The 131857-nt window shown below is 38.8% G+C and overlaps 14 protein-coding genes and 2 long non-coding RNA genes across 23 annotated transcripts; 13 read left to right on the top strand and 3 right to left on the bottom strand.

The window, feature by feature from the left end:
- Positions 1-11675: 11675 nt before the first annotated feature.
- On the top strand, positions 11676-13004 carry LOC133723471 (uncharacterized). The gene is made up of 4 exons (XR_009853061.1): positions 11676-11765; positions 11893-12022; positions 12123-12188; positions 12486-13004. It is a non-coding gene; the product is annotated as an uncharacterized LOC133723471 (long non-coding RNA).
- A 1993-nt stretch (positions 13005-14997) lies between these two features.
- Positions 14998-17774, top strand: LOC133722808 (wall-associated receptor kinase-like 20). Its single transcript, XM_062149674.1, has 4 exons — positions 14998-15517; positions 15708-16052; positions 16542-16604; positions 16699-17774. Exons 1-4 carry the CDS (start codon positions 14998-15000, stop codon positions 17772-17774), a joined length of 2004 nt encoding a protein of 667 aa, XP_062005658.1.
- A 1452-nt stretch (positions 17775-19226) lies between these two features.
- On the bottom strand, positions 19227-22337 carry LOC133723967 (CASP-like protein 5B2). Its single transcript, XM_062150833.1, has 3 exons — positions 21848-22337; positions 20788-20920; positions 19227-19743 (listed from the first exon to the last, which is right to left on the bottom strand). The coding sequence occupies exons 1-3, from the start codon at positions 21976-21978 to the stop codon at positions 19540-19542; spliced, it is 468 nt and encodes a 155-aa protein (XP_062006817.1). The 5' UTR covers positions 21979-22337; the 3' UTR covers positions 19227-19539.
- A 4281-nt stretch (positions 22338-26618) lies between these two features.
- Positions 26619-28777, top strand: LOC133721519 (aldo-keto reductase family 4 member C10-like). Its single transcript, XM_062148155.1, has 7 exons — positions 26619-26775; positions 26850-26900; positions 26991-27067; positions 27202-27289; positions 27615-27890; positions 28005-28253; positions 28486-28777. Exons 1-7 carry the CDS (start codon positions 26656-26658, stop codon positions 28570-28572), a joined length of 948 nt encoding a protein of 315 aa, XP_062004139.1. The 5' UTR covers positions 26619-26655; the 3' UTR covers positions 28573-28777.
- A 535-nt stretch (positions 28778-29312) lies between these two features.
- LOC133720673 (NADPH-dependent aldo-keto reductase, chloroplastic-like) lies at positions 29313-31757 on the top strand. Its single transcript, XM_062147094.1, has 7 exons — positions 29313-29482; positions 29578-29628; positions 29715-29791; positions 29919-30006; positions 30243-30518; positions 30731-30958; positions 31269-31757. Exons 1-7 carry the CDS (start codon positions 29363-29365, stop codon positions 31350-31352), a joined length of 924 nt encoding a protein of 307 aa, XP_062003078.1. The 5' UTR covers positions 29313-29362; the 3' UTR covers positions 31353-31757.
- Positions 31758-31784: 27 nt separating this feature from the next.
- Positions 31785-34049, top strand: LOC133720674 (NADPH-dependent aldo-keto reductase, chloroplastic-like). The gene is made up of 7 exons (XM_062147095.1): positions 31785-31968; positions 32079-32129; positions 32255-32331; positions 32496-32583; positions 32794-33048; positions 33259-33486; positions 33810-34049. The coding sequence occupies exons 1-7, from the start codon at positions 31849-31851 to the stop codon at positions 33894-33896; spliced, it is 906 nt and encodes a 301-aa protein (XP_062003079.1). The 5' UTR covers positions 31785-31848; the 3' UTR covers positions 33897-34049.
- Positions 34050-43034: 8985 nt separating this feature from the next.
- On the bottom strand, positions 43035-45513 carry LOC133721122 (uncharacterized). Of its 6 annotated transcripts, XR_009852074.1 has the most exons (4): positions 44959-45469; positions 44114-44583; positions 43680-43805; positions 43035-43290 (listed from the first exon to the last, which is right to left on the bottom strand). It is a non-coding gene; the product is annotated as an uncharacterized LOC133721122 (long non-coding RNA). The 6 variants fall into 6 exon arrangements; XR_009852071.1 differs by having other exon boundaries at positions 43680-44583; positions 44959-45470; XR_009852073.1 differs by having other exon boundaries at positions 43035-43805; positions 44959-45467.
- Positions 45514-47368: 1855 nt separating this feature from the next.
- Positions 47369-49801, top strand: LOC133720675 (NADPH-dependent aldo-keto reductase, chloroplastic-like). The gene is made up of 7 exons (XM_062147097.1): positions 47369-47645; positions 47759-47809; positions 47934-48010; positions 48204-48291; positions 48501-48755; positions 48963-49190; positions 49515-49801. The coding sequence occupies exons 1-7, from the start codon at positions 47526-47528 to the stop codon at positions 49599-49601; spliced, it is 906 nt and encodes a 301-aa protein (XP_062003081.1). The 5' UTR covers positions 47369-47525; the 3' UTR covers positions 49602-49801.
- A 10697-nt stretch (positions 49802-60498) lies between these two features.
- Positions 60499-62830, top strand: LOC133722517 (NADPH-dependent aldo-keto reductase, chloroplastic-like). The gene is made up of 7 exons (XM_062149400.1): positions 60499-60691; positions 60822-60872; positions 61047-61123; positions 61212-61299; positions 61582-61857; positions 61978-62226; positions 62413-62830. Exons 1-7 carry the CDS (start codon positions 60572-60574, stop codon positions 62497-62499), a joined length of 948 nt encoding a protein of 315 aa, XP_062005384.1. The 5' UTR covers positions 60499-60571; the 3' UTR covers positions 62500-62830.
- A 1776-nt stretch (positions 62831-64606) lies between these two features.
- Positions 64607-66919, top strand: LOC133721493 (NADPH-dependent aldo-keto reductase, chloroplastic-like). The gene is made up of 7 exons (XM_062148119.1): positions 64607-64811; positions 64938-64988; positions 65212-65288; positions 65377-65464; positions 65781-66056; positions 66174-66422; positions 66628-66919. Exons 1-7 carry the CDS (start codon positions 64692-64694, stop codon positions 66712-66714), a joined length of 948 nt encoding a protein of 315 aa, XP_062004103.1. The 5' UTR covers positions 64607-64691; the 3' UTR covers positions 66715-66919.
- A 374-nt stretch (positions 66920-67293) lies between these two features.
- Positions 67294-69766, top strand: LOC133721494 (NADPH-dependent aldo-keto reductase, chloroplastic-like). The gene is made up of 7 exons (XM_062148120.1): positions 67294-67450; positions 67547-67597; positions 67832-67908; positions 68085-68172; positions 68526-68801; positions 68942-69190; positions 69457-69766. Exons 1-7 carry the CDS (start codon positions 67331-67333, stop codon positions 69541-69543), a joined length of 948 nt encoding a protein of 315 aa, XP_062004104.1. The 5' UTR covers positions 67294-67330; the 3' UTR covers positions 69544-69766.
- Positions 69767-70247: 481 nt separating this feature from the next.
- Positions 70248-72208, top strand: LOC133723428 (uncharacterized protein At2g39795, mitochondrial-like). The gene is made up of 3 exons (XM_062150254.1): positions 70248-70892; positions 71174-71520; positions 71623-72208. The coding sequence occupies exons 1-3, from the start codon at positions 70626-70628 to the stop codon at positions 71780-71782; spliced, it is 774 nt and encodes a 257-aa protein (XP_062006238.1). The 5' UTR covers positions 70248-70625; the 3' UTR covers positions 71783-72208.
- A 259-nt stretch (positions 72209-72467) lies between these two features.
- Positions 72468-74535, top strand: LOC133723427 (NADPH-dependent aldo-keto reductase, chloroplastic-like). Its single transcript, XM_062150253.1, has 8 exons — positions 72468-72682; positions 72819-72960; positions 73062-73112; positions 73225-73301; positions 73479-73566; positions 73652-73927; positions 74009-74254; positions 74359-74535. Exons 2-8 carry the CDS (start codon positions 72829-72831, stop codon positions 74443-74445), a joined length of 957 nt encoding a protein of 318 aa, XP_062006237.1. The 5' UTR covers positions 72468-72682; positions 72819-72828; the 3' UTR covers positions 74446-74535.
- A 3451-nt stretch (positions 74536-77986) lies between these two features.
- Positions 77987-88208, top strand: LOC133722807 (TMV resistance protein N-like). Its single transcript, XM_062149673.1, has 7 exons — positions 77987-78629; positions 82991-84086; positions 84909-85229; positions 85312-86406; positions 86490-87203; positions 87313-87399; positions 87480-88208. The coding sequence occupies exons 1-7, from the start codon at positions 78064-78066 to the stop codon at positions 88002-88004; spliced, it is 4404 nt and encodes a 1467-aa protein (XP_062005657.1). The 5' UTR covers positions 77987-78063; the 3' UTR covers positions 88005-88208.
- Positions 88209-88633: 425 nt separating this feature from the next.
- LOC133722331 (delta-1-pyrroline-5-carboxylate synthase-like) lies at positions 88634-96984 on the bottom strand. Of its 3 annotated transcripts, XM_062149214.1 has the most exons (21): positions 96720-96984; positions 96422-96509; positions 95579-95650; positions 95298-95401; positions 95071-95173; positions 94773-94934; positions 93660-93937; positions 93199-93349; positions 92840-93004; positions 92666-92743; positions 92263-92352; positions 91732-91818; positions 91523-91609; positions 91328-91424; positions 91130-91233; positions 90912-90987; positions 89883-90033; positions 89691-89759; positions 89489-89555; positions 89334-89404; positions 88634-89001 (listed from the first exon to the last, which is right to left on the bottom strand). In XM_062149214.1, the coding sequence occupies exons 2-21, from the start codon at positions 96479-96481 to the stop codon at positions 88920-88922; spliced, it is 2154 nt and encodes a 717-aa protein (XP_062005198.1). In that variant the 5' UTR covers positions 96482-96509; positions 96720-96984; the 3' UTR covers positions 88634-88919. The 3 variants fall into 3 exon arrangements, with proteins under 3 accessions (XP_062005198.1, XP_062005199.1, XP_062005200.1); XM_062149215.1 differs by lacking the exons at positions 96422-96509; positions 96720-96984 and adding an exon at positions 95907-95925; XM_062149216.1 differs by lacking the exons at positions 96422-96509; positions 96720-96984 and adding an exon at positions 95767-95787.
- Positions 96985-102928: 5944 nt separating this feature from the next.
- Positions 102929-105913, top strand: LOC133720946 (uracil phosphoribosyltransferase). Its single transcript, XM_062147438.1, has 12 exons — positions 102929-103096; positions 103198-103290; positions 103572-103650; positions 103873-103931; positions 104029-104106; positions 104299-104380; positions 104482-104530; positions 104750-104811; positions 104980-105047; positions 105130-105185; positions 105262-105309; positions 105418-105913. The coding sequence occupies exons 1-12, from the start codon at positions 102974-102976 to the stop codon at positions 105467-105469; spliced, it is 849 nt and encodes a 282-aa protein (XP_062003422.1). The 5' UTR covers positions 102929-102973; the 3' UTR covers positions 105470-105913.
- The last annotated feature ends 25944 nt before the right edge of the window (positions 105914-131857 follow it).

Here is a 131857-nt window from a genome sequence, read left to right as displayed (position 1 = left end):
ACCACATGATACTAAACAGTATTTAGCCCTTATAGATAATATCCACTCTACAAGTGTCCCTACCCCTACTGAATTTATTGGTGGACACTAGACACCAATATCGAATTTAAAAGTCTCAAAAACTGTTCAGAAGGAAGATGTGAGGATATGTCATTTGTTCTCATATACAGTTTTATTCGAATCAGTCTAGGGGTCATCATTTGGCCCTAAACCTGCCCTAAGCCCGGCCGGCCCATAGGGCCGAATCCCTACCCGGCCCTTGCATTAGGGCGGGCCGGCCCGATCCTTTCTCAAATAGGGTAGGGTATGGGCCATGCAAATGAAGCCCGGCCCGTTTGAGCCCATTAGGGCCAAGCCCGACCCAGCCCTTTAAGCCCACCCAATTAAGCCCTAATAATTTCCTATTTTTTCCTATTTTTTAAAATATGTTTCTTTTTTTTTCTATAACATACAACTTATATCTTCTTTGTAATTGATGTCCTAAGCTTTATTTTCTTTAATTTTTGTTTCCATTGTTAAATAACAATTAATTTTGGGAGATTTAGACACATAGTTAATTGAATATAACCACCTTAACTAATATTTATAATGTTATAAGTTAATTTCAATATATATATATGTATGTGTGTGTATATTAAATAGGGAAAATTTCATGAATGGTACCCGAAGTAAGGCCCACTATGCATTTCAGTACGTACACCAAGTTTCAAAACATAAACTTTGGTACCTGAGGTTTCAAAAAAGACCTAATATACAAACACGACGTCAATGACACCGTTAGTTTTGTGCCAGCTGTCGTATTTCAAGGGGTAAAAAGGTCTCTTCAATTGTTTTACTCTGAGCACCCAGGTCTCTCTCTTCTCTTATTCTGGGCACCGAGCTCTCTCTCTCTCTCTCTCTCAACCCGCCCTGCAGGCTTCGTACTCACTGTGAAGAGGCGAAGAAAAATTGGGATGAAACCCCGACCAAGCTCCTCTAAACGCACTTGCCCCATCCCTTGCAATCATTCGAACTCCACCACTATGGTTGGTTTTCATTCCGAAAGGCGCCATCTCTATCTATATTTACCTCTGACCTCTTTCTCTTAACCCATAAAGAGATTGAGGTGAGATTGCATTAGCTTGTTTGAGATCAGAGGTGAGATGTTCTTACAATCATACAATATTGAGGTGAGATGTTCGGGATTATCAAGGAAGAGCAGATCTGAGATCGCCGCCGGGGCAATAAGAGATGGCCCAGCCCAAATACTCGTCGCAATTGAAGGACCCGAGGAGGGACGATAAAAACGGGTGCGGATTTCGGGTCGTAGATCAGAAACAAGGTCGCCATGGCTCCCTTGGTTGTCGAGGTCGAGCTTTGGTGAAACGACGGGGAGGAACCAATTGTTCCAGATCAAGCGAACGAGAACCAAAGGAGGACGAGGAGGAAATGGAGGCGGAGCAACGACGGGGAGATTTCGGCGACGGAAATTCTGGGAATTCTTCGATTTGGGGTTAGGGTTCTTCGTTTGGGGCTTTTCCATTCTGGAAATTTCGGGGACTGATAGAGAGTGAGAGTCATGGGCCTTCTGAAGATGGCGGAGAGATATGGCGCCGACCTTCTGCAGGTGGCCTATCTCCGGCCTGGTAAGCTTCCGGTCGCGGCCATGGAGGAAGAGAAAGGGGATGGGTTTGGAAGGTGGATGAGATATGGTGGTCGTGGACATGGAGGAGAGAAAGAGGATGGGTCTGTGTACATAGAGAGAGAGGAGAGAGGAGAGTGAGTGAGTCAGAGAGCGTGTGAGAGTGAGAGTGAGAGATTGAGGAAACTGAAAGTACTAAAGTACCCTTAGACAAATGAATAATGACATAAGGGTTAACACTGTTATTGACGTCGTGTACATATATTGGGTCGGGTTTGCAATTTGATGTACTAAAGTTTATATTTTGGAACTTCATGTACATAAATTAATAGTGGGCCAAACTTCAAGTACTATTTCTGAAATTTTCCCTATTAAATATGATCAACAAAAATAATGAGTCTTGTATTACCTATATAATTATTGAGCCACATTTTAAGATAAAAAAAAAATAATGTATTTCTTTTTGTTAAACAAAATAAGGCCCTTTTTGGCTCATTTCGGCCCTATTCAGTCCTAGCGGCTCGGGCCTTTCGGGCGGGTAAGGGTTAGCATATTTAAACCCCGGCCCTAAATTTTGTTAACTTTGACTAGACCCTGTCCGGCTCTACCCTAAGCCCTAAAATTTAGGGTAGGGCCGGCCCTAACCCGGTCCATGATGACCCCTAACTCGGTCTTACCCATGTTTTTAAAGGAGGCGGTAACATATAAAACTATAGGCAGCCATGCCAGGAGATGGTTTCATTGAACCTTTTCTTAGACGAAGAAATATAGATATAATCATGCTGTATAAATAATATTATTTATCGTAGACAACCAACTATCATCTGGCTTTGTATCACATTCTTAATTAGACGTGGCGCCTGCTAAAATCATTGTTAAGTACACTTTATCAAATACCTTGCTTTGAAAATCAAATGGGATCAAACAATTAAAATATAGTTGATCAAGACAGCTTGACAAACATTGGTGGGCAATGGCGCCATTAGTTTGATGAGACCCAATTAATCTTCTTCAGAAAGCTCATAGAAAACCACTGAAACCAAACCAAACCAAACCTTCCCTACATAAAATAATTAACAAATTCTGGTAAAATAGAGGATAATAGAGAGATTTGGTAAGATGTAAAATGAAAGAATGTGGTGTGGTTTGGATAGAGCTTTCAAAGTCGTCGTGCGGGTTTGCGTTCAAGTCTTGCGTGGCTTGGCTTCAAGAGCTGGACTCCAACCTCATTCACTCCACGTCACCGATTCATGGCCATCTCTAACCCTTTTAAAACCCATTTGCCATTTCTCAACCCTCCATTATTCCAGAACAAACTAATTAAAACCCTAAAGCTGAGTCCCTCAACTCGATCACAAGCACTTCTTTTTCTCCTCTTTTGTTGATCTCGGAAACCAAAGTTGCAACGATGGAGGGTTTGATTCCATTTGTGTACAGAGCAATAGTGGAATACAAGAACAACAATAGACAAGATGCAGGTGGTGTTTTAAGCTCATCATGGTTCAGCGAGTCGCCTTCTGCTGCCTATATCCGGCTTCCCGGGGATTCGGGCCGGTTCCAGAATTCGGATATTCAGCGTTTTATGTCAGATTATAGTGGGATTAATTCTGCGCCTTCTTCTTCTGCTACTGTTCAAGTTAAGATGTCTTCTGGTGTTCAATCTCCAGTTCGTCGTCGAGTTGCTATATGATGACGATCATGAACTCATGGTTGGTGACTCGCATGCCTGAAGAAAGCTGAAGGTGTGCAACCTGGTAAAATATGGTGCTGAGTTAAGTGATAATGGTATTTACTGTTTAGATTTTTATCCTGGGGTCGTAAGTTTGAAGCATTAAGGGTATGGAAAACCCAAAGGGGGCCATATGCTTAACTTTAACTTGGTTTGTTGTAATTTGTTAGTGTGAATGTGAATGAAGGTATGGGAAAGTCAAATGTAAATGTTGATTGTAAATTTGTAATGCTTGGGTAAAGTTGTGTGTGAATTTGTGACGGCCGAAGGCGCCATATTAGTAGCTGTTAATTCAAGTTGGCAGTTGTTTGTAACTAACCATCTTCATTTCTTTCCCTTCTTCTACACGCTTCTATGACATTGCTTGCAGCCGTTTTATTCTTAATAATTTTTCTATTTTTTATGATAAAAGAAAATAAAAGAGTAGCCTCTTAGCACGTGACATGCGCATGACCATTTTCGTTTAAAAAAATTATGTAGTAAATCATAATTTTTCTTTTATGATGAAAAATCAAATAAGAAAAAAACTGAAAATATGCAGTTATTTTCAGCAAAAAGTTGTTGTTGTACCATTATGCCCTTAGAAAATAAATAATCTTGTTTTCATATAACTTTTTATTAGATCTCTACTACTATAAATGGAGTCTATCTTTTTTTTTTTTTTGAATAAGGGGTTTGGAACCCCACGCCCGGTTAAATGGAGTCTATCTTTGGTGTCAAAGAGATTCACCAAATTTTAAAGTGCCCATTATACTCTTATGTATCATAATTATCGAATAAAACCAATAAAATATAATTAGAAAAAAGTGTAAAATTGAAAAAAAAAATAACAAAATCTCCACTATTCTATGTCCCTAAAAAAATTCACTATCAGTCGACCCATTTTTCATTAACCTCACAATATCATCCACGAGAAACGCAGGCATGTGCCTAAGAAACGCAGGCACATGCCTAGTAAAAGATAAGTTTGGGTTTTTTTTTTTTTAATTTAACCATATTAAGCCTTGTTAGCTTAATATTAATATAAGTGGCTAGGGCTGGATTCGATACTAAACCGAGACATTTTCACTCAAACCGTTTACCGAACCAACTTCTGTCGGTATACAAATTTTCGAACCGTTTCCGATCCGACATAGTCGGTATACCGACTATCGGTTACCGAGATTTCGGTTGGTATAGATCGGTTTTGGGAGATTTGTGGCCAGAAATCAGTGATGAAATTGGGCTTCTGGTCGGCGGTTTCGTTGCCGGAGCTCGACTACTCGGAGGTCATGGGTCAAGAGATATTTGATGCAATTGGGTGAAAGTGAGAAATTAGGGCTTTAATCGGGTTTGACGAGATAGAGAGAACTTAGAGAAGCTTGTGCCTACCAGTCGTTGGCTCTGTCCTCCATCGAAGATTCAAATTTGAATCATCTCATGTTGGAGTTCCCTTGGAGATGAGGACGATTTCATGATTTCATGATGCTAATTTGATGATGCTGATGATGGAGAAAAGTAGGAGAGGAAGGAAAAAGAAGAAGAGGAAGATGAAAGAACTGGAAGAATGAACTGGGAGAAGAAATTGATGGAAGATGAAAGATGAGGAGGAAGCATCTGAATATGATGGATTGATCATTGATGGAACATGATGAGAGCTTTTTTTTTTCTTTCTAATTCTGTAACTTAAGAAGTAATAAATATAAACTATGTAGTATATATAATGAGAGCAGCTCGTGCTCTAGTGGGTGAGAGCTGAGCTGTTGCGTTAGAGGATAGGGGTTTGAATCCCTCCTCTAACTAAGTTTTATGTATTTTGTGTATTATGTGGTATGTATACGTGTATACGGTCGGTACGGTATGTCAACGGTATGCACATCTTCATACCGTAGCCGAGTCGAAAGCCTAATTTGGTACAACTGGGCTGAGCCGAAAGTCGGTAGGCCGAATATTCGGCCCATTTCAGTATGGTGCGGTTCGAAACTCGGCTGGTTCGGCCTGATTGGCCCAAATTTCCAGCCTAACAAGTGGCAACCCATGGTTGGTGGGTTGGGCGTAGCTAGAGATAGAGGAATAGCCGATTACTAGGGAATAGGGATAGAGTTTTATTTGAATAGGTTGCCTTTTTTTCTTTTTGGAAGGAAGTGAAATACCTTTATTACTGAATCATACGATTACGATCGTAATGTAAGGCATTTAAACAAACTCTGAAGTGTTTGAGAACCATTATTCATGAGCCTATGAGCAAGTATTGGAGGTGCGAGAAGCATGTTGAATACCAACTGAAGGCAGTTCATAGACGGGAGAAGAGCTTTGATATCATCCACTAAGTTGCCTAGAGTTGTTAAATTTTCTACCATCCTCACATATAGCCTTTACTGTCAATAGACAATCACTTTGAACTATTGCATTCCAAACTTCCCTGGTTTGCACCTGTTTCAGACCGTGTTTAATTGCAAGAAGTTCCACAGGTGTAGCAGAATCGAAGTTTCTTTATGGTAAGCAAAGCCGGCAATAAACTCCCCTTTGAATAGGTTGCCTTGAGCCCTTGACTTTTGCCCCTAGTATAGTAGTATAGAAATAGAACTTCACAAACCACGTCCAAGCAAGTGGAAAGCTTTTAGTGAAGACCGAAGTGACAACCCTTTACACTGAGTAGTTTAAAGAACCCACTTGATAGGTAAGTTATCAATTTGAATAATACATCTCAACTACATACTATTGTAGTTTGTTTAAAAAGGGTTCACATTTCCTTGTCAAATAAAAAACAAAAAAAAAGTGTACTAAGCAAATCCGGGTAACCCATCACACTTGAATCCGACATCTTTTTAACCGACACAATAAAAAATTTGGTGAGAAATCTTTTTTTTTTTTTTTTTGAAATAGATTGGAAATCTTTTGGAAGACGCAAAACTATTCTTCATCGAAATTTTCTGATGACTAAATAAAATCGAATTGCTTTGGATCTGAAAATCTCCAACTAAATTATAGCATTTCTTGTGCTTCTGAGTCATCAGTCATCCAACGGGATTAAGAGCATTTCCACCGGTCTTGTTTTGACCGGCCTCCAGCAAGGATTAATGAGGTTGTGACCGGCCACAAGGAAAAACTTGCATCCACCGGCCCAATCTTACCCAGCCAAGCTTTGGCTTTTCATGATCGAGTCCAAAAAAAAGAGGCAAGCCCCTGACTAAAATCTTGACCCAAACTGACTAGATGCCAGCTCGGCCCAGAAGAAATCGTGGCTGACGTCAGCCACTGACGCGCAGAGAGAGACGCTGAAGAGAGGAGGCGTGGTCGTCGGGTCTGATTTGCTCCGCTTGGGGTTGCTTCAATCTCGGCCTGGGGGCAGCGGCTGGGCGAGGTGACCTCGGGGGAGCCAGGACCGTGGCTGGAGGACGCCGAAGGAGGGAGAAAAAGCCGGGTCGGGTCGGATGAGACCCCCCGGATCTGGGGGAGCGCGCGAGAGAGAGAGAGAGAGAGAGAACCGGAGGGGGGGGGGGAAATGAAAAAAAGAAAAATTTTCGTCCTTTGAAACAAAACAGAATTTTTTTTTGCTATTTAGAGAAAATTCCCAGATTTCAAAAATTCATAATAAATTCATACGAACTCTGAATATTACGTTCCATATATGCACGAGATCGTATCGACGAGTTCTACAACTTTCATGAAGGAAGTTTTCCCAAATTCGGAACGTATAAAAAGTCAATTTTCACGACCCCCTAAATAACGTTCGTTTCGAAAATAAAAATCGATTCGAAACAGAATTTCTCATTCAAAACATGTAAGAAAAAATCAATGAACAGTAAAACTAACTGGTCAAGAAACGGAACGGGTGGAAACCCATGTCCAGTGGCAGTGAACAGTTTCTTGACTTTTCGACCTTGACATTTCTTGACAACGGGTGGACTTGCTCTAAGAGGTTAAAACTCCTCTGTAGTTATGTCTTCTAGTACAGATGTCAGATCATCATCATTCTCCTTACAAATGGTGTTCATCTAACGCACAAAAATAATGGTTGCGTCCTATATATTGGGGGACAAATTGTCCAACTTCCGAAGTTAAAGCACTACTCCACATTCCATTTGAGCTGGCCATATGATGTCCCTCAAATTTTATAACAAAAAGAAAAAGGGTATCTGAAATCAAGTAAAATGGAATGTTAATAATAGATACGAGAAGAGCCTTGTAACTTGTAAGTTCAAGTATATCATCTAGTGAGGATCTATAGTTGGGATGTCCCTGAGCAGAGCAATTCTGTAGCTAGGAGCAACATGTCTGCATTAATTTATGGTTACAGTTTCATGCAGTGGCGGGTGTTTGAGCCCGAAAATATCTTTAGCTGGAGACATAGGAGTGTTCAGTCACTATGCCAAAAAGGCCTTCAGACGACACACTTCAGACGACATAAGTAATGTTTTATGTCGTCTGAGTTTTTCAGACGACATAATTTTTTTTTCTGTCGTCTGAATATAGACTAAAACCATACTGGTTTAATTTGGAAAAATGGTGAGGATTCAGACAACACATTTATGTAGTTGTAGAAGGTGGTGATTTCCTATCTCAAATTTGGAGGGATATCTAAATGTTGATTGAGCAGTCTTTTCCCTCTCAAATAGCCAAGCCCTAGTTGACTGAAAATGTTGCAACATTCAGACAACATTTAAATATTGTCTAAGTGTGAAGCTTGTTTTAAAAAATTTCTAAGTTATTTTGACTTGTGCTTTTTGATATAGAGATAGACCTCGACACCCAATTAAAGTCATTTTCTCTCATCCTTCAACTCTCTCAGCTTGACCTAGTTAGAACCCGCGAAAACGAAAAACTCAAACACCAGCCTCTCTCCTTCTCTCTCAACTCTCTCAGATCTCGATTCTCACTCTCTGGATTCTTCTTCTTTGTCTCTCCGGCCTTCTTCTTCTTAGTCTCTACTTCATCTTTTGCATCTAGATTAATGGAGCTCTCCAGCAACAAATAGAGCTATTTTTGATTCGGATATTGGTAAGCAATTTAGGGTTTCAATTGTTTTTTAGTTTAGTTTTTTGATTGGGTTCAATCTTCGGATAGATTTTCGTTTTGCTCTCTCTCTCCCCCGTCAAATCTCTTCTGTCTCTCCTCCCAAATTTGTCCTTTGCTTGGCCTCCTTCATCATCGATATCGCCATGACCTTGGACTCCACCATCGGCCTATTCGATGTCCGCCAAATATCCCGAAAACACTGTGTTCAACCTCATCGCTACGCACTATCGTCGGGACGACCTCCACCACTTCGATTGTAACCTCGCGAAGGGCAAGATCTCATACTCGATTCAGCAGGCGTTGATTGGCCTCTCAGCTATATACGAATCCAGCTGCCTAATCTAAGGTATCCATCTGATTTAGGGTTGTTATAGAATTTGTTTTTTAATTCACGATTGTATGATAATTTCAGGTGTTTAGATTGCAAATTTGAGATATGGGTTTCGTCATTCTTGTTTCTTATTCTTAAATTGGGGTCTGATTCATTCAATTTTGACTTGAGATGGCTTGTTTTCAAGATTCTGTCAGTGTTTTGCTTCAAAAGGCAAGTTTGTGTCTTTATTGGTCTCTTGCTCAATTATGCTATATGGGTTTTTATTTCTAAGCTTGGTTTTGGCTGATTCTTCTCAGTCTAGAACTGGGTTTCTTTTATTCAAATTGCAAGTGTATGATATGGTTGCATAGCTCTATTGATTGATGAATGGGGCCTTGCGTCTTGTGGGGTTTACATGGAGACTGGCTTTTGGGTTATCTCTCCATTAATCTCTGAGCAAAAAATTATGATATTGATTCTTTTTCTTTTCTTTTGGGTAGCAGATTGGGAAATGAAAAGTGAAATCAGAAAGAATGAGAGTAAGAAAATAGGGAAGCTTGTTACCATGTAGACCTATGTCGGGCCACTTTCATCCAATTCCACCTATGGTCTCCATGGAACTGGTAATTCCTTCTTTTCAATTTGTTCTGTTATCATGGTGATACTTTTGTAATTTGTACACTTATACATTGATCATGAAATTCTTGTACCATATGAACGAAGGAGAATGGGAGTTTGATTTTGCTGCTCTTGAAACTGAACTGTGGGAAGGCAAAGGGAGGAAGATTTCAGAAGTGAAGGGTTTCCATTCAGGCTATTCAGTATCTATAGTTGTTTTCCAATTGTGAGTGACTCTTCTGATTTCTAACTAGACAAGTGATTAATGAAAGTTGTGTTTTAATTGAGAATATATCATGTCATTTGGCTGTAGGGCTTTCAAGATTAAACTTCACTAGTAGACTTTATGTTGTGAAATCTGTCAATGTTTTACTGCACATTTGATTATCGTTTCATTATTACTACTATACCATGATCTTTATTAGTTACTACGTAAGTTTACCTCGTCAAGTTATTTTAGTTTGTTCATCATATATGCAAGGTAAAGAGAAAGCATCTGTAAACTGTAATGGTACACAGAAAAGTCACACAGATATTATGATTTCATTCACCAAAGAGTAAGACTGATAAACATCATACTCGCAGAACTCTAAGATTAAGAGGACCCCTTGGATTCCTAACAGGATTTTCTGGTCTCTGTGTCCACGAAAAACTCCAGAAATATTCCAAACCATCAATTGAATCCTAGCAATCTTAACTCCGGCTGTTTTGATATGACAACTGAGGTTGGTTTGGCCAAACATGTATCAGTTCATAGCTTTCCCACTTTCTTGATTCAAACTGCGTCATGTATTTCCCACTTGAATTCGATGGATTTGCCCTGTAGTTTTAATTGGATGGACATGGACTGTTGAAGCCTAAGAGATGTTTAAGTAGGTCTACATGGTTTGCTCATTGGTTTTGGTTGCAATTTTGTTTTCACTCTATGTCTACCTTTTATACTCCACTCGGTACATTTTTTAACTATATAGATTAAACGATTCCTCAATCAAATATCTTGGAGGTTTCCAAATATCTTCTATAGCATGCTTGGAACTTTTACTGGTTTCATTTCAAATCAGGGCATCAGCATTTATGTGTTACACCTTATTAGTTCTCATATTCAAGTTGAATACTGAATGATGTAAACTAACTCACTGTTTCTTCACAGAAAGCATGACCAAGATCATTAAGGAGATGTTGCCTCCAGATGTACGCGTCGCAAGAGATGCTCAACATCTTCTCATTGAGTGTTGTGTAGGTAAGAATAAATGAATATGTAGTTTAGTTTATGTTCAGCTAGTGACGTATTCATTCACAGACACTCTTTGCCAGATATACTCACGGGTACATTGTTGGTTTATGAGTAGTTCAAAGCCTTATCTGTATAACTTTAAGACAAAACCTTTTCTGCGTGTGAAACCTATTTGTTTCAATGAACAGGGCCAGTTGAATTATTGGCGATGCATTTGCTGAGTTCTTTACAAATGGAATTCAATGGAATAATAATTTCTTAGTAGTTTCAATTGAATAGGTTTGAAGCAAAAATAAAGCAAAGTTATGTTTCTGATTTTGAGGGATTTTGTTTCTAATACAAGTGTGCAATTTGTACCATTTGGGTTTATTTTGTTTATAATATATGTATGCCGTTTGTAACATTTGGGTTGATTATTAATTACCCTTTAGGTACTGATTAAACCTTTTTTGGGATTCATTGATGCCATTTACACATGTATTGCTATCCCTCATGTAGTTTGAAGTTCAATGTATTTCATTTGTTTTAATGCGTTCCTGAATCCCATACATTGCTTTTGTACTGTCTGGATGATAACCTGTGACAGATAATATTTGTCTGAACTGATTTAGTACTTATATCTTGCCTTTGCAGAGTTTATACAGCTTGCATTAACCGTCTTAATATATTTTGTTATATTCTTAACAGAAAAATAATTTGAGCAAACTGGGTACTTGGGTAGTATTTCAACTTAAGAAGTGACATCAAGTATGAACCATGATGCATCCATATGTTTCTGTTTTTTTTTTTTCTACTAGCAGGACTAGTGCAGCAGTTCAAAATAACTTTTATGATTTTTTTTCTTTTATGGTTTTTGTTGCAATTGCAATTGGACTTTAACCTTGTTATATGCATTAGCTGATCAAGTTTCTATTGAATGTGCAGAATAGGCAAACAACTTTATTTTCTGCAACCCAGACTAAGAAGGTTTGTGCATTATATCTCAAACTCATAGCAGTTAGTCAATCTCTTGCTTTCCACATTATTTTTCATTGTTTTAGCATAACTTATTAACTTAATATGCTGCCATAGTTCAGTAGTTTCTAAACTGTTTTTGTCTCTTCTTTACATGACTGGATTGCCCATATGTTACATGAGTTACTTCTTATATATATTAATACATTTCCCATTAAACCTGTAGGTTGAAGATCTTGCTGACTTTTCCTTCCAGACAACGCCTATGTATATAGATGTGGATGATGGGAGAACTAAGGTAGGAATCCAACTGGTCTTTTGGATTCCACACTAAATATTAAGTCTACTTCATACTCATATAGACCTATTTATTCTTGTATTTTAGCCGTAATCTTTATAACCTGCCAAGATTGTGTGCACTACAGGCCACGAATATAGGACTGCAACAGGACTATTGTCTTGTGCCAAGTGCCAAGAGATTTTATTCTCCTATATTCTTTCCTGACGAGGAATCTATCAAAGAAAGTGATGGTCTTCTTCTCTTCTTGCAACTCAGTAAAATTCCACTCTGTTAAGCTCTTACTTGTTTTATTTTCCTCCTAAATGTACTCTTTCAAGTACTAATTGAGGCATGTATTTCTGTCTTCATGATTAGGTTTCTTGGAAACAATAAGTTGAATGGCGCTCTCTCTGAATCGAAAAGCTCATCTCTTCTCAATGTGTAAGTACTTCAGCATGTTTTCCTTAAACATCATCATAATTCATTACACTTGGAGTTTTCTGATTTTTCTGATAAGTATGTTCTGTATTTGATGAACTCATCTGAGTCATCTCTTTGTTGATAAATATAATGTACTTACTTCGGCTTTATCTGAACTGTACAATACCAGCTTCAAATTAATATGATGCAAAATCATATATCAGAGTATTGATAGGTTTGACCAATGCCTGAATTTTGATAATGGTCATGGTATTATTATATTTAATTATATTTACGTAGCTTGTATCTTTTCTGCAGATGAGTTAAATGCCTCACTAAGCTGCACATGAGTTAAATGCAGACGAGTAGACCACCTACCAGATTTGCAGCAAAGGTTTTTGTTCTTTTTTCTGCAATATCTTGTTCCTCATTGAGAATGAAGACTAGTTGCTCTTGTAATATGCAGCATAAGTCTATATGGGGGTCAAGAAAGATTTGTGTCTCTGCAATGGGTCAGCAGGTTTGTGTCTCTGCAAGCTCACTGGCCATTCCGTTTTCTATGACCACTTCTATGATTTGGGTGATTCCGTTCATGATCAGATTGTGAAACTAGTACAGCAGTACAGCAGTATAGCTAGCTAGTTCCTTTATTAACTTGTGTCTAGTAGAAATTTTTCATTCATTAAGCATTTAGACTTGTCTTCAGATCCAGATTAGTATATATGAGTTATTTTGAACTGAAGTTCATGATTAAGTTTGTGTACATGAGATACTAGTGGATTAATGGAAATTGCAATGAATGATTTTGAATGTGGATTTTATGGTTTCATACTTTCATTAATGGGCAATTTTAATTTCCAGAATGCATGCATACCAATTGTACAGGGGACTACTAAAATGTGTCATCACAAACTGCATGCTACAACAAAAGCACACCAAAATGTGTGGTTGCAGCTGCACAGTGTATAACAACAACAAATAAGTGTGATTGGACGTGATTACAGACAATATAAAACACGTACTATTAGTGGTCCTTGTTATATTTAGACCACAAAAATTTGTCGTCTAAATAATCTCAAACGACAGTAAATTGTCGTCGTAATGAGATTGACACAACAGAAATCTATTGTCTAAACCATTTCCCAACATCACATATGTATAATTGAAAAATCTTTCACACAACACTTAAATGTCATACAAATCAACCATAGAACGACACTTAATTGTCCTCTGATACACTTTACGACCACATATAATTGTCGTGTAAAGTAAATTAGCACAACCTTTAAGTGTTGTTGTATGAGAGAAGACACTACATATGAGTCTTCATATTTCTTATTTAAGGGCATTCAGACCACACAAATAAGTCTTGCAATATGCTTCACAGAATAGTATTTCAAAAAATACTGTCATTGTTTTGTTTATCAGACAATACAAAACCGTTGTTTGAATGCTTTTAAAGAAACAGATCACAATGTTCCCAAAATCCAAAACTCATCAGACGACACATTTTTTATGTCGTCTGAAAATTCAGACGACAGAACTCTTCTGTCGTTCGATACGCCCAAGAGACGACATCGTACTAGACGACACATTTTTGTTCGTTCAGACGACATAACTGTTCTGTCGTCTGAAGGCCTTTTTGACATAGTGAGTCTACTGGGCAGATACCTACGGTCCAAAATAAGCTTTCTATTATTATTGGGTTAAAGCTTCGCCAAGCCTAAGTTGATAAGGAAAACAAGCCCTTATGCGACTACGAATAAGAAACCAACTTGGAATCTATTCAATAATCCTTCAGACGCAAGGAACAGCCAAGCTGTAAAAATAAGAAGGCTCTAGGGCAAAAAACAAGACACAACAATTTATCTACTTAGAAATCAAAGCCTCTTAGGAGCAACCTCAACTATGGTTGAACTAGAGAAGTTAAGGACCGCCTTAACACCTAGAGAAGCTAAAGACTGCCTTAGCAAACCCCTATGCTTTCTCGACTTCCCGGTGATTGCTCTGCTTAACCTACAAAGTTAAGTATCGATGATCGTGACGCCAGAGATCAAGCCAAAAGTCCTTATTCTGTTAAGGCAAGTAGAAGAACCTTGTGATGAGATTGGTGCTCTCCTCATCCACAAGCTTGGTATAGAAGTTAGGTCCGAGACAAACCAGACAACTTGCATCCCACAGTATTGGCATGCCGCGCATCTGCAAAAGAGACTGTTCGCATCGTCTTCTTAGGAGAGCCAAACAGCGGGGCAAGTGGCATGCATGGGATCACATGATCCCATCAATTGTGTTTGTATAAGCTTGAACCCATATCATATCTCTTTGATCTTGCTCACGACGTGTTTGACAGAGCAAACTTATTTTGACATCAGGGAATTGGAATCTGGGATAGTTTAGTTTCCTATCGATTGTCCCTTGATGATAAATTCCTGAATCTATATATCACTAGTTAATTTCAAGTAGATTTCCTGGCGCTCATTAAGGATAAAGTATTTAGTTTAGTACGTGTGTAGTTCAACCAAAATAGTACTAAAAAAGAGTGTTATGCATATTTCCTCCTTAAATGAACAGTACTAATCAGAGTGATATATATTATATTGCAAATTTAGGATGTGATACTATTCATTTCTGAACACAAGGATCTTCGAATTCGCCGTAAACATTTCCGCCTTCCATGGAAACCTTAATTTTAAGGACGCATTGTCGCATTGGTCCCATAAACACTCGCACCTTTCAATATATACGAGATTAAAATGACACCAGGATTTTCAGTATAACGAGAAACAAAGTACCAAATACAATCTTACATTATACAAAATACAATAAACAAATGCATGACACCAGAATTAAGAATAGAACTGCAGTAATTAACAAGCCTAGCTTTGCACCATTTTCCTCCAGATCTTCACTTCCAACTCCAATGAGGAATTTTAGTGTGGTTTCTTTTCTGCTCCTCAAATTGGCAATGTTATGGTGCATAACCGCCAGCCGTTGTCCGGATTGTGGCCGCACCACCGTGCCGTATCCACTGAGCACGGAGCCAAACTGCGGCGACCAGGCATACAAGGTTCAGTGCAATGCAGGAACACTGTGGTTCCACACCCTCAACAACTCCTATCCAGTCACATCCGTTAATCCGCTAACGCAGCGGATTGTGATCCAACCACCAGGAGTGGCAAACAAGAACACATGTGTCGCTGCTGATTTCCAATCTCAGGGAATTTTGCTGGACAACAACCTTCCCTTCAACATTAGTGGCAGCAACACTGTGATAGGCATGAACTGTTCAACTGAAATGCTTACCACCTCCTTAAACTGCTCCTCCAATAGCATATGCCACGACTACGTAGGTGTGTTGTGATATTTTAATACTTCACTATAAATTAGCAGTTGCTTCAGTATTAATATCAACTCTTCTATAAGAAAAGAAAAACATTTCTACATTACAAGCACTCCTAAACAAATCCGTAACCTATTAGAGCGAGATTTTCACACTGATCCCTTATTTTTATTTTGGAAATTGTAATTCTCCAAAACTAGGCACGTACAATCCAATGGCAGCGTCAGCTTGTGGGAACTTGTCATTATGTTGTTCATACAAAACTGGTGGATCTTCAAATGCCTACAAAATCAGGGTTAGAAAGGAACGTTGTGTTGCCTATGTGAGTTTTGTGAACTTGGACTCTACGTTGGATGTGAGCAAGTGGCCTCAGCCTGCGGTTGAGATGCAATGGGTGTTGCCGGAAGAGCCAGGATGCAAGTTACAAGTAGATTGTGGGGGTTTGGCAAACTCGGTGTGCTTGCCGGATCCGTCTAGTGCCAAAGAGAGGAAGTGCTTGTGCAAGACTGGGTTCAAATGGGACCCCATCAATGGAATATGTCAAAGTATGTAAGCCTCTATCTGCATATTATTATCATGCATTGATCCTTATCATATCTAGTCATATATGCTATCGCTCATTCTCTAACAGCTTAATTTTAGAGTGGTTGTCTAACAGAGTATAAGAGTTATTCTTTTCTGTTATGTGGTTGAAACTTTGAAATGGTTAATATTCTGCCATTTTGTTTCTTGTTTGTTCTCCGAATGAACTAGAAGGACAATATGCAAAAATCAAGATTGATATACATTGTTGGCTCATGCATTCTCGTTAATTAATTTAGAACCGATTTCAAATTAATGTTTGGTTTTGCTTTTGCTTTCCATTTTTTTTTTTAATGAATGAAATTTTCCATTCTTATATGGCCATCATGAGAGTTTAGATATGCAAGTATATATCTACTAAAGTTTTATTCATTAGGCAAGGTTGAATCAAAACTTTAGTTAATTCACTAAAACGTATAGCCTGATCAGCCATTGAACTTATCTTTTTGTAGACATCAAGTGTAAAAAGTTGAGAGGACGCAAACGGAAAAAGTCTGTAGCCCCAGTCATTGGAGGTATGCATTAATCCTACAAGAACTTCATAGATCCTTTTCTTTAATTTTGAATGATTAAATACTGGTTATGATTATACTAATATCTTCTTATTAGGCTCCGCCTTTGCTGTTGTTGCAATGCTAATTGGAGGATCCTCTGCCTTTATAATTAAGCGACGTGGTCGAAACGTTGCAAGATCAGCACAGTCTAGCTTGACAAAGTTCAGAGAAGACATACTAAATGCTAACAGTAGTACTGGCAAATCAGCCAAGAATTTCATAGGCAAAGAAATCACAAAAGCAACCAACAACTTCTCCAAAGACAACCTTCTTGGCTCCGGTGGGTTTGGCGATGTCTTCAAGGCCACACTTGATGATGGAACTGTCACAGCAGTGAAGAAAGCCAAGGCTGGAAACATAAAGGGCATCGATCAAATTCTCAACGAAGTTCGAATTCTTTGCCAAGTAAACCACAGAAGCCTAGTCAGATTAATGGGTTGTTGTCTTGAGCTTGAACAACCGATTTTAATCTACGAGTATGTCCCAAACGGTACCCTTTTTGATCATCTACATGGAAGTTACCACAGTGCCACCAAAATGGTATCACTAACTTGGGCCACGAGGCTCACCATTGCTCACCAAACTGCTGAAGGACTTGCCTATCTGCACGATTCAGTCGAGCCAAGGATTTACCACCGTGACATAAAGTCGAGCAACATTTTACTCGATGAAAAGCTCAATGCTAAGGTTGCTGATTTTGGTCTGTCGAGGTTGGCCGTGACCGAATCAAGTCACATTACAACATGTGCTCAGGGAACCTTGGGGTACCTAGACCCCGACTATTACTTGAACTTTCAATTGACAGACAAGAGTGATGTCTATAGCTTCGGAGTTGTGTTGTTAGAGCTGTTGACTGGTAAGAATGCTATTGATTTTAACAGACAAGAAGACGAGGTGAACTTGGTGGTTTATGTCAAGAACATTTTAAGGGAAGACAGACTAAATGATGCCATTGACCCTAAGCTTAAAGAGGAGGCTGGCACAATGGCTCTGGAGACTATGAAGGCATTAGGGTCTCTGGCAGCTGCATGCTTGGATGAGAGGAGGCAAAATCGACCCTCCATGAAAGAAGTTGCTGATGAAATTGAGTACATTATTAGTATCGTTACAAATGAGGTTTCAGCAACTTAGGTCTTCAAATAACAATTTCAGCACATCGGTACTTCGTATCATATATTCATATATTTATATCCTGTTCTTATATTATGTTTTTGTCCAAAATCATTTTGGTATATACTTCACTATCTTTTCATCATAAAATTTAAATGCTAAATCAAAACTCACAAATGTAAATGGTTCAACCTTATTTGGTAAACGGAAACCCTTGGTCTAAACCTTAGACAGTTGGTTTGGACATAATTAAACAAAAAAAAATAGCTTAATTAGAAAATCAATCTACTCCTGGTTAAGGGTCAATATTCTGCTAATACAATCCTATTCTCAAGTTAAATAATACAAAATATGATTGAAATTACAACTTTGTTTATATCACCTTAAGAACTGTAATAATCTTGTATCCTGTCATGGGTTATGAGATCAGCTAATGTATAAGATCAACTCAGTTTCCAATATGATGGAAGCTTGCTCGTCAATGACCATTATGGAAATGACAAGTGTAAAATGAAACCAAGAAAAATCTCTGGAACTGGAAATTGAGGAATTACATTTTTATGGTTGCTAAACATCTCGGATCTTGAAATTTTAAGTGGACAGGGGAACATACTCGTGCAAAAGACAGAAATACTTTCCAGCATGTCAGATTCTTGTTACTTCATGGCAATCAAGTAAGGATTCATGAACGAGAAGAGTGCATTGCACCTGTGTAAAGGTTTCAACCTTCAAGGGAATGTCGAAGCCAATGTTTCAAGTAATTTGACAACAAAAATTTCAAGCCTCCAAGAAACTAACTAAGCCTTTATTTATAAGGTTTTGTGTCACATAAGCAACCTATTTTGTAACTACTATGTAGATGCTAGGTTTAAGCATGGCGAAGGTTGGAAAAATTGAGGGAGACTGTGCACCAACATATTCCGTGTTCTGTACTAGTTCATTTAGTTTTGACGGAGCCGGAATAACAACGGTTTATAAGTAATAGAGCCCAAGATAGATCACAGACCTCTGGGGACGAAGTTTATAGCTTCAATTTACTCAAACTTTCGCTGTTATTCAACATTTCCACAGTAGCCATTTACATTCTCTGCACCCAATTGATCACCCTTGTATATCAGTATCTAAATTATATCACTTCTAACATGGAACAGAATTAAGAACAACCTACAAGATGACTCTGGAATTTGAGGAAAGATTTGTTTTTAAAGTTCAACACTGACCCAGAGTCTCTTAAATTAAAACTATTAAATATGCTCAATTCATGTACAAATCTCATAGACAAGTCCAACACTTCTATGCACAAATCAATTTTACCAATTGGTGTCAAAAAATGAAGCCTCAATGTATCCTCAAGTTTCTGTTGGCATTTATTGGGAATCAAATTCATGTAGCTTTTGCCATGTAGGCTAGGACTGGAACCCCAAGCACATCAACTCAATGTGGGGGGGTTAAACTTCCCAGTGGTGCAACAAATTTATTAAAAAGAACAGAATAATCAGCATGCTGTTTATGTAATTCCATGTAGATCCTGGAGGTTTGGCAAACTAGAAATGACATAAAGTTGATCAAGATATGATGCAGGTCGAAGCAACACGACTAGACAAAAGAAAAAGACTCGAATACCTACAGTCATTCTGTAAATTGCCCCAGAAAAGATGAGGCATGTTACAGAAATTTTTTCATTTACATTGAAAACAAATGAATGCTGTAACTTACATGTATGTCAAGTTATCAACAGCAGGCCACAAAAAGAAAAAGAAAAAGAAAAAGAAGAAGACAAGAATCTCTAAACTGAAGCTAATAGGATCCAAAACATCACGTGAGAAGATACGGCAATGAAGGCCCAGGTAAGGAAAGCAAAAGCCACTGAAATCTGGAACTTCCGGCATGGTATATCCCATTGTGACGTGCAGAAATTTGTGTCTTTTGCATAAAGAATTACTATTCCTGCTGAAGCGCTTGCAGCAGCCAGTGATAGAGTAGCTGTTACCTGTACAATTTGAAATGTTTATGATATCATTCAATAGGAAGAAGCCAGAATCCAGTTGGCTCTGTATCCTATGTTCACGTAACATAAATAAAACAAATATTCAACCTAAAACCTAAACAAATATTCAACCTAAAACCTTCCATCAGGAGAGATCAAAATTAACTGTACAAACTGGCATGAAAGTAGCAGTCCAGAATAACATAATAAAACAAATATCCCCAAAATTCTTTCCATCAGGAGGGATAAAAACTTAGCCATCAAATTATAAAGAAAAATCTCATGCAAATAGCAATAATTGGTTATTTCACTCAAAGGAGGAGAAAGTAATGTCCCGTTCCCCAAAGAATAACAATGAATAGGCTAAAGCATCTTCTAATATTGGGAATCATCAATGTACATATACATTCAGTTTGAGGGAATGATATCAACTATATACATAAGCTATCCTCACCCACAATCAGAAGTCATATGCCAATTTTATTGATGATTTATCACTTTACCAATCATAAATTAGGACAACAGTCACCTAATTTCTACCATGTAATGTTTTTTTCAAATGGTGTAACTGCGTAGTGCCTAATAGCGGCATTTCTGGCTCTCCAGAGCTAAAACCAATTTACCTAGAAAATCACTTGGACATGCAAACCTATTTACTTCAATAAATGTGTGGGTGGTAGTGGTTTAGGACTTTAGGTGGTACCTAAAGTGCTTTTTAGAGTTGTGCGAATTAAATAAAAAGTATTTTGGTATCAAAGAAACATTTTTAAGTGCATCTTGGAGAAGCACTTACTAGGTTCCTCTATGAGCAACTGGGTAAACTAATAGGAAGCACTTGGATTTTGAATTTGGTTAAAGAACTGCAGATGAAAGAGTTTCATAATGAGGAACTCGCAGACATGCCAAAATATAATATCTCCCACAATTAGCAGACACACTTGCATACATCTAATTCATATTCTAGCAGGAGACAGAATGTATATAGATCATTACAAGATGCTCAGAGAGTTAAATGAATATAGTTAAAAAGACGAGAGAAATAGGTACCCAATCACCGACAACAAATAGGCTAACTAGGATTGGATTTTGGAGGTCTCTCTTTCTCCTCAAAGCATAAATATCAAGACAAGCAAGGCCAAAGCTCCATAGCACTTGAAGCCCCATTGACGCAATCAAATAGCTGAACCAGAGGACAGAGATTAACATAGCGTTTGTACAGAGTAGTTAAACATAAGCAAGAAAAATAAGTTGATTCGTGATCATCTCAAAACCATGAGCAAGAATCCACTAACATTGCGAATCAAACATGTAGCACAGACAAAAAATGTCAAATTACTATCGCAGTATCGCTTTCAGATTCTGACATTGGTAATAAGTGGAAACTCTTTAAACAAAAGGTGTTACTGACAAGGGTAAAACTAGGATTAGTTTGGCAGCAAGTGCAGGGGATGGAAGAAGATCGAGGTCATGCAGTGAAAAACATGCGAGGAAAAAAGGTATCACATTTCAAAATACTAAGGCAATGTATCTGTGCATTACTTATGGATAGACAATTTCCGCATTTACATAACAACAAGGCAGTGGATTTATGCATTAATCTCATTCTAGGTGAAGCAAAGAAATCAGATGACACCTCTCTGCCCGACGTATATAGTTTTGCAACTTATCTGTCTACTATTAGTTGCATCCATCATATATCTCCGGCGGAAATATGCAAAAAGAATGCCAACAACACTACTCGGTTCATCTCCTTGCTGTTTGAACTTCTATTTCGACACATATAGTTAAGCAATCAGTCCAAGTAAACTATGAACCCCGAAAACCAGGAGCTTAAGCAAATCAACTACAGTTTGAGCACATAATCTTTACAATTAAATGCGGTCAGGCACTATTTCACTACAATTCCAAACCGAATGAGGCAAACCAAGACTTATCAAATTGCAATTAACATCCTGCAAAATCATCACTCACAAAATCAAATAGCTAAATTAATGATCTTAGATTCTAAAAAGAACGAAAGTTTCAATCTTTTCATACCAACATCACTTCTGACTAATTCAGACAAAACTAATAAAAAAAAAAAAAAAGGAAAAAAAGTAAAAAGTACCAGAAGGCGGTGAATGTGGCGAAGCGATCGGCGGAGACCATGACTCCGATGGCGGCAGCAGCAAACCCAAATTGGCCGATTCTAAGGAGTAACCCACTAACCGACCCTGGTCTACCTATCAGCTCCTTCATGTCTCACTCACTCACTCACTCACTCACAGGGCCCTTTCTCCTATCAAAGGGCCCCCGATGCAAAACCCTAGACTTCACACTCCTCCTCTCACTCCAGCTACCTCTCCCCCAATCTCATCCATTTCCGCAACTCTCTCCGATGTCAACCAAGCCGAATATTATTCAAGTCTACATAGATGACGATCTGGATTCCGGTCAGTATGGGAAGTCTCAATCAGTCTGTGTGTTGTGGGATTTGAGGTTTGGTGGAAGGAAATCCCTAGTGATGGATTGTGTCTCTTCAATTTGGGCAAAAACATATAATGACTGGAAAACAAAGATATATGCATTAATGTCCCGGTGGAGTGGAGCTGTCTATTTAGTCATTACTTCTTTACCTTGTGACGGTGAGCCTGGCGAACTGACACTTACCTACGTGGACTTCCTTTTGCTTTTTGCTTTCTGTAATTTGGGTGAAGGACTAGAATTTCGGGAGCCCATCTAATGAGAATCAGTTGAAGAATTTTTTAATCAATGGTTTGAGCGACTCATTTATATTACAACAAATCAATCTTTAGATGTTTATGTGTGTATGAGTAGATCACTTTTGATTTTTGATTTTTTTTTTTTTCCAAATTGCTAGTCGTCAAGGTACTGAACTAGATCAAATCAATAGACGAACTAAATCTGTCAAACATGAATCGGTCATGTTTATAACTGATAAATCACGATTATGAATGCCTTAACGATTTTTAGTTTGGTTGAAAAGTTGCATAAATGATATACGTATGAATATCTAAACATCTAATGGTTTATTTGCGAAAATGTGATGGGTCTTGCAAAAAAGTCTTCAACTACTAATGAGGATCTCTTCCCTAAAATTTCTTTTATTTTTCATATCATATGATGTTTCGAGTTTATAATTCGTTGTTATGATGATTTTTTCGGCGAATTTAGTAGTTACATTTAGAGCAACAAATATTTTGAAGTATAGTAGAATTTTTGGTGATTTTCATCTACTCGATAGATTGTGATAAACTGCTAAGCAAAAACAGCAGTAGTCATCAAGCTCTAGTGTGAGTTAGTGATAACCAAAATGAATACAAAATATGAAGTTAAGGGTACCAAATAATAGTTTTAAAATAAAATTCGCACTCCGCATTTTACAATTTATATTCTAAATCTCATTATTTAGTAACTTAAATTTTGTCTTTTATAACTTAAATTTTTTGTTTTTTATAAGAATTTCAACTAAAAAAGAAAAAGATGAATGCAGATTACAAATTAAGAAGTGTGAATTTCATTTTAATTTTAAATTTGCAATAAGTAAACATCAATCAACTTAAAGTTCAATTATTGTTTGTTCGTTTTGTTCCTAAAAGTTAATTATGTATCACTCATAGTCTATTCATTCCATTTTCTCACTCAAATATGATACTAGCATGTTGGTGGTACTTAGTACTTTCTCAAATTTTTATACAGATGATTAGTCATATTGAGAACTTCGGATCACTTCGTTTCAGACTCATATTAAAGCAACTTTAGTTTCATGAGTTAACACATGTCAATTATCACCTTATTATATGATTTTAGTCTGTGTCATATTTACAATTTTTCTGTTTTAGAGCTTACACGTATTTTATAAAGTAACCGACACAAATTATAACTCAATAATAGAGAAGAGTTTAGCTTCAAATCAACCCATTTTCATTGTTTATTTTGTGCGTACGTATGTTTCTAAAATTCATCCAACCACCAACCAATTGTCTTTCGATCAGCATTAGGTGCTACTTTTGTTAAATCCCGAAGTTAACCCACTTGCTAATAAGAGACAAGTGTTGCGTACTTGCATCCGTAAATGAAATAAAAACCATTGAGACAATATGGTATTATAAGCAAGCCGTTTAAAGACAATGATGTTTCAACTAAAACAAAGAGAGAAGCAAACCCATTTCGATCAACATCATTGCGGATGGACAATGACAACAAATCAAAAAGAAGGGGAGAGAGATGGAGAGTCAAGGCATGCCTTGGATATTTGTGTTTGTCAGCCTCACTTCCTCAAAAGAGTAAAGCAAAACCGACCGGTGTTGGGTGCATGATGATTCGATACTCCACTAACTACAAACACAAAAGAACCCAATTTTTTTGGATTTACAATTTTATTTGAAGGAACCAAGGAGCAAAAGATATACAGAGTGAGACACAAAGGCCAAACTAAGAAAAGGAAAGAGGCACATGTGTCCTAAACAGTTGAAAACTTAACAATGACTAACTACTACCTGGAAGTCTCTACCCTCAGTTTTTATTTCATACTTGAAAATTATATAGTTTTTCTCCCTCCATATTGAGTAAAATTAAAGCACTCGGTAAACAAAGCTTCTTGATAACCCTTGAGATTTATTTCTCAAACTATTTTGCACTTACCCAAACAATAAAATTGGGTTCCTTTTCAAAAAAAAAAAGGGTTTTTGTCTATTTACCCTATTTCTAGAGATTTTTTTCCCACTTACCCCATTAAGTTTTTTTAATTCCCTCTTACCCAAAACACTCTAAGGAGGTCTTCCCTAATACCCCATTAAGATTTTTTTTTTGTTTTTAATTTTTTTTTAATACCATTTTACCCTCACCTTTGTTACTTAGAGAGAGAGAGAGAAAATGGAAGAGAGAAACCATAGGGGACTTCGCCGGAGCCCGGTCACCGGCCGCCGGAATCCGGTCACCGGTCGCCGGATTCCGATCACCGCCCGCCGCCCACCATATTTTTCTGAAAACCTCTATTGCCCCCAATAGACATCTATTTCCCCCCAATAGAGGTCTATTGCCCCCCAATAGAGGGGCAATAGAGGTCTATTGCCCTAATAGGCGTATATTGCCCCCAATAGACGTATATTGCCTCTCAATAGAACTTTCGGTCTATTGCCCCCAATAGACGTCTATTGTCCAATAGTCTATTGCCCCCTAATAGACGTTTATTGCCCCCCAATAGACATCTATCAGTCATGTATTGCCCCCCAATAGACGTCTATTGCCCTCCAATAGAACTTTCAATCGCCGAAATTAAAACTAATCTCCCTAAATTTAGACAAATAAAACTTTAATTAAAGAAAAAAAAAAAAGATTACATCAATTCAAACGTCTATTGCTCCCCAATAGTCGTCTATTGCCCCTAATAGAATATATTTTTTATCTTTCTTTCCTTTCGCCCTCATTTGACCAAAAAAAAAAAAACTGACTTGAACACCCATGTCAAGAGCTGGATATTAAATGTCCAGTGGGTAATAATGAGACTAACAATCGACCTTGGAAGGTAGAAACAACCAGGTAATGCAAACTAATTTATATTAGAACACTAGAGAAGTGGCTTTGGCCCCAAACTCACTTAAATAGAACGAAGAAAAAAAACTTTGATTTAAACCTCACAGGATTGCATCTGGGTTGGATGATTATGGGGTTTTTAAACACCTTTAAGAAACTACAATGCTGTTCCATACCACTCCTCCCATAAAAAAAAAAAAAAAAAACAACAAATCATTCATGTCTGCAAACTCAAGTCCAGAAATTTGAATTTCTAATAAAACCCAACATAGATGCTAACAGTATACTCCCTACAAAACTAATAAACCCCCAACAAGGAGAACCCAGTAAAATATGAACAAGCTTAGCGATAAAGCTAACAACAAGACTTAACTGATAAATCAAATTGATGAAATCCCAGGTCTTGAGGGTCAGCTCCTCCTCGTCAGATGGCTTTGCCTTCCAGAGCATACATACGCCATCGCCGTCGCAGGGCCGTTGGCTAACGTGCACCATGGTCTGGGATACGAGCTTGTACTTTGCCCTACCACCATCAGAATCACCGGAACGAGAAGTGGAGAACGCTGGGTCGGAGAGACTGATCCCGTTCCGTTGACTAAGAACCTTAACTCATTTATGAAGAGCTTCGAGGAATAGATTTCCGGCGGCGGGGACGAACTCCAACCTATAATCCTTGAGGACGATGACGACGGCTACTAAGCCAGCACGTCGCCAATCGAAGATTGATATAGACCCAGTTTATGAAGAGAGAGAGAGAGAGAGAGAGAGAGAGAGAGAGAGAGAGAGAGAGAGAGAGAGAGAGAGAGGAGGTGGAGATCGGGGAGAGAGAGATGAGAGAGTGGCATGTAATTTATTAATTAAATTGAGGGCAGAATAGTATTTTTATTTTAAATTGTGTTAGTGGGAATAAAAATCTGTTGCTGGGGTAAGTGAGATAACTTTGGCTCATTTTGGGGCTTTTGGTCAATGACCCAAAAAAAAACAATAAAATTGGGTTAAGGTTGTTGGAGCCAACTGTCTCCACACTTCGCCATAAAATTAGGCCAAATACCATTACAGAAAGAACAATTAAAGAAAAGTCACCAGATTCATTGCAAAAATTCAAAGAATGTACCTAGAATTAACATTAAAAGTAATATTAATTCCATAGGTAATATTTGATCCTAAATTATTGCCAAACTCTTCGTTAAATGGCCGTCCACATATCAACGTCTCACCTTTTCAGCAAACTCCAGGACCCCAGTTCGTGCCTTATTTACAATTTTGTCACCCTATGACATCACCAGTCAAAGTCAACAGTCATATGTGACGTGTATATAATACATGAGTTTCTATTCCACAGTAATCGCGCATTCTCATTTTTTTTGTTACTCGGAAAAAATGGCGAAAGCGATTCGATTCTTTGAGCTGAATACCGGAGCCAAGATTCCGGCCGTCGGTTTGGGGACGTGGCAGGCCGAACCCGGCGCCGTTGGCGATGCCGTCACCGCCGCCATCAAGGTATTACAATAATGGTGCAGTGTTTTTTTTGCATGTGTCTGTGTCTGAAATGACTCAAATGGTGGTTAATGCAGGTTGGGTATAGGCATATTGATTGTGCTCAAATTTATGGAAACGAAAAAGAGGTATTCAAAGTTTTAATACTTGATTGAATTCGATTTTGTTTCTTTCATTATGTGATTTAGATGTTCAATATTCAATACTGGATTGTGTAGATAGGTTGTGCTCTGAAGAAGCTATATGATGATGGTGTAGTGAAGCGTGAGGACTTGTGGATCACTTCAAAACTCTGGTCAGCTTATGAACTTTACACTCTTTTGGTCTTTTACTATGTGATTGTAAATGTCTTTTCTTTGGTGATGATTATGTAGTTGAAAATTTTGAAGCTTGAAAATTTGAAATTATATATTTGTGTGCACTGTGCAGGTGTAGTAATCATGCACCAGAAGATGTGCCAAAGGCACTAGATAGCACTCTGCAGGACTTGCAAAGCGACTATCTCGATCTGTACCTAGTACGTAAACCACGTTAAATCCTCGGTTATATTGTCTTGTCAAACAATCTGACATGTTATGTTTTGCGGAGGGTGAATCTAGATCGTGCATTTAAACAAGTCAAATCGACCAATGTCTGGACTTGATATGCGTCTAACAGAGTAACAGCATAGCATTTTCTTATTAGGCAGATTTCAATATGTAACTATGGAGTTTGTTTATATCAGGAAAGAAGGATATAGTACAGGCCATTAAGCACAGACAGCAACCTTGCAAGTCTCACTATTTCCATAGACTGATATAATCCTCGTCTATTTGCCACTAATTGTCGAAAACTGTTTGTAGATTCACTGGCCAGTCAGCATGAAAAAGGGCTCAGCAGGCTTTAAACCTGAAAACTTATCCCAACCAGACCTACCAAGTACTTGGAAAGCAATGGAAGCACTGTATGATTCTGGCAAGGCCAAGGCTATAGGAGTTAGCAATTTTTCCACAAAAAAACTTGGAGATCTGTTATCGGTGGCACGCATACCTCCTGCTGTTAACCAAGTGGAATTGCACCCCCAATGGCAGCAGCCAAAGCTAAAAGCATTCTGCCAATCTAAGGGAGTCCACTTAACTGTGAGTATTCTGATAGCCTGATGCATAACAAAGTTTTCTTCTTTTGGTTTCCAAATGCACCTGCTGAGGATTAGTGATTGCTTGTATCATATTGTAACGAATTTCTCATTTCAGGGGTATTCGCCATTGGGATCCCCAGGTACAAGTAGTATTAAGGGTGATGTCCTTAAGAATCCGGTTCTTGCATTGGTAGCAGAGAAGATGGGCAAGACTCCTGCACAAGTGGCTCTCCATTGGGGGCTACAATCGGGTCACAGTGTGCTGCCTAAGAGCACAAAGGAGGCGAGGATCAAGGAGAATTTTGATGTTTTTGATTGGTCCATACCTGAGGACTTGGTTTCGAAGTTTTCTGATATAAAGCAGGCAGGCATCTTGTCTTTATTACTTCTCTGTTCAGTCTTTTTGTTCTTGAATTCCATTCATCTTTCGGTGATATTTGGTGCTTATCATCATTAGACTAGGAATGAGACCTGACTAGCTTCAAATCTTTGTTGTTTATGTTCAATGGATTGATGAATCAATTGGCATTGCAACTTCATGGTCATTTATATGTACTTGGTGTTTTCTCATTGTAATATTCTCTACTTTTTCACAGGAGAGGCTAGTTAAAGGCACTGGATTCGTCAATGAGACTCACGGTTTCTACAAGAACATTGAGGAACTTTGGGATGGAGAGTTGTGAGCAGATGCTAGATGTTACAGAAACATTTGCCTTTTCTTCATGCCTTTAGCTCGTTCTTTCTTTTGGTTGTAGTTTCACTAGTTTGAGTTTCAATGTCTCAATGCCGATGGGTGAGTCCAGTAGTTCTGGCACCTCTGTACTTCATCCACAATTTCAGGGAATTGCTAATAAATTTCATTGAAATATCAAATGCAGTATTTATCCAGACTGATTTTGCACAGTTGTGTCTGGACTAAAATCCAGTAATCCACACAATCTCTATGCATCCTAGAATTTAATCTCACCAGAAGCGAAAACCCTGTACATGATACATACACAAAAACCAGTAGTTTTGAGTTCACTCCACTATTTGGCTTCATAGCCTGAACATGTCAGATAAACCAAAATCCAATCAAAGAAATAAATGCAAATGGAGTCAAATGTAGAAGATGTACGTTATGTTCACATATCGGTATATCAAATATAGATCACACTCCCTATAAATAATCTAACTCCTTATATTCATACACTAGATTTAGATCCATTTAAAAAAAAAACAAAAAAAAAAACTAGATTTAGATCAAGCTAACTAGTCTACAAAATGCATAGAACCGATCTACTTCAATATCGTATATGAAGTATTCATACATTAATATATCATAAACGAACTGTTATAACTTAGTCATCTACTATTAAAAAATAAAAAAAAATAAAAGAGCCTTATAAACTGCCAAGTGTCGCTCTACGGAAGGGAACGGGATTGTAATATCTGAACCGGCGATGAGTTTGGAGCCAAAGAGGCAGAGAGAAAATGGCGAACGCAATTCGGTTTTTTGAGTTGAACACCGGCGCCAAGATGCCTTCTTTAGGCTTAGGCACTTATCGCTCCGATACTCATCTCGTCGGCGACGTCCTCACCTCTGCAATTAAGGTGTCACTCACTCTTTTCTCACCTCTAAACCTTCAATGCCAATTTCTTTGAGGAAATGCTGAGCTTAATTTGGGTTCGTTCCTTTTCATGGGCAGATTGGATATCGCCATATTGATTGTGCCCAAATGTATGGCAATGAGAAAGAGGTAGACACCAGAATTTCAAAGATTCATTCTTTGAAAATTTACACCTTTGATTTAAACTTTTGAGAGCTGTTTCTGGTTTGTGGTAGATTGGTGATGCTTTGAAGAAGCTATGTAATGATGGGATAGTGAAGCGTGAGGAATTATGGGTCACTTCCAAACTCTGGTTTGTTTACACTTGGAGATTGGTTTAAAACTCTGCTTAGATTTTCTAGCATTCAAAATCTTGTTGAATTTTTTTTACTTTATGGAAACCGGAAGATTATCTGAGTAAGAATTGAGATTATGTGCAGGTGTACTGATCATGAACTAGAAGATGTACCAAAGGCATTTGATAAAACTTTACAAGATTTGCAACTTGACTATCTGGATCTTTATCTTGTATGTGGACTACTTTTAAGCTTTATTGTATTTATACCAAGGAATGTGACCAAGTCAGTGGGTTTGATGCTCTTAATATGATTTTGGAGGTCAGATGGAAATGAGTAATCACATTCTGCACAGTAATTCGAGACATGTGCTTGAGTCTCACTAGGAAATTTATTTTGTTCTCTGGTGTTCTTAGAGTAATGATTTGTAGTTGTTTATTTGCTATGACTGTCATATAAATTTGGTAGATGCATTGGCCAGTCAGCATGAAAAAGGGGTCAGTTGGCTCTGATCCTGAAAAATTTACCACACCTAACATACCCAGTACATGGAAAGCAATGGAGGCACTGTATGATTCGGGCAAGGCCAGGGCAATTGGAGTCAGCAATTTCTCATCAAAGAAGCTTGGAGAACTGTTAGAGGTGGCACGAATACATCCAGCAGTTAATCAAGTTGAGTTGCACCCTCAATGGCAGCAAGCTAAGCTGCATTCTTTCTGTAAATCTAAGGGAATCCACTTAACTGTGAGTATGCTGATATAAGTTCATATATTGTTTGTATGGATAGTAATATCTCAATCTTGAGCAATGATCTAGTTTTGTTCTGATGACATGGACTTCTGTGAATGCTTTGGGAATGGAATGGCCTAGTTTTTCAGTTCTGCCGTTCCCAAACTCAGCATGGACTAATAATTAATAAATGCTGGTTGCAACTTGTGATGATAATCTTATTGCAGGGATATGCACCATTGGGAAGGCAAAAGGTGCTTGAACATTCTATTGTGAATATGGTGGCAGAAAAATTGGGCAAGACTCCTGCACAAGTAGTTCTTCGGTGGGGGATACAAATGGGTCACAGTGTAGTGCCTAAAAGCACAAATCAGATGAGGATTCAGGAAAATTTTAATATTTTCAATTGGTCTATACCTGATAACTTGTTTGCCAAGTTTTCTGAAATTGAGCAGGCAAGTGCCTATTCCTTTATCCCCTTCTTTTCTTTTCTTCACACTGTTAATTTGATCTAGTGTTTGTGTTTGCTTATCATTCTATGTGAAGTAATTCTAAAAGGAAGCTCTGTTTGGTAGCACCTTTGTGTTTGTTCTTTGGCGCTTAAATAATGATTTATGAATTATGAATGAAATTTCTGACCGGGAAGCTTCAAATTGGTGACGTTGTGCATGTTCAGTATCAAAAATCAGTAACCACTTGCAACTCTCCTGATCATTTCTATGTTTTTGGTGTTTGACGTTGTAAATATTACCACTTTCCTTGCAGGAGAGGCTGCTTAAAGGTACTGCATTCGTCCACAAGACTCACGGTTTTTACAAGACCATTGAGGAACTCTGGGATGGAGAGTAGTGAGCATACCGTGGATGTTAGAAAACATTTGGCTCTTCTTTATGCCTTCTTCGGCTAGTTTATTTGGTTGTAGATTGATTTTCAATGCAGAAGGGTTAATTGGCACTTCTGCTGAACGATGTTTTTGGCTCATATGATAGTTTCAGATACAATCTATTACCTGCGCCATGAGAGTTTATGAATGATGTTGCAGTTACTACATCAGATGTTTGGTCTTATAATCCTACTGAATTAAACAGAAAATGTAACTCAGAGCACATCAGGTTCATTAGTTTGGCATGCGGACCGTGTTTAAAATTCTCCCACTCATAAGAATCTGGTCTATAGAAATTTGTCAAATGTTGACAAAGTACTGTAGAACTTGCAAGGAAAAAAATGAAAAATAACCCTAAACAAAAACAATAGACTTTCGACAGCCTCCTAAAATATATGCAGTGTTTGACCCGTGGTTGGAATATGTTGGAAATTACGGCACGGACTCGCAGAGTGAGAGAGAATGGCGAACCCAATTCGTTTTTTTGTGCTGAACACAGGCGCCAAGATGCCTTCGGTCGGCTTAGGAACATTCCGCACCGAACCTCATCTCACCGTCGACCTCTTCACCACTGCCATTAAGGTGCTCTCATCCTTCAATACCCATCACTAAATTGAGTCTCCTTTTTTTTTTTTTGACAATCTTACTAAAATTGAGTTGAGTTGCTCATATAGCATCTGAATTGTGTGCAGGTTGGGTATCGTCATATTGATTGTGCTCAAATGTATGGCAACGAGAAGGAGGTGACACCACACCTTCAAGCTTCTTTTTTTCCTTTCTGATGAATGCTCATTTCTTGAAAATTTCATATGCCAATTTCTGCTATTGTTTATTTATTTAGCTTCATAATTGTTTGTGGTGTATGTAGATTGGTGATGCTCTGAAGAAGCTGTGTGATGATGGGATGGTGAAGCGTGAGGATTTATGGATCACTTCCAAACTCTGGTTTGTTTCCACTTGCATTAGTTGAAACTCTGCTTAGCTTGTTTAGTCTCCAATTATCTGAAGTTTTCTCTCTCCAATTAAGGAAATGAAGTTTTCAACTTTAGTTGGCTGTTGACGGTTTTACTACCCGATTTCTGAGTTAGGATGATTATCATTATGTGCAGGTGTACTGATCATGAACCAGAAGATGTGCCAAAAGCATTTAATAAAACTTTGCAAGACTTGCAACTTGACTATCTGGATCTTTATCTTGTATGTGAACCAAATCTAAAGCTTTACCCTTTTCTAAATGTTCCAAGAAGATGTCACCCAGAAGTTGATTCTTTATACTCAACACAAATTTGAAGAGACATCAATTTGGAGAATCTCACACTCGTACTAGCGTGTTTATCTAGTTTTCGTATGTTCATAAATATAGTTTGGTTGTCTATCTGCTGTTGAATGTGATTAAACTTTTGGTAGATCCATTGGCCAGTCAGCATAAAAAATGGAAAGCTCACTCAACCTAATATACCTGCTACTTGGAAAGCAATGGAAGCACTCTATGATTCAGGCAAGGCCAGAGCTATTGGAGTCAGCAATTTCTCTTTAAAGAAGCTCGGGGATCTGTTAGAGGTGGCACGGATACCTCCTGCTGTTAATCAAGTGGAGTTGCACCCTCAATGGCAGCAACCTAAGCTACATGCTTTCTGTCAATCTAAGGGAGTTCACTTAACTGTGAGTATGCTGATGTAAAGTCATTATTTGAACTTATGGTAGTAATATCTCGATGTTGAGCAAAAATCTGGTTTTGTTGTAATCATGCTATGATGACAATGAATGATTTCAGAACAGAATGGACTAGTTACGAGTTTCCATTTTTGGGGTCCAAATCTCGGCGGTGCTGATTACTGATGTATTGTTGTTGTGATGCGTATGTTATTCCAGGCATATTCACCAATGGGAAAGAAAAAGGTCCTTGAGCATTCTATTGTGAAAATGGTGGCAGAAGAATTGGGAAAGACTCCTGCTCAAGTAGTTCTTCGGTGGGGCTTGCAAATGGGTCACAGTCTAGTGCCTAAAAGCTCAAATCAGACCAGGATTGAGGAAAATTTTGATCTTTTTGATTGGTCTATACCCGAACACTTGCTTGCCAAGTTTTCTGAAATTAAGCAGGCAAATGCCTTGTCCTCTTCCCCTTCTTTGCCTTCTTATTTTCTCAGATATTGAATTTGTTTAGTTTTTGTACGTGCTTGCCATTTGGTATATGAGTAAAATGTGGAAGGTTGGTTTGATGACACCTTCTATAAGTAGTCTTTATTGGTGCATCTTTTCGAGTGGATATATCAGTAGGCACTTGTAATTACAATTCGACTTTATGGTGAATGTGATCTGAAATGTGATTTGAATGTAAATATTAGCTAAAACAAAATTAGTTTTCCATTATCTAGTTTCTTTTGGGATGATTGAATAAACTTTCTTTTTGGATGATCATGCAGGAGAAGTTTATTCAAGGTACTGGTTTTGTGCATGAGACTCTTGGTGCATATAAGACCCTTGAAGAACTCTGGGATGAAAAGTTGTGAGCAGCTTGTTCGAGTACGTTATACCCGTGCTACTGGTGTTAATGGTTTAGACCTGATTTGTAAACCCACTTATCTGTAACGATTGTAAACCCATTTATCTGGAAAATATGTTTGCAACAGAAATCAGCATTAGTAGTATGTCTTGAATATTAACCCATTGGTATTGTGATGGTGGAAGTATTGTGACCTTACTTTTGTTTTAGGGCAAATGCCCGGTAAGGTCACCAGACAGGTGGGTAATTTCTAAGTCTTTCATTTTCTATATCACAATAAAAGCTTCCAGCTTTTCCAAAACATCTTCCTGTATTCGTGTCATCAGCCAAAACCAACCAAGAGTCCAAGACTACTATTTCCCATGTCTCTGCACATTTTAACTCCACATGCATGGTAAAGTGTCTTCTAGTTGCTCCACAAGCATCGTTTACATATTTCCTAGGTCTTGTATTTTACTACTCGCATAACCCTTTTACTGATCACTAGAAGTTTGCTGACGAAAAAAGTAGAGTCTGCAAAAATGAATTCGGGTTGTGATTAGAATGCTCTACCATCCTCGTGATAAGGCGCCCTTACAGAATATTCGCCTCATCAAGAAACACAAGTCTGACACACCCTTTGAAATGTGCATTTAAAGTATGTGGTTTGACACTAGAGAGTGATCTTCTTCTTCCTTTTTCCTTCTTTTCTTTTCGGTGAAAAAGAACTGGTTCACACACTACTCTCTCCACAGGCGTCACTCTGTTGGCCACTCATAACTGCCACTATATCTTCATTAGGACCATACTAGACTGTTCCATATTCTTTCCGTCTCTTCCCATACAAACAAGCCAAGCGGCTTTATACAGCATTCATCACTCTTTCTACTTCATTTCTGTGAAAATTTGAAAATGGCGGACGATATTCGTTTCTTTGAGTTGAACACCGGAGCCAAGATGCCTTCTTTGGGCTTAGGGACCTGGCAGTCCAGCCCCGGCTTGGTCGGTGAAGCCGTCGCCACCGCCATCAAGGTCTTCCTCTTTCCCTCTGAAATCAAAATCACTTGTTTATATGCTTTTTCTTAAAAACAAAGATCAAGCCTTTCGTGATGATATTGATTATCTGCTGTTTGATTTTGTAAAAACTTAGTGTAGGGGGCACTTTGATCGGAGTTGTACGGCAGTGGATATTCATGGATAAGGACCCAAAACTTTGCCCCTTTATCTGAGTTAGCGAAGACTAGGCCCAGCAAACTTCGAAGGATTAAAAATCCTAGGAAGGTTGCTGTTGTGTTCTTCCCGGCAGTTCCTATATATATGCATGGCAGTGAATTGATCATTTCAAAAGAGGCTTGGCAAGATGCGTGTGGCGTGGGAGCTAGAAAAGCATGAGTTTGAGAAGAAGAGGTTCCAGTAGTGTTGTATACTGGTTGAGGTTTGTGAGATAAGGGGGTTTGGATAGAAGGTGAGTTTGAAAGGATGGAAAACTATGGATGGATGTGGGAGAGAGGAAGCATGAGAGAAGAAGAGTGCTAGGGAGCTTGCTAGCACACTCTGTCCTGCCCCTGCTTGGTTAGTAACATAGCTATTTATATACAATTCCAGCAGCCAAAGGAATCTCGGTGGAAGGTCTTTACTGCTGGGTAAAGAGATGGCTTGGGTTAAATGCATGTACTGGATTTTGCAATGTGTTTTGGTTTGTCAAGTTGTGTCTAGGGCTATGAGATTTTGGGCAGATTTTCTGCCATAATTTAGGCAGGATTTGCTGCTAGGATTGCAATCCCAAGATTTCTGCTGTGTTGCTGGGATTATGTGCTGCTGGGATTATGGGATTATGTTATGCAGCTAGGATCAAGAATCCTATGTTTAGCATTTACTATTTTGTTTGTTTCTAAAGGATTTGGGCTCTCTCTCTTCTTCACTTACCCATATTAAGAGTTAGGCCGTTGGGCATGAATTTTGGTCCCAAGTCCAAAATTATCAACGAGCCTAAAACTAATAACGGGCCTCATGCAATTCCGTTACCTTCCACACCACACCCATTCTTGTAAGCCCCAAGTGCGTGAATGTGGCTTGGGTCCACGTGCGTAGCGTGATGTTTGCGGGTGTAATTTGCCTCGAAATATGAATTGGGCTTAAAGCATGAATTGGGCTTGTTAGCTGGATTTTTGGGTGTCAACATTAGCCCCCTTGATTATGTAGGTCGTGCAAGCATGTTGCGGGCTACATAATCAAATCCGAAGACTCATTGCATGATATATTGGCTTGAAAGATATGTTGGCTTGCAAATCCTCCAAATATGAGCTACGACTTATTCAGCTTGAAAAACAAATGCTAGTCGTCATCGAACTCCTAGAAGGAAAGAGTTCAGCCTCCATACACCTTTCTTTTAGGAAAGTGGTCTTGGCCCGTGAAATCCATTAGGCTTTTCTCATCTTTTTGTTTCACAAGACGTCTTTCTCCTCAAAAGTCAGTTTTTTTAATTTTGAGGGAAAGGAGCTTGTCTTCCTTCACAGTCTTTTGATATGAGAAATCATGTTCACGACCTCCTTAGCCTCTTACAGAATAGATTGATTGCGTCAAGCATGTGGTAGAGTATCTTTAGGCTTCTTGATCAGATTTTGCGCCTGGAAGAAATGAATGGAATGAAGATTGCTCTATAGGCTTGCTGGGTCGAACTTCCTTCTGCTGGGTATAGGCTTCTTATTCCTCTGCTATCTCTATCTTTTTCTTCCATATTTTGATTTGCACAAGACGCCTTTCTTCTCAAGAGTCAGACCCTCGATCTAAGAAAAGAAGGCTTATCTCCTTTCAAATTTCTTTGGCTTGAGAGGCTCCATTCCCATTCCCTTACTCTTTTACAGAACAGATCGAGTGTGTCGGGCCCATGCAGAGCCGATTTGCGATTTCTTCTGTGCTTGGTAAGCTTGGCTAACTGCATCCTCTTTTGCTCGGTGCGATAATCTCCATCCTCTATTATCTGTGTCCTTTTCTTCTCTCTTTCTTTTTCTTGATTCGGTATCTGCTCATATTTTTGCCTTATATTGGTTCACGCAATATCAATTTGCCAACGCGACATTGCCGATTTGCTGCCGTGATTAATCCTTTGCATGTCGCGTGCTTTGTTTTGGCGTTATCAATTCTGCTGCTGTAATTGCTTGTCGCCTTAGCCATACTGGTTCGTTGCTGTGATTGACCTGCTACTGCTGTGATCAATTTTGCTATCAGCATTGATTTGCTACCACGTGTTTTGGAAGGTACCCAACCTGTAAGTATAACGCATTCCGAATTTTTTGTTTTGTTTTTACTGCCATGACAGCAATGGGATTGATACGGCAAGGTATTATTGGCCGTGTCTTCTCAGCTTGGGCTCAATGGCCTTAGTTTTTTTTGCTTAGTTCTTTGCTTAATGTGTGATAATAGATTGATTCGGCATGAGTGGCTTGGACTATTTCTTCTCTGTGTTATGCGTGGAGTTTTCTTTTTATTGCTGTAATTGCAATTAAACATGATGGAGCTTGCTGTTAGTCTGTTTGGTTCATCATGTGAGTTGCTTCTATTAGCTTGGCTAGGCTATGTGGATTCAATAGTTTCAATTTTAGCTTAGTCCCTTGCTTGGCGTGTGATTATGGATTGGTTGAGTGTGGAGTAGCTTGGATTCTTTTTTTTTGGGCATTATGCGTGGAGTTTTTACTGCTGTGATTGCAATGGAACATGATGCAGCATAATATTAATTGGCTTGCTTTACCCTGTAAATCGCGTCTCTTAGCTTAGCTTGACCATAGTAATTCAATGGTTTTAGTTTTGCTTGGTTTCTTGCTTGGAGTGTGAACGGCATGTAGTAGCTTTGCTTAGGTGTGTGCTTTGGTAGCTTGAGCTTGTGGCCATCTTAAGTATTTTTAGAGGGAGTCAGTATTAAAAAGAATGAGCTTGGTTGCTTGGCATGGCCCTCATATGTTCTATGGTAGATGCACGACCTTAAGAGAGGAGCTTGGCATGGCTTGTGTATGCATGTCGGATGCTTGTATGCTTAAATTACTTTTGCTTGGCGTAAGCTTGTTTAAGTATTGGTGTGTTTCTCTTGGTCGTGGATCTGCTTGGCTTGAGCATGAGCTTAGCATGAGCGAGTGCTTGGCATTAGCATGGACTTGGCATGATATATTTGTTCATAGAGTTAGGCTAAGTGCCATTTATTAAGCATGAAATTTCTCGTGATTGCTAACTTATATAGGGTTTAGACATATTTGGGCTCAGATTTCATTGATTTCTTGTTTGCCTCTACACCTTATAGATCCATCTCAGTAATGATTTTTCTTCTAGAAAATCAGGTATGATTTTCTTTGTGATGTTTCAAGAGAGAAATTAATAGCTTGGGTTCAAGATTTTGGGCTTCTAATTAGAACTTGATATATACGGGACATTTAAATGGTAATGCTTAAAGTGAAGAATGGGCACTAAATTTGGTGAGAGATTGGATATGTAGATGCTTGATGCTAAAGTGTGGCTGTAGATGCTTGTGTAGAGTACTGAAGGCTTAGAGTATGACTTTGGTTGCTGAAGTTTGTATGGGTAGCAATATTTGGATCTGTATTTGTATTGGTGTTGGAGCAAAAATCTATGGCAGGTTGGAACTTGAGTTAAGAGTATGCCTGATGTTGAAATCATAGCATGTGAAAGTTTGTATAATGCTTGTTGGATCGTAAATGCTTGCGCTTATGACTTCTCCACACATTTTTTTTTTTTGGTTCAGATGAGATACTCTATGCTTGAACTTTGACTTGATAAAATTGATTACGGCAGCTTTTGTTTCAGCAGTGGAGTAGTAGAGGCCAATGACAGGATATGAGAGTATCAATTCCAATGATAAACTAGATGTCAGTAAATGGTGGAAGCTTTGAATACAGCTTGATCACGGTAACTGAAATTTTATTTGCTTGAATTGCTTAGCTTGCTTTTCCTTCATTGTCACATGTTTGCATGATCATGTGCTTGATTAGAATATCTGAGTCATATACATTTTTTTTTTTTGCTGTATATTGCTTGGTATTATCTTCCATATCAATAAATGCTTTCATGTAGGATTTTCATTTGTATAGGATTTCTTTGTGGCTTGGCTTTGGCATGCTTACTTATTTTAGCACGCTCTCTATGACTTATGGTAGTTGTGGTAACGCATTGACCACACACAACCTTGACTTTATTGCAGTGGTGCTAGCTTTGTCGTCGCTTTGATTGGCTGCTGGGAATTAGCTTACTGGGCTAAATCGCTGCATTGTGGTCGTCACGATATCCAGGTGAGCATCCATACAAGAGTCTTCTCGTGAAATATGCTTGCATTTGATTATTCAAAGTTGTATTCTTGAATGCAATTGAAACATTGGTCGATCTTTTCTCTAGTGGTGAACTCTTTATGCTTGCTGCTGGGATTTGAATTTGCTCAATAATCACAACGATTGATTGATAGTATATGAATATGGATATTGCTTGTCAAGAATTGAAGTTAATAGCATGAATTTGCATGGCATGTTTTGTTGTGGCTTGTTTTAATTGTTGCAGTTATAATGGATGTCATAACGTTCCGCTACCTTATCAGTTTGGTAGTTTCCGAAAAACTGAATATGCAGCTTATGAATGTGGTCATAACTTATCTCTATAGGGATCATAATACAGAGATATATATGAAAGTTCCTGAAGGACTTAAGGTACCCGATGCAAATAGTTCTAGACCACGGAACATGTTCTCCATTAGTTTTGAGGTGTTCACTTTATGGTTTAAAACAATCTAGACTGAAATGGTATAACCGTCTAAGTGAATATTTGATCGGGATGGGATATGTGAATAATAAACTATGCCCATGCGTGTTTATTAAGGAAACAAGTTTTGATTTTGCAATTATGGCGGTCTTTGTCAATGACATGAATTTTATAGATACTCCTGAAGAGATCAATGAAACCACAAAGCACTTGAAGTCAGAATTTGAGATGAAAGACCTTGGGAGAATAAATTATTGTCTCGACCTGGAGCTCGAGCAAAGTGCAGATGATATTTTAGTCCATCAACCAAATTACATCTAGAAGATGTTAATATGCTTTAATGGGGATAAAAGCAAGCACACCCATGGTCGTACGAAGTCTAGAGAGAACCGTATCGTCCTGCAGATGATAACGAAGAGATATTGGTGCCAGAAGTTCCTTATCTAAGTGCAATAGGCGCATTATTGTACTTGGCTCAATGCCCTAGATAGGCCAATTCATTTGATGTGAACTTGTTAGTTAGATATAGCTCTGCGCCAACATGACGCCACTGGAATGGCATAAAAGACATTTTTCGCTACCTTAGAGGTACGACGGACATGGGCTTATTCTATCTGTACGCATCAAGGAATGGATCAAACCCCCTTGATCCTCGGAATGATGCTCGCCTTGTTGGATATGCTGATATAGACTATCTATCAGACCCGCACAAGGCGCGTTCCCAAACTGGTTATGTCTTTACTATTGGGAATATTGCAATTTCTTGGAGGTCTAGGAAACAGACTCTTGTTGCTACCTCTTTGAATCATGCTGAGATTCTAACCCTTCACGAAGCAGTATGTGAATATATATGGTTAAGAGCCATCACAAAAGCATGTTCAAAGCACAAATGGGCTGCATTCCACCACTGATGAACCAACCACTATCCACAAGGATAATGCTGCTTGCATCGAGCAAATGAAGACAGGTTTCATCAAAGGAGACGACAACAAACATATTGCACCAAAATTCTTCTTCAATCAGCAACAACAGGAGCATCAGAAGATTGAGGTCAAGCAGATTCGACCTGAAGACAATCATGCAGACCTCTTCACTAAGTCACTATCAAAATCTACATTCCAGAAGCATGTACAAGGTATTGGTCTACGTAAATTATTTGAATTACCTAACATGTAATTTTCAGGGGGAGTTGAAATCAGGGGGAGTATCCCGAAGCATACCCACTTGACCATCGTGTACTCTTTTTGTCCTTCATCCAGGGTTATTTTGTCCCACTGAGTTTTGTTACCTGGCAAGGTTTTAACGAGGCACATCTTTAGCATGGTTGCCCCACTTGTACTACATCCTGAAGATGCTTTGATTCGACATATATGCATTTGCCCATCTTTTCCCTTCGACCAGGGTTTTTCCCATTAGTTTTACCGGGTAAGGTTTTGGTGTAGCAACTCTAATGCATCACTCTCGTAGACATAACTACCTACTTATGATGCTGATAAGAAGACTCCACTTATCTCCGAAGCTGTGATATTACTACTCCACACTCACGCGCGTTGTGCTCTTTTTCTCCTCCGACCAAGGTTGTTTTTTTCCATAGGGTTTTTATTACTTGGCAAGGTTTTTGACGAGGCAACTTAGAAGTGCACAGCCTAGGCAACACTATTGAGATGAAATATTCAAGGGGGAGTGTTGTAAGTTATTATGGCTATATCACACTACACCAAATATAGGCTTTAGAGATGAAGGCCAGAGACGAATTAATAAAATTGTCTCTACTGTTTTTATTAGAGACAAATTTTTATTGTGTGTCTCTAATATTAATAGAGACAAATAGAAATTTGTTTCTAATACTAATAGAGACCGAATGGATCCTCTCTAATTGATTTGGTGCCAAATTAAAAATTTTGGAGCTAAATTTTTGTAGCCTAGAATATATTTAGCGTTAGTTTATCAAATTTTTACTAATAGAGACGGATAAGTCTCTCACTATATATTTTTAATAAATAAAAGAGAATAAAATAAATAATACACCTATTTTTTCTCACTTCACCTCCTCAATCACTTCTTTTCTGCTTCACGTCCTATTTCATAAACTCCAAAAACTGCTAAACTCTTCACCTCTGGCATCATTCGTGCGATTGGAGCTGAAGGAGGCAATTTAGACGAACTCAACCACTATGAACGAATATAGAGTATGTCTGTTCATCTTAGACTTGTTATTACTATGAGTGAATCTATGCTTTTTTATTGCTTTGTCGAATGAATTTTGATTGGGTTGGGTTATCGTGTTTTTGCTTTTGCATTGAGTCGTAAATTTTACAATGACCTAGACTTTTATGCTTGAATTTTGATTCTTAGGCTTGAATTATGTTTGGAATATTGTTGAACCAACTTAGAGCTTCATCGAATCAAAGCTCTCGTGGATCTGAGCAATAGACTTTTATTATTTCCCTTATTGATCATTAGATGCTAATTGATAGACATTTGACTAGATGAATTTGTGATTTTTTTAATAACAAGTATTTTGTAAAATTGTAGACTTGTATTTTAAGTTGTATCAGTAAAGATTTGTTGAACATGAAATAAATTTATATTATATTTTGTTATCCAGAAAAAATTTATATATATAATTTATATATGTCGTTAGTTATAGATGGATTCACTATTTCTTTCCAATGCCAATCGAACTGGTGGTTAATAATAGATGGTTTCTATTATTAATAATATCAAATATTCTAATAAAAAATATATTAAATAAAATATTTCTTCTATCTCTAAAAGTAATAGAGACGAAACTTTTTATCTAAGTGTCTCTAATAGGTTTTAGAGACACAACATATAGGGACAAAAGTCTAATTTGTCACTCATTCTATTAGAGACAAAATTAAGTATACTTTAGTCACTAGAGACGTTTTGTGGCTATCTCTAAAATATATATTTGGTGTAGTGTCATGTAAATAGATATAGAGTGGATATGTGTTTCTCCAAAGAGATCTGCTCTATATCAGCATATCTCCACAATTGACAAAGCTGTTGTCCATACATTGCTAAAGCTGTCGGCATATCTCCACCATTGACAAAGCCACTACACCAATAACGGGCTATAGAGACGCCCAAATTTTGCCACGAGAGAAGCACTAGGGACAAATTTACGTTAAAATCCGTCCCTACAAGTATGAGTGACGAAGTAATAATTCGTCCTTAATTCTTGCGTCTCTAAAAACTATTAGAGCTGCAGACAGCTGACCCCAACTATCCGTCTCTATTAATTAAAGGCTGCCACATGGCAGAATGCGTCAGAAAACTTAGAGACACTGTATTCCGTCTCTAATAGTATTAAATATAATATAAAAAAAAGTCTGATTTTTATGTATTATAATTATACATAAAAAGCAGAAAAAGTCTGAACAAACGATTTATAATTTTAACAACAAAACTAAAATTTGTATTTAAAAGATACATACAGTAAGTTCAAGTATTACACTCTAGAACTGAAAGATTAAAAAAAAACACACAAAAAAAAAAAAAAAAAACTAAATATTCTTCTTCAGAAGTTAGTGTAGCTGCAACCTTCAACAAAAAAGACAAGTGAACATACGAACTCTTTCAATATTCTTTCAAGTAGCAGTGATTTTCCCAAGCTTAAGTTGCAGCATCATCCTTTCCCTAAGCTGTGGAAAACCATAATAGATCAGCATAAAAACCAAATGGTGGCATATCATAGTTAATTTACATTTCTGGTTTGAACAAATACTCTTAAGTACAATATGATACCAATTTGGTCTAGTAGTAAGTAACAAAAGTTAAACCAAATAATCCACAACTATTGCAGAACATCTTTGATCTCCTATTTGAAATCCACAACAGGAAAAGATAAAAAAAGGAACAAGAAAATGAATTAGGTGAGATAGATCTATCATCTATGTAACATGGAAACTAAGTCAAATATGGTAGTCAGCTACAACCATAAATTTAAAACTTCAAAAAGTAAAAAGCCTTCTATTGTTTAAGCAATCAACAGAACAACCATGCAGAAGAACACCGAAAACTGATAAATTACATGACCCTTCCTCAATATGACACAACGAGAATCACCAGCATTGGCAACAACAAGTTGGTTGTTTCTAATAATTGCAACACAAGCTGTGCTCCCAGAAGTTGGACCACTAAAATCGAAGTGAGACCACTGAAAAACATAACAGAGTTTATATTATGGAATGCTTTGACACCATCATATGAAACCTATAGGTATGAGACTATGAGGAATTGAAAATAGGAGTTCAAGTGATTCCGTTTTCTTAAATGTAAATATAATGATACTATTTTCTCTGTGTTCATTATAAGCTAGTTCTCAGATTAATTTCAATGTAATTCAATACCTCTATCAATTGCTACTAAATGAAGGCAATTTTCACAATCAATCAGAGTATCTGGGTCTTATTCATGCATCAAAATATAAAACATCTGAGGGATAGAGGAGCAGGACATTCATACTCTGATTGAAGAGGGACTTGGAGAGGAGTGGGCCTATTGTCCACATAATTGTTTAGAAATTTCTCCTCGCCATTGTTTCCGCAAAAGTTAAACTAAATAATCTACAACTATTGCAGAACATCTTTGATCTCCTATTTGAAATCCACAACAGGAAAAGATAAAAAAAGGAACAAGAAAATGAATTAGGTGAGATAGATCTATCATCTATGTAACATGGAAACTAAGTCAAATATGGTAGTCAGGTACAACCATATATTTAAAACTTTAAAAGTAAAAAGCCTTCTATTGTTTAAGCAATCAACAGAACAACCATGCAGAAGAACACCGCAAAACTGATAAATTACCTGACCCTTCCTCAATATGACACAACGAGAATCACCAGCATTGGCAACAACAAGTTGGTTGTTTCTAATAATTGCAACACAAGCTGTGCTCCCAGAAGTTGGACCACTAAAGTCGAAGTGAGACCACTGAAAAACATAACAGAGTTTATATTATGGAATGCATTGACACCATCATACGAAACCTATAGGTATGAGACTATGAGGAATTGAAAATAGGAGTTCAAGTGATTCCGTTTTCTTAAATGTAAATATAATGATACTATTTTCTCTGTGTTCATTATAAGCTAGTTATCAGATTAATTTCAATGTAATTCAATAATCAAAGAAAGAATCTTGCACTTATTTAAGCCAATTCTACTGATAAAACTACTGCCAATTCTACTTTCCTCTATCAATTGCTACTAAATGAAGGCAATTTTCACAATCAATCAGAGTATCTGGGTCTTATTCATGCATCCAAATATAAAACATCTGAGGGATAGAGGAGCAGGACATTCATACTCTGATTGAAGTGGGGCTTGGAGAGGAGTGGGCCTATGGTCCGCATAATTGTTTAGAAATTTCTCCTCGCCATTGTTTCCGCAACTGATTGGTATCAACTCCTCTTCAACAATCTCAGCCAATCGATCCTTTAGGATTGGCCGCAAACAAACACAAGTTTGCAACCTGCAATTTAAACCAAAGGCAACATACAACCAATCAATAGAAAACCCATCAAACCAAAACCTAATTTCTAATCTGAACCATATAATTTTAACCTAAACAGCAAAATTGAACAAACCAATTGGGAATACTCAAAGCAAACCAAAAATTAAGAAGCTTTCTTTTATAAAATACAGGACGAAGGCGAAGGAAAGGGTTTGGGGTGGTTTCGTTGAGATATGGGAGGGTGTTGGGGGGTTTTACGGAGGTAGTGGAGGCGTGGCGACCTAGAAGACTCTCTACAATCTCTGAGAGAGAGAGAGTCGGGATAAAACCATGGTGATTTTTTTTTTCCTTTTTTTTTTATTGATAGGATGAGGGTTTTATTTTATTTTCTATTTTTACAGAATTTAAAAAGTGACACTCTTGGAGTCTTGGTATTAGAGACGGAATAACATCGCCTCTAACATTAATTTGTAGTGTGGTGGAGATTTCAATCACAATGATTATGCATTAGAGGCAGTTTCAATCGCAATCAAGGTTTTAAGTTTCTCCGAAACTGTCGAAATTTCCGTAAATTTGAAGTATCGAAACGAAATTCATATGCTATATCATTTCCCGATTTCCGTCAGGAGTTTCCCGAAATTTTCCATACATTTCCGCGAAATTCTTAATTTCCGAAATATCTACACACAAAAAATATATTAAAAAATTCACACCGAAATTTTGTCCGAAATTTCTCTGAAATTTTTGTGAAATTTGTTTGTCACTGACAAAATATGAAATTTTGAATTTTTTTTCTTTTTCCAATCAAGTTGAAATTGGATACAACAAAACCCTCTTTGCTTTATCTGCTACCAAAGTACTCATGCTCCAAGTCTCCAACCACATCATGATTCTATTTGCAATCGTGAGGCAAATTATGGAAATGACAGGTGGAGTGGCAAATCATGGCACTACAACCAATATAGTAGTGATGATCATACTACTTATCCTGGTGCAAATCGTGAATACAATTCAAGAGCTAGGGATGCACAAGGAAGACGCAATAGCCATTTGTCTCTAAATGAGTTTGAATCACTTTCTTCAAGTCTTGACTCAATGGACATAGGAACTCAATATAGTGATAACCCTAACCCATTCCATTCTCATTATCCTCATCATGAAATGTGTTCTACCTCAGAAAGTACTTACGGAATTGGATCAAGCTCACAAGGTGGAAGCACAAATGACTTTTTTTTATCATTCTTCGTCCCAAATGACGTATGCTTCATACAATGAAACACCTTATTGGATAATTCCACAATATCCGATATATGGATTGCATGTGGGAAGAGATCAACACACATACATTACCCATGTGATGAAGTACCAAAATCATTTCCAAAATTCATGTACTTGGGAGCAGTATGCCAGTATTGTATGATACTAAATGGGAGCAGTTCAACCACATGGATCGAACCACATCATAGTAGCTCTTATTACTAATACTTTATATTGCTTTTGTTGTACTTGTTCATTTTCATTCACGGGGTTTTGGTATTACGTCCCCCGGTTGTATTTTTCTAATTATTAGTGAAAAAGGCGTGATGGTCAAGCTTCCCACTGGGTTCCAGCCATAAAAAAAAAAAAGTAAATCACATTCACATTGTCAATATACAGAACATTTATAATTACATATAGATAAAAACACTAGTTTAGCAATTTACTACAATTTTAGTTAATTACGTACTCGTGTATATTAAATATCACAATTCTATTATTTATGTATAATTTTAAAGAGGTTATATTGTAAATAGGTTTATTATAGGTTAGTTTAGTCTATATAAAAGTTTCATTCAAAAATATCATTTTATAAATGCAATTAATGTGATTTCTTTATTTTTAACCGAAATTTCCACCGAAATCGAAACTTTCTCCGAAATTTCCTTAAATTTGAAGTACCGAAACCGAAATTTGAAACCTTGATCACAATGATTATGCATTAGAGACAGTTTTATTATTTCGTCACTGTTCACAAAAAGTCACTTTCTGGGTCAATTTCTTGACCTGCCAATTGACATTTTGTGACTTTTTGTGAACAATATCTGACTGGTCAAGAAAAATGGTGGAAATAAAAGGCAAAAAACAATGAATAGTCTTGACTAGCCAACTTCAACGGGTGGACTTACGCTAATGATGTATCAGAAAACTTACGTAGGATAGTTATGGCAGCAGCTCTATAAGAGCAGAGTTGTAAACATGTAAGAATGAGCTTGAAATACTACACCCCATTCTCTGCATCTAATCTCTCTCTCTCTCTCTCTCTCTCTCTCTCAAGTTCTTCTATGTTCGTTTTACAACATCTACAAGAGTTTTAGCCCAACCCATTTTTGACCCGTGGTTGGTATTAGTTAGAAATTACGGCAGAGAGTACGTGAGAGACAATGGCGAACCCAATTCACTTTTTTGTGCTGAACACAGGCGCCAAGATACCTACGGTCGGCTTAGGAACATTCCGGATTGAACCTCATCTGACTGTCGACCTCTTCACCACTGCCATTAAGGTGCTCTCATCCTTCAATACCAATCACTAAATTGAGTTTTTGTTGTTGTTGTTGTTGTCATTTTTCACTACATTGAGTTGAGTTGCTCATATAGCATCTGAATTGTGGTGCAGGTTGGGTATCGTCATATTGATTGTGCTCAAGTGTATGGCAACGAGAAGGAGGTGGCACCACACTTTCAAGAATTCTTTTTTCTTTCTGATGAATACTCATTTCTTGAAAATTTCATATGCCAATTTCTGCTATTGTTTATTTATTCAGTTTCATAGTTGTTTGTGGTGTATGTAGATTGGTGATGCTCTGAAGAAGCTGTGTGATGAGGGGATGGTGAAGCGCGAGGATTTATGGATCACTTCCAAACTCTGGTTTGTTTCCACTTGCATTAGTTGAACTTGAAACTCTGCTTAGCTTGTTTAGTCTCCAATTATCTTAAGTTTTCTCCTTTTTTTTTTTTTTTTTTTTTTTTTTTTTTTAAGGAAATGAAGTTTTCAACATTAGTTGGCTGTTGACGGTTTTACTATCCGATTTCTGAGTTAGGATGATCATCATTATGTGCAGGTGTGCTGATCACGAACCAGAAGATGTGCCAAAAGCATTTAATAAAACTTTGCAAGACTTGCAACTTGACTATCTGGATCTTTACCTTGTATGTGAACCAAATCTAAAGCTTTACCCTTTTGTAAATGTTCCAAGAAGATGTTAGCCAGAAATTGATTCTTCATACTCAACACAAATGTGTACAGACATCAATTTGGGGAGTCTCATACACTTACTAGCTCGTGTATTTAGTTTTCGTATGTCCATACATATAGTTTGGTTGTCTATCTGTTGCTGATGTGATTAAACTTTTGGTAGATCCATTGGCCAGTCAGCATGAAAAATGGAAAGCTTACTCAACCTAATATACCTGCTACTTGGAAAGCAATGGAGGCACTCTATGATTCAGGCAAGGCAAGGGCTATTGGAGTCAGCAATTTCTCTTCAAAGAAGCTCGGGGATCTCTTAGAGGTGGCACGGATACCTCCTGCTGTTAATCAAGTGGAGTCGAACCCTCAGTGGCAGCAACCTAAGCTACATGCTTTCTGTCAATCTAAGGGAGTTCACTTAACTGTGAGTATGCTGATGTAAAGTCATTATTTGAACTTATGGGTAGTAATATCGATGTTGAGCAAAAATCTAGTTTTTTTAAACATGCTATGATGACATTGAATGATTTCAGAACAGAATGGACTAGTTACTAGTTTCCATTTTTGGGGTCCAAATCTCAGCAATGCTGATTACTGATCTATTGTTGTTGTGATGTGTATGTTATTCCAGGCATATTCGCCATTGGTAAAGAAAAAGATCATTGAGCATTCTATTGTGAAAATGGTGGCAGAAGAATTGGGAAAGACTCCTGCTCAAGTTGTTCTTCGGTGGGGCTTGCAAATGGGTCACAGTCTAGTGCCTAAAAGCTCAAATCAGACCAGGATTCAGGAAAATTTTGATCTTTTTGATTGGTCTATACCTGAACACTTGCTTGCCAAGTTTTCTGAAATTAAGCAGGCAAGTGCCTTGTCCTCTTCCCCTTCTTTGCCTTCGTATTTTCTCAGATAGTGAATTTGTTTAGTTTTTGTATGTGCTTGACATTTGGTATATGAGTGAAATGTGGAAGCTTGGTTTGATGGCACCTTCTATAAGTAGAGTCTCTATTGGTGCATCGTTCGAGTGGATATATCAGTAGGCACTTGTAATTAAAATTCGCCTTTATGGTGAATGTGATCTGAAATGTGATTTGACTGTAAATATTAGCTAAAACAAAATTAGTTTTCCATTATCTAGTTTCTTTTGGGATGATTGAATAAACTTTCTTTTTGGATGATCATGCAGGAGAAGCTTATTCAAGCTACTCATTTTGTGCATGAGACTCTTGGTGCATATAAGACCCTTGAAGAACTCTGGGATGAAAAGTTGTGAGCAGCTTGTTCGAGTACGTTATACACGTGCTACTGGTGTTAATGGTTTAGACCTGATTTGTAAACCCACTTATCTGTAACGATTGTAAAAATGGTATTGTGATGGTGGAAGTATTGTGTGTTAGCGTGAGTCATGGTGTAACATTAGGGATGGAATATATTGTAATTAGAGCGTAGTTAGTATTTACCTATTCTATGTATAGTAGAGAATGGAGACGTAAATCAATTGTATTCATGTAATCCTGTTTATATACCTCCACTGTGAGACGAATAAAATTCATTCTCAATCTTGTTCTATTTGACTTGGTATCAGAGCAAAGATCCGAAAATGACTTTGTCTCTTTGTTCTTTTTTCATTTTTCTCTTAATTAGAGGAAAATAGTTCTAAAACTCCATTTGATTGGTTATGATATATGGATTATTGATTCTGGTGCCTCCGATCATATGACTTATGACAAATCGTATTTTACTGAATTGTCTTCCCCACCTTTTCTGTGTTAGGGTCAGGGTCAGTGCGTATTACTCCTACTTTAGAACTTCACAATGTGTTATATGTGCCTGATTTATCTCATCATTTGATATATGTTCCACAGTTGAACACTGAGTCGAAATGCTCTGTAACCTTTTATCCTATGTATGTGATTTTTCAGGATCTTCTCACCAGGGAGATAATCGGTCGGGAGTATCTCCGGGGCAGATTGTTCCATCTGGATCAGACATACGCAGGGGAGAAGCCAGGAGCACAGTCTCGCACCGCTTTGACTTCGAATTCTGATAAGCTAAGTGAAATTTGGTTGTGGCATCGCCGTTTAGGGCATCCATCTTTTAGTCTTATGAGAAAAACCATGCCTACTCTGTTTATTGGTGTGGCTGAGTCTGCTTTACATTGTGAAACATGTGTTTTGGCCAAGAGTCATCGTGCTACTTATTCTCCTAGTGTTTCTAATAAAAATGTTATTCCTTTTGAGTTGATTTATTCTGAGGTTTGGAGACCTTCTAGAGAGCCCACTGTATCGGGTATGAGATATTTTGTGTTGTTTATTGATGATTGTACGAGATTGTCATGGGTTGCTCTTCTTAAAACCAAAGATGAAGTCTTTCCAGCTTTCCAAACTTTTCGTACTCTTGTTCAAACACAATACCATAGCACCATTAAAGTCCTTCATTCTGATAATGGGGGAGAATATGTTAATCATGTTTTCCAAGAGTTTTTTAAAACTCATGGGATTGTTCACCAAACCACATGTCCACAAACACCAAAGCAAAATGGAGTGTCTGAAAGGAAAAACCGTCATTTACTTGATATGGCTCGTGCACTTCTCTTTAGTGCTCATATGCCTAAGTATCTTTAGTCTTCCATCTAGTGTCTTACAAGGCAAAATTCCATTTGAGGTTCTTGCATCTCATGTCTCCTTACCTTCATTTCATAATCTTCCAGCTCGTGTCTTTGGTTGTGTTGTTTTTGTCCATATTCCTAAAAACCAGAGGTCTAAGTTGGATGCCCTGGCGCTTAAGTGTGTGTTTGTAGGCTACAGAGGTTTTCAGAAAGGGTATAAGTGATATCGTCCACCTTCCAGAAAGTACTATGTCACTATTTTGAAGAGCTGTATCATGGAGAGGGAGAGGAATCAAAAGAAGGGGAAGAAGAAGTCACACAAGCAGAAGGTATTTTGACTGATCCGATTGAGACCATCAACCCGTCACCTCTAGACGCAGAAGCTCCAGACATCCAAGCACCAGTTTCAATCACTTCAAGTGAAGTTGAAGACACAACTGCCCCTCCTGCCATCTCTTCTATCCCTGACCCACAGCTCCCTGGTACTGAAGATCAGTCATTTGAGGTATGTCCACCCACTAGTACTAGTAATAGTGAGTCTAATGTTGGGCAATATGTGTTACCAAATAGGACAACTCGAGGTCAATTAGCCAAAAGATATGAACCTACTCTTACTGCCAAATCAAAATACCCAGTAGCCAATTATATGTCCACTAGGAGGTTGTCTAAGTCATATGAATCATTTGTGAATCAAATATCTACTGTGTCAATACCTAACAAAGTGCAGGATGCGTTGGGGGATCCAAAGTGGAGGAAGGCAATGGAGGAAGAGATGGAGGCGTTGCAGAAGAACAATAGTCTCCTACTAGAACAATGAAACCTTTTACATATTATAGTGTTCATAAGCCATGGGTACCAGTATCATGCTCAAAAAGATTTGAAACATAATCCTTTTTGTGGACAATGTGACAGACTTGAGACATTTCTAGAACAACACGAGAACTATTGTCTTTGAGTTTGTGGAATGTGTGTAGGTGTGGAATGGAGGATCACAAAGCTAGCACTATTATATATAGGCAGGATGCCCGGAGCGGATAATTAATTTGGGAAATATATGCATGTGTACCAGCAGATCTAGTAGATCTCGTCCGTTAATATTCATAGATAATCTTTTTTTTTTTTAATAACAAAAAAATATATAAGCCAAGCTTTAAATCAGGGTCAAATGTAAAAAGAAATTAATTACTTTTTCGATCTTAAACAATCACCCAATGAGTTATTATAGGATGAATAATTAATTAGTGTTGTAGAGAAACTGAAATTGAGAGAAATTTGCTGTGTATTCTCATTGATAATAGGGGCCTCTTTATATAGAGGATTACAATGCATAGAATCTCAATCATACAAGGAAAGTAATCGTACATTGAATAAGAATCTAAATCCTTCTAATTTAACCCTATTACCACTAGGTCAAGTAACCTAGAGTTTGGGCCAAACACAAATTAGGGTTTACTTGAACACTCCCCCTTGTGTTGCCTCGTTAAAAACCTTGCCGAGTAACAAAAACCCAGTGGGACAAAAATAACCTCGGTCGAATGGGAAAAAGAGCACAACACACCATTCAAGTTTCGAGGTGAACATGTAGACATCTCCCCCTGATGTCTGCGTCTCCCCCTGATGACTACGATCATGGGAGTTCAGATAATTTCCGCAAGCCAATTCTTGCCACATGTTTCTCGAACGTGGATTTGGGCAATGACTTAGTGAATAAGTCTGTCACATTGTCCTCAAATCGAACCTGGTTCACTTTGATCTTGAGGAGCTTCTGTTGTTGCTGATTGTAGAAGAATTTAGGCGATATGTGCTTGGTGTTGTCGCCTTTGATGTAGCCTTGCTTCATTTGTTCAATGCAAGCAGCATTATCCTCATAAATGCTTGTTGGCTCGTCTATGGTAGACTTCAAACCACAATTGCTTCGAACATGCGTAACTATGGATCGAAGCCATATACATTCACGAACTGCTTCGTGAAGAGCAATAATCTCTGCATGATTCGAAGAGGTAGCGACTAAGGTCTGCTTTGTAGACCTCCAAGATATCGCGGTCTTTCCCATGGTGAAAACATAACCAGTTTGGGAGCGACCTTTGTGTGGGTCAGAGAGGTACCCATCATCAGCAAAACCTTCCAAAACACTTATATCATTTTGGGATGGGGAGAGGGAACGCAGTCCACCATATGTGGCGTCCCTGGCACTTGATGGGTCCGAATCCATCTTCTCTCTATAGGGATATAACAAGCCCATATCGATCGTACCACTTAGGTATCGAAAGATATCTTTAACACCAGTCCAATGGCGTCGTGTTGGCGCAGAGCTATATCTAACTAGCAAGTTCACAGCGAATGAGATATCCGGTCTTGTGCATTGTGCTAAGTACAATAATGCGCCTATTGTACTTAGGTAGGGCACTTCTGCCTCTAGCACTTCTTCATCGTCATCTTTTGGATGAAATTGATCATTCTTTGGGTCAAGACTACGGACGACCATTGGGGTGCTTGAAGGCTTAATCTTGTCATTGTTGAAACGCCTAAGCATCTTTTGGGTATACGCTGATTGGTGAATCAGGATACCATCTCTACGGTGCTCAAGTTCTAAATCGAGGCAAAACCGTGTTTTCCCAATATCTTTCATCTCAAACTCGGATTTCAAGTGTTCAGCGGTTTCCCTTAACTCTTTAAGGGTGCCAATTATGTTCATGTCATCGACATAAACCGTTGCTATTGCAAATCCGGAACTTGTCCTTTTTATGAACACACATGGGCATAGTTCATTGTTGACATATCCATTTCCAATCAAGTAGTCACTTAGACGGTTGTACCACATCCGTCCGGATTGTTTCAATCCATATAGTGAGCGTTTCAACCTTATAGCAAACGCGCTCCGTGGTTTAGAGCCACTTGATTTGGGTAACTGAAGTCCATCTGGGACCTTCATGTATATTTCTGTATCTAGATCCCCATATAGATACGCAGTAACCACATCCATAAGCTGCATGTTCAGTTTTTCGGAAACTACCAAACTGAGAAGATAGCAGAACGTTATTACGTCCATTACGGGAGAATAGGTCTCCTCATAGTCGATTCCAGGGCGTTGTGAGAAGCCTTGCGCCACAAGGCGAGCTTTGTACCTTACAATCTCGTTTTTCTCATTACGCTTTCTAACGAATACCCATTTGTGACCAACTGGTTTGGTGTTGGGCGGTATTGGCACAACTGGTCCGAATACCTTTCTTTTCGCTAGAGAATCAAGTTCTGCCTGGATCGCATCTTTCCACTTTGGCCAATCAGCTCTACGTTGGCATTCATCAACGGAGAGTGGTTTGATGTCATCGGTCTCAATAATCTCACGCGCCACTGAATACGCAAATACATCATCAATGATGATGGAGTTTCTTTCCCACGTCCCATGTACACTAGTGTAATTTACAGAGATCTCTACGTTCTCAGGGATAGGTTCTGACATTGAGGCGTCCTCCAATGATGTCTCTTGGACATAACCATAATCCGGAACATTCTCATGGGACGGATTTTGAGTATCGATGATCAAAGGATTTGTTTGTGCCTCATTCGCTCTCTTTCTAGCTAGGGCGAGTATCCTTCGAACCAATTGGTCTATCGCGCTTCCTTGCGGGACCTGCGGCCATAGATGCCACATCATTGCCATGTTGGGCAATGGCGCCATCTCCTGGTGTCACAAGAGTGGCGTGATGTCCAGTATTTGGGACATCGATCCTTGCAGGCACGTTTGCAGCAGGTATGTGTGATCTCGTCACTTTGGCAACATCAGAAAACTCATCAGGCAGAGTGTCTGCTACGTTCTGGAGCTCGATTATTCTTCGCACTTCAAGTTTGGACTGTGCGGTACGGAGATCGAGATGAGACATAGTGGGGACAGACCACGACAATTCCTGTCGTTCCTGTTGAACATCGGCGTTCTTATCTCCCCATAACGATGGGAAGACTGTCTCATCAAAGTGACAATCCGCAAATCTAGCGATAAAGAGATCTCCTGTCAAGGGTTCAAGGTAGTGGACGATCGTTGGAGATTCATATCCAACATAAATGCCCATTCGTCGTTGTGGACCCATCTTAGTACGCTATGGCGGCGTAATAGGCACATAAATGGCACACCCAAAAATGCGTAAGTGCGAGATATCAGGCTCGTACCCAGTCACTAGCTGTAACGCAGAGTAAGATTGGGTGGCAGTGGGTCGTAGACGAATTAGCGTCGTTGCATGCAATATTGCATATCCCCAAGCAGAAACAGGGAGATTGGTGCGCATAACCAATGTCCGTGCTATCATCTGTAGTCGTTTGTAGCGGCTTCTGCGAGACCATTTTGGGTATGAATATGGGGAACTGGATGCTCTACATCAATCCCCAGTGACATGCAATAGTCATCGAACGTTTTCGATGTAAACTCCCCAGCAATATCAAGTCGAATTGACTTAATAGGATGGTCAGGGTAGTGAGCCCGTAGACGGATAATCTGGGCGAGGAGTTGAGCATAAGCAGCATTTTGAGTGGACAACAGCGCGACATGTGACCAGCGTGTCGACGCATCAACCAATACCATAAAGTATTTAAAAGGTCCGCATGATGGTTGAATTGGTCCACAGATATCCCCTTGGATTCTCTGTAAGAACGGAATGAGTATTTTGGGATCCTTTGCGTAGGACGGTCTCGGTCCTAATTTCCCGAATGAACAGGCTTTGCAGAAAGAGCGAGGGGCCTTAGAAGCAACCAATGAGGATTTTAGTTGGGCCTGAGCGTCTGTAGCGCTATTAGAAGCAAAATGTGTGACTACATCTCCCATCATGGTGTTGGAGCCATAGGAATTTCTGTTTATGGCGTCATGGCCATTGGGAGGAACAACCATGGCATCATGCTCATGGTTGGCGTCATTGATGGCGTCATCACATGGGACTTGGGCGGCCCTATGGTGCCCCAAGACGACTGCAGCGCCAGATGCTGCAATTGTTGCGGTCTTGCTAAGTCCAGGAATCAATTTTCGATTCTTGTTTCTTCTCACTCTGAAGAATGGATGTCCGTGTGAAGTCTTTAGTATACGGAGCATCATATCACGACCAGGATGTCCTAGTCGGTCATGCCAAAGCCAATATGTGTCTAAATCCAAGAGATCTTCTCTTATGACATTATTGGATTCAATAGGTCGAATTGTAGTGACATAAAGTCCACTAGATTGACACATAAGCTTATCTAAGATGCGCTTTCTTCCGCAATCATTAGAGGTAATGCAAAGGAATTCTATTCCGTTCTCACTATGCATTTCCGCATGGAATCCATTGGCTCTAATATCTTTAAAGCTCAATAAGGTTCGATTTGTCTTAGGAGCATAGAGAGCTTCAGTGACTTTAATCAAGGTGCCATTGGGCAAAAGGAATTGGGTCATTCCATGTCCTTGAACTAAACCTGATGGCCCAGCCATCGTAGTCACAGATGAATATGTAGGCAACATCTCCAAGAATAATTGCCTATGTCGTAGAATGGTGTGCGTAGTCGCACTATCCGCAAGACATTGAAGTTCATCCATTCCTAAAAGAAAAGCTCGTAATTAAAAAGGAGTCATAAAGAAAAGAACTCAACTTTTATTAATAAGCCAAACGGAATTACATCATCGTTTCTTTAACTAAAGAAAATCTAATCCAATAAACTAGCTAATGCAAAACAATGATAGTCGTCTAACTCCTTTCAGTAATTCCAATGCAAATGTGACCAAGTGAGTAGAGAGATGTCGGTGGAGCAAGGCTCGCTTAAGTACCACTTATCTCAAAACTTTCCTAGACATCACACTTACATTGAGTACGCCTACTTTGAAGAAAGACTAATATCATTGGCATCTACTACAAAAATAATATGGCAATGGCCTACATCTCTTGGAAAATAAAAAGACTTAGGGCACGTTTACTTACTTGGAATGGAATGGAATGGAATGTAATGGAATGATTACGGAGTAAAAATACTCCTGTGTTTACTAACACATAAAGGAATCGGAATGATTCCAGGTAAAAGAATTCCTGTGTTTACTAACACATGAAGGAATGGGAATTGGTGTAGGTCCCATCTATTTATCAGGAATCGATTCCTGAATACTCAGGAATTCGATTACGAAGGGGGGAGATGGGTTTAGGAATCATTCCTCCGAAATCAATACCGATTCCTTTCTTCTCCCATTCCACTTGTCTCCGATTCATGATTATTTTCCATTCCAAGTAAGTAAACGTGCCATTAATCAAAATCGCCAGTTTCTGGGTCTTGATACTTGTAGTCTTCCACCCTTAGATCGAGATCGCCATCTTGATCTTCTTGTTCCATGTAATTTGCCTCCCTTGCTTCACGATACATCTTGTATGCGTTTGCAACGTTCTGGGATGCAGTACACTTCTTTGCCCAATGTCCACTTGATCCACATCTGAGACAAGCATCATTATGGTCAGGTTCCCTTGATCGAGGCGCTCTGGGAGCGTTATGAGGACGGTTATTGCCTTTGGCGGCGTTACCACCATAACCGGAGGCTTGGCCTCTCTCTCTCTCTTCACACGTTTACCTCCACGGTTCCGTGTACGCCTATCTTGGCGGTTTCCTTCCTCTTTAGGGCGAGAATATGGACCAAAACGTCCAAAATTATCCCTATTCTTAGGGTTTCGCTCCTTGCGTCCTCCCTTGGAGGTGCGACTATAATTAGACTCCGGATTTGACTTGGTTCCCACGGATCTAGAGTTATAGTTCTTCACAAGTATGTTGTCGTGCTTTTCAGCTACGTTCAATGCACCAATTAGCTCATGAAATCTTGTGATGCGTCTAGCATTGACATCAATCCGATAGTTTTTGGCTATCATCAATGCAGAGACGAGGAAGGTGGAGAGAGTCTTCTCGATCAACATCGTATCAGTGATTTTCTGTCCACAGAATTCCATCATAGACTTTATACGAAGTGCTTCTGAATTGTAGTCATGTACAGACTTGAAATCACAGAAGCGGAGGCTATGCCATCTCACTTCTAAGTCTGGAAGCAGGGAATCACGGACGTTGCCAAAACGCTGCTCGAGTTCTACCCATAGTTTTCTTGGGTCTTCCTCATTGAGGTACTCATTTTGGAGCGCGTCATTCATGTGCCTTATCATGAGAATGATGGCTTTAGCTTCATTCGCCTCTCTCGTAGCTCTATTTGCTTCAAAAGCAGCAGCTTGTTGAGGAGTAAGCACGTCCTGACTTGGCTTTTGGATCGTACTCAGGATCCCATCAGCCTTAAGATGCTGGTGCATATCACGGACCCACTTATGGTATCCTGCACCTGTTGTCTCTAGTGGAGCGAAGCTCAGCTTGTTCAGGTTACTCATCCTGAAAAACAACAAGAAAATAGGGTTAGTTTCAGAGCGAAGAAGGCTACCACGAAAAACTATAAAATTTCTGAGCGTAGTCGCTTCCAAGAAAATCCGATTCCAAGAGGGGTTTTGGATTAGATCGAAACAACGATGTATGTGGTCGATCGTTTTCTTCTCAAAAAATTCTAAGTTTGGAGGACTCTACAAGCTTCAAGCTTGGATTGAGCACGAACCCCCACAGTTCGGCTATTGGTCTCCCCTATGAAGAAGAAAGGGGGGTAGAAGAAGGGATGTTGGAAGTCCCCGAGAAAAAGAAGAGAAAAGTAATAAAAACTTCAAAAACGGGAACTTTTAGAAAAGTTTACCTTGAAAAATTGCCGGAAATCTTGACTGGAAAAGTTGGTCGGAAAAAGGTCGCCCGAAAAGTGGCCCGAAAAAGGTTGACCGGCGTTGACCGAAGGGTTGACTGACGTTGACCAGAGGTGCTGACGTGGCGGACGGTTGCTGACGTGGCACTCTGACGCTGACGTGGGCTGCTGACTGGATGCTGACTGGACGCTGATGTCTATGGGCCTGCTTCTGGGCTTGGTGGATCCGCTTCTGCTTCTGGGCCAAGGGCTGACTTCTGGGCTTGGTTGACTGAAGCAGGGGCAGAGGATGCAGGTCGCCGGCGGTTCGATGGTGCAGGTCTTCTGAAGGCCGGTTTTGGCGTCAATCGGCCGGTTCCGAGGTTCTGGGGTCAAGGGGCTTCTGGTGGTGGAGTATGGCAGCAGTAGGCAGGGAGGAAAGCATCGAACCGGGCAGGGAGGTTTTCGGTATTTCCAGGGGCCAGTTTGGGGCTTTGCCGGCCGGTTCTTGGGGCAGCGCCGCCGGTTCTGGGCTTCTGGAGGTGAAAGCTTCAAGGTGGGCGGCGGAGGTTTCTGGGATTTGAAGGCTACGAATATTAGGTTTCAGGGTTAGGGCTTCGTGCTGATAACGTGTTGTAGAGAAACTGAAATTGAGATAAATTTGCTGTGTATTCTCATTGATAATAAGGGCCTCTTTATATAGAGGATTACAATGCATAGAATCTCAATCATACAAGAAAGTAATCGTACATTGAATAGGAATCTAGATCCTTCTAATTTAACCCTATTACCACTAGGTCAAGTAACCTAGAGTTTGGGTCAAACACAAATTAGAGTTTACTTGAACAATTAGAAATTTATTTTTTAAAACATTGTAATACGTTAACACATTTATTAATTGGAAATATTAATCTATAGTATCTAATATTAATGGCCATGATCATCTACACAATGAATGTGTGTGTATATATTAATCTACAGTATCTAATATTAATGATGATACATTCTAATGCATGTTATAAAAGCGCAGTTTTAGCTCACAAATGCGTTTACATAATTATATGTTCTTTATTTTAGGGGTGTATATGATACCTTGCCCAAGTATTGTATTTGGTTATTTACTAAGGCAGAAAAAAAATAATAATAATAAACTAGCCCCTTAACATGTGCTCCGCACATGTCAATTGACTTTTATTTTTTTAAATTAAAAAAGTTACAGTAATTTATCTCCTAATTTTAGGGAAGTTTCTTCTTTTTTCATAGGAGGTATTGCAAATTTGCCAAATATAATATAGTGTATTGACTATCTTATCCTCATATACAAATAATTTATTTATTAATATTTATATTATATGAGGGCATATATGGTAGTTCAAAAATTTAATCATTCCTTGAAGAATTGGCTTAATTATATAAGATGTATATATAATTGCTCAAAAAAGCGAAAAATTGTACTCACTTTTTCTAATCTATACTATTATTAAGAGAAGAGGGTTTGTTAGCCAAAATCTAAAATTTTGACAGAAATGACCCTAGAAAATTAATAAACTTTGAGAATTAATTAAATCATAAGGACAGTTATGACATTTACAAAATATATTTTTATTAAAAAAATAAATAAAAATATAACCCACAATCCACTTTTCTCTCCCATTATCTCCTATACAATAACCGTTTTCTTTTTTATTTTCAGAAAAAAAAAAAAAAAAAAAAAAAAAAAAAAAAACTTGCACATGCAGAGCATGTGTGGAGAAATGCTAGTTAGCTCTAACAAAAGCATTAATTAAAAAAATGCCCGAGACCTTTTGGCTATTACAGTAAACAATTAGGACTAAACTAATCGTACCTATCAAACGGTCGTCAACGGTGACGTTATGCTTTCTCTCTCCTCCTCTTCTAAACAAGGCAGGGCCAGAAACTGTTGCTCTGACTCTGAAAACTGAAGATGGCGGACGATATTCGTTTCTTTGAGTTGAGCACCGGAGCCAAGATGCCTTCTTTGGGCTTAGGGACCTGGCTGTCCAGCCCCGGCTTGGTCGGTGACGCCGTCGCCGCCGCCATCAAGGTCTTCCTCTCCCCCATTTACTCGATCAATCTTCTCAGAAATTGAAGAAAATAACTTCAATTAGATTGTTGAATTTTATACCTGATCGAGATCAAAGTTCACTCTGTTTTTGTGATTCTACTAATTGCAGGCAGGATATCGGCATATTGATTGTGCCCCAGTCTATGGCAATGAGAAGGAGGTAATTGCAGTTGCTTTTGTAACTAGTTCATATCATTTTGGGCAAGGTCAAATCTTTATGTACGTATTCAACTCTAGTCCAGAATTTAAAGTAGATATCTTGGGCTCAATCTATGAAGATGTTTAGGTTCTTACAAGGATGTGGTGTGTGACGAATAGTTTGTATTTATTGTAGATTGGTTTAGTTTTGAAGAAGCTGTTTGAAGATGGTGTGGTGAAGCGCGAGGAGTTGTGGATTACCTCCAAACTAGCGTTCGTTATGATTGTCATGCTAGTTTAATCAACATACTTAAGCCCTCTACGATTTGTATTTACTAAAATCCAAGATGGTCGTCCGCAGGTCTACTGATCATGCACCAGAACATGTACCCGATGCATTGGATAGGACATTGAGAGACTTGCAGCTTGATTATGTTGACTTGTACCTGGTATGTCTCTTATACTTCGGTTCTGGAGTATATGCATGATTTATCAGATCATTCAGTTGGGATTCTATGTATATATGTGCAATATGCTACTTTCATGGTTTCAATCTACATTTTTTAGATAAGTTTGCCCTATCCGTAAACCATAAATAAGATATTTGATACCTTTGAGTCTGGCTGTGTCAGCTATAAAATATGAGAGAACTAGCCTTTCATCAATGATTTATTATTCCCTTTTGTGGCCATTATTAACCTGTAGCTAATGAGCCTAATGAAAATTTGAAGATCCACTGGCCAGTGCGGAAGAAGAAGGATTCAGTAGGTTTTGGGCCTGAAAACCTTATACAACCAGATATCCCTGCCACATGGAGAGCAATGGAAACTCTCTATGATTCATGCAAGGCTCGAGCTATTGGTGTGAGCAATTTCGCTACAAAGAAGCTGTCAGATTTGCTGGATGTGGCACGAGTTCCTCCTGCTGTTAACCAGGTGGAGTGCCATCCTTCGTGGCAGCAGGCCAAGCTGCGATCATTCTGCAAATCCAAGGGGGTTCACCTTTCTGTGAGTATGCAATGCAAATGCTGAATGGTCTTGTCTTGTGTCTTGAGCAAAATATTAATCGTCATGGCATTTTTTAGATAACTAGAAAATGAAAAGGGAGCGTATATATTCTTCTTTCAGGGATATTCACCACTGGGTTCTCCTGGCACAACATTTATCAAAGGCGATGTCCTTAAGAATCTGATTCTTCTCAGCGTGGCAGAGAAGCTAGGCAAAACTCCTGCACAGGTTGCTCTTCGATGGGGACTGCAAATGGGTCATAGTGTTCTTCCAAAGAGTACTAATGAAGCAAGGATCAAGGAGAATCTCGATGTCTTTGGCTGGTCTATCCCAGAAGACTTGTTTGCCAAATTTTCTGAAATTGAGCAGGTAAAGTAGTTAATGGGATTGGTTCTTATTTTCCTGGTATCAATACCCTCACCCATATTGTAGAATGTCAGTTATATTATAACCATTAAGGACATTATAATCTAACATGACAGCTTCTGAAGTTAATATAATTGATCAAGATGGTGATGACAGTCACTGATACTACATTGTTTTCCAAATTTGCAGGAAAGGCTAGTCAAAGGGACCTTTTTTGTACATGACACTTTTGGACCCTATAGAAGTGTGGAGGAACTCTGGGATGGTGAAATCTAGATATCTCAGATGAGTGCTGAGCTTGGGAGCATATTTTAAAGAGTGAGAGTCGATTTTTATGATTTGTATGAGACCGTGAATGGCTACGGTACTTGTATTCTTGTTAGCTCAGTGCTTTGCTTGTCTTGATGGCAACTTGAGCTAAAACAACTATTGCTCAGCGTTATGCTTGGCTTATTGGACTAACCGAATACAGAATGCTTTCCAATGCTCATATTATTCGACCCTTTTGGGGCCAAACCTTTTTGGGTTCATCTTGAACCAAAATTTGTGTTTAAGTTTGGTTTGCAAGAAACTTGAAATAAGATTCTCACCTTGCAGATTCGTAGAACATTTTGTTTTGGCCTTCAAACAAACGAACATCATACTCATTTGGTTCCCACCGAAACACAAGTTGAATTTACACCGGTTAATTTGCGGGCTTCAAAGTGTTTTGGACCATATTTGTCATTAAATATAACTGCATCAAATATAGAAGGGTGGAAATTATTTGCTATTAGTTGCTACTCTATAGCCTTATGCTCTTATTCAACCATCAACCACGCACACTAATTCAGATCTTTCACAATTGTAAAAGCAAAAACAAGCATAATCTGTCCCGCGAACATTAGCGATGCATTGATGTCCTGCATCGTGGTGTTTGTTCCAACACTTCTTTCCGCAATCTTCTAATGTTGCATCCACTGGCATACAACTGTTCTTGGCATCTTTTTTGCTGTGCATAAACTTGAGGCAGCATCCCATGTTTGAAAACAACTACAAAAGTTTGAGATATAAGTGAGCAGATAAAATCGGACAAAATAAAGAGTAATCAATGATAGCCATAATAAGGTGTCAAGATAAACTGAAAAACAAAATCTGATAGTCATACAATATATGGTATTGTTCCAAAAGGATGCTAGACTAACAACCTCTAAGCCGGTCGATCGAGCAACCAATGTGAGAGGTGTCAATATAAACAAAGAGAAGAATACCTATTGACATAAGGATAACTAGATTACTTACCTAACAATACAAGAACAAGGGTCAAAAGATGGAAGATGGAAGACTTAGACATTTCTAGGACAACACGAGAACTATTGACTTTGAGTTTGTGGAATGCATGATTCTTGATCCTATTCATCAAAAATTCCTATTCGTAGGTTCCATTTTTTTTCGGTTTATCATAACCTTTTTTCGATTTATCATGTTAAGTAGGGGACAAACAAAAATATAGGTAAATTTATTGAACAAATAGAACTTCTTCAATTTTAACGAACTTCTAAAATAGAAAAAAGAAAACTTTGATTAGATTAAGATTAAATAAAGTAAGGTTCTATTTTATTAGTATAGAAAGGGTTTGCATGATATCTAATCGATAGAAATCCATATATAGAATTATATAGAATTGCGAGTCATCCAAAAAACAGAAATCGAGTGATTCCTTATTTGTTTTAATTTTTAAAGTATTCGCAGATACTTTTGAGTAAAAGATGTTCTGAATCAATTATTGAAGTGCATTTTTCAAAACTTCAATCATAGTTGAATGGAGGATCACAAAGCTAGCACTACTATATATAGGCAGGATGGCCCGAGGGGATAATTAATTAGGAAAATGTATGCATGTGTACAGCAGATCTAGTAGATCTCGTCCGTTAATATTCATAGACAATCTTTTTTTAATAACAAAAAAATATATAAGCCAAGCTTTAAATCAGGGTCAAATGTAAAAAGAAATTAGTTACTTTTCCGATCTTAAATAGTTACCCAATAAGTTATTACGGGATGAATAATTAATTAGAAATTTATTTATTAAAACATTGTATTATGTTAATACATTTATTAATTTTTTTTTTTTTTTGAGAAATAATACATTTATTAATTGGAAACATTAATCTACAGTATCTAATATTAATGGCCATGATGGTGTATATGAATCTACAATGAATGTGTGTGTGTGTGTGTATTAATCTACAATATCTGATATTAACGGTCGTCAACGGTGACGTTAATATTACAATATCTACGATATACAACACAGTGAATCATTGGTCGTCAACGGTGACGGTCATGATATTAATCTACAATATCTATTAGGACTAAACTAATTGTACCTATCAAACGGTCGTCAACGGTGACGTAATGCTTTCTCTCTCCTCCTCTTCTAAACAAGGCAGGGCCAGAAAGTGTTGCTCTGACTCTGAAAACTGAAGATGGCGGACGATATTGGTTTCTTTGAGTTGAACACCGGAGCTAAGATGCCTTCTTTTGGCTTAGGGACCTGGCAGGCCAGCCCTGGCTTGGTCGGTGACGCCGTCGCCGCCGCCATCAAGGTCTTCCTCTTCCCCTTTTACTCAATCAATCTTCTCAGAAATTGAAGAAAACTTAATGAGATTGTTGAATTTTATACCTGATCGAGATCAAAGTTCACTCGTTTTTTGTGATTCTACTAATTGCAGGCAGGATATCGGCATATTGATTGTGCTCCAGTCTATGGCAATGAGAAGGAGGTAATTTTACTTGCTTTTAGTAGCATTTTGACACTAGTTTTCATGTATTTGTTCATTTCTTAAGTTGCTGTAATTGTAGTTCATATCATTTTGGGCAAGGTCAAATCTTTATGTATTCAACTCTAGTTCAGAATTTAAAGGAGATATCTTGGGCTCAATCTATGAAGATGTTTAGGTTCTTACAAGGATGTAGTGTGTGACAAATAGTTTGTATTTATTGTAGATTGGTTTAGTTTTGAAGAAGCTGTTTGAAGACGGTGTGGTGAAGCGCGAGGAGTTGTGGATTACCTCCAAACTAGCGTTCGTTATGATTGTCATGCTAGTTTAATCAACACACTTTAGCCCTCTACGATTTGCATTTACTAAAATCCAAGATGGTCATCCGCAGGTCTACTGATCATGCACCAGAAGATGTACCGGATGCATTGGATAGGACTTTGAGAGACTTGCAGCTTGATTATGTTGACTTGTACCTGGTATGCGCTACATGTTCTTAGTCTCATGTTATGTCTCTTATACTTCGGTTCTGGAGTATATGCGTGATTTATCAGATCATTCAGTTGGGATTCTATGTAGATTTATGCAATATGCCTACTTCAGGGTTTCAATCTACATTTTTTGGATAAGTTTGCCCCATCTGTAAACCATAGATAAGATATTTGATATTGATACCTTTTAGTCTGGCTGTGTCGGCTATAAAATATGTGATAACTAGCCTTTCATCAATGATTTATTATTCCATTTTGTGGCCATTATTCACCTGTAGCTAATGAGCCTAATGAAAATTTGAAGATCCACGGGCCAGTGCGGATGAAGAAGGATTCAGTAGGTTTTGGGCCTGAAAACCTTATACAACCAGATATCCCTGCCACATGGAGAGCAATGGAAACTCTCTATGATTCGTGCAAGGCTCGAGCTATTGGTGTGAGCAATTTCGCTACAAAGAAGCTGTCAGATTTGCTGGATGTGGCACGAGTTCCTCCTGCTGTTAACCAAGTGGAGTGCCATCCTTCATGGCAGCAGGCCAAGCTACGATCCTTCTGCAAATCCAAGGGGGTTCACCTTTCTGTGAGTATGCAATGCAAATCTGAATGTTGTTGTCTTCTGTCTTGAGCAAAATATTGATCGTTGTAGCATTTTTAGTTAGCTAGAACATAAAAAGGGAGCTATATATTCTTCTTTCAGGGATATTCACCGCTGGGTTCTCCTGGCACAACATTTATCAAAGGCGATGTCCTTAAGAATCCGATTCTTCTCAGCGTGGCAGAGAAGCTAGGCAAGACTCCTGCACAGATTGCTCTTCGATGGGGACTGCAAATGGGTCATAGTGTTCTTCCAAAGAGTAGTAATGAAGCAAGGATCAAGGAGAATCTTGATGTCTTTGGCTGGTCTATCCCAGAAGACTTGTTTGCCAAATTTTCTGAAATTGAGCAGGTAAAGTAGTTAATGGGATTGGTTCTTATTTTCCTGGTATCCATACCCTCACCCATATCGTAGAATGGTCAGTTATGTCATAACCATTCAACACAGCCGACCAGTATAATATAATATGACAGCTTCTGAAGTTCTATTAGATCCTGTAATTGATCAAAGATGGTGATGACAGTCACTGATACTACATTATTTTCCAAATTTGCAGGAAAGGCTATTCGATGGGACCATTTTTGTACATGACACTTTTGGACCCTATAGAAGTGTGGATGAATTCTGGGATGGTGAAATCTAGATATGCCAGATGAGTGCTGAGCTTGGGAGCGTATTTTTAAGAGTGAGAGTCGATTTGTATGAGACCGTGAAGGGCTACAGTACTTGTATTCTTGTAAGCTCAGTGCTTTGCTTGTCTTGATGGCAACTTGAGCTAAAACAAGTATTGCTCAGCGTTTTGCTTGGCTTATTGGACTAATCTAATACAGAATGCTTTCCAATGCTCATATCATTCGACCCTTTTGGGGCCAAACCTTTTTGGGTTCATTTTGAACCGAAATTTGTGTTGAAGTTTGGTTTGCAAGAAACTTGAAATAAGATTCTCACCTTGCAGATTCATAGAACAACATTTTGTCTGGCGTTTAAACAAATGAACTTCATACCCATTTTGTCATCAAAAAAAAAAAAAAAATACTTCATTCATACTCATTTGATTTCACCTTTACACAGGCTGAATCTAGACTGGTTAATTTGCGGGTGTTTTGTATCGTAAAGAATAATTTCGCCTTTATTTTATAAAATTTTAGAGAGTTTAACGGCAGTCAAACAGTTAGTCAGAGACGTTACGCACTCTCCCGCTCTCGCCCATATATAAAGGGCGGTCCTTCTCCAATTGGCCTCACTCTCTCGCTTCGAAAATGGCGAATGAAATTCAGTTCTTTGAGTTGAACACCGGAGCCAAGATCCCGTTTTTGGGATTAGGGACCTGGCAATCCAGCCCTGGTGTCGTCGGCGACGCCGTTGCCACCGCCGTCAAGGTCTTCCTCTTTCTCCGATTTGAATTTTGACTAATCTCGATTGATTTGGCTAATTCAACACTAAACTGATCACACATGTGATTCCACTAATTACAGGCAGGGTATCGCCACATTGATTGTGCTCAACGCTATGGAAATGAAAAGGAGGTAATTGCAATTGTTTTCTTGATGAATTGCTTCCAAGTTATAGCTTTATTTTCTTGTGTTTCTGTGTATTTGTATCACTACGTTTAAGAGTACGTTTTTGGATCTAATTGATTGCCTTTCGTTTTGTTTTTTTTTTTTCTTTTTCTAATCAATTCTTATTCTGTGTGTGTGGAGATGTTTAAGTTGCTGCTTGGATTTTGTTGTGATAAAGATGTCGTTTTGGACTTATTGTAGATTGGTTTGGTTCTGAAGAAGTTGTTTGAAGATGGTGTGGTGAAGCGCGGGGATTTGTGGATTACTTCCAAACTCTGGTTTGTTTTATTTTTAATCAAGTACTGTTGTTATGATTTATGAGCATTGATAAATGTTTATGCTAAAGATCTATAATGGTCCTGCCGTGAGATGTGAGCTGTTTTCAGCTTAACTAAAAAGGTTCCTTTACAATTAGGTAGTTTCTAAATTTCTAAAAGAAATATACGATTCACAGGTGTACTGATCATGCCCCAGAAGATGTAACAGTGGCATTGGAAAAGACTTTGAGAGACTTGCAGCTGGACTATGTTGACTTGTACCTTGTACGTATTATGTTTTCAATGCTTATTCTCAAGATATTGCAGCATGGTGGAACAATGTGTGCATTATCAAAATGTTTTCAGGGGTTTAGTATACTGTAGAGTCTCTAGTAGGTTTGTTCAAGTTGAAATCTGCATATTTCTTCTGTTAAAGTTTGCTGAGGTCAGAGCCATCTCTCTCCCATTTTTTTGATGTGTTAACCGATCCCCTTCAGTCTGGCTGTGTTGCCCTATCTAGATATCAGGTCAAATTACAGATAATTAGCACCAACTTCATCATCATGAATTTTTTATTTTGTCATACCATCTTGTGGACATTCTTTAGCTGGAACTAATTTCCTTCTGACAATATGAAGATGCATTGGCCAGTACGGTTGAAGAAGGGCTCAGTAGATTTTAGTCCCGAAAACCTTATACAACCAGATATCCCTGCCACATGGAGAGCAATGGAATCTCTCTATGATTTGGGTAAGGCTCGAGCTATTGGTGTGAGCAATTTCTCTACAAAGAAGCTGTCAGATTTGCTGGATGTTGCACGCGTTCCTCCTGCTGTTAACCAAGTGGAGTGCCATCCTTCATGGCAGCAGGCCAAGCTACATTTATTCTGTAAATCCAAGGGAGTTCATGTATCTGTGAGTATGCAAGTATTAAAGTACAATTTCTGTGTCCACTATCTTTATTCATCCAACTAGTTTACCTATGTTTAATTGGCAAATTTTTACTTTTCTCAGCCTTTTGATTTAGCTGAAATAACTGTGAATTTATCTTTCAGGGATATTCACCGCTTGGTTCTCCTGGCACAACATGGATCAAAAGTGACGTCCTTGAGAATCCTGTTCTGAACATGGTTGCAGAGAAACTAGGGAAAACTGCTGCACAAGTTTCTCTTCGATGGGGTCTGCAGACGGGTCATAGTGTTCTTCCAAAGAGTACTAATGAAGCAAGGATCAAGCAGAACTTCGATGTCTTGGGCTGGTCTATCCCAGAGGACTTGTTCACCAAGCTTTCTCAAATTGAGCAGGCAAGTATTTACTGGTATTAGTCTTATAACCTCCCCGAGTCCCCACCATCAAAAGTTTTGCCAACATCTGATAAGCTTCACCTCGATCAAAACCAATAAACACATCGCACCACTATATTACTGTTGCTAAGACATTCTAGACCTCACTTGGAGTTATCCTCGCATCTTTAAATAGGGAATTCTTTTGGGATTTGGGATTAGGTTCATCAGGAGGAATTGTGTTTTGTCTTTGCTCCTAACTACTACATTGATTTTGATGTATGCAGGCTAGACTGGTAAGAGGGACTTCATTTGTTCATGACACTTTTGGTCCCTACAGGAGTGTTGAGGAATTGTGGGATGGCGAAATCTAGGAAGTCAGCCAGTGCACATATTCTTCAACTGAATTGGATTTTTATGGGTATGGAGCTAGGGATTATGATCATCATAACCTCCCAAACCAATTTGATCACAAAGTTGTAAACTTTTCTTCAGTTTATTTAAACATTGCTGAAAATATAATTCTTAATGTTGTTTTATGACGTTATCGGTTATCCTACTCACAAGCAGAAGTACATCAATATTCCTTTCTGAAACTATTGCATTGCATTAGATTTGGGTAATCTTTAATTCTTTAACCGAAAATTCTTCTATAGACCTTGGTGGAGATGGACCACGATTATGTTTGGCGCGTGAACAGCACGCACGGTTATATGGTAAGTGAAATATTGATAATTAAGACATTCAAAACTGCGATTTACAATTATAAACACGAACAGTTCAGGTTTGACAGATTCGGTTTGTTCATTGATTTAATCTAGTTCGATACTTTAACAATAATCAATTTGACTGAAAATTTGCATAAGTGATCTATACAGTAAGACCTAAAACCTAAACAGTCGAGATGTTGATACACGATCGAAAAGTGGGTCTATCAAGAAAATCATTAGATATTACCGTGTGTGTGTGTGTCTATATATATAAGAAGCCGTTCAGAAGCGGACGTCCGCAGCCTAGAAAAAGTGCAGACGTCCCTCCTCTGGTCTCGACTAGGCAGCGATGGAGGCGCTGCAGTTGCCGGACGACGTCATCACCAAGGAGAACGCGAAGGGGATCGGAATCTTAACGATGCGCGGTGAGCTCGCCTGAAACCATGGAAGCCCATCGAGATCGACTTCGAAGCCTTCATCGACGAGTCCAGCCGCTTCTGAACGGCTCACCATAGAGGCCTGGTTCCATCCGGCACGAGCAGCTCCGCCATCGCTGCCTTCTCGAGGCCAGAGGAGGGACGTCTTTCTGTATCTGAAAAAGAAGAAATATAAAATTTAACTTCTAAATTCTGTTGGGCTTGTTTATAACCGGCCATAGGTCCAATAACAATGACTTGAAACCTCTGTAAAACCCCAAGCAAAGCTCAAGCCTCAAAGTCTGAAACGCAGCTACTCCTAAAACCCTAATGGCCTTGTTCTCGTCGATGCTTCGCAGGCCATCCTACTCCTTATTCTCCTTCGCGCTCCGCACCGTTGGTTCTACAACAACCTTTCACAGCCGATTCTCCACGGTCCCCGAGTTCGGCAGTGAGATCACCCGAGAATGCTCTGTTCCATTTCGGCATTTCTCCGCCGCTACCGCCACCGCCACGAAACCGGCCGCCGACGAAAGGGTGGTCGGAGCTCTCGAGTCTGAGATCAAGGTCGCCGAAGAGGACATACAAAATTATCAGGTCAGTGCCTAATTTCAGTTTGTGTTCATTTCCCCAAAATTTTATTTCTGCGATAAATTAGTCATCTTTGTTTTAATTCTTAAGTGGGTTTTCGATGAATTGAGTTTTGAATAATTAGTGATTGAGTAATGAGTTTGCAGTTGTTTTCCCCCAATTGAAGTACTGCTTTTCTTTGCCATAAATTTGCCATCTTTTTTCATTTTGAATTGGACTTTCACTTTTTCAGTGAATCTAGTTTTACCTAATTGAGTAATGGGTTTGTGTAATGTGACACGTACTAGGTGGGTGAGGTTGCAGATGGGTTTCCTTTTGAAATAGTAGACAATGCTGGAGAGCAGACCATAATGCTCAGAAGAGAATTCGATGGAGAAATCATCAAAGTGGCGGTCGATATTCCTAATGTTTCTTCCACCGAGGACAATGATGATGAGGAGGAGAAGGAGAAGGAGGAGGAGAATGAAGACACTGGGATTCCAATGGTTGTGAGTATTTCGAAAGGAAATGGGCAGGAGCTGGAGTTTGGGCTCACTGCCTTTTCTGATGAGATTTGCGTCGATAGCTTGTCGATGAGGCAGCCAGAGGATTCTGAAGGATCGAAACGGATTGCATATGAAGGGCCTAATTTTAGGTAAGCTTGTCGTGGGAATGATGATTGTTCTGTTCTCTTATGCATGCTTTTATTCAGTTTGTTCATGGTCTGATACGATTTGTTTTTTGTTTTCTTCACCAGTGATTTGGATGAGAGCTTCCAGAAGGCCTTGCAGAAATATCTGGAGGTTCGAGGGATCAAGTCGAGCACAACTAAGTTCTTGCAGGAATATATGAGGAACAAAGACTTCAGAGAGTACTTGATGTGGTTGAAGAACCTAAAAGGTTTTATTGAGCAGTGATTGTTGCTTTCACGTGTTGGATAGAGGGTAGTAGGATTGCAAATCAGTTCAGAAGGATGAACAAGATAGGAATAGTAGATTGCAATCAATGAACCAGTGTCGAGACAGTTTTGATCATGTGAGTCCCTTGTACGCTTTAAAAAACAGGGGACATATTGATAACTTGGAAATGGTTTCTATTAATGGATGGTGTTTCCCCCCTTTTAAGACTCAAATAATAATTAGTTTTCCCTGATAAGTTTGATTCGAAAGTTTCCCGGCGTCATCGGGAGGAGCAACTACCGATCAATTTTTAGGTATGGTGAATTCTTGGGCAGTTGCCTGCTAGAATTCAATTGAGTTATGTTGTATATGTTGGCCATAGAAAGATATATGAAAGAATGGGCCGCATCTCATGCAATCAATGCTCGGCTAATTTTATCCTTCTGTACTTGTAAGCAGGACTTGAAATAGTTCAATAATCTTGCAATTTCATGCCTAATGTAATAGAATATATGTCTCCCTGTTCAAGTTTGACAGTAATAATCAGTATGACTGTATGAGCGGTCGGCATTGCTGTTCGCACCACATGTCTTTATGCAGTTCGCAAACTTATACACCATGCATTTCTTCTTGTAATTTTGGTTTTTTCCCCTCACTTTTTGTCATTTGTTTCTTTTTTTCCTTTTTAATTATTGTTATTGTTATTTTGTGGTTTAGGAGTGGTGAAAGATCCATCTTTTTTTCCGCAAAAGACTGTCTAAACAAGTAAAACATTCACCATGCTCATGCCTTATCATCAAACTCCGAGAAAATTTTGGAGATAAGAAAACAAGCAGTCGAGTTGAGAGATAATACATTGGTGAATTGCCTCTTAACAATACGTATCCTGCATTGTCTTCCAACAATTGATCCAAATAGGTAAACGACATCTTCCTCCCTTCATCAACTATTGTTTGAGAATTCTTTCAATTTTATGATTGGGTTACGTTACTGTCACTTTTGAAATCGAATAAGCTAATCTTATGCTTTATCTTGGTTCTATTCACCTTTTCAGTACATAAAACATGAGTAACGATACAGATTCTGAAACTCTGCATTTTGATCTGAATACTGGAGCTAAGATTCCATCTGTTGGCCTTGGAACATGGAAAGCTGAACCAGGTGTGGTCGGTCAAGCTGTCATTGCCGCAGTGAAGGTACATTCTTGATACAGGTTCCTGAAGTATGCTTACATGGTTAGGTATAGGCTCTGTTTTAGGGAAAAATTTATGCTGGAGAATTTTTCCTGGTTATGCAGAATGGCTACAGGCATATTGACTGTGCATCAGTCTATGGTAATGAAAAAGAGGTAATAATTCATCAATTCATAACACCCTGTTACATTTTCTTCCCTTGTATGCTCATTATGCTGGTTCTTCATGTGTGTGTGCATGCATGCGTGTTGTATTGATACCGAGCAGATAGGGGTTGCACTGAAGGAACTATTTTCTACTGGTGTAGTGCATCGCAGTGAAATCTTTATAACATCTAAGCTATGGTATGTTGTCATTCTGCTGCTGAATAACTAGCATACATAAATGTTCTTAATTTTGTTTTTCCGTAACTTCTTAATGAAACTGATAGAGTTGGATATGAGTTTAGAACCAATTTTAAGCTTGAGCAGTATCCAATGGAAGCTTATATCGCTTCTTTCAACTCTTTGTGACATCTACAGGTGCAGTGACCATGCACCAGAAGATGTCGCTAAGGCACTAAGCAAGTCTTTAGAAGACCTACAGCTTGACTACATTGATCTATACCTTGTAAGCATCTAGAACTTTAAACTGGAACTTAAGATTTTGTGATAATGAAGAATGTAGAATGATTTTGTGGAACAACCTTCGACAGATTCACTGGCCACTTCGTACAAAGCCTGGGTCACAGGGTTTGACTCCGGAAGTCATGGCTCCATTGTGCCTTCCAGAGACATGGAATGCAATGGAAGGCCTGTACGCATCCGGTCAGGCACGTGCAATTGGTGTGAGCAACTTTTCGACTAAGAAGCTGCAAGACCTCCTTAGTTATGCAAAAGTTCCACCTGCAGTAGATCAAGTTGAGTGTCATCCTGTCTGGCAACAACATTCTCTCCACAACTTGTGCAAATCAACTGGTATTCATTTATCGGTAAGATTTTCTGACACATGTTATATTACCAAACTGTTGAACTAGGCCATTAGTCATCTGTCTCCGATATCTTCCTTTCAGGCATATTCTCCTCTTGGTTCTCCAGGGTCTTGGGTGAAGGGGGAAATATTGAAGGAACCACTATTGGTTGAAGTTGCCGAAAAACTTCACAAGTCACCGGCACAAGTAGCGCTTCGTTGGGGTATTCAGAGTGGACACAGTATCCTTCCAAAGAGCGTAAACGAATCAAGGATCAAGGAAAATCAAAGTTTATTTGACTGGTGCATTCCTTCAGAGCTCTTCTCAAAATTCTCAGACATTCACCAGGTAATACGCCTGAATATACATGTAACATTCATCAACAGCGGTGGTGTACATGATTTCAATCATACATAAAACTTGTCTACTGACATATCTTGCTATTAATGCAGCAAAGGCTCCTCCGTGGTGATTTTGCAATCCATGAGAGCTGTAGTCCTTATAAAAGCCTAGATGAATTGTGGGATGGTGAAATTTGAGACCGATGATTAACAAATGAAGCCTCTTTTTTTAATCCAGAGAAGTTTGTCTACCCCATTTTACATGGAAGAAATTGTACACTTGTTGTTTCTTTGGATTTCTTAAACCAGTATCAAATTTGTTATGGTTTCACCAGAGCAATCCGAACTCCGACTTGAACTGTATTGTTCATGTTTTGTTATGAAATATATAATCTCGACTAGGAGTTGAAATATAAGAAAATTGCTAAAAGGATAATTCTTCAAGTCTTAGGCCATGTTTGGTTGGTGGAAAGGAAAGAAATCAATTTCCTTTCCTTTGGGAAAGTGTTTCCGGAGGGGGGGGGGGGGGGGGGGGAGGGAACCAATTTCCCTCACTTTTTCCTTTCCTTTGGGAAAGTGTTTCCCTTCCTTGGCTGTCCCAAACGCAGGAAAGGAAAGTGTTTCCTTTCCCAATGCCCACTTTCCGGGAAACAAACATGGCCTTAAGGGTTGTTCGACCACCCTACCAGAAGGGTTGTTCGACCAAAAATTCTCATCCCATTACATGGATAAGGTGTTGTCTTTGTTGTTCATATATATATATATTTTTTTGAGTGATTGAAGATAAGAGAGGAATATCAAACCTCTATATCCCTCCAATTTATTAGAAAAGCAATAGTAAGAGGACCGAAACCAATATTTCCGAAAAATGGATTAACAAAAACAAAATTGTGGAAGACCAACCAAATGGTTCTTGCCTAGTTGGGTGTGCTCCCCAACCTAGGTTTGAACCCCGAAGCTGTCAAAGTGGTCAGGCACTATGCTGCAATGCACAGTTGGAGCATTTCACATGCGCCGAAGGGGTTTAGCTTGGGTCTAGGAAGCCTTTGGGTTCCCCTTGACAAAGTCAAAAAAAAAAAATTGTGGAACACCTATAATATGTAATTACAGTGCGATAAATAAAAAGAAAGACGTGCATCCCACCACACCAAATTAAAAGAAGATGAATCATAATTTGCCAAAGTCAACTCTTCCCTAAAAGTATGGAAGTTCTAAAAGTCATTGAGGAATCTGATATTTAATCAAACCGATAAATAAAAAGAAAGACGTGCATCCCACCACACCAAATTAAAAGAAGATGTATCATAATTTGCCAAATGCAACTCTTCCCTAAAAGTATGGAAGTTCTAAAAGTCATTGAGGAATCTGATATTTAATCAAACCAAAAACTGCTAAGGAATAAGAAAACTGCAAATATAATCAAACACTAGAAATGAATCAACCTCTAACCAAATATGTTTTTGATTGCAAACCTAAGAAGCTAATTGCCTTAATGATTGTGATTATCTCCACTACAATAGAACCAAAAACATCAAGATTTAAGGCAAAAACGCAGGGCTAGCCCTAGGCCTATGGCCCCTAAGCCAATGAGCCCCATAATGTTTATTGACAAACTATTCGTTGTTAAAAGCCTCGTGCAACAAAGAAACGAGACATATTTTTGTAAATACATCGTCGTTCAAAGCTTTATAAGAAATAAAGGTTTGCGCTTGTTATCAGAGAGGGAATATGAAATAAAGGTTTTCCCCATAATGGTTTCCCTATTTTCTGATATTGACAAATAGGTAGAATATTCCCACTTTGCCCATTTTGGCGGAATTGAAAAAGAAAAGAATAGTCAACATGTTGCGTGTTAAGTGTTTTGGCTTTCATTATAGGTAAGCACGTTACACTTTCTCCTCCCTCCAAAAAACCATCCAACTTCTCTTCGTCTCCCGTCTATTAAAGTAATCATCAGCTTTTGTATTGTTCCGATCAATCTTCATCCTTTTTTTTTTGAGAAGAAAACATAGTCCTTTATTCAACACCAAACAAACAGACTACAAAGTACGGGTGTGAAAAGCCGCAACACCATCCTCATCCACAGGTCGAATGAGAGATGAGTCGCGCACAACCCCAGAAAAACCCCAAGAACCGCGGTTACAGAGACCATCAGGTCAAAGGACCCAAACTCTAACCACCAAACGCCCTCACCTCGGGCTACAATATGAGACCACTTCCGAGAGTCACGATAAGACCCTGCATCCAACATAACAAACAGCCACCTATCCACCAACCGCACCGTGTCCCAAACCAACCAGACCACGTGCATGAACAAGTGACAATCACGTTGACAGCAAGAGAACATCGATAGTAAACCAAATAGTCCCCGGAAAAAACACCATGTCAATGGCACAACCTCCATACTCCCCCAAGAGACAACGCACATCCCCGCAGCCAACCTCAAGAAGACAGCCCCTCTCTCAAGCACCATGACCCAATACCGCCAGACCATGTGCGGGAGCTTCTCCCCATTACTTTGACCACCAAGATATAAATTGCGATCCTGAGAATGAAATAACACACCAAACAAAACAAGACCGAACCGGCCAAGACACCATAACAATGGCATCGACTCAGCACGGAAACACCCAAACCCCCGCTCAACAGAGGGGGGACTTATTTGCAACCATGAAACAACAGTAAACACACAACAGCAAACCAAATTGAAAACAACCAAAAAACTCCAACAAGGCCCAAGAACATTGGCCCGGTCCAAAACCCATTCTCCCCCGCAAAAGCCACGCGCTGCAACCAGCCACACCCGCCTCCGGCAAGTCCCATCGCCATCAAAACGCCGCCACACAGCAACAAGCCACCGCGCCGAAGCCATCCGTCGCAGCACCGCCCTGTCGCGCCATAGCCAGCCCCTACACCAGACAACCAACCACCAGACGAACCCAGACCAAATCGGAGACAGATCCGATCTGAATCGCCACAGCCCCAAACCATGTAGGATCGATGCCACCAGAAACCACCACCGGAACACCGAAGAACGTCGCTGCTGCAACGCAGCCTCCGCCCCGGAACCGAGAAGGACAGATCGAGAGCGATCTGTGCTGCCCGACCCCGGAGAAACCACCACCCTCCCTGGACCACACCGCTGCCCTGAAAGCCTACTCCTCCTCTGAACCATCAATCCTCTCCCGGACCGGAACGCAGCGGCGGGATCGCCTGCCGTGTTCGGCCGGGAGAGGAACACACTGCCTCGGTTTTTCCTGTTTACCTAGGCGCGTGACGCGCGTTCCTAACTCACCTCCCCTAGTCAATGTTTATCTCTTGGCAACCTACACGATCAATCTTCATCCTTTATTCTCTGTGAATTTAAGTAATCGCAGGATTTGATTCACTTACTTCTCTGTTTCATATCCTATTGAACTTCTTGTTCACTCTGGCTTGAAGAAGGTTCTTCAACAATGGCTTGCTTGAGGAAAGGTATGCAGTACCTGTTTGATTCTAAATCCTAGTTTGTATATTTTCTTTTGATAAAGAATTGAATTTTGAAAGCTGCTTGGCTTCCTATTGGACATCTTGCTTACTAAATCCTAATTTGTTGTTCTTTTCTGACCCACAGACTCCACAGAGGAGACACCACGCTTCCTTGGTCTAGTTTGAAGTCAACTATGGCCTTCTTCTGCTCTTCAGGAAGATAATACATATGCGTAATCTTTGCTTCTTGTAACAAAAGAAAAAGAGAAAACAGAGTTCACATAGATTTTTTATTTCTTCGAGCATGAAAACTTTATTTTTATTTTTTCGCTTTAAGAAGTGAAATGTATGAAGTTGATTGCTTCTTCTGGAAACCTTTCCTTTAGCTGCAGGTTTCCAAAGGCTTTCATGGCAACCAAAAGAACCTCCTCCTCAGTTTTTCCTTCTTCCTCTTCTTCATACCCACCTTGGACCTATGATGTCTTCCTCAGCTTCAGAGGTGAGGACACCCGTAAAAGCTTTACAGATCATCTATATTTTGCTTTGAAACGAGAAGGAATATCCACCTTTAGGGATGATGAACTTGAGAGAGGGAAACCAATTTCATCAGAACTCGTGCGAGCAATACAAGAATCAAGGTTTGCGCTTGTTATTTTCTCCAGAAACTATGCTTCTTCTAGGTGGTGCTTGGATGAACTCGCTGAGATTGTTGAGTGCATGAAAGAGATGGGACAGACGGTGCTTCCCATTTTCTATAATGTAGATCCATCAAATGTACGGAAACAAACGGGAAGCTTTGCAGAAGCCTTTGATGCACATGAAGAGCGCTTCAAGGATAACTTAGAAAAAGTGCAAAGGTGGAGAGCTGCTGTGACTGAAGTGGCCAATCTTTCCGGATTTCATCTCCAAGATGGGTACGTAAAATTAACCTTGTGAGAAAGCCTAGCAATTTTTTTGTTTTTTTTTTTGTTTTTTTTTGCTTTCATAAATTTACTTTTACAGAAGTATGCATGTAGTTTAGACATAGGGCAATGATATGGGGCCTTAATAAGGCCTAAAATTTGTGGTCTCAAATCCTAGGTGTCATGCCATGCATGTAAGTAAATACAAATTTTATTTTCAATTCCACATAATACATTTTACCACATCATACTATTGCAACACCAACTTTACCCGGCCCTTTTACATTTCATTTTAGATATTGGGGGGTGAATCAATTACATTTATGAATTTAATTAGGTAATGAAAAAAATATCAGCAATTTATGTATTAATTTAAGAGATATGTCTATAGATTCTTTGACTAATATTGACAAGGCCCACCCCGAATTCCACCCTGGAATCCGAAGTTGCCCTGCGGGACCCACCTTTAAAGGAGATTTACCAAAAATTTCGGCATAACCTCCCTTAAAAATGGATAACCCAAAACCCTGCGGAAAACAAAATTCACTTCTAATAGTCCAACCACAACTCCTGGAGCCGCCTTGCTCCCAAATTCAACAAATCCCATCACAAGCTAACAACGTCAAACATATTATCCAAAAAGGGGTACAAGTTACTACAATCACCAAAGTTAGGTCATAGACCTCAAATATAATTCATACAAGTTTGGGTCACATATCCCTTAGTAATCAGAGCATTCTAGGAATAAAGTTTAACATAGAGTACCGTAGGCTAAATAAATAACCTACAAAATATGATGACGGAAGCGGATGCGGTCACTATGGCTCACTCCTGAACGCCGAGCAGCAACACTGAAAACTGGGCATTTGAAACCGAAGGGCCCAGGGGAAAAGTATATAAAAACGTTAGCGTGAGTGGACAAAAATAAACAATTTTTAAACAAAATGGATTTTTATACTTTCCCACAAATATTTCATTAAAAACTTTCGATGCATGCAATAATTATGAAAACAAGCCACGAGAAGCTCCTCTCAAGAAATGGGGCTAGTCACAAATAACCACGAAGAAGAATATAAATTCCGATGCTCGAGAAATAGGACCAGCCCCGCTGGTTAAACGGAAATCGGACTAGCCCCGCTAGTCAAGAACAACAATAAAAGGATACGGGGAAGAGAGTTCACCATACGGGAATGGAGCCTCTCAGGCTCTACCTACCCTCGACTGCCACTCACACATAGATTGTGCGAGGAGGAGAACTAATAACCTCGACTGCCACCCACGTGAGGAGGAGAATAAGCTACCTCAACTGCCACTCACAAACACAAAGTAAGTGAGGAGGAGACCTAATCGAATGACCTGAGTATGGTGAGGAAAAACATTCAAAAACCAGTAAATCCATAAGGCTTCCCCATATTTCTCACGAGATAAAATGTAATCCAACGACGTGACCCCGCACGCCAAAACTTAAAATATATAAGTGAGAAAATAATAACGAAACGACGGCGTGTCCCACACGCCAAAAATATTCTCTAAAACATAATTGAAGAAGCAATGAATAATATATAATAATTCCCTCGAGAAATCTCAATTCCAATGCTATTCCAGAAAAAAAATCTTAAAATCGACGAATAAAATTATACTTTTAAATTCCGGAAATACTTCGGAAGATAATTCGTCGAAAATCGCATGAATCATAAATTCAAATAATGATCATATATCGGATATAAACACCAAAAGCTTAGTATCCACAAAATATATCACAAATCCATTTCTTAAATCATAATTGAGAATAACTCATAATTAATCTTCAAAAATTTAATCGTATTCCCGAAAACAAGTAAATCAAACTCCGAGCATAATAAATTCGTATCCGAAATTTATATGGAAAAACAATCTCAAAATTATAATCCAAGACAAAATATTATGCTCGATAAAAAAATGATAAATAAATTATTATTTCATGAAAATAAATGCATGCATCATTCTTAAAAATAAAAGTCCACTCACAGTATGCGGTCAATCCTAACGTCGCTCATGATTTTCCTCGTATGGAGACTCCTCTCGTCCTGTACGAATAGCATTCATAAATATATATATATTTCACAGGACGGAAATTAACTTTACGATACTTAGAAATGGAAATTCAAAACATCCCCCTTCCAAAAATCCAACTCCTCAACTCTCCACAATATCCATCCTTAATACTCCAACATTAATCATTCATTGATGTAAGATCTAAAGTGAATTCGAAAGAAATTCGGCGATCGAATTCACGTAAATCAATAATAAACCATTTATACTCAATTCGTAATTCCTCCGATTTCCACCAAACTTCATGTATCAAATTCTACAATCAATATAGGATTTATGGAACTAAAACTATAATTAAAACACAGCTCTACGCGCCACCACGCGCCACCTACAGTGGCGGCACGTGGGGTCCACGCGCCGGCGACCACTACCTCCGATGACCACCAAATTCCGGCAATATCATCTACACAACAAGCCCAATCAACTTCCCAACTACAACATCAACCAATTTTACCTCGAAGTGGTCGAATCAAGCCGGTAAAGGAAAGCCCCGAAGCTTCAAGAACCCTAGAAATGAAAAATCATCAATTCAACCTCTACAATGCAAATTGGAACGAACTACCTTAGGGGAAATGATCACCATAAAAAACCAAACCTTCGATGTCAATATGGTGGCCGGAAGTGGCCGGAATGGCCGGAAATCGGCGAAATCCCAAACTGCAGCCGGAGCGAACTTTGCTTCGATCTGGAATTTCTCGGCCAAATCTCCAAAATCCCAGGTCACTAGGGTCTAGAGAGGGAAGAGGCGCTCCTGTGGTGGCCGGCTGCACGCCGGTTGGTGGCCGGAAAGTGTGGAATCGAAGGGAGGAAGAGAAAACCCGAAGGGAAGGGAGAAGAGTCGGGGGAGAGGAGAGAGAAAAAGGGGTGGGTTTCCGGTTTCGGAAACCTACCCGGGTAACTTTCCATATATATTAAATTTTTACCATGAACAGTAATTTTCGTAATTCACTCATAACTTTTGCATACGAACTCCAATTTTTACGTACCACATATGCCCGCGCTCGGTTTAACGTCCTCTACAACTTTCATGAAGGAAATTTTCTCAAATTATTAACTCATAAAAAGTCAATTTTTAACCACCCCCCCCAAACGTTAAAATTAAAATCGTGAACGGTAACCAATAAGAATTTCATGTAACTCAGTAAAAAGGTATATCAGGTGTGGGGTGTAACAAATATTTTTCTTCATTTAATTAAATTCTTTCCATCAATTTTTCTTTCCAAATGGCATTAATATATTGAATTATGTGTCAAGAAATAGACGTTAACTCTTCTTTCCAAATATTGATTAATTTCATCCAAAAAAAAATAGCATTAATAAATTGAATTTGAGAAATACTTATGTCTAAATTAAGAGGTAAGAAAAAAAATTCCACATTAGCAGCCATTAATTAACATCTACAATCCAAATATAAGGGAAAAACAAACAAAAAATAATAAATTCAGATCTAACATTTAAACCCTAGCTACATAAAGAGAAAACAATGAACAAAAGAATATATACAATCATATCAATATGTATTTTTCACATTATATTTTCAAAATTTGCAGGAACCCAACAGAGGTTGAATACATATACATGTGTTATGCAAATCTATTAATCGATTGTATGTGCAAATCTATTGACTGAATCACATGAAATTTTTTCTACTCTTGGTTGAAGAAAAAAATTGTTGTTTAAATCTAAGCATGAATGTAATGAAAAGAAACAAAAAGAGAGAAAAGCCATTTTTTTTTTTTTTTTTGGTTTTTAGAGCCATTAGATTTTGGAATGATAAGATAGTCTTTTTCTCAAGAATTACATGGCATGATTTAACAAATAAGTGATGTGTGTAGATGACATGGCCGGCATGACACCTAAGATTGAGGCCACAAATCATTTTCCTTTAGACATCTATCTTGTCTTCCTGATTAGAAATTGAATTTGGAACTTTGACTACTTAAATTCTGGAATCAACCTGGTAGGATAATGATCCAAAAAAAGGTTTCATCTACCTATGCATATAAAACTAAACTTACCCAACTGCAAACACATAGATATCATGCCTATAATTCTATAAACCAAGTCAAACGCTTAGAAAAGTGAAGAACCTAGTTAGATTCTCACATAGTACTTATTAAATGCTCTAAAACTATGAACTATACACACTAATGTGGTGCACCTAGCATCAAGCATTTTGGCTTCAATTGCTCTCTTTTCGACCCCAGTGATCCTTTGTTAAAGTTGGATAACTGATTAATTATAGCTTCTCATTGGCCAAAGTTACTGCGCTTCTTTTTCAGGCATGAGTCAGAATTTATTCAAAAGATTATTGAAAAGTTAGGATGTGATTTGGTTGGGGAACTCTCAATTGTTTCCAAAGACCTTGTTGGAATTGATTGCCGTGTAGAGGAAATAATGAAGTTATGTTCTGGTATAAGAAAGGAGAATGATGTGGGATTCATAGGTATATCAGGAATGGGTGGCATAGGAAAAACAACTCTTGCACAAGCTTTTTATGACAAAATCGCCAATCAATTTCCATCTAGAAGCTTTCTTCACAATGTAAGAGAGGTTTCAGAAAGAGATGGTATTGTTGCTTTACAAGAAAAACTCCTTCATGATGTTCGGATCAAAAGTTTTACACAAAGGTGGGATGTCCATGAGGGAATTAGTGGGATCAAGCACAGATTACGCCATAAAAAGGTCCTTATCATTCTTGATGATGTTGATAGTTTAGAACAATTGCAAGTATTAGCAGGAAGCGATGACTGGTTTGGTCAAGGGAGTAGGATCATTGTAACAACAAGAAATGAACATTTATTGAATGCTCATGGAGTGGATAGAAGGTATAAGGTTAAGGAATTGAGAAATGAGGAAGCCCTTCGGCTTTTTAGTTGGAAAGCCTTCAAGAGTGATTATCCTCAGAGAGATTACATGGAATTGTCCCTGGATTTTGTTAATTATGCCAAGGGCCTTCCTCTAGCACTTGAAGTTTTGGGTCCTTTCTTGTATGGTAAAAGCATAATTGAATGGAAAAGTGCCTTTAGTAGACTAAAACAAAGCCCTGAAGGAAAAATTATGTCTGTACTTCTAATAGGCTTTGATGGTTTGCATGAGAAGGAAAAGCAAATATTTTTAGACATTGCATGTTTCTTCAGAGGAAATGACAGAGAATATGTGGAAAAGATATTAGAAAGTTTTGGTTTTGACCCTGTCATTGGTCTAAGAGTTCTCATTGATAAATCTCTAATTACCGTAGTAGGGAAAATCTTGTGGATGCATGATTTAGTCCAGGAAATGGGTCGAGAAATTGTTCGTCAGGAAAATACAAGAGAGCTCGGAAAGCGCAGCAGATTGTGGCATTGTGATGATGTGCTTGATGTACTGGAGTATAATATATAAGGTAATTTATCTAAATATTTTTTTTCTTTTTTATATTTAAGTTTACAGTTTAATAAGAACACAACCTTAAGCGAACATATCAATAATACGTATGCTCAATAATGCATTATCTTGCAATAAATATTTAAAAGGGGCTGAATTTGGCTGGCACCTGCTTTTTCACAAATCACACTCTCTTCCTTTCCCTTTTGTAGGGGTGTGCAAAACATGGGCCAAACCGGCCAAAACCGACCGATAAATATAGTTTGGTTAAGGTTCTTTAACTTTAAAAATTGAAAATCGGTTCAATACCGAACCAAACCATTTATGAACTGGATTGGTTTGGTTTCTCTTGTACTTAAACCGCGGAACCCGAACCGACCGGTATGTTTGAATCACTTTGAATCTAATTTAGGTTTTAGTTTTGGACTATATGTTTTGGATTTTAATTATTGAATTTTAAATTTAGATAATTTAACACAATTTCAATTCTTGAGACTGAATTTTTACTATGAATTTTTTCATAAATAGCATGCTAATATTATATAGGTGAAAACTGCCTAACCAACCAAACCAAACCATCTTTAATTGGATTGGATTGGGTCGGATTGACCTTTTTTTTTTTGATGACCGGTTTTCCAAAATGCCAAAACCGCTCACTTTGGCATAGAGATGGTTTGGAGTCAAAACCGATCCAACCCAATCCGTGTGTAGCCCTACCCTTTTGCATGAGTCTCATTATAAGGAAAATGTGCCAAAAAAAAAAAGGGTTTGCAATTACATCCTCATATTTAAAAGACGTTAATTGTTCTATACTTCCATTCTTTCTACAATAAGATTATTCAATATTTTTTTATGCTTATTATTCTAATTAAGCAGGGAACCAAAGCAGTTGAAGGGTTAGTCCTAAAGTCACCTCAACAAAGAAAGGTACAATTGAACTGTGAAACCTTCTTGATGATGAAAAACCTAAGATTGCTTGGAATATATTGTGATGTGGTACTTCCTGAAGGCCTCAAGTATCTTCCTACTGAGTTGCGAGTTGTCCAATGGGAACGATATCCTCTGAAGTTATTTCCATCAAATTTCCCTTCAAGCAAACTTGTTGAACTGACCATGTGTTGCAGCAATATAAAACAATTATGGAAGGGATTCAAGGTAACAATTTTCTCATGCATAATACTAAGTAAACTAGGAAGATTAAAATTTTACTGATTAAAATTTACCTTTTCTATTACAGGCATTAGAGAAGTTGAAATCTATTGAACTCACTGATTCTGAAAGTTTGACAGAAACCCCAGACTTTACCGGAGTCCCAAATCTTGAAAGGCTGATTCTTGAAGGTTGCACTAAATTATCTAGTGTTCATCCATCCATTAGAAATCTCAAGAAACTTGTCTTAATAAACATGAGGAATTGTAAAAGTCTTGAGAGCATTACTTGCAAGATCAGCATGGAATCTCTTGAAACTTTTATTCTTTCCGGTTGCGCCAAGCTCAAGAGATTTCCAGAGATTATGGGAGATATGAAATGCTTGTCAAAGATTTGTTTAGATGGGACAGCTATACAAGAACTACCTTCGTCCATCGAGTTCCTGACTGGTCTTATGTTGTTGAATTTAAGTGATTGCAAAAATCTTCTTAGACTTCCGAGTGTCATTTACCATTTGACATCCCTTAAAACAATCAATCTATCAGGCTGCTCCAATCTTGATGAAATTCCAGTGACCTTAGGGGGTGTGGAAAGTCTGGAAGAGCTTGATGTGAGTGGAACTGCCATACGACAGATGCCATCATCCATTGTGTATCTCAAGAACCTCAAAGTGTTATCCTGTTCTGGGTGCAGAGGCATGTTGTCTACGTCATTGGTCTTCGGCTGGTTTCCAGCTCTATGCCCTGCAATGGGCTTGCCGTCACCTTTTTCACTTTTAGGTTTATGCTTTTTGACCGAACTAGATTTAAGTTACTGCAATTTATTTGATGGAGCAATCCCAAATGATTTGGACTGCTTATGCTCTTTGAAGTATCTATATCTAAGGGGAAACAATTTTAGAATTCTCCCCGAGAGCATCTGCCGACTTTCTAACCTTTGGGATCTGTGCTTGAGAGATTGTAGCAAATTGCAGTCACTGCCAAAACTTCCAATAACTGTGGAATACATTTGGACGGATGGTTGTACCTCACTGAGAAGTGATTCTGATCAGTATGAAGTATGGCCTTCAGGAGAGGATGGACAACTTGCTATTATTAAGCGCTCCATATCCCCAGAATGTTTGGTTATTATGCCAGAGTTGGAGTTCATAGCAGTGCTTCAAAGATATCATGAGATCAATGAGGTCTCTAGCTCTCTCTAGGCCCTCTTCATATCATGATATTAATGTCAACTTATGAATATTTGACAATTTTTTTTTCTATGCAGGTTTCAAGTCCACCGTTGAAAACAGCATATGGTGTTTCAGCTGGAGTTATCATTATTCCAGAGTGGTTTACTAATAAAAGCTACAGATCTTTTGTAACCATCCAGCTGCCTACAGAGTTATATAATAAAAGCAGGCCGTGGATAGGATATGCTCTGTATGTTTGTTTTCTAATGCACGATGACTTTGATACTGGATGTGATTTGAAAGTTATGCACGAGTTTGATTGTTACTTCAATACCAAAGAAGGTCCTCGTCAAAAAGAAACTTTACGTCACGAGCTAAATGTCAAAGACATTCCATTCACTGGGCCAAATGGATATTGGCTATACGTAACACATGCGTGGTTTTCTCAACGTTTGAATGGCTTCGAGGAGTGCAGTAGCATTGAGGTTTTCACTAGAACTGATAGCACAGCTGTACAAGTGAAAATGAGTGGTACTCGTCTACTGAAGCACGAGCAAGATGTTTTAGGGTTTATCCAAGCAATAAAAAGCATTTTCATTGGTGTAAGAAGAAGTAGGCAGTTCAGGAAAGCGTATTCAGTTCAAGAAACTAAGTTGACCATGAAGGAACAAGGAGGGGAATCGACTTCAGGAGATTCAGATTGGTCCAGAAGTCATTTGCTCATGTCGACAGAGGATCAAGGCTGCACAATTGACTCTACTATCTCTCTAGAAGAACGCATGGAGTCACTGCCTTTAGATTTCTATGAGGTATTTCTCTTATCTATTTTCATTCAATATCAAATGATCTACAGACTTTGCACCTTTCTTTCTCTTTCTTTTATGCATTTCTGTTGAACGTCAAATTTCCTTTATATAGGGTCAACAATTAGGAGAGAAAACCTACTGCATAGTAGGCATCCCCTTGAATCCGCACACTGCATCTGCTTTGAAGGAAATCCTTCAGGTCTCTCTCTCAATCCTCTCTCATCCGACACACTTCATACACAATAGCTAGACTAATTAAATATCATTATTTTTTGACAGGAATATTCTCATCGGTACGTAATGCATAGCCAATCTTATCCACAATACAAACTTCCAGAGTGGTTCTGCAGTGTCAATGGTTCCTCAGTAACCATCCCTCTAAATTCCAGTTTGGGATCTATGAGAGATTTAAAAGGAATTGCAATTTGTGCTGCTTTCACAATACACAGGGATCCATCTCTCCTGCCTTATTGTTATGTCGTGGAATGTCATGTGCAAGCCAGCACAGGTTTGAGCACGACCAGACGCAATCATGAAAGAACGTCAGAACTTATTCAGTTGAAGCGGACTAGTTTCATCTCGATAACTTATATATCACGTCGGTCAATTTTAAATGAGCTGATGAATGACTGCACAATGAAAATCACATATTCTGGTAAAAGCCAGGACTTGGTGGTGCGGAATTGTGGATACCAGCTTGTATTCCATGAAAATGTGGGAGAGCTTGTGGAAACAATAGTGCAATGTGGAACCTCGTATCATCCTAATTATTGTGAAGAAAATAACTCAATCATGATTCTTTAAGTTGCAGATGAGACAAGAAATTAGCTAACCAATGAGAATGAGCAACATGGCCTCGTCTGAATATCCATGAGTCATTTCTACATTGTGTCTTCTGGACAACCCAGATTGTAGTGCCTGCAGCTATGAAGTATTAATACAATGTTAATTAAACTGGATTTCAGGGTTAATCTTTATATACTACCAATAAATACAACTTGGGATGGCCCTCTGGCACGGTGTCGATTCAAATACCAGACCCTGCTGATATCGTAATAACATTATAATTTCATAAATGGAACTGGCATACATATTTGTTCTTCGACTTCATTCTACTGCTGAATAAATGAAAAAACTGGCATACATATTGTTCTTAATTATGTTGTTATAATTTCATAAATGGAACTGATATTCGGCGTTTATAACCAAGATTAAGCTTGGGCAATTTCTCCATTTTGAAGCTTATATTGCTTCCAATTTCTCCATTTTCTCAATCATTGCAACTCAGGAAGTATGGCCTACCCAAAAGAGTAGATTTTGGTACGAGAGACATAACCTTGATCTAACCTATCTCTAAATTGGAAAAGAAAAGCTCATGCACCTAAGAATTTAAATTCCTGCACCCCATAGCCTATAAGCATAGCCAACACAAATGATAAAATCATTCATCAGTAGAAGGATGATTACATGCATGTTCTCACCGAAAAAAAAAAAGGATGATAACATGAGGCCCCTTATATAATCCAGGTAATCAAAATCTGGCAAAGGGAATCAGAGTGAAATTACATGATAATAGAATATTTAGTATCTATGGAGCAAGGATACTAGGTACTCCTACACTATAATTGAGAAATAATAGACTGCAGCTACGCATGAGGTCGACGAGGTTAACATTTGTATGCAATTGTGTTCTACAAAGCTTTACTCTGCCACCGAGATTTAGGAACTTTTAAGTAAATTCTTGTGAGTGTATTCGACCCCATTATCACCATCCACGATCTGCCCTTTCCCCCTCAGAGTCCTGCATTTGTTACAAAACGGAAATGATCATGTAACAATCTTATCCTGCTCTAAGGGCCCTAGAATTCATAGCACCAAAGAGTATTATGATCTACTGCCAAGTATCTTGCATGTTATATTTGCCAAAATATCAATCAAAACTGCACATTCAGACATTTTCCACATAATTAACCATCGCATTTGGTTCTTTATGTTTCCATAAAGAATACATTCTAGGAAAGCTAACCACCATAAACAAATAGAGATTGATGGGCAAATCTATATGAGTTTATCAGTATATAAAAAGTATTAAGCATATAAAACAGAAGATAATGCAGAATTCCTATTTCATACCATCTGGTTGTTAGCAGTCCTTCAACTCCTACAGGACCTCGAGCGTGAATCCTGCTTGTACTTATCCCAACCTGTTCAGCCAATATTTGAGTCAAAGATGAGGGGGAAAAGAAAAGTTTGATACTCAATACCAGGTCTACTCGCAGATTACTTACCTCTGCACCAAGACCAAAGCGAGCTCCGTCGCAGAATCGTGTACTTGCATTGTGAAATACTGCAGCGCTGTAGATACAAAAAGCATTACCCATCAAGAAGTGCAACTTGAAAATATGATTCCGGAAATCAGTGAGACATGCTCTACTTTGTCTCATACTTTAACTGTAAGACGATTTACATATATGCATGAACCATGCTTACCTGTCAACTTGGCTTAAGAAATATTCAGCAACTTCATCATCTTCAGTAACAATGCATTCAGTGTGACCACTGCAAAAGAGAAAATGGGTAGAGAGAGGAGGTGAAAAAGTCAGAATGGAGAAATAACTGAAAAAATTAATCTGTACAGAAATTAAAAGGGGGAAAGAGATGGAATATGAGAAATGGATTGACCTTCCATATACATGAATGTGGTCAACTGCATCATGCACATTATCTACAATTTCAACTGTGCAAGCCATTGAACTGTACTCGTGATGCAATGTGCTTGTCTCTGAAAGATTTAACAAAACTGCTGCATGTGGTCCACCATATAAAGTAACACCTGCAACCAAGAGGGTTGATTTCATTAAGTGGCTATCTTTTTAAGTTCACTATTATCAGGAAGAGAATAACTAAAAAATGTAAGTAAAATTGTACCCATAGGAATAGAAACAAAGTCACTAAGTCATAAAAAAGAAACAAGTACAAGCTAAATATCAGCTCACGAACATATTCATCACATTTTTTTCACTGAAATTTCATTCTCAATGACTGGCTAGATATTTAATTGCAGAAAATTGTACCCACAGGAATAGAAACAAAGTCACCAAGTCATAGAAAATGAATAAGTACAAGCTAAATATCAGCTCACGAACAAATTCATCACATTTTTTCATTGAAAATTCATTCTCAATGGCTGGCTAGAAATTTGATTCTAGTAACAGTCACAACCTTAACATTCTTGTCAAACTTTACACCAGTTCTTTTTCTGCTTTCACCAGATCAAGGCCAAGTTTTGGCCTTCCTCTTCTTGGTTAAAGCAGAGGATAAAATCATACTGTCAAAGGTAGTAAATCTACCAGCTATAGTACCCCCAACATTTGCCAAGTTTCAACTTGTGCCCAAATGTCCTCAATCTACTAATCACAATGTAGTTTCAGACTATATTTCTTTCAGCACATCCCCACGTAATTAATGTCCATATATTCCTGCCTGTCAAATTTTAGGTGAAGATTGATAACTAAAAGGGGAGGTGATTCAACTCATGCCACCAAGGTCGGGCATCTCATATCCTAGTTTGTTGTTACTGGCTACATGCCACCAAAATCTAGTTTGTGAGTATCAAATATGGAACATTGGTAGAAGTGACATGTTAGTAGTCAGAGACATCTTATAAGTCTTACAACTTGTTGGGATATAAGTCTACACATGGTGTCATACCTGACTCTCGGAGTTGTGTGATTATCTCATTAAGCTGACCATTGTTAAACAAATCCTGGTGTACAAGAAGTGTTTCCTGCCAGAAAGAAAAAAAAAAGAGTAATATCAAGACATGCGGCACATGGAATGTCAAATGCATATGCATTGACAGGTCAGATTCATAAAATATGTTCATGTGGTAGTTTGGAAATGGAGATGGATAGCAAAAGTGAAATTACCATTGCATTACAGGCTGCAGGATAATCTGTCTTTGCATCATGAACAATGCGCTTTGCCATCTCCAAATTAGCTGACTTATCGATATAAACATGGCAGATCCCATCTGCACGCATAAAAAAAAAAACAGAATTTTGCTGAAACTCTAGCTAGTTTGCAATGGTAGGGTATACGCACAATGTCTATCCTATTTATCTTACCAGCATGACCAAGAACAGGTATCTTTGTCGACTCCTTGATTTGAGAAACGAGTTTATTACTGCCTCTAGGGATGACAAGATCTATCACATCGTCGAGCTATAACAGAACAAATATATTAGGTTTCATCATATATTAAAAAAAAAAAACACACACACACACACACACACAAATAACCTTTAAATTTTTGTGCCCACCTTCAGCAGATCAGGAATATCATCTCTTGAAGTTACAAGTCCAATAAGCTCGCCACCAACAGTATCTGGGATTGCTTTGGTGATGACCTGCAAAAAGAAGAAAGTTAAACTAGCAAACAACAATTTAAATTAGGAACACGTAGCAGAGAAAACAGCTCCAGAACATTTATAAATGTTCTAATAAAGTGCCAGCCTCTAGAATCTCAAACCTTGTGCAAGATAGCATTTGACCTCTTGGCTTCTTTCCCACCTTTAAGCAGAAGACCATTCCGACTTTGAATTGCTAATGAAGCTATCTATTGAATCATATGAACAGGTAATGGTCATTACATCGAAAATACTACATGACCACAATGAAACAATTGAAACAAAATTTTGTAGGGTTGTAAATTAAAATACACTAGCAAAGATACGAAAATGCAAGAACAAGAATGTTTCCTTGAAAAAAAAAACCAACAAAAACTAAAAAATAAAGAGGCCAGTGCCAAAATAAGAGCTTATGGCAGGTTCATTGTTCACTTAAACAATCAGAGAAAGTATGTTACATTGTCATTCAATTTTCTTATCATTAAGGAGTGGATGGCCTGCTAGCAATATTTTACAATTATTGCTAACCAATAAGGTTGAGAAGTGACTACATATAGTCCATTGGAAATGTACTAATTACTAGTAAGTTTTCAACATGTGCACAGATGTTTAAAGATGCAGGAATATACAATATAATGGTACTTTATCTCTACCTGAACAAGGGCATCAGGTCGAGACTCAAAAACAACCAAAAGAACACCCAAGGGACAAGTCACTTTCTCTAAGACAAGTCCATCTGCAACCTGCATGCAAGAGCAAAGGGAGAAGTGTATCTTAAAGTTAAAATGACATACTCGATAGTTAATCTCAGAGCAATGGGAAGAAAGCATACTGAAACAAGTTTATTTTTTAATTAAATTTAACTTCTATGTAGTTTAAACAATAAATTCTAATCTTGTGTCATGGTGGAAAATCAGATATTAGCAGCACTGCAAGATGCTTTAGATGGGTAAAAAAACTTCTATACCTATCATTTAAGTGTATATAAATTCTAAAATCAGTATCACAACATGTTCATAAATTTATGAGTCATAAGAACTAGTAAGGTATCCTGACCTCTGTTTTCTGCAAGACCTGGCCAATGGGCTCTTCCATGTCTGCAAGTTGACGCATAGATTTTGCAAGTGCAGAAATCTGTAGATATCAAAAAAAGATGTTAATCCACAACCAAGTGATATGGGATTAAGAGATCAAACAGAATTTCAATTACGAAAGTAGTAAAATACATGCCTTCCCAGGCTTTAGGGCCAACCGAGCTATTAGTGCCCCATCATATCCAGCTTCCTGCGCAGCTGCAATATCAGCTTCATTTTCAGCTAAAATGTCACTTTCATTTGCCTCCAAGGCATCAGCTACATCGAGCAATATTTGCCTCCTATCCTGACAGTTTAGAGCCTGCAATAAAAATAGTTTGCATTACATGCTGAATTACTCTATGAATTCTTTACTTTGGATCCAACTAATGAAATAAGCAAGGAATTCAGAAGCCAGAAGCTCCCCTGGAGTAAAAAATGAATCTTCAGGAGAAACCATAACAATATCAAGCTTCACAATTAAAAAAAAAAAAAAAAGATTATGGAGTTAAGTACTCGAAGCTTTCTAGAACATTCCCGTGCTGCAACAGCCAAGTCGCGTGCACATTCTTCTTTAACCAGAGTCCATAAATGTGCATCTTGATGAAAGACAGTACCAATTCGTTCTCCTTGAAGCACTTTGATAATGTTATCATTAGCATAGCCACTGTTTTAAAAAAAAATGGAAATCAATCTAGTAACCACAGAGATGTTATAGGAAACTTACAATGAAGTTAAAGAAAAAATTGCAAGAGAAACTCAGAAACAGTTGATATATAAACTTTCTTTGGAAAGAAAACAGTTGATTCATTAACTTCACTTTACTTGATGATTTTCAAGTAAATGTTTCTTTGTCTATGTGTATCAGGTGGTTGAGAAATTGGAGAGTTCGATAAAATATGCAACAAATTGAAGGTTGTGAAGCAGATGAAAATGTTAAAGAGAGATATCCAATTTAACCATAAGCTGGAATTCACCTAGTGATAACAACAGGGATTCCACCATAAGCGGCACACACAGCAGCATTGACTTTAGCGGTCATACCCCCCCTGCCCACCCTTGACTTGTCTCCAAATGTTATTTCTCCATGATGTTTTTCTTTCACATATGTACGGATTAACTTTGACTTTGGATCAGTGGGAGGACCACTGTAGAGACCCTCTACATCACTTAGCAACACAAGAAGATCAGCCTTCAGTTCGAGGGCCAATAGACCAGCCAAACTATCATTGTCCCAAAATATACCAGAAGAGTCCTGCAAACAGAACTTTCAATTAGAAGCAACACACTTAATGCAATTACAGAATAGTTAAGAGCCCGTTTGATAACATTTTTGTTTTTGATTTTCAGTTATTATTTAGTTGAGGATATGAATGGAAATTTAGAGGAGAAAGTATAAGGGAGGGACAGGGAGAGATGGACAATGCACAAAAATATCATGGAAAAAAAAAAAATTGATTGTTGTCTACTTCACGTCTAGAATTTTTCTTCCCTTCAGACCAAAAAAAAAGAAAGAAAAAAAGATCTTTCTTCTCATAGTTCTCTCATTTTCACTTCTCTGTCTTTAAAATAAAATTCAAAAACAAAAACCTTACCAAACGGGCCATGAGTAATTAACTAATTAACAAGATTTGTTTTCGTAGAAGAGGGAGTGGGAGAGAGACAAAAATATGGATGTTGGGCAAAACTGAATACGTGTTCAGTACAACATGGAAAAAGAAAATGTGAAACATGTATCCCTTGTGGTCCAGCTAATATGGAATATAGCCTTAACCTGTTATATCCTTAAGGCAATTAGTAGATATGATTCCTAGTGCAACTTGATGATTATAGGAATTAATAACAGACAACCAGGACGAAATTATGATATTAGATTACTCCCAGGTCCAAAAGGAAAGAAACGAAGCAATGAGATCACAAACAAATGGCAGTGATGCTTCTCCACCGCTATGCAGAGTGTGAACACTTATGCAACGTCATTGTGAAGGAATTTTTGTAACATTTTGTAAAAGAGTGCAAGACGGTGCAAAAAAGCTGCATATCTAAACAAATTCAACCAAAAGAGTACAGGAACAAGTATAGTTGCATACCTCATAAGGGGCCTTCCTAGTACTAACTGCATCATTTTCGTTGAATATGGGAATAACCCTCAGTTTTAACAAGGACTTCACAGTTTCAGAGAGCTGCTTTCTGAAAGCTTCATCCCTGAAAACACTATCTGTCACGAGAAGCTGAGAAGAAGTCACATCAAGCTGCACGTTAAAGAGTTCCACATTAGTACTTTCCCCACAACAAAATTGGTTTACAGAGTAAAGGCAAAATCAATAGACAAACTGAACATACTCACTGTTGTAATCTACATAAAATTGCAAGAAGATTATTTTTCACCTGGCTGAACATGGCATCATAAAGAGCCATGAGACTACTCTGTCCAACAGCTGCACAAGCCTTTCCATCAAAATCATTTTGTGGGTTTTGGAGATCAGCAAAGCTACAAAACAAGCACAAACTTGTCTCAGACACGACATTCTTTTCAGGTCGCTCAATTTGATGCCAAAAATCAGAATCAACAAAGAAACATTCTCCATCCTTCTGAAAGAAAATGATGTAAAAACCTGCTATTTGCCAATCTCCTGTATCTCAGCCTTTGACGGCCAAGCCCAACAGCTCCTGAGGTCACCAAAATAACCTCATAGCCCTGAGAATTTATATCTTTAAGCTGCAAGTATAACAATCAAAACATGTCATCATCAGTCACATTATTAATGTACAGTAAGACCAATTCAATCATACTGAAACTTGCAGACACCCCTTTTTATTACTCTTCCGCTCATACAATACAATGAGTGCATAAACAAACTGAAACTTGTCCTCCTACGGAATTAAAATTACATACCTGCTCACAAAGAGATCCCAGTCTACCCAATGCCAGTCTTCCATCACCACGAGTGACCACAGCAGTTCCAACCTGCAATATCATAAATCAATCTTCATCAGTAACTGAGTAAAACCTAAATTAAAAAAAAAATAATAATAATAATAATAAATAGGGTAAAAATGAATCTTTGCAAATTGTGAAAATACCCAAGACACAAACTTTATGAAAATGCTGTTTATCCCACAAAATCTGGGAATAAGCCACCAAATCTGAAACTGATTATACTATGAGGCCTATCCCACATTTTGTATTAGAATAATGTAGTCTCCATTAATTTAAGACTCACAAAGACCCTGTGACGACAGAAAAATCCAAAACTGCACAACTGAGAGCCACCAATCAATAAGCTTAAAATTTTCACCTGCAGACTACACCTATAATGAACAAAGGCATCTATATAATACTATTACATCACTCCCGCAAGTCAGAAACTACTCTGCAAAAATTGGGCTGAAGCTCAACCCTTTTTGTCCCCTTCCCATTATTATAAATCTAAATCCCTATAACCTATTTATATTTTCTGGCCAGAATTCTTGGGTAGCCAAATCACTATCCAGGGAAACGGTCCCAACACCAAACAAACATAATCAATCATATATATACATATAAACAAATCGCTATATAGGCGATAAATATATATATATACTTATTTCCTGCAAAATAATAATAATAATAATAAAACACAGCTCATCAGAACCGAGATTCTACACGTCTTTCACACAACACAACCAAATATGAAGAACGAACCCAGAAAAACACAGAATGCAAACGTTAGGGACAATGAAGACGAACGATGACAACCTTGACGATGATACGCTTAACATTCTTGACAAAAGCTCGCGTAGGATCCACAGTGTCCATGCTGACGAGTTAGGCGGGTCGACTCACCCTGGTTTTGTATACGTAGTGAAAATCCCAGATAGAAAAAAAAAAAAAAAAAAAACGAGAGAGAGAGAGGTGGAGAGATTGAGGTGTGTGTGAGAGAGAGAGAGATAGAGCGATAAGAAAATAAAAAAGCTGTGAGAAAGACCAAAGAAGGAAAAACAAGGGTAAAGATGAGGAGAGCAAAAAAAAACAAAAACAATCGAGTGAGACTAACTGGGTCGAGAAGTCTATTCCGAAAAGCGAGGACGGGAAGCCACGTCGCGTGGACGAACCACTTTCGCGCTTCTGGTGGGTGGGTGGGTGTGGGTGGTGGTGTAATTTTTCTGGGGAAGTGATGGTGCGGATTTGAGTCACGTGAAGACTTACAAAACCAAAGAACAGCGTTTACGTGAAAGGAGTAAAGAGTCGATGATCATCATGGACTTGGAGTTGTGTGGTGTGTGAGAGATTTGTATAGCCACTTCCAAGTGTAACTATGTAATTGATGGAAAGAAAAATAACTGCAGGGCAGAGAGAAAAATCAAAAATATGTTCATAGTTATGGAAATCATAATGGGAATACGAGTGCATTGAACCTAATCATTTCCAACGTTCATTCCTTTTGAGAATTTCATTAATTTTTTTCATTGTTTGTATCTAATGTAAATATGATTTATCCAAGTAATTTTTGTCTTGTTACCATAATCTGAATCTATCATTAATATTGAAAATTAAATAGTTATTCAAATCTGTAACATAGATTTGAAATTAAATAGTTATTCAAATCTGTAACATAGATTTGAATTTAATATTGAAAATTAAATAGTTATTCAAATCTATAACATAGTCATGGTCCACATCTTATCGTTCGAATAATAATGTAAAAGGATGGGAACACTTACCACTTCTTGTATTTTGCACATGGAACTCTGGCTATTACTTAAGTAGGGTGGTATTACCCCCACCTTTTATAAAAACTTCATTATATGTTTCAACATGAAAATTGTTAAATCAATGTATTGAGGCCATTCTTGAGTCTAGTTGTGATGATATTTAGGTGACTCAAATACGGGTTGCTATTCTTTCAATACCAAGTTATGTGAAAAACTACCAAACGTATCGATTGAGGACACGTGTGTGTTATGCCTTCAAAGACTCTTCACGTAGTTAACAAATGTAATTAAAGGTAACCATTTGTATCGCATTTATCAAATAAATTTCCGCTCATCTCACATATTTCAGGAAGGTAATCAAGTTGTTGATGCATTAGCGAATTTTGGTGTTACTTCTACAAGCTTGGTTTGGTGGGACTCTGCTCCACCTTTCATACTTGCACACTGTAACAAAGACCCTTGGGTCATCCGAACTTTCATTTTCATTAGTTCCATGTTTGCTTTTTCTGATTTATTTAGGAGGCTTTGGTTTTGATCCCCCTCCTCTGTACTCTTGTTTTCCTTTTCTTAATATAAAAGGATAGGAAGGATCTCTTCCTTACCTATCCAAGTCTTTACCAAAAAAACAAACTATATTTGGCAAAGATTCGAGTACAATATATAGTAACAATTGATCTAGTGTGAAGTAATGTCTTTATAGGGAAACGTGAAAGCAACGTATTCAATTGATCGATGTGATCATATTATGTCAAAGTAAAATGATTTTAGAAAACGCAAAAATTTATAATTTCTTAAGTTATTGTTTGTGCTAAAATCATGTGAGACGTACATTTAGCATGCACAAAAGTAATGTCGCATAGAGTCTGACTACTATCTAGATGCAGGATGGACCCTTTATCGATCAATGCTACCCTTAAGATAGAGTGCCTTGGTGAAGGTAGTACAAGATAGGCCAGAGAATGTCTCTTGATTTTGTCAAGTGTATCAAGTATCCCTAGCACCCTACCAAGGTTTATTATCGAGCAATGAAACATCTTATGTAGGAAGCTTGCCGAGGAGATGACAAATAGTACCTCAGCGAGCATGAGCTTGAATCGGTTTGGACTGCTCAAAGAATTGAATGTAGAGCTTGCTTAATTGGTTACAACATTAGCAATCGACTTTATTACTGACACACCTTGTGAAGTCCATGACAGACTTAGGGTCGACCCGTCTTTCTTTTTCGGGATATTCATGAAGCCTGATTAAGACATAGTTGTTACCAAAGAGCTGAGTCTTTTTACCGGAGGAGGACGTCATCACCGAAAGTGCGTGGCGACAACAAATACGTGCAAATGTGCGGAGTGGTGTTGCTGAAGGCAAAATAAGTACTTTTGGAAGAGAACTTTGATGGTGGAGAATCTCTGCAACCTAAAGCCAAAAGTGGGTACAAAACCAAAAAGCCACCCAACTCAAGAGCATGGGTGAGTCCTCTATCATCCGACATCGATGAGACCCCTCGAGAAAGCTAACCCGCCCAGAACAAACAACCCCGTGTACCGATCCCCTTGCACCATGTGTATCTTTCCTTTTTCTTCGAGTCTTTCCTGCAATACTTATTAGCTCCTGAATAATCTTGCAAACTATACACATGCATGTTGCTATGAACTTATCTTCTGACCAAAAAAAAAAATCTCTAAGAAGCTATACATTAGTTTTATCTGTTAACATGATTGTTACCATGTATTACGTTGTACTATAACCGGTCATTTTGTTTACCCTCAAAAAGAAGAACCGGTCATTTTGTTTACCCTAAAAAAAAAAAAGAATTCATCTACATTGATGCAGACTATGCTAATTTTATAAGCTATTGAATTAGATGTTTATTTTGTTTGGAAATTCTTCTATACACCAACAATGCAAGCGAAGCGTTAAAGTTATTTTTCTTGAATTCATTGCACGAAAGCTTCACCAATTCACGATAAAGTTTCACCAATTGGTATTTAGTAAGTTAGGATTACGTATCAACTTTTTATTGAGTGCCCCATACACATTCACACGCTAGGAGTCGTACTCCTCTTGTATCAATAACGACAATTACATACTCGAATAAGCTATTCAATCTCATTGTCTAAAAACTCATCTTTTTTTCTTCTTCCATAAGAACCAGCTAAAAGGATGTGTTGATGTTTCAAATGTGACATCCAAAAGTCACCGTCAACATTTCTATTTTTGATCCCAAATTAAGAATCAATACAAACTATATTTTTCCCGTCACAAAAGTCTATACGATTAACACTAAGAAGAACGTGAACATCACAATCTTTGTATTATTATCCTTTTCATTTTCATACAGGAAAATGCACATGTCCATGTCTCGTATACTGGCAACTTCCACAAGTATCCCAAACTCTAGAGAAGACGAGAAGTACTAATCCTCTAATATATGTCGTCGTCGTCTCAATTACATTTCTCTCAACCGTGTCCTTCCGAAACGCCACATTTCTCGTATCAAAACTCTAGCTCTCCTCGTTCTCCTCTCCTCATTAATCTCATTCTCTCCTAGTCTAATCCGCACAATGTAATTTTCATCCGAAACTAAAATGCACTTATAGGGTGTTCTTAGCATGTAGCTCGGACTCAAATTATACCAAAAGCCTTCATATATGATTCACCTATGAATTATATTTCCTCACTCGATACTAAAGAATCATCTTGGCCAAAAGCTATTTTCAGTCACTTTACTGTTGATTATATTACTCTATACCAATGAAAGTAGTTTCATGCTTAAATAAACAAATACATAACCTGATTTAATGCTTTAATCAAACAGAAAATTAACCAAAAGCCATCAAATATGATCCACCTCATGGATTATATTAATATATTTCCTCGATCTATACCAATGGATTATCAGGTTAACCAAAGAGAGACACCAAAATCTTCTTTACTAATTGAAAGAAGGGGAAAAGAAAAAAAAGACAAGGTGTTTTCTTAACTATCATTGATGGTGTTTATATTTCCTTGAAAGTTTGAATTAGGACTAGAGCTATAAGTCGTGGAAAGACTAGGTAGGCAGGGGGAAATTTGTGGGGGAGTGAAGATGGTTATGGCAATCACCGTACTTGTTCTATCAATATTTGGAGTAGTGAAAGCTAATCATGATGTTGTTGAAGATGACTTTTGGTGGTGAATTTTTCAACGGGGCAAACAAAGTAGATTGATTGGGTTCTAGTGGAAACATCAAGTTGTTAGCTCAAGTAAAGCTTAACCATCAGAAAATTCGGCCACAAATGACTTTTGGTGGTGAATTTTTCAACCGGGGTTCTAATGGAAAGCATCAAGTTGTTGGCTCAAGTAGAGCTTAACCATCAGAAAATTCGGCCACAATACAATTTCATCATGCTAGAGATATTTTCTGACCCAACAAAGAAAACCATACTACATCAAATAACTCAACACATGAATACTTACACATATGGTATGTTGATTTTTTAGATTTTTAGGATTCAAAACTATTTTATTTATTCTTTTATATATCATTTTTTATAATAAAATAAAACTACAACCTAAAGCCTCTATATATCATTTGAAGAGATATATACTTTGTTTTTAACTCAAAGTCATAAGTTTTAGATAGATTCATAATCAGTGGCGGATCCAGGATTCAAACTTTGGTGGGGCTTGAAGTTCTTAACGAGAAGAAAAAAAAAATTATTGTGGAGAATCTCGACGGTACGAAAGAATTTTATTAATTAAAAGAAAAAATATACACCATTCTATACAAGTTATAATACTCTTGTTCACACCATTACTTGCAATTGTTACTCACTCCACATAATTTATGAAATTAACATATAACAAATAACAAGCAATGACAATATAGCATATATATAGTTCGATTTCGGTAATTGGGTGAGTTTAACCAAAAGAAAATACATTTACAGCAACAAGAAGTAGCGCATATATATATATATATATATATATATATATATATATATATATATATATATATATATAGTTTTTTTTTTCATCCCACAATTCTCGGTGGGACTTGAGTCCCCCCAAAAAGGGCCTGGATCCGCCCCTGTTCATAATGTTTATACTTATATTGTGTAATTTTTATATAAGATAGTTTTTTTTTTTTTGGGGAAAAATATACAAGATAGTTTATTTGAGAACTTTTAAATACACACCCCTAATTACTTAATACACACTCCTTACTCAATACACCTACCATTTAATTTCTCATTCTAATATTTTACTAAATGCACAATCCAAATTACCTAAAATATCCTTAAACAAAAAAACCATGAAATACCATGAAATACACTATTATTTAACTACATTAAGGCTACTATTTAATTTGATGAGTATATATAATTGACCATATTAATTACTTGTGTTAGTTATTGGGAAATCCATAAGGATTCAATATTGTTCCCTAAATGATGCTTAGAAATAGTTTTTGTATTATTTGAGTTCTCATCCACCAAATACCCTATTGATCAAGTATAAAATTTTGAGCACCCACTACCTATGTACGAAGTCATGGGTTCGAGTCACTATGGGGGCAGGAGTGAAACCCTTTGATCCTCTTTTAAAAAAAAAAAAAAAAAGTATAAAATTTTGAGTCGAACATTCAACCAAAACTGTAACAGTAGTTTCTTCACAATGCCAGAACTACGAAGTTATCATTGGATGGTCAAACAAATTAATAATTACAAAGTTTTATACCTCTGATATTTTATGTTAGAATTGACTAATATATCGTAACTTTTAGAAAAAAAGAAGGGACTAAAAAGTGGGAATAATGCGATATGTTTTAAAAATATTTAATGTCATTGATTTCGAAATTCTAAATTATATGGTCTCTCACCCCATTTAATTACAATTTATTTAAGGAAAATTTAAATTAAATGGTTTCTAACTTTATTCTTGTTTTAAATGAGGATGCCATGTATAGAAATTTATTGTGTTTATAATTATAGAATAATATAAGGAATATATGATTGTTATTATTTTTCTTATAATACATATATGTCTATTTTGGTCATTTAACCTACCTATAAAATCTTATTTGAAATATAAAATAATATGGATGTGTATTAAGTAGTTTGGAGTGTGTATTTAAAATTTCTCAGTTTATTTTCATCTATCCACTAATTATTAATATTATAAATTATTTATATAACAATGTAATTACGTAAAGCCGTAAATGACATTCACAATACTTTGTATCATAAAGGAGAAGTTCATCCTTTCAAAAAACAAAAGGTGAAGTTCATAACAACATCAAATCTTGACAAAATTGGTGATAATGTTTGGCTTTGGCGGTGTTTGTGTACTTATTGTTATCGTATCACAATTTGCTTAGGTGGGCATGCAAGTCAGTAAATACTCGATAAGACAGTATGCTTATTATGAATGAAATTGATTTACTCAACAATTATATATGAATTGCTCCATGTCACATCCTATCCGGGCCATGGATCTTATTTGGGCCTCAACGGGTCGACCCGTAACGCGTGTCGTTTAGCTCTCCTCCTTTCTCCCAAACACTCGTATCCCAAACTCAGATATACAGAAAGAGAGAGAAGTAATAATCCTCTAATCCATGGCGTCGTGTCGTTTACATTTCTCTCTACGATGTCCCTCCCAAACGCCACGTCTCTCTTCCCGAAACCCTACCTCCCCTCCCCTACTTAATCTCATTCCCTCCTCCTCTAATCCCCAAAAGGTAAATTTTTTTTTTTTTTTTCTTTTTTTCCCTTCACGGCCGTCACAGTAAATTTCTTTTACGCCTTGTAATTAAACGACGCCGCTTCCTGTTCTCCGCAGGTCTCTTATTCCGGTACGCGGCGCCGGAGATTACTTACCGTGAAGGCGCACATGACCACCCAGGAGAAGGCGGTCTCCGGCGACCGAATGCTGGTTTGCTTCTCACTTTTATGCTCTGTTTGGTTTGTGATTGTTAGAATTTGGATGCTTTTTGGGTTTGTGATTATTGAAAGGGATGAATTTGGATGCTTTGAATTGGAAAGTTTGTATCTTTTAATAGTTTGTGGTTGTTGGCTTTATATGTTTGGAATTTGCTGCTGAATTTTGGGCTGAAGTTGAAGAGCTGAGAATAGAGAATGATGGTTAGAATAAGTGTTTTTAGCTTTGTGAAGAATATGCTTCGTTTCAAGGGTTCTGTTGGGATTTGTTTTCAGGTATTTGTGCCGCCGCACCCGTTGATTAAGCATTGGGTTTCAGTCCTGAGAAATGAGCAAACCCCTTGCCCCATTTTCAGTAAGTAACAGAATTGCCAAATGTGGTTTTATATCTGATAAGTTTGATATCGACTATGAAGCTTGATTAGTACTCTAAGTGAGTTTGTTTGTTCGTCATTGTTAAAATGATGGAGAGAGTATGGCTTTTGTTTCTAGTTTTGAGCTTACAATTAGTTAATCACTGCTTTGCTGCTCCCAAGTTGAGTAAGCATTTTCTTATGGGGTCAGTCATATGTTGTAGAAAATGCCATGGCTGAGTTGGGGAGACTTCTTATTTATGAAGCTTCAAGAGATTGGTTGGTGAGTTTCCGTATCTTACACTCATAGCTACGGTAGTAATCAATACTACGTTCTATTTTAGGTTTATAACGCATGTTTTCTCTTTTCTAAATGTCAGCCTACGGTCACCGGAGAAATTCAATCACCAATGGGTGTTGCATCAGTTGAATTCATAGATCCAAGGGAGCCTGTGGCGGTTAGTTCTCAGCATTGGTTGGTGTTTAAAGATGCTTCCATTATATGAGTGTGTAGGGTACTAGATTTATGTAATCTTATATGTAATTGACTATCGGATTCACAGATTATAAAAGCGTAGATAAGTACTTCGTTGAGCAGAGTCCAACATCTGAGTGTGATCTATTGATATTTTATTCATTTAGTTTTGCAGGTCGTTCCAATACTGAGAGCTGGTTTAGCTCTTATGGAACATGCATCATCCGTCTTGCCAGCAACAAAAACATACCATCTTGGTAAGAAAAGTTCCTGTGTAGCATACGTGCAGTTCAAGTCTCTTTGTGTTTTTGTGTAATTGACATTAGCTGATGTCTTTTTTACTTATTCTACACTTAAGGAATGGCCCGAGACGAGGAAACACTTCTACCAACTATATATCTTAACAAGTAAGCATTCCTCGTTTCAATCACAAAGTCTTTAAAAGCTTCTTTTTGTGGGAATTATAATGCCTTGAAGTATTTCTTATTCCTTTTATTAAGCATGATTCAAGTATTCGTCTCAGTTCTGAACTAGTCTTGTTTTGCCTTTTTCTTTGTATTTCTCATTCATTCTACATGACAGTGTTTGTGTGACCCTTCTAACAAATCTTGTCAAATCTTTGGTAGGCTACCTGCAAAATTTCCTGAAGGATCTCGAGTATTTCTGTTTGATCCGATGCTAGCAACAGGTATCAATATCATACTTGTGTCGGTGTCCGATTGGATTGATAAAAGATGCGTCATAAGTGACCACTTCATCTGTTCATATATTTTAGCAGAAACTTTTGCAGTTTGCACTGACTTGTCATCTTCGGTTGACTCGATTCTTTCTCTCTGTCCCCTTATTTTCATTTCAGGTGGCACAATAGTGGCCGCTGTGGACCTATTAAAGGAGCATGGGCTTGCTAACAAGCAAATCAAAGTGGTAAGTATTGTGAAGGGGTTCGTTATGTTTACTATAGGTGTCTTGATGGTTCATATATCCCGTAAATAATTTTCCTTCACAGATATCTGCTGTAGCTGCTCCTCCGGCCCTTCAAAAGCTGAGCGAGAAATTTCCAGGGTAACAATTTATTTATCACCGAGTACAGTTTGGACCAACCTTAGCATTTCTTAACTTGGCTTTTGCCATTTTCCAGGCTTCATGTGTACACTGGCATCATTGATCCTACTGTAAATGACAGAGGGTAAGTACCTCCCTTTGCTGTAATGCATCTAATACCTACTAGGATATGTGATGGATTTTGCAAACTGCATATTTAATATATTTTCTTTTGTGCTGGTACTGATTTCAGGTTTATAATCCCTGGTCTGGGTGATGCTGGAGACCGTAGCTTTGGTACCTAGAGTCAGTCAATAAGTATGCGGCTCTCCAATTTTTTAGCTTCGCTCTTGCGGTTTTGGGTTATTGAAGGGTTCTGAGAGTTATGGTTCAAGCATAAGGCAAAGTTAGTTCATTTGCACAGTTTGGTATTGAGAGCCAAAGTCAATTACCCTATGGATTTTGTAGTTCTTATTCATTATTGTTATTATTTTCTTTTCTGAACCTAAGCTCTGTAGGTTCGAATAGTGTTTGATAGCAATTATGGTTTCTATTGGCAATTCGAACTCAAAATCTAATTATCCCCAGTGAAATGTTAAGCTCCAGCTTAAGTTAGTGAAGCTGGAGTTTGGTCGGGACGATGGTAGAGAAATGTTCAAGTCTAGAGCAAAAATTTGACTGCAAATAAGAACTTGAGCAGTATATTTTTTGTTATAATTCAATATTAATTCATCGAAAGCAGTAATATGTTGGACGTGTAGGTGTGATTAAACTTGTCGCGTGTTTTCGTGCATATATATTGGGTATTTGGACCTGGTCTAAGACACAAGGAATTCCTCCTTGGTGTTCGTAGTTATGTGTCGATTTTGTACTTTGGTCAACTGAAACTGCGTGTTGATGTGCTGTCCTTGCAGATCATAGCCTCTTCATGTGAATGGTGAACAAAAGTCGCCTTTCTTTGTTTATTTTCTATATGAAGGGAAGGAACTAGAAAGAGAACAGATCAGAACGAGGAGGATGAACATTACCCCCATCACAATTACGTACGCATATGGATAGTGTAAGAGAAGGGACATAGTGTAAGAGAAGGGACAACTCCTCTAAACAATCAAAGAATCACAAACACTATAATTTCAGGGTACCGCTATTTGTACCTCCAGCATGCAAGTTTTAGGCGCACAAGTCAAACGAGGAAAAACTTGAACTAGCATGCACTGCCGCCTATTCCTCCTCCGCCACCACAACCTCCGCCCCCTGAATCGGCTCGGTTGTCGAAATTGGCTCCACCTCCATAGTCCGTTTCAATGAATCCGGAGTCAATAATTGCTCCCCAGTCGTCATCGGGTCGTATGTGAATAGTGGCTCCAATGTCGGTATTAGTTCCACCTTCAGAAACATTTCCATGTCCACCATCCCCTAGACTGCCATGACCTCTGAAAAAACTGACTCAAAGCAGTAATTACGAAGAAGCCAACAAACCCAACTATGGGTATGATTTCCCAAGTCTTCATAAGTTGGAGTGTCAAATAATCGAACGTCCTTTTTATAGCCAAGGCAAGATGTTTACTTTTCAAAACTAAGGTTCAAGATGTGTAATTCTTTGAAATATTCAAGGATGGCTTTGAGTTTCAAAGGAAGAGGCAGATGCGGTTGTTTCTATGAGTTCATAACTGGGTCGGAACTCAGAAATAAGAGGTTAACTGAAAGTCGAGTTACCATTGGGTAATCATATGTTATTTGATAACTGCATCTTTGATCATTTCATCAAATATAGAAGGGTGAAAATTATTTGCTCGCTCATATTTTTAAACTTTTGTAATTTGTTTGGTACCTCAAGTTTATGCACAGAAAAGATGCCAAGAGCAGCGAATGAGAGTGGAATGTGGATGCACCTTAGAAGATTGCGGGAAGAATTAAACACCACGATGCAAGACATTAATGTTCGCGAGACATATTATGCTTGTTATTGCTTCTACAATTTTGGAATGATTTGAATTAGTGCGCTTGGTAGATGGTAGAATAAGGGTATGGAGTAGCCATTAGGAGCAAATAATTGATGAAATGATGTCAAAATGCTGGCACAAAGATGCAATTATACTTTATAACAAGTAGAATAACAGGAGTACCCAATGGTAACTCAACTTCTTGATTCTGCCCTAGGCCGGTAAGATTTATAAAGTCACTTAAACAACAGAATTCGCCTTTTTCATTGTCTTTTGAAGAGCTTTCCAGTCTATTGTCCATTTTGAAACTCAACACCTTAAACATTTCATTCTCAAAACAAAAACAAAAACAAAAAAGGAAAGCCTTGAATATATTGTATGTCGAATAAGAGAAAATCGATCTTGAAGTTTTGTTTTGAAAAGTATGCATCTTGATACATTTTTTTAAAGTAGATCATTCATTGATCATAATATGAATTCAGGCCAAAACGACACATTACATACACTTCCATTATTAAAAACAAAGTAAAGCAGATAAGAGTCATCGTTGTATGTAGGATAATACCAATCATTCGACATCAAATCTCACATATTCAAGTAACGAACTAGAACATAATAAGGCACACAAAGTACATAGACTAGACAAAACCTACTAAAAAAAAAATGAAAATGTAGGGATTTATAAAAAAAAAAAAAACCTAACCTAAAAAGCAATAGCTTATAAGCCCAAAGTTTTTGTTTTTCAAAAAGTACGTATCATTATTCGTGGTTTATACAAAAAATTAATAATGAAGCTAAGAAGCATGAGCATGTTACGCATTTGCCTATAAAAATTTGTTATATTCATTATTCATTACTAATTGAACAAGCAAAATATGAGAAATTAGAAGCTAAAAGAAGAATTGATAATTTCCCCTTATTTATTAGTAAATACAAACAAATAGATGATATATGATTCTTATCATTTTATGCCAACCTAGCTAGCTACACACATCAAAACTGTTTTGTGTGATAGAACTAGCAGCCATATGGCATTCAGAAATGACTTGCTTTCGTTTGCCAAAAAAGTAAAGAAAAGGAATTGACTTGCTTTCATCATGCACTGCTACCTCCTCCTCCTCCACCACCACCACCACCACCTCCTCCTCCGCCTCCAAAACCCACTTTGGTGGCTCCAGTGCCAAAACCGGTTGCACCCACACCATGATGATGATGTGTACCACCGGAAATTCTACCACCACCATAGCCTTTACGTCCTCTACACAACAAACACCAAATAAATAGTACAGCCATGGAAACAAACGCAATTATCAGTATGATGCCTGACCAGTTAGGAATAGTGAACTCAGCATTAGCTATACGTATGGTTGTATGTGTATCCATCTTTCTTATAACTAGCTATCTCTACTGGATATAAGCAGTGGCGGATGTACTTGGAAGGCTATCTGGGCTCAAGCCTAGACAAGATTTTGGGCTAAAAACCCTTAGGTATATATATATATATATATCTACCTTTCAGCCCAAAAAAAAAAAAAAAAATTATCCATCAATCCGCCAGTCCGCCACGACTCACTCGCGTGTATTCCCAGTCTCCCATAGCCACAGCACTGACAACAGCGCACAGCCTCACACAGGTAGACTTTCGCTTTCTCGTAAACGAGGTATGTCTATCGATCTCCCCTGTTTTGAATTTTTGATACATCTCTGTTCTTCAGTTCTTCTTCCTGCTCTGTTTTTCCCAATGGGGTTTTCTCAAAGAAATCCTAGATCTCCTCTCGCCGATTCTGAATTTCTGATGTAATTGACTAATTGTGAGTTGGGCTTTTCTGTATAAGTTGAGGATTGGGGGAGAGAGAGAGAGAGAGATTCCACGTTAGCTGAGGTCTGAGGATCTTGATCATGGTCGGTCACTCGGTTAGTCGGTGGATGCTTCTTTCGGTTGGTATGACCGTATGAGAGTTCGTTATGTACTTCTTTCGTTATGTACTTGGAGTCTTGGACACTTGGTATGAGAGTTCGTTATGTACTTGTGTTATGTTTAGGTTTTTTTTTTTTTTTTTTTTTTTTTTTTTTTTTTCTGTTTTATAACAATGCTGTTGTAGAGAAACTGAATTTGAGAGGAATTTTCTGTGTATTCTCATTGATAATAGGGGCCTCTTTATATAGAGGATTACAATTCATAGAATCTCAATCGTACAAGGAAAGTAATCATACATTGAATAGGAATCTAGATCCTTCTAATTTAACCCTATTACCACTAGGTCAAGTAACCTAGAGTTTGGGCCAAACACAAATAGAGATATCCTTAAACACTCCCCCTTGTGTTGTCCAAACGCGGTGCTTCTCTCGTTGCCTCGTTAAAAACCTTGCCGAGTACCAAAAACCCAGTGGGACAAAAATAACCTCGGTCGAAGGGGAAAAAGAGCACAACACACCCTTCACGTTTCGAGGTGAACATGTAGACATCTCCCCCTGATGTCTGCGCCTCCCCCGGATGACTACGATCATGGGAGTTCAGATAATTTCCGCAAGCCAATTCTTGCCACATGTTTCTCGAACGTGGATTTGGGCAATGACTTAGTAAACAAGTTTGCCGCATTGTCCTCAGATCGAACCTGGTTCACTTTGATCTTGAGGAGCTTCTGTTGTTGCTGATTGTAGAAGAATTTGGGCGATATATGCTTGGTGTTGTCGCCTTTGATGTAGCCTTGCTTCATTTGTTCAAAGCAAGCAGCATTATCCTCATAAATGCTCGTAGGCTCATCTGTGGTAGATTTCAAACCACAATTGCTTCGAATATGCGTAACTATGGATCGAAGCCATATACATTCACGAACTGCTTCGTGAAGAGCAATAATCTCTGCATGATTCGAAGAAGTAGCGACTAAGGTCTGTTTTGTAGACCTCCAAGATATCGTGGTCTTTCCCATGGTGAAAACATAACCAGTTTGGGAGCGACCTTTGTGTGGGTCAGAGAGGTACCCAGCATCAGCAAAACCTTCCAAAACACTTATATCGTTTTGGGATGGGGATAGGGGACGCAGTCCACCATGTGTGGCGTCCCTGGCACTTGATGGGTCCGAATCCATCTTCTCTCTGTAGGGATAAAACAAGCCCATATCGATCGTCCCACTTAGGTATCGAAAGATATCTTTAACACCAGTCCAATGGCGTCGTGTAGGCGCAGAGCTATATCTAGCTAGCAAGTTCACAGCGAATGAGATATCCGGTCTTGTGCATTGTGCTAAGTACAATAATGCGCCTATTGCACTTAGGTAGGGCACTTCTGCCTCTAGCACTTCTTCATCGTCATCTTTTGGACGAAATTGATCCTTCATTGGATCAAGACTACGGACGACCATTGGGGTGCTTGAAGGCTTAATCTTGTCAGTGTTGAAACGCCTAAGCATCTTTTGGGTATAAGCTGATTGATGAATCAGGATACCATCTCTACGGTGCTCAAGTTCTAAACCAAGGCAAAACCGTGTTTTCCCAAGATCTTTCATCTCAAACTCGGATTTCAAGTGTTCAGCGGTTTCCCTTAACTCTTTAAGGGTGCCAATTATGTTCATGTCATCGACATAAACCGCTACTATTGCAAATCCGGAACTTGTCCTTTTTATGAACACACATGGGCATAGTTCATTGTTGACATATCCCTTTCCAATCAAGTAGTCACTTAGACGGTTATACCACATCCGTCCGGATTGTTTCAATCCATATAGTGAGCGTTTCAATCTAATCGCAAACGCGCTCCGTGGTTTAGAGCCACTTGATTTGGGTAACTGAATTCCGTCTGGAATCTTCATGTATATCTCTGTATCTAGATCCTCATATAGATACGCAGTAACCACATCCATAAGCTGCATGTTCAGTTTTTCGGAAACTACCAAACTGACAAGGTAGCGGAACGTTATGACGTCCATTACGGGAGAATAGGTCTCCTCGTAGTCGATTCCAGGGCGTTGTGAGAAACCTTGCACCACAAGGCGAGCTTTGTATCTTACAATCTCGTTTTTCTCATTACGCTTTCTAACGAATACCCATTTGTGACCAACTGGTTTGGTGTTGGGCGGTGTTGGCACAACATTGCCAAATACCTTTCTTTTCGCTAGAGAATCAAGTTCTGCCTGGATCGCATCTTTCCATTTTGGCCAGTCAACTCTACGTTGGCATTCATCAACGGAGCGTGGTTCGATGTCATCGGTCTCAATAATCTCACGCGCCACTGAATACGCGAATACATCATCAATGATGATGGAGTTTCTTTCCCACGTCCCATGTACACTAGTGTAATTAACAGAGATCTCTACATTCTCAGGGATAGGTTCTGACATTGAGGCGTCCCCCAATGATGTCTCTTGGACATAACCATAATCCGGAACATTCTCATGGGACGGATTTTGAGTATCGATGATCAAAGGATTTGTTTGTGTCTCATTCGCTCTCTTTCTAGGGCGAGTATCCTTCGAACCAATCGGTCTACCGCGCTTCCTTGCGGGACCTGCGGCCATAGATGCCACATCATTGCCATGTTGGGCAATGGCGCCATCTTCTGGTGTCACAGGAGAGGCGTGATGTCCAGTATTTGGGATATCGATCCTTGCAGGCACGTTTGCAGCAGGTATGTGTGATCTCGTCACTTTGGCAACATCAGAAAACGCATCAGGCAGAGTGTCTGCTACGTTCTGGAGCTCGATTATTCTTCGCACTTCAAGTTCGGACTGTGCGGTACGGGGATCGAGATGAGACATAGTGGGGACAGACCACGACAATTCCTGTCGTTCCTGTTGAACATATGTGTTCTTATCTCCCCCTAACGATGGGAAGACTGTCTCATCAAAGTGACAATCCGCAAATCTAGCGGTAAAGAGATCGCCTGTCAAGGGTTCAAGATAGCGGACGATCGTTGGAGATTCATATCCAACATAAATGCCCATTCGTCGTTGTGGGCCCATCTTAGTACGCTGTGGCGGCGTAATAGGCACATAAATGGCACACCCAAAAATGCGTAAGTGCGAGATATCAGGCTCGTACCCAGTCACTAGCTGTAACGCAGAGTAAGATTGGGTTGCAGTGGGTCGTAGACGAATTAGCATCGCTGCATGCAATATTGCATATCCCCAAACAGAAACAGGGAGATTGGTGCGCATAACCAATGTCCGTGCTATCATCTGTAGTCGTTTGATAGTGGCTTCTGCGAGACCATTTTGGGTATGAACATGGGGAACTGGATGCTCTACATCAATCCCCAGTGACATGCAATAGTCATCGAATGTTTTCGATGTAAACTCCCCAGCATTATCAAGTCGAATTGACTTAATAGGATGGTCAGGGTAGTGAGCCCGTAGACGAATAATCTGGGCGAGGAGTTTAGCATAAGCAGCATTTCGAGTGGATAACAGCGCGACATGTGACCAGCGTGTCGACGCATCAACCAATACCATAAAGTATTTAAAAGGTCCGCATGATGGTTGAATTGGTCCACAGATATCCCCTTGGATTCTCTGTAAGAACGGAATGAGTATTTTGGGATCCTTTGCGTAGGACGGTCTCGGTCCTAATTTCCCAAAGGAACAGGCTTTGCAGAAAGAGCGAGGGGCCATAGAAGCAACCAATGAGGATTTTGGTTGGGCCTGAGCGTCTGTAGCGCTATTAGAAGCAAAATGTGTGACTACATCTCCCATTATGGCGTTAGAGCCATGAAAATTGGTGTGTGTGGCGTCATGGCCACTAGGAGGAATAACCATGGCGTCAAGCTCATGGTTGGTGCCATTAATGGCGTCATCACATGGGACTTGGGCGGCCCTATGGCGCCCCAAGACGGCTGCAGCTCCAGATGCTGCAATTGTTGCGGTCTTGCTAAGTCTTGGAATCAATTTTCGATTCTTGCTTCTTCTCACTCTGAAGAATGGATGTCCGTGTGAAGTCTTTAGTATACGGAGCATCATATCACGACCAGGATGTCCTAGTCGGTCATGCCAAAGCCAATATGTGTCTGAATCCAAGAGATCTTCTCTTATGACATTATTGGATTCGATAGGTCGAATTGTAGTGACATAAAGTCCACTAGATTGACACATAAGCTTCTCTAAGATGCGCTTTCTTCCGCAATCATTAGAGGTAATGCAAAAGAATTCTAGTCCGTTCTCACTATGCGTTTCCGCATGGAATCCGTTGGCTCTTATATCTTTAAAGCTCAATAAGGTTCGATTTGCCTTAGGAGCGTAGAGAGCTTCAGTGACTTTAATCAAGGTGCCATTAGGCAAAAGGAATTGGGCCATTCCATGTCCTTGAACTAAACCTGATGGCCCAGCCATCGTAGTCACAGATGAATATGTAGGCAACATCTCCAAGAATAATTGCCTATGTCGTAGAATGGTGTGCGTAGTCGCACCATCCGCAAGACATTGAAGTTCATCCATTCCTAAAACAAAAGCTCGTAATTAAAAAAGGAGTCATAAAGAAAAGAACTCAACTTTTATTAATAAGCCAAACGGAATTACATCATCGTTTCTTTAACCAAAGAAAATCTAATCCAATAAACTAGTTAATGCAAAACAATGGTAGTAGTCTAACTCCTTTCGGTAATTCCAATGTAAATGTGACCAGGTGAGTAGAGAGATGTCGGTGGAGCGAGGCTCACTTAAGTACCACTTATCTCAAAACCTTCCTAGACATCACACTCACATTGAGTACGCCTACTTTGAAGAAAGACTAATAGCATTGGCATCTACTATAAAAATAATATCGCAATTGCCTACATCTCTTGGAAAATAAAAAGACTTAATCAAAATCGTCAGTTTCTGGGTCTTGATCCTTATAGTCTTCCACCCTTAGATCGAGATCTCCATCTTGATCTTCTTGTTCCATGTAATTTGCCTCCCTTGCTTCACAATACATCTTGTATGCGTTTGCAACATTTTGGGATGCTTTACACGCCCTTGCCCAATGTCCTGGCAGTCCACATCTGAGACAAGCATCTTTACGGTCAGATTCCCCTGATCGAGGCGCTTTAGGAGCGCTTTGAGGGCGGTTATATCCTTTGGTGGCGTCACCACCATAACCGGAGGCTTGGCCTCTCTCTCTCTTCACACGTTTACCTCCACGGTTCCGTGCACGCCTATCTTGACGGTTTCCTTCCTCTTTAGGGCGAGAATATGGACCAGAACGTCCAGAATTATCCCTATTCTTAGGGTTTCGCTCCTTGCGTCCTCCCTTGGAGGCGCGACTATAATTAGACTCCGGAATTGACTTGGTTCCTACGGGTCTAGAGTTATAGTTCTTCACAAGTATGTTGTCGTGCTTTTCAGCTACGTTCAAGGCACCAATTAGCTCATGAAATCTTGTGATGCGTCTGGCATTGACATCAATCCGATAGTTTTTGGCTATCATCAATGCAGAGACGGGGAAGGTGGAGAGAGTCTTCTCGATCAACATCGTATCAGTGATGTTCTGTCCACAGAATTCCATCAAAGATTTGATACGAAGGGCTTCCGAATTGTAGTCAAGTACAGACTTGAAATCACAGAAGCGGAGGCTAGACCATCTCACTTCTAAGTCTGGAAGCAGGGAATCACGGACGTTGCCAAAACGCTGCTCGAGTTCTACCCATAGTCTTCTTGGGCCTTCCTCATTGAGGTACTCATTTTGGAGCGCGTCATTCATGTGCCTTGTCATGAGAATGATGGCTTTGGCTTCATTCGCCTCTCTCGTAGCTCTATTTGCTTCAAAAGCAGCAGCTTGTTGAGGAGTACGCACGTCCTGACATGACTCTTGGATCGTACTCAGGATCCCATCAGCCTTAAGATGCTGGCGCACATCACGGACCCACTTGTGGTATCCTGCGCCTGTTGTCTCTAGTGGAGCGAAGCTCAACTTGTTCAGGTTACTCATCCTGAAAAACAACAAGAAAATAGGGTTAGTTTCGGAGCGAAAAAGGCTACCACGAAAAACTATAAAATTTCTGAGCGTAGTCGCTTCCAAGAAATTAGGGATTTTCTGAGCGTAGTCGCTTCCAAGAAAATCCGATTCCAAGAGGGGTTTTTGGATTAGATCGAAACGACGGTGTAAGTGGTCGATCGTTTTTCTTCTCAACAAACTCTAAGTTTGGAGGACTCTACAAGCTCTAAGCTCGGAGTGAGCACGAACCCCCACAGTTCGGCTTTTGGTCTCCCCTATGAAGAAGAAAGGGGGGTAGAAGAAGGGATGTTGGAAGTCCCCGAGAAAAGAAGAAGAAATTGAAAAACTTCAAAAACGGGAACTTTTAGAAAAGTTTACCTTGAAAAATAGCCGAAAATCTTGACCGGAAAAGTCGTTGAAGATGGCCGGAAAAAGGTCGCCAGGGGTCGCCGGAAAAGTGGCCGGAAACAGGTGGCCGGAGGTGGTGGCCGGAGCTAGGCAGGTTAGTGCAGGGCAGTTGCGGAGGCGTGCGGGGCTGCTGCAGGGCTTGTGCAGGGCTGCTGCAGGGGCTGTGCAGAGGATGTGCAGGGCCTGTCGGCAGTGGCTGCGCAGGGGCTCGGCAGATGTCGGCAGGTGCGTGCGGGGCTTGCAGGGGCTGTCGGCAGGTCTCGGCAGATGAAGGCACAAGACTCGGCAGATCTCGGCATCTGCTCGGCAGGGCTCGCAGGGGCAGGCACAAGGCAGACACAGGGCAGGCACAAGGCAGGGGCCGGTCCGAATTTTCCGATGGCCGGTCCAGGGGTTTTCCGGCCGGTTTCGGTGGTTCCGCCGCCGGTTCTGGGCTCCTTGGGAATAGGGCTTCGATATGTGGGGCGGTGGTTGCAGGATTTTGAAGGTTACGAAATTAGGGTTTTCAGGTTAGGGCTTCGTGCTGATAACGTGTTGTAGAGAAACTGAATTTGAGAGGAATTTGCTGTGTATTCTCATTGATAATAGGGGCCTCTTTATATAGAGGATTACAATTCATAGAATCTCAATCGGATAAGGAAAGTAATCATACATTGAATAGGAATCTAGATCCTTCTAATTTAACCCTATTACCACTAGGTCAAGTAACCTAGAGTTTGGGCCAAACACAAATAGAGATATCCTTAAACAAATGCTAGTTAATACTTCTGTCATTCTTATTCTGATGCAGGAGCATCCAAGAGGCTTTCCAATTTAGTTTAGGGTTATAGTAGTTCTTGTCAGGGTTTTGTTTCCTTTCCCAGTTCTGAGAGCTACGGTATAATATTTGGGCAGTTTTGGTTGGATGGGAGGTGGTACAGATGTGCCTACCAGAAAAATTCTCAGTTATTTTTGATTGGATAGGGGAATATGTATGAGAGTTCACAAGTTCTGTACCGACTGATGTCTTTCTTGATAAATTACTGGCTAAAAAAATTTGTGCACTTCTAATTAACCTAGACAACAATTGAATCCTGGATCCGCCACTGGATATAAGCTCTAGTATCTTCCTTTTATAGCACTCAGGATCAATCGAATACCGTTTACGTACTTTTCGCAACGAAAATTCCTGATTAGAATTAAGTTTGAAATTTCAAATTATTAACATATGTTTGGAAGCACATGCATAATAATTTAGTCAAATGAATAAGAAGGAAACACGATTACGCAAAGCTCGGTTGCATTTGGTACGTGGATTTTCTTTAGGGGTCTTTGACAGCTGACAAGTATCTCTATTCATATGCAGACGAGAATAATTTGTCATATATATGAGGAATGAGGAATGAGGAATAGTGGAATACTTAAGGTTAAGGGGTGGCGTTCCGTAGGGAATAATCTTATATAATATTAAATAGTATATGATATGTTATGATTTGAATGGCAGCCTGAAGTGTATATATAGTTAATTAGTTAAAACTGGTCAACATAGATAAACGTAGCACGGAGATATTGCAGAGTGATTTAGAAATTGAACGACTTCTGTGAGATATAAAGAATTGAGATCCTAAAGAGTCGTCTTTGTAAGTTTATTTTGGCTTAATTTAACATGAGCTGATGTAGACGGTAATCCACTACGTAATGTGCCAGCGTGCCACAATATTTATGTTAATATCTGTCAACAAATCTACGAAAGACCAAACTACCAAAGCCTGCACCGCAATTCGCCCCACCGCAACTATTACCACCACCGCCTCCACAAACATCGGGCGGCGTCCTTGGATCACCATCAGAAGCACAGGTAATGTTGGCAGATGTTGTAGTAGCAAGAGCTTCATCAATTATAGTACTAGTTACCCCTCGGATCACAAACATGCTCTTGTTAATTTTAGTTATTCTTTAAATGGTCTAGTTTGGATTTGCGTAAAAGACCCCTAAAGATATATTGACAAATTGACACTGAGATTGAAAGTGTGTGTCTAGGGGAGTGGTGGTGACGGCAATGGTGATCAACAACTACTACAACAAAACTTGTCTTTTACGACACACAATGTGTGCTGTAAAAAATAACTTTACGGCACAAAGAAGCGTGTCGTAAAAGACAAAATTCTCTTGTGGCACACAAAATGTGCGCGGTAAAAAATATTTTTTGCGCGTCGTGAAAAATGTTTTACAATTCTTTGATCTTGCATGCCGTAAAAGACTCTTTTGCGTGTCGTAAAAACTCATTTTGCGTGTCCTAAAAAACCATTTTGCGTGTCGTAAAAGACCATTTTGGGTGTCGTAAAAAAGACCCTTTTGCGTGTCGTAAAAAAGACCCTTTTGCGTGTCGTAAAAAAGACCCTTTTGCGTGTTGTAAATGATATCTTCATTCACACTTCTAATAGACAATGCTTTCAATTAAACCCTTTCATTCAAGCATAGTAAACAAAAGCATTCATGTAGTAAATTATATCAATTAAATAACTTCATATTACAAAATCATAGTATAATTAAACTAGTTTTCAAATATAGAACATGCTAGCTAGATTAGAATTGTTATCAGATTGATTACATGAGTACTTGAAGGGGCTGATTATAGCTTGATATGATGCCACATGCCAACCATTTCCTATAAAGAAGTCGTACATATAGAGCCTACAAAAGACAAGCAATGACAAGCATTAGTGAAGTTGGCCCTTCAATCAGTCCAAGTGAATAATCCATAAAAGTCAAAACAAATACTATATATATATATAATCCTTGCTAGTGTTGTTTTTTTTTTTTTTTTGATACGAAAAGACTATATATTAAAGATGGAAGCCTCTCTGGCAACCCAAGTTTACAACATCGAACATTAAGGCTCTTGACGCCTCCATAGGGACTCTATGTGTCCACACATGTCCACTAGTACAATTATGTCCTAAATTAGCTATAGCATCTGCCACAAAGTTTGCTTCCCGGTAGATATGTCGAAATGAAATTGAGTTGAAACTTGTAGCAATGGCTTGGATATCTTGAATAATTTTGAGTAAGCGCCAAGGTGGGTGTATAACTTTATTGACAGCATCAATGACAATTTTGGAGTCGCCCTCAACTTCAACTCTGTTGTGCCCTTGTTCTAAGGCACAAACGAGTCCGTTACGTAGAGCAATTGCTTCTGCTAAAGGGACTGTAGTTGGTACTGTTCAGTGGCAGCTAGCAGTGGCCTTCCATGAGCATTACGTATAACAAAACCACCAGCTGCGGAGGTTCCAATTACTGATCCATCAAAGTTGAGTTTAACTGCACAAGCCGAGGGAGTTGTCCACCTAATGGTGGTTTGGTTGTTTTGGGAAAAAACTCTCTCAGCTTGTCCCTCTGTAGTTCTGACATTACCCATAGTCGCAGCAGAAGCTGCTACCACAGACTGTGGGGTTGGGTTTGCATTTCGAAAAACTTTGTCATTCCTGGCTTTCCAGATTTTCCAACAGGAGGTGATTATTTTTGCAAAGAGGCTACTATTAAACGGTTGAGAAAGGAACAAATCATGGAAGACTTTGAGATATCCCTCATTCCAGTTCAAAGTTACAGGCATACCTGATAACCTCCATACTTCCCTGCTGCAAAACTGCAATAGCCAAAAAGATGATCATGCAGTTTCATTGTCAGCATTACACATAGGGCAAGAATTATCATCTATCATTCCAAATTTAGAGAGTCTATCTCTGGTTTTCAATCTTCCTCTGAGCAGTAGCCAACCAAAGAGTTTGATTTTTGGCTGGATATCCAGTTTCCATAATTTGCTGATAAGAGCAATTTGATTGTGTTTTTCCTGTGTATTAAGTTGCAACCAAGTGGCTGATTTGATAGTAAAAAAACCATTGGAAGATGGTCCCCAAATGAAGTCATCATCCTGTTCAGTTGTAGGAATAGGAATACTTGAAATCTGATTAATAATGTTATGATCAAAAAAGAGAGAGAGCTTACCCTTATTCCAGGCCTTGTTCTGTATATAGTTGTCAACCGTTTCCTCCCAATTGATTAGGTGCTTTTTGTCTTCTGCAATATAAATGTGTAATGGGTGATCAAACACCCAATTAAATAGCCAGAATTGGATTGATTTTCCATTGCCTAAAATCCATCTCATGCCTTTAAGAATGAGATCTCTTGCATCCAGTAATCCTTGCTAGTGTTGTTGCACAAATGGTTTCTTGATAGACTAGAGGCATACCAAGAGCACAAGAACTTTGCTTTTACATTAAGGTTATTAGCATACATATAACATGTCCAGATGAGTAAATAGGTTTGCTTTCTCTACATGTGAATGTGTCTACCCAATTTTGCTGAATTCAATAAGACAATGTGAATCAAGGTTTAGACTTGCGGCCCAAGTATAGTCGTCTAGACACAAATTTTCTTTCAAATCCTTTGGGCAACCTTACTGAAATGGCCAGGTGGGGGAGGGCGAACAAGAGAGGCAGAATCCATTTTGGCATGAGTTACTCCCACATAGTGGTTTAGGCCCATTTGCACGCACTTCTGGATTCAAGAAACTATCATGAACGTTGTCCCCTTTCTAGACACCATTTCACATAGGCTATACTTACTAAGATGAGAAAGGTCATAAGTGTGAAGACAGTTCAACAAGTGTTAATAAAAGCCGCCCTTAACCTTAAGGGACCTGAACTAGGCACCAATAAGGAGTTTAGGCCAATATTAACAAAAGAGACTTCACCTATTCCGTTATGATTCACAACCGCTTACCAAATTCAACCTTTTTTTTTTTATAATGGTAAAAAACTGAAAACTGACAGGAAATTAACAACAAAGCAAGGAGCTATCAGCCACACGTTTGGCTAACCTCTAGAAGGTCACGGGGGTGGCCATCTATGCTTTTCTCCAAGCTCCGATGTGTCAAATGTTATAGCATGAAAACCCCTCGTGTGAGAGCTTGTAGGAAAGGAACAAAGATACTTCGCATCGAAAACTTGAGAAAAATTTGGCTCGTAGGAAGAGTAATCTTGCCCCCCAAGCATCTTTGTTGGTTGGCGAAGCATGATCTTCAATTGCACTTTTGGAGATGAAGATGTTCCAAGATCGGCTTTGTCGCCAACTACCATGTCATAGAACATGGTGTCTTCAGGATTAGCCACAGATTGGCCATTATAGACGACCACTTGCTGGTCTGAATTCTCCACATCAAGAGCTTCACTTGCTGGATAATTGTAAACAAGAGTTAACTTGTATTGATGATACTCAAATTTACAGTTGCGAAGGACAACTTGGCCACTAAAATAATTGTTCTGGCCATTCATGCAACGTGGGTTGTAGATGTGCCCTCCACATATATCAAAGTCACCGCTTGGCCTTGAAGAATATATGAAAAACTTCAAGTTGAATTGATTAATAAAGCCACAGATTGGCTTCTGTAGACCACAACTTAATTGATAATTAAGTTGGTCATGGCTTAATTGATTAACTCCACCATGACGTCCAGCATGGCTAAGGCTAAATTGATGATAGTAAGGTGGGCCCTGCCTTTGACCCTTTGCATGATCATGATGACGTGTAGCAGAGTCACAATTAAAATGATCATGAACTTGCTTCTTTTGATCAAAGGGATGATCATGGGCCATATCTTTCCCCCCATGCATCTGATCAGTAGCCACGTATTTGGCTTGATCAGTGGAGAAATCAGATATTTGTTCAGAGACAACTTTCTTGTCCGAAGAACAATCTTGTTGATGACCTTCTCCATGCACAGCCTCTGTGTAAGGCTGTGACTCACTAGTGAGACCCTTAGGTTGATTGCCACCCATAGGCAAGTTAGTCTCAGAAATGACCTCTTCGCGAGCAGCTTCTTGATGTTCCAATTTGTCTTGATGCGAACTGACTTGAGTAGCCAAGTTGGAACCTTCTTTGCGCAAGGTCGCGAACTCCGATGAGGTCTGTTTGTGCTGGGTCACAACGACATTCATCGACTGCTGGTGGTTTTCTTGGACTGGTTGGGTCATGTCGGCCAGCTGCTCCCAAGTCTGCCGCGACCCTTGTTGGGCCGATTGGAAAAGTTCATCCATCCTCTTCTGCTGCGCCGCCAAGACCTTTTTCAAATTCGCATAATACGAAGCAGTGTTCTGTTGAAAGATAGCAAGTCGCTCCTCTATGCTCGCATTCTCCGGGACAGGTATGTGCACGAAGACATGCATGATTTCAGGAATTTCTTTTGGTAAAGATTTTCCTCTGGCATCCCAATGATGGTGAATACAAAAGACTCTAGTTTAGTCCCACTGGGCGTGCCAAAATGTTTGTTTTGAAGCCCGGTGGTTGAATGTGCTTCAAGAGAAAAACTTCTGATGTAGTCCCACTGGGCGTGCCAAAATGTTTGGTTTTGAAGCCCGGTGGTTGAATGTGCTTCAAGAGAAAAACTTCAGATGTAGTCCCACCGGGTGTGCCAAAATGTTTGTTTTGAAGCCCGGTGGTTGAATGTGCTTCAAGAGAAAAACTTCTACAGTAGGTCCCACTGGGCGTGCCAAAATGTTTGGCTCCAATTTTGTTGCAGCTGGTCAACAGTCTCTTTTCTTGCGCTGGCGTGCCAGCACCGTCGGGTGCGGTCATCGGGGGTGTCCCTTGACCTGACTTCTGTTGAGCGATTGTAGACGAGGAGAGCACCAACCTCGTCGCGGGATTCTTTGTGCCTCGTGGCGAGGACTTTTGCTGAGCTTCTTGAAAATCACAATCGATACTCTATGTTGTAGATCGAGCAGAGCGAGAACCACTGGGAAGTGAGGAGAACTTGCTAAAGCGTGACTTTAGCTTGGCTGGGTTGCTAGGGCGTTACCCTTGCTTGGCTGGTTCTGTAACCGTTGTGGTTGCGGCACTACCGTCGGCTCCCGAGGAGACTAGGACCGAAGTACGTTGGCAGAGGGTTTGGTGGCACTGAAAGTCGGCTCCTGAGAAGACTAGGACTAGGAGTGTGATCACCGGTAAGAGAAAGAGAAGGAGAGGAGTTGCTCTTAGAGAGGTTGCTCTAGAGAGAACTTAGATCATCTTAGAGATGTTTTGATGTTGTGAATGTGTCTTGGTGTCGGTGTTTGGTCGTGGTACTACAATCAGCTCTCGAGGAGACTAGGACCGAAGTACGTTGACAGAGGGTTTAGTGGCACTGAAAGTCGGCTTCTGAGAAGACTAGGACTAGGAGTGTGATCACCGGTAAGAGAAAGAGAATGAGAGGAGTTGCTCTAGAGAGAACTTAGATCATCTTAGAGATGTTTTGATGTTGTGAATGTGTGTTTGAGAATGAGAGGAGAAGGTGTTTATATAGGGAAGAAAAAGAAGAGTGAAATGATGAGTGGAAGAAAAATAATGAAAGTGGAGTATGGAAGTGATTTGTAAAATATGGAAAAGATAGAGAAATGATGAAATGAAAGCAAAGCATGAAGGTGCAGAAACATGGAAGTGATGATGATCTATTAAAGAGATTGTAGAAGAAAAATATATCCAAGGAAAAAGAGAAAAGCATCTAGCTTTCTTCATGTGGGTAGGAAACATGAACATGATGAATGTTGAGCTGGTTTTAGGTCAGTTTCTGCTCCTTTATTCCTTCAATAATTTCTCCACCAATACTTCAGAATGAGCCTTCGACTTCTTCATAAAAAATGTTCCACTATGAGTGTAGATCATCCTGAAAAAGTTTCAGAGCTTTATTCCATGCGGTTGGGCCGGTAATGCTGCTGGACCTCTTACAGGTCCAGTTTTCCAGTTTTGCTTCTGCAGAAAATTTGATTGATTGTTTGAAGGCTTTCCACTCAAAACTAGCTCTGACACTCTTCATAAGAAATGATCCTTGGGATGTCTAGTATTAATCTGGAAAGTTTTAGCTCATTTAGATTTCATTTGGTTAGTCTGCCGCCCCTACTTCCTTGTTTAGCTTGGTTTCTCCTAGCCGAAGTAGGAAAATGTGCTAAAGTTGACTTTTCATGCTTCCATAGTAGGCTTTATTTAGCCTCTAAATATATATTTCGAGCTTGTTGACAATATATAGCTTGAGCCACTGACATTGGCTCAATTTCTCCAACACATGCCTTGTCAGGCCAAAATGTTCATTTTGGGTCCAAACAGGAGTATCTATCATTACCAGAAACCTATTATGATGAATAACTTGAACAAACCTACAAACTAATGCAACTACAACTCAAACCAACCAACAAATTAAAGACCTAGCTACCAAAACTAACACAGAAAAATCAGGAAAAAAAAAATCAGAACATTCATGTAAGGCTCAAGTGTGGCTCAAATTAATAGAAGGTAAGCTGCCAATAGTTAAAGTTGGTGTTGTAACTTTTGACCAAAAAGAGGCTCATACCTTTCAGTTAGCTTTGATCTTGTAGTCTTTATGTATCTGAAAATGAAGTCCTCACCATAAATTCCCAATGACCATGTAACAACAACGGCAGTACCATATTATATACAATGGGCAAATTGATTAAGCAGTTATACTCTAGTACATGTGAAAACAGCCCAATCCCTGTTAAATTCACGCCTCTCCGACTCATGATAAAAAAACATTCAGCTCTCACTTCACTCTACATTCAAAGTATTTGCCAAAAAAAGAAGAAGATGATTCCAGCCTCAAGATGACTTCGGAAAGGGAGAGAGAGAGAGAGAGAGAGAGAGAGAGAGAGAGAGAGAGAGAGAGAGAGAGAGAGAGAGAGAGAGAGAGAGAGAAAAAAAAGGTCATCTATATTGAGAAACACAACCAGCAAGATCTGCTCCAAGTCAAACTAATCAAGCTACCTATATCCAACCAAAAGAGGTGTTTGACAAAAATGGGTACAGAAAGTGAAAATATAAGGACATAATGTGATTTTCTGGAAAATGGGGATTGCAAGGCACGTATCAATCCCTACTGGGCAGAAACTAAAGATAATCAACAGAAACCAGATTTTTGGTTACGCAGTGAAAATCTCAACTTCTAAGATTAAAAATACTGCGGGGCTCTTACTCTTGAAAACCCAAAATAAGAATTAACTTATGATGAAGGATATGTTCTTTACAAACTTGAATAGCATTAGCTCGGCTACAATGATTAGACAAAATCTAATACGAAGTTTGTCTTCCGTCTTGAACTCCTTCTTCACTTGAATGATCACCAAATATCGCTCTCCTTTCTTCACAGCTCCTCAACTAATCTCAAGAGAAGTTATACATATGAAACAATGATCAAGAACACTTAAGCATGGACAAGTGTTTTGATTCTTGTGAAGGTTCAATTAGCAAGCATACAAGACGTCTCCAAATCTTCTTTCATTCCACGTCCAGCATCTCTGCCGTCTGTTTTTCCTCTCTTCTTAAAGATAGCTGCTGTCACAAACAAAACAACCAAAACAGCTATTTAACCTAATCCGCCTTCTACAAGGAAAAAACCAATCTTTTTGTGTTAAAGAAAATATAAACAATTAAGGACACAAAATCCTAAAATACTTATGAAATCAATAATACAATTTGGCACAAAGAAAAATATCTTTAAATGAATAAAAGATATTAAACTCATTAAACCCCAAAGATACTTTCCCGTTTTGTATGGAATGCCAACACACCAAAACTTGTACCTACAGAAAGGGATACAATGAGAGGAATTCCTCCTTGATTAAAAGTGAACATACAAAATTAAGAAGCTCCTAAATTGGCTAAAGTGGGAGAACGCGCTTGCACGCGCCTGAGAAAGAAGAAAAGTTCCTGCTCCCTGTCCGGCGGCGAGCCCTTACGGCGCCGTCGTCGGACGGGTCTTTTTCCGACTCGGGTGGGTCTGATGTGAGGCTAGGGTCCTCGATGGCTGTCTGTGAGTGGAGGGAGGAGAAGATTGCGGCGGTTATCAGGCCTTGGTTCCTACTTCGCTGGCCTGATTGGCATGGAGGCTTGGGATCGGAGGCTGCCTGGTAGCGGCAAGCTTGTGTCGGGGCGGTCTGGATCGGATCAGAACGATCTAATCTGGATTGGGTCCCATGATTCGGATCTGGGGAATGGTTTGGGTGGAAGGGAGCGCGTTTCTCCATGGCTCGAAGGGGAACGTGGTACGACGATGACGACGGTCCGGCGAAGGGGGTTGTGCGGCGCTAAGCGTGGTCCGTCGGTGGTGGCGGGGCTGGGCCAAGCTTGGTTGGCCGACTGCGATCTTCTTACTTCCTGTGTGGCTGCTTGGGCTTGGGCCCTCTTTTTGGGCCCAACCTGGGCTGCTGGCCTTTTTATTTTTGTTATCAGTTTTATTTACTTTAGTATTTTAATCTTGTCTCGCCTCTGGAGTGTAATAAGTCCCTACATGTATCTTGTAGGGTTAGTCGGGCTCAATGCCTGTGTGTGCACTCTAAGTGCCTTGTCTGGCCTAGTGAGGCGACAATTCATTGTTAAATGGGCGCAACCTTCTAGTGGCAGGATGAAACTACGTGTTGTCGGATTTATCTTCCGGAGGCAACATAGGAGGAAAGCTGTGCTAAAGCTGGTAATTATGCTATGTTGTAATCGGGTTACATATCGAGTTATCTTTCCGCTGTGTCACTGCTATGTTAAAGCAAATAAAGTAGCTAATTGTGCACTCTTTGCTAGTTGGTGCTTGTTAGAATACAAGTCTCATGTAGAGATTTCTGATATTATTTCGGAAAATACTCTAGATGCTTATTGTAATCAGGGGTTTAGGCTCAATGCCCCCCCCTTGTATTCGACAGTTTCATTAATCAAGGCTTGAGGGCAGCCGCACCAGCCTTTTATTAAAAAAAAAAAAAGTGAACATACAATTACTAAATCCTAGCAATAAATGTACCTTTTCAACATTTCCAAACGTTATTATCTGTAAAAGTTAGGAAAGGGAGGAATCACAAGGAAAGTGAGTCCTCTCAAATCTAAATTGAACAAAGAAAATACACTTGGGGATTTCAAAAAAAAAAAAAATTCAGAAAGTAATACTTCTGCATATGACATTAGATGTTTACAGACACCAAACTAAAGACACCAACAAACCATGACATATAGTTCTGTCAGAAGATATTACCTGTTTCCAAAACAGGAATGTCGAGCTGATATGCTTATGTTTACAGTACGAATATTATGCTGAGCCCTTGCACTTTCAGGTAGTAAGAAATAACCCTGAGGTAACAGAAAAATCAGATGTTTTGTTAAATAACTAAACAAAATGAAAGAAAACAGATGTTTTGATAAGGTAAAATAGATTCATAATACCGGTATTATGAATCTATTTTTCAGTCTGAACAGTCGATCCTTTGGCTACAGAAATAATAGTTGATTGTTTAATTCTCACCAATATCTCAGTATATATGTTTCATAAACAACATCAACAACATTAAAAAAATCATATCAAAATAAGAAGTAAACTCACAAAGTCCTGTTATTAGTTTATTACCATATATCAAACCCTCATCTAAGTATCGTGAATCCATTATCCACAATATCTGAGTGACCCATGGAATGAACAAAATATGATCATGAAATCTATCCATAGTCAAATCAAGATGATTGGCAATGAAGGGTTGGAATATAGATTCTACATTCCACGCGGTTTCAGGGAAGGTTGAACTTCTAAGAAAGACATAAGAACTTGGAAAGAAGGTCATTGCAAAGAAATTCAATGTGAAAGTAACAGTTCGCCCTTTTGCAAAATAAAGGTTGAAATTCTAGGAAAGAATGCATAGCAATTCCAACCATTAATCTTGGTCAAAGTCTGACTTCTGAACTAAAAGTTGGAGAAACTTCAAATCAAGATACCCCCATCTGAGTTGGAAGATAAAGTATAATAATTCCCAAGAAAACAGAAGAAAAAATGCAATAGTAGATATGTTGGTAGCTAGCAGTTGAATTGTATTTTTTTTTATTTTTTCAATTACTACGAAAGAAATCTTTATAAATAGTATGAACAATACAATTAAGAGCCACAATAGGCATACTCATAACTTTCGGCACGCCATGAGGCTAAAAACATGGTCATGTAGATGGTTAGAGCTAAAGTTTCCATTAAACAAAGACGGATATATATGACATTGGGAGCTTTTGGTTTTGAATCAAAAACACACACAGTGATATATTACTAGAAAGGTAAAGAATACAATGTCGAATTGAATGAATTCAACGGATCAAAAGGGTACTACTAGTCAAGTCCTGCTACACTTTTGGTCATTTACATCTTTTTATTCCTTATGGAGCAAATGAGGATGGAATTGAATGAATTTGAATGAGAATTTTCTTCACAACGTTTGAGTACTATTGTATCATCATCCAATGGTCATCATCATCTTCACAAATTCGTCATAGTTAACTTGACCATCGCCATCCAAATCGGCCTCCTTGATCCTCTGCTCGACCTCTTTGTCCGTCAATTTTTCTCCTAGATTGATCATTACATGAAAGAAAACAGATGTTTTGATAAGCTAAAATAGATTCATAATACTATTATGAATCTATTTTTTAGTATGAACAGTCTGTTTTCTTTCATTTTGTTTAGTTATTTAACAAAACATCTGATATTTCTGTTACCTCAGGGTTATTTCTTACTACTTGAAAGTGCAAGGGCTCAGCATAATATTCGTACTGTAAACATAAGCATATCAGCTTGACATTCCTGTTTTGGAAACAGGTAATATCTCCTGACAGAACTATATGTCATGGTTTGCTGGTGTCTTTAGTTTGGTGTCTGTAAACATCTAATGTCATATGCAGAAGTATTACTTTCTTGCTTAAGGAAAACTGAATTAGGAGAGAATTGAGTCGTGCTTTCATTGATAATAGGGGCCTCTTTATATAAAGATTACAAGACATAGAATCAGAGTTGTACAAGGAAAGATAATTGTACAATTAATCGGATATCTATGAATATCTCCGAGAATATCTCTAATTCAAAACCCTATTACAACTAGGTCAAGTAACCTAGAGTTTGGGCCAGACACATATTCTGGATTTACTTAAACACTCCCCCTTGTGTCGCCCAAACGTGGTGCTCCTCTCGTTGCCTCATTAAAAACCTTGCCGAGTAACAAAAACCCAGTGGGACAAAAATAACCTCGGTCGAAGGGGAAAAAGAGCACAACACACCCTTCACATTTCAAGACCATACATGTAGACATCTCCCCCTGATGTCTACATCTCCCCCTGATGACTACGGTCATGGGGGTTCAGATAACTTCCTCAAACGATGCTACCAACATGTTTTCTCGAAAGTGGAATTTAGGCAATGACTTAGTGAGCAAGTCTGCCACACTGTCCTCAGATCAAACCTAGTTCACTTTGATCTTGAAGAGAGTCTGTTGTTGCTGATTATCCTTGGTGTTGTCGCTTTTGATGTAGCCTTGCTTCATTTGTTCAAAACAAGCAGCATTATCCTAAATGCTTGTAGGCTCATCTGTGGTAGACTTCAAACCACAATTGTTCAAACATGCATAATTATGGATTCAATCCATATACATTCACGAACTACTTCGTGAAAAGCAATAATCTCTGCATTGTTCGAAGATATAGCGACTAGGGTCTATTCTGTAGACCTCCAAGATATCATGGTCTTTATCCATGGTGAACACTTAACCAGTTTGGGAATGACCTTTGTATGGGTCAGAGAGATACCCAATATCAGCAAACCTTCCAAAACACATGTCGTTTTGGGATGGGAATAGTGGACGCAGGCCACTGTTGGCAGCGTTCCTGGTGTGTGATGGGTCCGAATCCATTATCTCTTTGTAGAGATAGAACAATCCCATATCAATCGTACATCTCAAGTACCGAAAGATATCTTTTACACCAATCCAATGGCGCCGCGTTGGCACAGAGCTATACCTTAGCTAACAAGTTCACTGCAAATGAGATGTCCGGTCTTGTGCATTGAGCTAACTACAATAATGTGCCTATTGTACTTATGTAGGGCACTTCCGCCTCTAGCACATCTTCGCCATCATCTTTCGATTAAAGAGGATCCTTTTTAGGATCAAGACTACGGACGATCATGAGGGTGTTTGGAGGCTTGACCTTGTCAAAATGCCTAAGCATCTATCAACACGATGCTCAAGTTCCAAACCGAAACATAATCGTGTTCTCCCAAAATCCTTCATCTCAAACTCGGATTTCGAGTGTTCAGCGGTTTCCCTCAACTCTTTAAAGGCTTCCAATGAAGATCATGTCCAACATGAACCACGATAGAATCCGAAACTTGTTATGGAAACGCGTGGGCATATCCCTTCCAATCAAGTAGTCACTTTAGTGAGCGTTTCAACCTTTTTGTAAACGCGCTCCGTGGTCTAGAGCCACTTGACTTGGGTAAATTAAGTTCACCATGAACCTTCATGTATATTTCGTATCTAGATCCCTATAGAGATACGTAGTGACCACATTCGTAAGCTGCATGTTCAGTTATTCGGGAACTACCAAACTGACAAGGTAGTGGAGTGCAATGACATCCATTACGAGATAATATGACTCATCGTAGTCGATTCCAGGGCGTTTTGTGAGAAGCCTTGCGCCATAAGGTGAGATTGCCATCTATTTTTCTCATCACGCTTTCTAACGAAGACCCATTAGTCAATAGGTTTTATGTTAGGAGGTGTTGGCATCACTGTCTCAAAAACCTTCCTCTTCGTTAGAGAATCCAACTTAACATGGATCGCATCTTTCCATTTAGGCCAGATTTCTCTACGTTGGCATTCATTCATCAACGGAGCGTGGTTCGATATCATCAGACTCAACAAACTCATACGCAACGAAATGCGCAACTACATCATCAATTATGATGGAGTTTCTATCCCACGTCTCATGTACACTAGTGTAATTTTCATAGAGCTCTATATTCTCAGGAATAGGTTCTGACGTTGAGGCGTCCCCCAACGATAACCATAATCCGGAAGATACGTACTCATGAGACGGATTTTGAGTGTCGATGATCCAAGGATTGAGTTGTGCCAAAGTATCCTTCGAACCCACGGGCCTCTCACGCATCCTAGCTGGGGCCATGGCCTGTAACGCCAGAGTGTCACTCTCTTTGGCGTTGGCGCCATGCCTACCTCAGTGTAGGGTGGCGCTACGTCCTCTCGTAGAGGCAAATGCGGTTGTTTCTATGAGTTCATAACTGGGTCAGAACTCAGAAATAAGAGGTTAACTGAAAATTGAGTTACCATTGGGTAATCATGTTATTTGGTAAATGGTAACTGCATCTTTGATCATTTCATCAAATATAGAAAGGTGAAAATTATTTGCTCGCTTATATTTTTGAACTTTTGTAATTTGTTTGGTGCCTCAAGTTTATGCAAAGAAAAGATGCCAAGAGCAGTTGTAAGACAGTGGAATGTGGATGCACATTAGAAGATTGCGGGAAGAAGTGTTGGATTAAACACCACGATGCATGAAATGTTCGCGAGACAGATTATGCTTGTTATTGCTTCTACAATTTTGGAATGATTTGAATTAGGTAGATTGTAGAATAAGGGTATGGAGTAGCCACTAGGAGCAAATAATTGATTAAATGATGTCAAAATGCTGGCATAAAGATGCAATTATACTTTATAACAAGTAGAATAACAGGAATACCCAATGGTAACTCAACTTTCACTCAACTTCTTCTTGGTTCTGCCCTAGGTAAGATTTATAAAGTCACTTAAACAACCGAATTCGCCTTTTTCATTGTTTTTTAAAGAGCTTTCCAGTCTATTGTCCATTTTGAAACTCAACGCCTTGAACATTTCATTCTTAAAACAAAAACAAAGAAGGAAAGCCTTGAATATATTGTATGTCGAATAAGAGAAAATCGATCTTGAAGTTTTGTTTTGAAAAGTACGCATCTTGATACATATTTAGACTTTTTTTTTAAGTAGATCATTCATTGATCATAATATGAATTCAGGTCAGAACGACACATTACATACACTTCTATTATTAAAAACAAAGTAAAGCAGATAAGAGACATCGTTGTATGTAGGATAATACCAATCGTTCGACATCAAATCTCACATGTTCAAGTAACGAACTAGAACATAATAAAGCACACAAAGTGCATAGACTAGACAAAACCTACTAAAAAAAAAATTGAAAATGTAGGGATTTATCACAAAAAAAAAAAGTGTACATACCTCCACTATTATGGAGGATTCACTACATCACCAAGAATAAGTAACACCCTCTTTGTGGGCCCACAAGCCATTGTGGGACCCAACCACGACATGCGTACCGTAGCCCGACATACAACCTACCCCGTGGTAGTCGAAAGCGGCCAAGACGTAGCCGGGAAGCAACCTTCCCGGCCTTGCCAAGTTACCTTCACAAACATGCTTTCTAAGACTAGAATAGTGGTTTTGCATCCCACATCTAAAAAAATGTAAAGGAGAGGGGTTCCCTTACCTATAAAAGGGACCCCTCCTCCCACTTAAACATCATCTCATTACATCTCTTGTAATCCCTTTGGGCCGC

This window comes from Rosa rugosa, chromosome 7, assembly GCF_958449725.1.
Source record: "Rosa rugosa chromosome 7, drRosRugo1.1, whole genome shotgun sequence".
Lineage (NCBI taxonomy): Eukaryota > Viridiplantae > Streptophyta > Magnoliopsida > Rosales > Rosaceae > Rosa > Rosa rugosa.
This window is presented reverse-complemented; position numbering and strand designations above follow the sequence as displayed.

Bases quoted from the DNA above. Each gene is read 5' to 3' on its own strand.
- LOC133722808 (XM_062149674.1), top strand. From the start codon at position 14,998: ATGCATGACACCAGAATTAAGAATAGAACTGCAGTAATTAACAAGCCT. The intron at 15,518-15,707 runs GTGTGTTGTGAT...CTCCAAAACTAG, and splicing joins CATATGCCACGACTACGTAG to GCACGTACAATCCAATGGCA. The intron at 16,605-16,698 runs GTATGCATTAAT...TCTTCTTATTAG, and splicing joins TGTAGCCCCAGTCATTGGAG to GCTCCGCCTTTGCTGTTGTT.
- LOC133723967 (XM_062150833.1), bottom strand. From the start codon at position 21,978: ATGAAGGAGCTGATAGGTAGACCAGGGTCGGTTAGTGGGTTACTCCTT. The intron at 20,921-21,847 runs GTACTTTTTACT...CCTCTGGTTCAG, and splicing joins GCCACATTCACCGCCTTCTG to CTATTTGATTGCGTCAATGG. The intron at 19,744-20,787 runs GTACCTATTTCT...CAAATTGTACAG, and splicing joins TATTTGTTGTCGGTGATTGG to GTAACAGCTACTCTATCACT.
- LOC133721519 (XM_062148155.1), top strand. From the start codon at position 26,656: ATGGCGAAAGCGATTCGATTCTTTGAGCTGAATACCGGAGCCAAGATT. The intron at 26,901-26,990 runs GTATTCAAAGTT...TGGATTGTGTAG, and splicing joins TTTATGGAAACGAAAAAGAG to ATAGGTTGTGCTCTGAAGAA. The intron at 27,290-27,614 runs GTACGTAAACCA...AACTGTTTGTAG, and splicing joins ACTATCTCGATCTGTACCTA to ATTCACTGGCCAGTCAGCAT.
- LOC133720673 (XM_062147094.1), top strand. From the start codon at position 29,363: ATGGCGAACGCAATTCGGTTTTTTGAGTTGAACACCGGCGCCAAGATG. The intron at 29,629-29,714 runs GTAGACACCAGA...GGTTTGTGGTAG, and splicing joins TGTATGGCAATGAGAAAGAG to ATTGGTGATGCTTTGAAGAA. The intron at 30,959-31,268 runs GCAAGTGCCTAT...CTTTCCTTGCAG, and splicing joins AGTTTTCTGAAATTGAGCAG to GAGAGGCTGCTTAAAGGTAC.
- LOC133720674 (XM_062147095.1), top strand. From the start codon at position 31,849: ATGGCGAACCCAATTCGTTTTTTTGTGCTGAACACAGGCGCCAAGATG. The intron at 32,130-32,254 runs GTGACACCACAC...TGGTGTATGTAG, and splicing joins TGTATGGCAACGAGAAGGAG to ATTGGTGATGCTCTGAAGAA. The intron at 33,049-33,258 runs GTGAGTATGCTG...ATGTTATTCCAG, and splicing joins CTAAGGGAGTTCACTTAACT to GCATATTCACCAATGGGAAA.
- LOC133720675 (XM_062147097.1), top strand. From the start codon at position 47,526: ATGGCGAACCCAATTCACTTTTTTGTGCTGAACACAGGCGCCAAGATA. The intron at 47,646-47,758 runs GTGCTCTCATCC...ATTGTGGTGCAG, and splicing joins TCTTCACCACTGCCATTAAG to GTTGGGTATCGTCATATTGA. The intron at 48,011-48,203 runs GTTTGTTTCCAC...CATTATGTGCAG, and splicing joins TGGATCACTTCCAAACTCTG to GTGTGCTGATCACGAACCAG.
- LOC133722517 (XM_062149400.1), top strand. From the start codon at position 60,572: ATGGCGGACGATATTCGTTTCTTTGAGTTGAGCACCGGAGCCAAGATG. The intron at 61,858-61,977 runs GTGAGTATGCAA...TTCTTCTTTCAG, and splicing joins CCAAGGGGGTTCACCTTTCT to GGATATTCACCACTGGGTTC. The intron at 62,227-62,412 runs GTAAAGTAGTTA...CCAAATTTGCAG, and splicing joins AATTTTCTGAAATTGAGCAG to GAAAGGCTAGTCAAAGGGAC.
- LOC133721493 (XM_062148119.1), top strand. From the start codon at position 64,692: ATGGCGGACGATATTGGTTTCTTTGAGTTGAACACCGGAGCTAAGATG. The intron at 64,812-64,937 runs GTCTTCCTCTTC...TACTAATTGCAG, and splicing joins CCGTCGCCGCCGCCATCAAG to GCAGGATATCGGCATATTGA. The intron at 64,989-65,211 runs GTAATTTTACTT...TATTTATTGTAG, and splicing joins TCTATGGCAATGAGAAGGAG to ATTGGTTTAGTTTTGAAGAA.
- LOC133721494 (XM_062148120.1), top strand. From the start codon at position 67,331: ATGGCGAATGAAATTCAGTTCTTTGAGTTGAACACCGGAGCCAAGATC. The intron at 67,451-67,546 runs GTCTTCCTCTTT...CACTAATTACAG, and splicing joins CCGTTGCCACCGCCGTCAAG to GCAGGGTATCGCCACATTGA. The intron at 69,191-69,456 runs GCAAGTATTTAC...TGATGTATGCAG, and splicing joins AGCTTTCTCAAATTGAGCAG to GCTAGACTGGTAAGAGGGAC.
- LOC133723428 (XM_062150254.1), top strand. From the start codon at position 70,626: ATGGCCTTGTTCTCGTCGATGCTTCGCAGGCCATCCTACTCCTTATTC. The intron at 70,893-71,173 runs GTCAGTGCCTAA...GACACGTACTAG, and splicing joins AGGACATACAAAATTATCAG to GTGGGTGAGGTTGCAGATGG. The intron at 71,521-71,622 runs GTAAGCTTGTCG...TTTCTTCACCAG, and splicing joins TATGAAGGGCCTAATTTTAG to TGATTTGGATGAGAGCTTCC.
- LOC133723427 (XM_062150253.1), top strand. From the start codon at position 72,829: ATGAGTAACGATACAGATTCTGAAACTCTGCATTTTGATCTGAATACT. The intron at 73,113-73,224 runs GTAATAATTCAT...GATACCGAGCAG, and splicing joins TCTATGGTAATGAAAAAGAG to ATAGGGGTTGCACTGAAGGA. The intron at 73,302-73,478 runs GTATGTTGTCAT...TGACATCTACAG, and splicing joins TTTATAACATCTAAGCTATG to GTGCAGTGACCATGCACCAG.
- LOC133722807 (XM_062149673.1), top strand. From the start codon at position 78,064: ATGAAGTTGATTGCTTCTTCTGGAAACCTTTCCTTTAGCTGCAGGTTT. The intron at 86,407-86,489 runs GTCTCTAGCTCT...TTTTCTATGCAG, and splicing joins GATATCATGAGATCAATGAG to GTTTCAAGTCCACCGTTGAA. The intron at 87,204-87,312 runs GTATTTCTCTTA...TCCTTTATATAG, and splicing joins TGCCTTTAGATTTCTATGAG to GGTCAACAATTAGGAGAGAA.
- LOC133722331 (XM_062149214.1), bottom strand. From the start codon at position 96,481: ATGGACACTGTGGATCCTACGCGAGCTTTTGTCAAGAATGTTAAGCGT. The intron at 95,402-95,578 runs GTATGTAATTTT...TTATACTTGCAG, and splicing joins TGGGATCTCTTTGTGAGCAG to CTTAAAGATATAAATTCTCA. The intron at 89,405-89,488 runs GTAAGTAATCTG...TTGGCTGAACAG, and splicing joins GCTTTGGTCTTGGTGCAGAG to GTTGGGATAAGTACAAGCAG.
- LOC133720946 (XM_062147438.1), top strand. From the start codon at position 102,974: ATGGCGTCGTGTCGTTTACATTTCTCTCTACGATGTCCCTCCCAAACG. The intron at 103,651-103,872 runs GTAAGTAACAGA...CATATGTTGTAG, and splicing joins AACCCCTTGCCCCATTTTCA to AAAATGCCATGGCTGAGTTG. The intron at 105,048-105,129 runs GTAAGTATTGTG...TTTCCTTCACAG, and splicing joins CTAACAAGCAAATCAAAGTG to ATATCTGCTGTAGCTGCTCC.